Genomic DNA, 144,179 nt, shown 5'->3' on the forward strand with positions numbered 1-144,179 from the left:
CAATCGCGATTGGCTACAAACCGACCTTTATCAAAGCCGGCCGCGGTGGTCTAGCGGTTCTAGGCGCTCAGTCCGGAACCGCGCGACTGCTACGGTCGCAGGTTCGAATCCTGCCTCGGGCACGGATGTGTGTGATGTCCTTAGGTTAGTTAGGTTTACGTAGTTCTAAGTTCTAGGGGACTGATGACCACAGATGTTTAGTCCCATAGTGCTCAGAGCGATTTGAACCATTTGAACCTTTATCAAAGTCGGAAACGTGATGGTACGCATTTCTCACCCTTACACGAGGCATCACAACAGCGTTTCACCAGGCAATACCGGTCAACTGCTGTTTGTGTATGATAAATCGGTTGGAAACTTTCCTCATGTCAGCACGTTGTAGGTGTCGCCACCGGCGCCAACCTTGTGTGAATGCTGTGAAAAGCTAATCATTTGCATATCACAGCATCATCTTCCTGTCGGTTAAATTTCGCGTCTGTAACACGTCATCTTCGTGGTGTACCAATTTTAATGGCCAGTAGTGTACACTCCTGGAAATGGAAAAAAGAACACATTGACACCGGTGTGTCAGACCCACCATACTTGCTCCGGACACTGCGAGAGGGCTGTACAAGCAATGATCACACGCACGGCACAGCGGACACACCAGGAACCGCGGTGTTGGCCGTCGAATGGCGCTAGCTGCGCAGCATTTGTGCACCGCCGCCGTCAGTGTCAGCCAGTTTGCCGTGGGATACGGAGCTCCATCGCGGTCTTTAACACTGGTAGCATGCCGCGACAGCGTGGACGTGAACCGTATGTGCAGTTGACGGACTTTGAGCGAGGGCGTATAGTGGGCATGCGGGAGGCCGGGTGGACGTACCGCCGAATTGCTCAACACGTGGGGCGTGAGGTCTCCACAGTACATCGATGTTGTCGCCAGTGGTCGGCGGAAGGTGCACGTGCCCGTCGACCTGGGACCGGACCGCAGCGACGCACGGATGCACGCCAAGACCGTAGGATCCTACGCAGTGCCGTAGGGGACCGCACCGCCACTTCCCAGCAAATTAGGGACACTGTTGCTCCTGGGGTATCGGCGAGGACCATTCGCAACCGTCTCCATGAAGCTGGGCTACGGTCCCGCACACCGTTGGGCCGTCTTCCGGTCACGCCCCAACATCGTGCAGCCCGCCTCCAGTGGTGTCGCGACAGGCGTGAATGGAGGGACGAATGGAGACGTGTCGTCTTCAGCGATGAGAGTCGCTTCTGCCTTGGTGCCAATGATAGTCGTATGCCTGTTTGGCGCCGTGCAGGTGAGCGCCACAATCAGGACTGCATACGACCGAGGCACACAGGGCCAACACCCGGCATCATGGTGTGGGGAGCGATCTCCTACACTGGCCGTACATCACTGGTGATCGTCGAGGGGACACTGAATAGTGCACGGTACATCCAAACCGTCATCGAACCCATCGTTCTACCATTCCTAGACCGGCAAGGGAACTTGCTGTTCCAACAGGACAATGCACGTCCGCATGTATCCCATGCCACCCAACGTGCTCTAGAAGGTGTAAGTCAACTACCCTGGCCAGCAAGATCTCCGGATCTGTCCCCCATTGAGCATGTTTGGGACTGGATGAAGCGTCGTCTCACGCGGTCTGCACGTCCAGCACGAACGCTGGTCCAACTGAGGCGCCAGGTGGAAATGGCATGGCAAGCCGTTCCACAGGACTACATCCAGCATCTCTACGATCGTCTCCATTGGAGAATAGCAACCTGCATTGCTGCGAAAGGTGGATATACACTGTACTAGTGCCGACATTGTGCATGCTCTGTTGCCTGTGGCTATGTGCCTGTGGTTCTGTCAGTGTGATCATGTGATGTATCTGACCCCAGGAATGTGTCAATAAAGTTTCCCCTTCCTGGGACAATGAATTCACGGTGTTCTTATTTCAATTTCCAGGAGTGTATTTCCAAAATATCATTTTTTTCACTTACAAATATTTGGTGTGATGCCTTGCAATATTCAAAATGTATAAGTGGGCTTCTATCAGTAATTGCTGTTTTGGTGAAAATTTAAGTTCTCTTTGACTAACTACTTCCCCGCCACAACTCCAAACCGAGGTTCTCTTCGCGGCATTAAGTCGCAGTCTTAAGCGTTAACAACCGTAATTTCTGTTATTACATTGACTATACAAATACATCATAAAGAACGAATAAAAACTGAACAAAAGATGTTACTAATATTAACAGGAATTGAAAACTTGTGTTGGTAAGTTATTTGTTGCAAGGACATTTGTGCTAGATGCTGAACGCGTAAAATCATCCAGATCATGTAACTGAACAGAAGCAGAATCATTAATTGAATGACACTGAGAAAAAGGGAACTGGACTGTATTTCAGACTGACGATTTTCGGTGAAGTGACATCAGGTTTTGGAGGCAGTATTAACACTCATGATCAATTTTGAAAGACTATTACGCGCTATTTAAGTGGTCTAGAGATTCAAAAGTTAAAATGTGCCGTAATTTGACGTAAGGTCAGCTCAGAGATATGAGCTACATAGCTGGGCTCATGAGTGGTTAGTTGCATGTTCTAATATCGCTTGTCGTCTTAGCTACGGAACAAATGTATGTCGAACGCGAAAAATACGTTATTGCTCGGGATGATGAGCAGATTTCTTTATCACAGTTACGCAGTTAATTCCCGCTACTCCTATCAAACAAGAACCTTCTGGGATAAAGCATTTCTTCGGAAGAGGAGACGGTGGTATCGACCCAGTCGGTATTGGTGGAACAGTTTGCATACTTGTCGTAACGTTAACGCCTTAGCGAGATGACACTGTCAGCCACTGTGAAGACTAGATAGCTGCTAAGAGCACTGAGGGACCGTATCGGTCAACCTACAGCGTCAGAATTGCTAATATCGCTGGAAACCTATTGCAGTTAACGAAGTAACGGTCAGTTCGTTGAGGGACACGGAGAACTGATATGTGCAAGTCGACCAGCTGCGAAAAAACCGAACTGTCAATGGCTTTCTTCTTGGTTATACCTTCAAACTACGTGACACCAAGACTCCACGCAGCCTGAACAACTGATGCCCAGTAGATCAGTGTAAAGGATGAGTCAGACAATAAGGGATTTTACTTTATTATATGAGCCTCCAACCGGTAACTTCATTTCTCCAATACGGCCAAGCCACGGCCGGCAGTGTTAGCTGCCTGTAAATTCTTTCGTCCCACGGTCTAGTAACAGGAAGTCAGCACCGAGAAAGGGCACCTTGTTCACGCGCCTCTCTCGTGTGCTGACGAGGTAACGCCGTCCCAGGCGTCGCTTAGCAGGCAACGCTCTGGAAAGTTCCATGCCGCCCGCACGGTTTGCTCGGTCCTGACCAATCAGGGTGGAGGAAGCCGCGTGGTGAGTCGAATATACCCGGCCGCCCGTCGCCAGGCCCCCTCTCTTGTATTCTTGCTCACCCGCGAGTCGGATGCGCGCCCTGTAGCACTGAACATCTCCCGCTTCTCCCGGTGCTGCGGCACTGTGGACTTAGTTTTGGCAGACAACCACTTTCGGTAGCTTCGCGAACAATGTTCGCCAAATTGCAAGCTCTGGCTCACCCTCACCTCCCTAGGCCTATGTAGCCCCTTTCATCATGCTTTAGCCAATAAATGGCCTTTCTCTAAAAATTACACTATTATTCCATAACGCCCACCGCCTGCCCATACCCGCCATCCTGTACATCAGACATACTTTTTAGCTTCGTCAGGAATACTCATACAACCCCACTGCGGATCTTCAACCTCACTGGACGCCTAAGAACCTATCCACTGTCTCCTCATCTTCCTGCTTGTCTAACTCCCTTTCATCCCCAGATAGAGAGAACGGCTGTCAGCAATATTTTTATCTTTTTAGTAATTTATTTCCCTTGAAAATAACTATTCACATCAGCTGTTTATCAAACAGAAGTAGAAAAGACAATGTAACATTTTTTTGCAGAAATGTTTTTCACTTGCGTTACAGTGAAGAATGACAGATAACTGCAAGGCACCGTTGCCACCTTTGACGGTACGTCACATAAGTTGACATTTAAAAAAAAAAAGTTTTTGCTTGTGTGACGTGTGAACTATAAATTATTTCAAGACTGCGTACGTGTGCGCGATGTATAATAAATATTAATAAGTGTAATTATTAACACCAAAGCTCACAAACAGCGAAAAGAAAAAAAATTGTTGTTTATATTCTTTTTTTTAATGTCGAAAAAGTGAATATTTTGGTGGGCCACTTGGCAACAGAATCGGGACTGATTACACTATTATAATAAAATACGTTGAGCATTAAATACCTGAAAAAGAGCAGCAGATTGATTTATTTGAGATCGTTCGGAAGAAGCATTTCATTTCTGTGCAGTTTTATAGTCGCGATATAGTCATACCCGGAACAATATTAAGGGACCAGAAGATTTCTAGACTTTAAAAGAAATGCAACACTACACAATTAAAAAGAAGAGTTGATTCAGAAATAATAGGGAAACGATAATGTTCCTTCTGCCTCATGCTGCGTTCGGCCCATCTGCGTGATCGTAATTTCTGGTGATTAACTAACACAAAATAACTATCATTCAAGTAAATGAGGAGATGGAAATCATCAAGGTTAATTTACTAAAATAAGCACACTTATCTTTAACACACATTTTTTAATGCTACGAACCTTTTCATATTAAATTACAATAGATGACCACTGTGGTTAAACACTATACATAACAGTCAAAATGTCCTCTTGATGCTGTCTGTTCGTAATCAGTTACAAGAAACTACATGTTTTCTGATCGGAAAAATAACAATTAGCTCATTTACTGAATATTTTCACATTGTTTGTTGTGGTCTTCAGTCCTGAGACTGGTTTGATGCAGCTCTCCATGCTACTCTATCCTGTGCAAGCTTCTTCATCTCCCAGTACCTACTGCAACCTACATCCTTTTGAATCTGCTTAGTGTATTCATCTCTTGGTCTTCCTCTACGATTTTTACCCTCCACGCTGCCCTCCAATGCTAAATTTGTGATCCCTTGATGCCTCAAAACATGTCCTACCAACCGATCCCTTCTTCTAGTCAAGTTGTGCCACAAACTTCTCTTCTCCCCAATCCTATTCAATACCTCCTCGTAGCACCACATTTCGAAAGCTTCTATTCTCTTCTTGTCCATACCAGTTATCGTCCATGTTTCACTTCCATACATGGCTACACTCCATACAAATACTTTCAGAAACGACTTCCTGACAAATCTATACTCGATGTTAACAAATTTCTCTTCTTCAGAAACGATTTCCTTGCCATTGCCAGTCTACATTTTATATCCTCTCTACTTCGACCATCATCAGTTATTTTACTCCCTAAATAGCAAAACTCCTTTACTACTTCAAGTGTCTCATTTCCTAATCTAATTCCCTCAGCATCACCCGATTTAATTTGACTACATTCCATTATCCTCGTTTTGCTTTTGTTGATGTTCATCTTATATCCTCCTTTCAAGACACTGTCCATTCCGTTCAACTGCTCTTCGAAGTCCTTTGCTGTCTCTGACAGAATTACAATGTCATCGGCGAACCTCAAAGTTTTTACTTCTTCTCCATGAATTTTAATACCTACTCCGAATTTTTCTTTTGTTTCCTTTGCTGCTTGCTCAATATACAGATTGAAGAACATCGGGGAGAGGCTACAACCCTGTCTCACTCCTTTCCCAACCACTGCTTCCCTTTCATGCCCCTCGACTCTTATAACTGCCATCTGGTTTCTGTACAAATTGTAAATAGCCTTTCGCTCCCTGTATTTTACCCCTGCCACCTTTAGAATGTGAAAGAGTATTCCGGTTAACATTGTCAAAAGCTTTCTCTAAGTCTACAAATGCTAGAAACGTAGATTTGCTTTTTCTTAATCTTTCTTCTAAGATAAGTCGTAAGGTTAGTATTGCCTCACGTGTTATTTTCACATAAAGAATAAAATACCGATGGGGAACGCAACAAGTCCGCGTCCGCCTTTCATGGAATACAAACAGTAAAAGGTGAGGCTCCCAATGCCTCATTTGTCTTGAAACAACAGAATTCTTTTTTTTTATCATTAATCGATACATGTACATAGAGATTTACAGGCACCGCGCAAGAACGGCAAAGATAAAGAATAATAGAATCTGTCGCTGCTATGCGAAGGTTCATTTCTTTTACTTTACAATTGTTCGATAACTTTAGGCCATCAGGCGTTTACTATTGAGCGTATATTAATGTTTGTGAGGCGAAAATTACTAATATTAGAAGTGTGATGGTCAGTTTCTGGTGAAAATGAACTAAATGTTTGAACAACGTGATAGTATCATATTTGTCACAGGAGATCTATGTGGTTAAACAAGTCGCGAAATTATTTGATCAAAATAAAGACATTACGCAAGACATGTCACAATTAGACAAGAGAGTAGATCAATTAGACCATGCGCATAGCGTCTCAGAAAATCATGTGAAAACTAATCTTAATACAATCGAAGATATGTCAACCAACATATACCGAAACATTGTGTCACACAAGCTGTAGATCCGCTCGTGCTTGATGCCATCGACCGGCGCGACCCCTGATAGAAAATTGCGTATTGAAATGTATCACTTAGTATGTACGGAGTAGAAAAATCAGGCTGCGAGAGAATGCAACAGCTCTCTCTCTCTCTCTCTCTCTCTCTCTCTCTCTCTCTCTCTCTCTCTCTCTACGGTCAATTATCCAGGATTGTCGCTGCAAACGAGGCCGGAGTGTCACCAACGGTAGCACAAGTAAACACGAAGAACCTTTAGTTAAGAACATCAGAAAATTTAGTTCGTGATTTCATTTATTATGAGAGACGCGTCACTGTGGGCGATGTAAATTGCGGAACAGTGTCCGACGTCCTCGGAAATTGAGAACAAATTTCTAGCCAGGTACTGGTCAGGTCTGTGCAGGAAAAACTGCGTTAACAGATGTACAGCCCTGAACCCTTTAACCACCGCTGTGGTAATCTGAGGAAATATTTAGAACGGTACATGAATAAGACGATGTATTGGGATGAACCCATGCCTGCGAGTGATGTTTCACGAATACTAAAAGGAAAATTACCAATAGTGATTCGTGAAAAATTAGTGCACGTTCCTGATACATGGCAGCGATAGATTCTCCGGATTTGGTACATGAGGATGCCCGGCAGAGTGAGCAAGGGAACTCAAATAACGGTCAATGGAATAACAAAGCAAGAAATGAGGGGAATGATAGCCCTGGTTCTGGCAAAAACAATGAATATTCGAAAGGAGGAAATTTCCATAAAAAGGCGAACTCACTGAATAATGGACCGCCTGCGAATAATAGCTGGAATTGTAATAGGTATAGTGCGAACTAGTATGCCTATATGAACCAGTCTCCACCAAAAAGAGGGGGAGACAATTATAACCGAAAAAGACGAAGCGAAGGGAGAGAAAACTCCAGCTTCGTAAATAAAAATACGGGAACAAACATTGGGCAGGACAGGGCCAGCGAATTGGCAAACACAAGCCATGCCGACAGGTCATGTGCCTGTCAACCGTATTAACGTTATTCCGGTGCCACCAGCCCCACCGCAGCCACCGAATAGTCAGCCACATGTGTATGTCGCTCATGATACATCGCAAACTGTGACTGACGTGGTGAGAATTACAGACGTGACTGACCAAGTTTCGGCAGGGTGCGACAGACCGTCAAACTCTGGCCGACCTCTGTAAGCCCTTCCCAGACGGTCGGCAAGGTGTTGAAGGGGGGGACGGCAGGCAGAGTGTGGGTGTACATTTACTCCGTTATAATGGCGGATGTGGTATTAAAGAAGAACTAACAGTTGATCCGCGAACGGCAAAACAACAGGAGGTAGATCATGTACAGGGTGTGTTTATAGCAAAGATAATGGAATAGAAGTGACAGTAATCCTTGATACAGGAGCGAGCGCCTCTGTCATAGATGAGCAATTATTCAAATGTATCGATCGTGTAAAGAAGTTACACATCTTGCCAGTGGAAAATTATAAGGTCGTAGGTGCTCTACGGGGCAGAGTGCATGTGATAAGGAATCAGGTGCAGGCTGAGATCGCCATGGAAAAAGAAGCCATATTATGCTCATTCCTTGTGGTAAGGAATCTCACAGTGCCTTTCACCCTGGGACTTGATGTGCTACGGGAAATGAAGGCGAGAATTGACCTCTCCTGGGTCAGGTGCATTTTATCGGTCCGCAGCTCGTGGTTGCGCGGTAGCGTTCTCACTTCCCGCGCCCGGGTTCGATTCCCGGCGGGGGTCAGGGATTTTCTCTGCCTCGTGATGACTGGGTGTTGTGTGATGTCCTTAGGTTAGTTAGGTTTAAGTAGTTCTAGGGACTGATGACCATAGATGTTAATTCCCATAGTGCTCAGAGCCATTTGAACCTTTTTTTTTGCACTTTATCCTGCCGTAACCGGCAAATTGATCTGGCACTGATTAGGACCTCGGACGCATATGTAAATTATTGCCAGAATTTCCGAGTAACTGTCGATGATCTAGATACATTTGTTAACAATTACTGTTTCATTAAACACAGCAGTAATGAACAGGAACCCGATTGGGAGTTGGAAGCTGTCACTCTTAAACAAAGAATTGAAGAAAAAGTAGCCGAATCCTCTTACTTAAGCCAGCCACAACAAGTTGACTTAAGACAACTGTTAAATCAATTTGTAAAAGTATTTTCCGAAAAACCAGGAATCATTAAGGGATGTGAATTTGATATGCAAGTGAAACCCCATCAAACATTCTGTCATGCTCTCTACTCTATACCGTGCTCTAAAAGGCCATCCGTAGGAAAAAGATACACGAAGGATGCTGCGTTGGCAGATAATCGAACCTTCGGTGTCACCGTTAGTAGTCCACTGTTAGCAATTATGAAAACAGACGGTAGTGTTCGATTAGTATTGGATGCACAGGACGTTAATAACATAATACCCATTCGGACCAGACCCGAAAATATAGTAAAACAAATAAAGAAATTTCAAGGCGTCAAGTAATTGATAAGCCTTATCTTAAAACGTTCTTAGTGGCTGGCGCCCTTGACTCAAGCTTCGAGGAAATATACCGCATTTATATTTTCCAGTAGAAGCTACCAGTTCCGCGTTTCACGGTTTGGGTTGAATGTCAGTGCGAGCATATTCATTATGGCATTGGACACTGTATTAGGGCCCGACCTTATAGGAAAGGTAACGGTATATGTGGATGATATCCTAATAGCAACGGAAACCTGGTCTGAACGTACGGAAACTTTATACCGTATGTTAACAAGATATGAAGCAGTGGGAGTCAGGGCCAACCTTGAAAAATCTAAATTCGGTCCTGAGGAAATAAAGTTTAAGGACACATCATTTCTCCCGTGGGAATCTTACCCAATCCCAAGAAATTAAAAGCAGTAGAGGAGATGCCATACGCTAATAACAAAAAGCAACTACAGGCATTTCTAGGAATGGCCTCCTCTTTTAGGCGATTTATACCTGCTCAGTAATTAAATAGTGAGGACTTATTAAGTCTACTCAGGAGAAATTGACCTTGGATTTTCACAGATGAATGCAAGAGGGCATTCGATGAAATCAAAGAAGCACTAATAAATGCGGAGATACTCCACCATCCTGACATGTCACAATATTTTTATCTTGCGACGGACGCATCTTTTTGTGGTTTGGGATGTTGCTTATTTCAAGTGGAAAATAAAAGGCAACAAGCTGAAATTAAAATAATAGGATTTGCAAGTTGTGTGCTGAATTCCTGTGAGCGGTCCTATTCCGCAATAGAACTTGAAGCCCTCAGACTGTTACGGGCACTAAAGAAATTTCATTATTACGTCTACGGAAAAAGGCTATTAATATTTAGCGACCACCAAGCGCTTAGTTTCGTGCTGACGTGCCGCTTACTGCACTAACATCTAACAAAGTGTATTTTGGCTTTGCAGGATTACGACTTCCAAATCAGACCCGTGAAGGGAACGGATAATGTGATTGTAGGCGCATTGTCTAGATTACCTAGAGGTTTACCCGAGTTTACGGGCTTAGTAGAACAGTCTACGGAGTTTAAAAACCTGTTGCTTAAAGATCCCACCAGACGGAACAAATATGTATGCATGTGTCGCAAGATCGCACATATGCAGCGTCACGATCCGTTATGGTACGGGATAATTGACTCACTAAATAACAATCCAAATGGAGAATTTGGCAAATTATATAAGATACCAAATGACATTTTGTATCACAGAATGAAAAACTTCAGAAAACTGGTGTGTTTCTATACCGACACGGTCAGTTAACAATCTGATATGGTACACTCGCGATTCTTGGGAACATTTCGGTGGCAAGAAGTGCGCCGATCTGTTAATTACCTACTGTTATTTTCCGAACTTACACCGTAAGGTCAAAACACTTGTGAAATCTTGCCTCATTTGTCAAAAAAAACCATGTACTCGTAGTACTAGGAATGAACTACTCCGCATAGTTCCGACAGCTCCATCACAGATCGTTGCTGTCGATGTAACCGGGCCCTTGCCGATAGCAAGAGGCGGGGTAAAATATGTGGTAGCCGTGTTTGATATTTTCTCAAAACATATGGAATTATATCCCACAAGAACCTCCCCTACAAAAACTATAGTCCGAAAAATTGTATCAGACTATATACCAGGCATCGAGAAACAGATGAACTTGCTGACAGACAACGCCAGCTATTTCAAAGGCCAGGAGCGGAAAATGTTTCTGCGGGAACACGACATTAAACATATTTTAGTATCATTTTTTAACCCGAGCGCAAATCCCGTGGAACGTTGTTTTCGCGATTTTAATCGATTTGTCCGGACATATGAGGCAAATCAACAAACTAAGTGGGTTGAGTTGCTTCCACATTTTGAGAGAATTCATAACAATGTGCCTCATGAATCCACGGGGTGCACGCCTTGTGAAATCATGATGCTGACTGTACCTGAAGATGAGAGGCTGAAACCTCTGCCACGTATTCCAAGAGTCATAACTAGAGAACAAAAGTTACAACAAGCCCTGCTTGCACTGCAGCATCATGCAGCAATTAGAAAAGAAAAATATGATAGCAGTTTGAACAGACTCTACAGTTACAGCAGAGGAGACTTGCTGATGTTAAAGACCCATCCTTAGTATTCGATTATCAAAAGGAGTAACAAAAAGTGGCAGCTTTTATACTCAGGGCCACACAGTCATGGAGATACCTCATGACGGGTGTTACCTTTTGGGACACCCGGGGACAGGAAAGGTGAAAGGATTATATCCCAACAAGGATCTAAAGCCATTCATACCCATGGATGCGCAAGCGGACGCTTGAATGAAAATAAAACTCGTCTGGAAAGTGTAGAGAGATTAGGTATAAGGTGTAAATACATAATTAAGATTTATTTCATGTATCGTGAATTTTGTGTGTATGCTTATTATATATGTAGATGTGGTAGTTTTTCAGGGAATGAGAGTTGTGTGTTGAATTGTGTGTACGTGGACAGAAGACTAGTAAATGAATCCGCTTAATGGCGCTTGGAACAAAATCGAAAACAAAAAAAGGCATTGTTGCTGGAAAACGTACTAGCCGCAAACCATTAACAGAATGCGAGAAATCAGAGGATTTATTCTCTAAACGGTATAATAACTCAACGTGTGACAGATAATTAATAACTGCATAGATTCCAGCTGGGAAGCGCGTGCAGTTGCACCCTGACAAGTAAGGCAACTGCAAGCGCAACAACAATAAAAAGAAATGAATCAGTGTTTAATGGCTATACATGCTCGATGTAAAAACTCACTGAACTCACGAGTAGCCGGCCGATGTGGCCGAGCGGTTCTAGGCGCTTCAGTCTGGAACCGCGCGACCGCTGCGGTCGCAGGTTCGAATCCTGTCTTGGTCATGGATGTGTGTGATGTCCTTAGGTTAGTTAGGTTTAAGTAGTTCTAAGTTCTATGGGACTGGTGACCTCGGATGTTAAGTCCTATAGTGCTCAGAGCCATTTTTTGAACTCACCAGTCCAGGAAGACCAATTAGTCGAAACTTTAAGTAAGAGGTGCTAGGTAAATCAATCACTTGATACAGAGTGAAAAGTCGTATCTGGAAGTAAGTCTGATTTGGCTAATGGATGGAATATTACTGTGTAATTTGAAAGCCATATTTCTTATGTAGCTCAAGTAATACGTGCTAATATGTTCCAATTTATAAGTGAGGCTATCCGGACGCTTAGATAGTGCAATACGGATGAAGTGAATCATTAATTGGAATGCGATTTAAAAAGTGAACATTAAACTGTGTGCCAACACAATGACTTGACAGTGTTTCGCAGCGTATAACTGTTGTTCAAATACAGCGAGTTAAGGAAAATAAAATTAACAGCATACATGGTGCTGCCTTCCGCAAAATACACAATTTAATACGCAAAACAGTACGGCCATTTACAGTGTGAAGAAGAGTTTCTGTGGACAAGATAACTTCCTATGACCGGAATATTCTCAGTGGACTGTGAAGGGACGCTACAGGTGGTGCACAGCGAACTGCGGATCCCGGGGCCAACAAGCGCACGCTAGAAGCGACGCAGGGACAACATAGCGAAGTGAGAAAATGTCACAGCCACGTACTCGCATGAACATTCGCATCAGTGACAGTGTGTAGTGCTGAGTAGTGGACATTTAACAAAAAACAGTGATTAAGTTAAAATGGTGAAATGTATGAGTCCGAGCCATAAACTTATTTAAAGAAGTGGATCTCGTACGTTCGTACATTGTATCAGTGCAAAGAAAAACAGTATACATGAATGTGAGGAGTGCTTGAAGACTAATAACATTTTTCAGCACATTCGATATGTGTATTTGTCCTGTTCTGCTGATGAAATGATGCTCCGTCGAATGTTTTCATGTTGTTCGCGAAGCGAGCGGCCGACAGTCATTTCTGACTGCACAGCTGATGTGCGGCGCCTGGCGACTGATTGTCACCTGTCTGCGCTGACGTCACGGCGCAGGTCAACGAACTGTCGCTGTTGGCGGTAGACGGCCGACACGCTTCCGTCGGCGCGCAACAACTCGCCGATATCTCTACCACTAAACCAGCATCGATGGCTCTTACCTTGGTGCTTTGTTGATTAATTCAATGCACATATCAGCATAAATAATTAAAAGAGAGACTGAATGTCAACAATCTGAAGGCTCCGGGCGAGGTTTTTCACCCATTTTTTCTTACACCTGTAACCCATATGGGGGAGCATAAGCCAATTCGTATCGGGTCTGTAGGATTCCGGATTGTTCACATTCCTGATAAAACAGAGTTGGAAATAGTCAATGGACTCACCTGTGACAGTGAGATCGAAACATATCTAAAACACATGAACTACATATCACACATATAACTATGTTTTTGTTGTGGTCTTCAGTCCTGAGACTGGTTTGATGCAGCTCTCCCTGCTAATCTATCCTGTGCAAGCTGCTTCATCTCCCAGTACGTACTGCAACCTGCTTCTGAATCTGCTTAGTGTATTCATCTCTTGGTCTCCCTCTACGATTTTTTACCCTCCACGCTGCCCTCCAATACTAAACTGGTGATCCCTTGATGCCTCAGAACATGTCCTACCAACCGATCCCTTCTTCCAGTCAAGTTGTGCAACGAACTCCTCTTCTCCCCAAGCCTATTCAATACCTCATTAGTTATGTGATGTACCCACCTACTCGTCAGCATTCTTCTGTAGCACCACATTTCGAAAGCTTCTATTCTCTTCTTGTCCAAACTAGTTATCGTCCATGTTTCACTTCCATACATGGCTACACTCCATAGAAATACTTTCAGAAACGACTTCCTGACACTTAAATCTGTACTCGATGGCAACAAATTTCTCTTCTTCAGAAACGCTTTCCTTGCCATTGCCAGTCTACATTTTATATCCTCCCTACTTCGACCATCAGTTATTTTTCTCCCCAAATAGCAAAACTCCTTTACTGCTTTAAGTGTCTCATTTCTTAATCTAATTCCCTCAGCATCACCCGACTTAATTCTACTACATTCCATAATCATCGTTTTGCTTTTGTTGATGTTCATCTTACATCCTCCTTTCAAGACACTGTCCATTCCGTTCAACTGCTCTTCCAAGTCCTTTGCTGTCTCTGACAGAATTACAATGTCATCGGCGAACGTCAAAGTTTTTATTTCTTCTCCATGGAATTTAATACCTACTCCGAATTTCTTTTGTTTCCTTCACCGTTTGCTCAATATACAGATTGAATAACATCGGGGATAGGCTACAATCCTGTCTCACTCCCTTCCCAACCACTGCTTCCCTTTCATGTCCCTCGACTTTTATAACTGCCATCTGTTTTCTGTACAAATTGTAAATAGCCTTTCGCTCCCTGTATTTTACCCCTGCCACCTTAAGATTTTGAAAGATAGTATTCCACTCAACATTGTCAAAAGCTTTCTCTAAGTCTATAAATGCTATAAACGTAGGTTTGCCTTTCCTTAATCTAGCTTCTAAATAAGTCGTAGGGTCAGTATTGCCTCACGTGTTCCAATATTTCTACGGAATCCAAACTGATCTTCCCCGAGGTCGGCTTCTACCAGTTTCTCCATTCGTGTGTAAAGAATTCGCGTTAGTATTTTGCATCCGTGACTTATTAAACGATAGTTCGTTAATTTTCACATCTGTCAACACCTGCTTTCTTTGGGATTGGAATTATTATATTCTTCTTGAAGTCTGAGGGTATTTCGCCTGTCTCATACATCTTGCTCACCAGATGGTAGAGTTTTGTCAGGACTGGCTCTCCCAAGGCCGTCAGTAGATCTAATGGAATGTTGTCTACTCCCAGGGCCTTGTTGCGACTCAGGTCTTTCAGTGCTCTGTCGAACTCTTCACGCAGTATCATGGTTACAAAGACAAAATTAAGACATGCGCACGAGTGAAAAAGCTTTTTTGATACGAAGAGTAGTTTTCAAGATAATTCATGTTTTACAGGAATGTACAGTGTGTCCGCAATTAAAGTTCCAGTTTCAAACGCTGAAGACAGAACCACCGTTCAGAAAGACGTCAGTTTTTAATACCCTGTGACTGACACCTGAGAAACCTCGTGAAACAAAAGATTTAACGGGAGTTTGACCAATAGATGACGCTGTAAGCGTCATTATGCACAGCAGCAAACGTGTGGCGCACAGTTTCTCTTCAGTCTGTGTATGAGAACTTTAATTATGGACACCTTGCATTCTTCAGAAATCTGCAGAGAGAGAGAGAGAGAGAGAGAGAGAGAGAGAGAGAGAGAGAGCCAGCTTTGCAAGAGTTCAGACTACGTTTGGTCCACACGGCAGTCTGGTTCGATATCTGGAACAGACAGCATTTAGGAACGGCAATAGGTTTCAGGTAGAGTGAATCTAAATGTTTTGGAGTGTTGATTATTGTACTTCTCATACTTGCACGTGTCGCTAGTGAACGCAATGAAGAATTTTGAGCCCGTGGGCTTTGAATGTTTCAGGCTAAGTGATCTAGCCAACCTCACTGCAGTTATTTCTGAGTGCGATCTTAACTCCGAATTTAGTTTGTTTGCAGTTGTGGAATCCCAACTCGACTTGCGCTATACTAACTATTTTTTTTATTTTTCGGGAAGTTTATGCGGATATGTGATACTGTTCGTTGAAGTCTTCATTCAGACAATTTCAATGATTCAGTGATTAACCATTATTAACCAGTAAGTGTTACTTTATATGACACAAACTCAGTTTTCCAATTTTGTTAAAATTTAAAAACTGACTAGTGAACACAATTATCACTGCTAATTCCTGCCTGCGTTTATTTGGGCTTTCCACGTTTTTTTCCTCGTTTTTTCCCTCCTTTTTCAGATTTGTGACGGATGCGTTTGTTGGCCTTTAGTTTGTAGTGTACCCAACACACGGAAGTGAAATTATTCATTTTGGAGGACCTATGAATAATTACTCATTTAGTGTTTATTGTTCGTGCAGTTGCACGTGGAAGCTCACAAGCTGTTAATTATTTTTCCAAGCAACAAATTTTAGTTTCTTCATTCATTTACTGTCCATACTGTCATCCGTGGTTGGTGTTTTCTGGTAACATTTTGTCTGTCTGTCACGTCGCACGTTGCACGCGCTGCTCACAATCAGACACAGACTCACCTCCTCTGTTAGACTACTGCAGAATCAGTAGATCTCTTCCTACTCGTCTACTCCTAAGACAGTTACTTCATGCATAAACACTTGGAAGACCTTGCAATTCTTGTTTCAAGTCAATAGAAGATTTCTTTAAAAGATCTGTTAACAGGTCACTTAGCTCGCAAAAGACAAATACCCCAGGTTCGAACCCTGGCCTGGCACGCAGTTTTATTCGGCCAGGAAGAGTCGTATTCACGTGATTATTAATGTTTGGCCTGCCTCACAATTGCAAGGTTTGATTATGAAAATAAATCCACTGTTTCCACAGCAAAAATTCAATCATTTGCTTTTGGATTCTTATTAACCTCTCATTAAATCTCATCCATGTCCTCCTTGGTAATGTGTTTATAAATCACATCTTCTAAGCTATAGATGGGCGTCTGATAGAGTACAATTCCTTAAAGTAAACTCAATGAAGATGAAAGAAGAATGACTTTGGGCCGCATGCCTAGAAGGTACCATATGTAAAGAAAAGTGCAGTAGGGTGTACCAGCCTCTCTAACTGACGATATTACTTTCTGATGTTTGCTAACTTACGTTTGGAACTACAGGGAAGGAATTAATCAGCCGCAATTCATATATTGGAATTATTGTTTGGAAAGTATCAGCAGTAGCTACATTTTTCTATTGAAGTTTTATTTGCTACTGAATGTGTAATTGTGAGAAACACTGTGCCTGAAGTTGCATTACCAAAATTTTCAGTGATAATTTCAATATGTATGTCATAACTAACTTTTTACGTTACAAAATGTATCTGTTTAAAGCAGATAAATATGTAACTTCATCCTATTATTAGTGCTTACGTTATGCCTGAATCAGCTGCATCACAATTTCATGTGTCTAATTTTGAACTTACAGTAGCCTAGTTGTTTCTGCGGCTACTAGATGGCATTCGTAGCAACACCATGTTTACTTGCCCACACTTTCTAATGTGGGCACCTCAGTCTTGTTGCAACCCTTGTTCACTAAATTACGAGCAGCCCTTAGCGGCTCGCCATCATTCTTACAATTATTCATGACGTCGCCCTTCCGGCTTATATCTTCTTTAATATGTGACTTAAGTACTGCATCTTTTCCAGTCAGTACAAACTTTAATTTTATTTATGTATTATATACCTAATATGTTTTAGAACAGTTAGTCTAATTCTGAAAACGACGCTCTTAGTAGCGTCGAAACCTGGTCGATTTTGACTTAGTATTTGCGACCGAGGGCTTATTTGTTTCAATATGGTTATTACCTTATTTTTTATGACATACTCCAAAGAAACTTCTAAGTATGAGGGAATATCTAAACGTTGAATAAGTATTACGCTGTTTTGATCATTAGAACTTTCGAAACACTAAAGGTTAGTGGACATTTATTGGAAACGTCTCATATGTTGAACAATTCGTAATAATTATAACAATGGAGAAGAGGGAAGGAATACAGCGAAGTAAACGAAAGGAAGGTTGACACTGGGGCTACAACTAACAAAAGAAATGGTTTTGCGACACTAATAATTAGCCAAGTAAGAAAATGAGTAATGCGTATCACACAAAGAGTAGAACCACATCACTACAATTTGTTTATTTCTTATACATTTGGGATTAATAATGCAATAGCAGGTTACAAAATAGATAAGATTTATAGAGAAACATTTTAGAACAGTTACCATAAAGTCAGAACAGCAGGGTATTCCTTCAGCCGTAATGTTAACTACTCTGTAGTCCATTTCTATTACTCCCTTTTACACTTTTATCTCTTCCGTATTTAATCAACACTTAGCATGAGATGGAGATGCAGTTAAACACGTCAACATTTTTTTCTTTTTATCTTTAAGCCCGTAAATGTGACTTGCGTAGAGTTTTAGCTGAAGGCAGATACATACGACCGTAGTTTCAGTGGCTTTGTCTGAAGGAGACAACATACGCAAGTCCTATTAAGCCTTTTTCTAGTACGGATTCCCCGTCGGACGTAGGATGATGTCATAAACCTGTAACATAAAAAACAAACAGTATTTGTATTTCATTGTTCAGTGTCAGAGAAAATTGAGAGAGTTTCTTGTAATACTTAGATAGCATTGTTTGTCTTGCTTAACGACGAAGAATGACAACTGTGTATCATGAGAATTTAAAACCAATAACACAATTCATGGAAACCTTTGTTTGATAACAGACATTTTGGTGAGCTTAGAGCCTTGCCTACGGGCAATCAGTAACTACGTAATGAATCAATCGTCTGAGGTAAATGAGCGAACAATCGGTCCCTAGCCAGCCTGAAACAATTTGGTGCCAAAGTTGATTTCATAACACTACTGACATCAGTCAAAGTGAGCTTTGTAGTTATTCTGTTCTGAGCAACAGATACATGCACGAGTCGTTATTTCTGTCATATTTGATGCGTTCAGTTCAACCTTCACTCGTGAATGACACAGGATTCAAAATTCGCTGTAGCAAAGAAAAAAACGAAATATTAACCCTGAATGTAAATGTTTCTGTACTAAAAATGCAAGAGGCCCTTATTCTCGCCACCGCAACGATTGGTAACAGTGTCAGTACTGCTGAGATACAGATGGAAAAGCAAATGTTAAAGCCTTGAACAGGCTCGTTTTCTTTGTCTTCGTACTCGAGAATAATGTTGTATTGGCCGTTGGCTGTGGAACAATAGCTACCATATCCCGTGTAATAGTCCTGCAGTTCCGCTACAGATTTTAGTGTCAAATCGGATAATGACTATCAAATAATTACCATTACTTGAATATCAGTTAATTAAGTCTTTGGACAGTTTACAATGAGAAGGGGAGAGGGGAAGCAGATCGTCACTGAAATTGTCAACTTTTAGAAGAGGAATAGTGTTTGAGCACTCTCAGTGGTAACCCAGCCACTACTTTCATACAGTGATGCATGTCAGAGCATCACATCACACGACATTCAAACAAAATTGTAAGGTTATCACATGGTACAGAAGGTATTAAGTTTCTTGTGGTTGCTGCTGTTTGCAAGAACTAGTCGTTAGTAAAAAGGCAACAGTAACCACTGAAGTTTATACCAATAATAACTTATTTCTTAGTACCTGGAAAACGCTTTACTGTGCAACGTAAGTGTAACGTAGTAACTAAAGAGTATAGTAACAGTTCACTTTTTGTATCATCAACACACCTTTAATTCATAAATTCAACATTTAACCTTTCTGTTCCGTGGTTGCTGTGGCTTCGTTAACAAGTACTTGTTAATTTAATATTCAAAGGTGGCACAATTAGCTCTGTAATGTGGAAGTTTAAGCAGTTTGTCTGGGCACTGTCCCTGAACCTGCGCTATGGTACGACGTTGCCGTAATATGTTGGTGCTTATTACATCCTAACTCTGCAACGTCGTTAGCCAAATAGTAGAGGGGAATATACATGAAACTTACAATCGAAGGGGGAATCTACAAAGCTATCTCTTGTGAAAGAACAGACATGTAATCAAGCAGAGTAAGTGCGCTGCTGGTCACCTTCACTGAATGACCAGTGAGTTTGAACACTGCGCACTATGGTAATACAGGGTGTTTCAAAAATGACCGGTATATTCGAAACGGCAATAAAAACTAAACGAGCAGCGATAGAAATACACCGTTTGTTGCAATATGCTTGGGACAACAGTACATTTTCAGGCGGACAAACTTTCAAAATTACAGTAGTTACAATTTTCAACAACAGATGGCGCTGCAAGTGATGTGAAAAAGATAGAAGACAACGCAGTCTGTGGGTGCGCCATTCTGTACGTCGTCTTTCTGCTGTAAGCGTGTGCTGTTCACAACGTGCAAGTGTGCTGTGGACAACATGGTTTATTCCTTAGAACAGAGGATTTTTCTGGTGTTGGAATTCCACCGCCTAGAACACAGTGTTGTTGCAACAAGATGAAGTTTTCAACGGAGGTTTAATGTAACCAAAGGACCGAAAAGCGATACAATAAAGGATCTGTTTGAAAAATTTCAACGGACTGGGAACGTGACGGATGAACGTGCTGGAAAGGTAGGGCGACCGCGTACGGCAACCACAGAGGGCAATGCGCAGCTAGTGCAGCAGGTGATCCAACGGCGGCCTCGGGTTTCCGTTCGCCGTGTTGTAGCTGCGGTCCAAATGACGCCAACGTCCACGTATCGTCTCATGTGCCAGAGTTTACACCTCTATCCATACAAAATTCAAACGCGGCAACCCCTCAGCGCCGCTACCATTGCTGCACGAGAGACATTCGCTAACGATATAGTGCACAGGATTGATGACGGCGATATGCATGTGGGCAGCATTTGGTTTACTGACGAAGCTTATTTTTACCTGGACGGCTTCGTCAATAAACAGAACTGGCGCATATGGGGAACCGAAAAGCCCCATGTTGCAGTCCCATGTTGCAGTCCCATCGTCCCTGCATCCTCAAAAAGTACTGGTCTGGGCCGCCATTTCTTCCAAAGGAAACATTGACCCATTTTTCAGATTCGAAACAATTACTGCATCACGCTATCTGGACATTCGTCGTGAATTTGTGGCGGTACAAACTGCCTTAGACGACACTGCGAACACCTCGTGGTTTATGCAAGATGGTGCCCGGCCACATCGCACGGCCGACGTCTTTAATTTCCTGAATGAATATTTCGATGATCGTGTGATTGCTTTGGGCTATCTGAAACATACAGGAGGCGGCGTAGATTGGCCTCCCTATTCGTCAGACATGAACCCCTGTGACTTCTTTCTGTGGGGACACGTGAAAGACCAGGTGTACCGCCAGAATCCAGAAACAATTGAACAGCTGAAGCAGTTCATCTCATCTGCATGTGAAGCCATTCCGCCAGACACGTTGTCAAAGGTTTCGGGTAATTTCATTCAGAGACTACGCCATATTATTGCTACGCATGGTGGATACGTGGAAAATATCGTACTATAGAGTTTCCCAGACCGCAGCGCCATCTGTTGTTGACAATTGTAACTACTGTAATTTCGAAAGTTTGTCTGCCTGAAAATGTACTGTTGTCCCAAGCATATTGCAACAAACGGTGTATTTCTATCGCTGCTCGTTTAGTTTGTATTGCCGTTTCAAATATACCGGTCATTTTTGAAACACCCTGTACTTAGTGACAACAATAAGCTCCGGTGTGGAACAGAATATGTTTACTATTAGTGGGTCACATAACATTGGGAAAGATGTAGAACTATGTAAGATATCTTTTTATTTAGTTGATTAATAACGCAACCAGCCACAAATACTGTTTAAATATATTATTTTAGTGCCATAACCTGTTTTTCGCTGCCATGCCCGTCTTCAGATGGCTAATATTTTTCGTCACGTATATGTTTTGATCAACAGCATTTCGTATGCTCCGCAGTACGTTTCAATAGATTGGCAATTTGTGTTGTGGTGCATGTGGTTTTCTAGATCGATGTGTATGTTCTTCAATTCCATCACAGGACACACAAGTGTATGGGTCCTGTGCTATGCTCAACACGCACTTTAAGAATATTATGAAGTGTGCCACAGAAATTTGTTTACCATGTGTGCGATGCGGTGGAATTCAAAAACGTACACTGATCTAGAAAACCACATGGACGACAACAACAGAACAAATCCCCATCCATCGGTAAGTATTGTAGAACTGACGACATGCTGTTGATCGAAACATCTAAGTAACGAAAAATATTAGCAGTCTGAAGATGGGAATGTCAGCCCGAAATCGGTTATGGCACTTAGACTTTGAAAAGTATTTTTTGCTGTTTGAGACATTCACCGACTACCGTTAATTGCTGCGGAGTTCACAAGATCCAGCATGGATAAAATAACTTCTTTTAATATACATTGAGTCTGACTACAACAGATTTTAATCTGTTCTAATTGTCTGACAGTTGACAATTAGTTGCTGGAGGAGAGGTTTAAAAATTTGACCTCACACAAAAATGACGGTAACACTATGGGGAAGTACCAAATTACATGGAAGGCTGCATGGAGAAAACTCAGCAAATTATCCTCATCTCGAGACGTAACGAATTCACCGTTGGAGAGAAAGTTCACAACATAATCAAATGAGCAACTGACGTTGCTTGTCAGAACAAGCAGCAAGGTGCTCAGAGTACAGATCGCCCCCACGATCAGCGAAGCGTGTGCCCTTTTGTAGCCGGAAGACCAAGTGCCACGAAAATTACCGGGTGGTTATATCTAAACTTTCCCTACGTAACACGTTATGACACGGAAACTTATTACCGTACAGGTACCATACTTGCTAGCATTAATGCCCAGAGTACTGGGTGCATGATATCCATGCGACACACCCGTCAACGTACAGTTCCAACTATGGCCATTAGGTGCCGTGATCAGCCATTGTGATTCATAGTCTCACACACCTGACCAATCGCAGTGCACATGTTGACGAGACAACATGAGCCTGGACAAAATGAGCACGGCATTGTTGCAGCTCTGTCATCAATACAACGGTAATGCTGCAGCTGCACTTCGAGAATATCGCTGACAAAGGATTACGGAAGGGTCCTCTCTCTCTCTCTCTCTCTCTCTCCACCTGCTGAGCGGATTGGCCCATGGTCCACTGTACGTAAGGTGCTTCGAACTATTCTCAAATGGTATCCGTACAGGATCCGTATCTTACAGCGGCTTGCACTATAGGACGCACAACGACGTGTTTATTTCGCTCTCCACTTTCCCGCAAGGATTGAAGTTGAGGAGGGCTGGCCCTGGACCCTCCTATGGACAGACGAAGCTCACTTTTCTCTGACGGGTCAGGTGAACGCACAGAATTACCGAGTGTTGTTATCTTCACCTCCAGTCACAATGCATGAAACCTGTGTAAGGTCAACGTGTCACTTCGCAGCAACGTTCATCATTGGCCCATTCTTTTTTCAACAGGCTGGCGCTCAAGTACCGAAGACATACAGTGTAACTGGTCAGCGTTGCTGTGATATGCTTCGCCATCATGTCATACTCGCCCTATAGGACAGACACACTGAACTCAACAGTTTTCATGCAAGATGGGACCCCATCGTATATTGCTCGTGAAGTTCACCTGCTTCTCCGAAACACATTTCGAAACTAATTATCAGCGTATCGTTTCCAAATGCTTGTCCGCCACGGTCACCTGTTCTCACTTCCCGTGATTGCTGGTTATGGGGCTACCTGAAAGAGAGGGTTTACCAGGCGAACATACACACATGTGCTGATCTGAAGCGCGGCATATCAAGAGAGGTAGCCAGCACACCTACGGACATGCTTCGTTCTGCTGTGCAGAGTGCAATCCTGCGCTTTCAGGCTCTTCTGGACTCTGGTGGGCACCATATTACACCCCCTTTTGTAGCAGTAATGGTACCGCTATGTAATGGTACGATGTACCGTAGCACCCCATTAAAAGTGTCTCAATTGAATTGATTCTCTTTCCCATGTCTTTGACATTAATACTACCTGTGGTGTCACCGCCAGACACCACACTTGCTAGGTGGTAGCCTTTAAATCGGCCGCCGTCCGTTAGTATACGTCGGACCCGCGTGTCGCCACTATCAGTGATTGCAGACCGAGCGCCGCCACACGGAAGGTCTAGTCTAGAGAGACTCCCTAACACTCGCCCCAGTCGTACAGCTGACTTCGATAGCGATGGTTCACTGTCTACAACCGTTCTCATTTGCAGAGACGACAGTTCAGCATGGCCTTCAGCTACGTCATTTGCTACGACCTAGCAAGGCATCATATTCTTCAAGAATGTATTCTGAACTGGTAATATTGTGAATTATGTATCGTCAAGAGCGACGTTCATCATTAATGGATTAAAGTTAAGTATCAAACTAATCACGTCCGCTTTCTGAATTCAAATTCCTTTTCATATTCCAGACCTCACGTTAGTCTAGTTCTTCCCTCCTCACGCCAGCCTGCGTGAGCTAAACCGCATGCATTTCGGCTCCCACTAGTAACGCGGTGTTGGCTCTTCTGCCAACCCAACACTACCAAGTTTGATCCTCGTGTGGTATTTATTTTCCGTGCCGTAACGTGTTAAATAGGGAAAGTTTAACTGTAACCAACAGGTACTTCTCCCTCCTCAAAACACTACTTTCAAGGAACTATACATGGAGGGGATGACAATGCTATGGCCAGTCTGACAAATGGTAATATCTATTTCACGAAAAAGCAGGGGAACAACAGAAACTTCCCACTCTTTGCATAAAAAAATGCACATTGAACGAAACAAGGTTCGTACTTGCCTAGATCAACGTTTCCTCGGTAGGTAAGTCTCTACGCGCCGAACTATGTTGAATGACCAAAATTTGAGAGATAACGGTCTGCACTATAGACTCTAGGCGTCAGATGTTTGTGCAAGAAAGGCAGTGGTGGTACAGCAACCCCTGCCCCTAGGTATGCCATGCGCCAGCGCTGTTCAGAAGAACTTCACGTGAGGCTGCATACTCACTTCCGTAACAACTGCCTGTCTCCCTAGTTCCGTATCGTTTCTAGAACGAAACCGCTTTCTTCTCCGCTCGGTTTTTATCGTTGGGCAGTGGTCGTGACGTTTTGTTTAAGTGCAAATGGATATCTCTGGAAGGATAGCAACTCTGTTCTTGCAAATCCAGCTGCGTAAATGAAGTTAACCACGTATGTCGTGTCGCGAATTCGCGTCATACCGAAGCGGCGCTAATAATTCGAAGGTTATCCGTTACTGAGCGCCAGTGATTGGAGGTGTAGCTTCCACACGAAGTTACCAACGATTCTGACACATGCTGTCCACTCCTTTGTACCGACACACACACACACACACACACACACACACACACACACACACACCATTTACCCCATTTACGAATTTAACGTAAGAATTAATCATATCCCATTGCATACTAGAACGATTGTAACTTACCTCATGGAGGATTTGTTAATGATACGTTATGTCATTTTTTACTCCAATGAGTGCATAAAGTAATAACCAAAAATAGTAGTCAAGGTCATTGTAAAGATCTGTTCAAAACACTGGGAATTTTAACTGTTCCATGTGAATACATTTACCAGTCAGTTGCACACATCAAAAATGACAACGGTAATTACTTCACATACAGCTCTGTCCATGACCATGCAAGGAGAGAGACTCAACGTACATTCACCAAGAAAAAAAAGAAACATAAAACTCGAAACATAAAACTCGAAACATTTTCCACCAAGGAATAAAACTGTACAATAAATACCGAAAGAGATTAAAGAAATTGCAAAAATACACTTATTTAATAAGGCAGCTAGAAAGTACTTGTTATGCAATACATTTTATACACGGATGGATTACTTAGTTGATAAAGTCATACAAATAAAAATGATTATAAAATATGTAACATTCCACATAACACCTTCACATTGTTTTTTCCTTTTTTCCTTTTTAGTAATACTTACACCCAAGCTATGCATAGCACAATACCAACACCTCTTCCTCTCCCTGAGCTCAAGCATTACATTATTTAATAAGTTATTTGTAAAAAAAAGTATTGTATACCAGGAGTAAATCTAGTGGTTGTTTCTAACTAGAAGTCAGTAAATGTGTGTATACGAATTAGCGTATTTCAAATTGATCTACATTTGTAAATACTTTGACATGTCCTATATCCTTTAAAAAGAGATAAAGCCGCTACTACTACTACTACTACTACTACTAAAATTGTCATAAAACAAATTGCAAGTCAGATGAATTCGCAATTGCGACCAATGGCTACAACCAGCTGTAGAATGGAATGACAATGAAAATTCGTGCCTGACCGGGCCTCGAACCCGGATTTCCCGTTTATCGCGAGAGGTCGCCTTACCGTTAGGCTATTCGTGCACGTCTCACGGCCAGAAGGTCTATAACTAAATCCAGTGTTTTAGGTTCAGAATCTCGCGTAAATATTGTCACAGATGTGACATACCGAGTTACACCCAACATGTGTAATATACTCGTACCTTAGATATGAGTATGTACAAGATTTCACTACCGGTTACAAAACTTTTTAAGATTTTCTTTAAAGGTGAAATTTGGTCAGTTATTAAGGGGTCAATGTGTATTCTAGGATATTTGTGCTGCCTTTCTGCTGGCACCATCTTATACAGCTTAAGGATAAAATTTGATATACCAGCGCGTGTACAGATGCATATGAAGTCACTACTGCCGCCACCGTCCCACTTAGCTCGCAAACTTAATGAGAAAGGAAACCGGTATTAGCGTAAGAGGTACCAACCGCAAAGCATCGTACAATGGCTCGCGGAGCGCATGTGTAGGTGGAGAAGGCAGAGCTGGTACGAGGTATAGGAGTGGCTTACCTGCACGCGTGGGTGCTGGGACAGCATGTAGATCGCAGCTTCTGCAACGTCTTCTGCTTCCATATAATTCAGCTGTTTATACAAGTCTTCCGTCCAGTTGGTGGTATTAGTGAGGATCTCCGTCTTCACCATTCCTGGGGATATTTCCTGCACGGAAGGCAATATCAGTGTAAATGAGTGTGTGTGTATATCTCCATGATCATAATTCACAAGAGAAAAGATTACTGAGGTAAAATTAAGTCCGGAAGAATAATTGATTTGCCTTTCTTCTCTAAATTAAGCTGCTTTCACTCAGTAATTAACTACGTCAATCACTAAGATCATTAAAGTAAATCCAAGACATGACGAAGAATAGAAACTAGATGTGCGAATTTCTTTGGAATAAACCGCGAGTCTCAGCACATTCTACATCCTTAGTCACCTAAATAGGCGAACCTTTCACAGCTAACTTTTCCCCATTTTAAATGGAAGTAACACTGCTGTATAGAATTGAAGGACGGAAGTAATTTTCGTATGCAGTGTGACTGCCACGTAACGTCTCAATAAAACTTTGACCACCCACAAGAAGAACCCTTATGGTGTAATACGGAAGCTAACAAATGAGAAACAGAAAGGACACATTTAAAAACAATAATTGCAAATAAGTCAGATGGTCCTCTAGACGTTACAAAGCACTCCGTCTTCAGGTCACAAGTGGCCCATCGGGACCATCCGACCGCCGTGTCATCCTCAGCTGAGGATGCGGATAGGAGGGGCGTGTGCTCAGCACACCGCTCTCCCAGTCGTTTAATGGTTTTCTTTGACCGGAGCGGCTACTATTCGGTCGTGTAGCTCCTCAATTGGCATCGCGAGGCTGAATGCAACCCGATAAACAGCAACAGTGCCTGGCGGCACGGATGGTCACCCATCCAAGTGCCGGCCACAGCCGACAGCGCTTAACTTCGGTGATCTGATGGGAACCGGTGTTTGCTGGTTGGTTTGTGGGATTAAAGGGACCAGACTGCTACTGTCATCGGTCCCAAGGACAACACAACACCCAGTCCTTGAGCGGAGAACGAAATGGGGTTTACCTGGAACAATAGGATGAGTAGATAAAACATTCTTTCGTTTGTGTAGTTCCCATTATATTCAATAAAGAATTGTTGAAGAAAAAATGTGGTGCATTACTTTTTGGGAAACCCTCGTACGTAGAACAATTCTGGACGCACCCTCATATGGTGAGTGGCGGAGACGTGTAATGTTGCCAGGAACATTGTTGAACATGGTCGTTTTGGTGAGCCCGATGTCTGAAACATGGAAATGTTTGTCTTCCATGGCGCATTGCACGCTGGACAGCCGATAATCTCGCATTCGGGAGGACGACGGTTCAATCCCGCGTCCGGCCATCCTGATTTAGGTTTTCCGTGATTTCCCTAAATCTCTCCAGGGAAATGCCGGGATGGTTCCTTTCAAAGGGCACGGCCGACTTCCTTCCCCGTCCTTCCCTAATCCGGTGAGACCGATGACCTCGCTATCTGGTCTCCTTCCCAAAAACCAACCAACCAACCGCCGATAATGCCCTGCATACTACACAGCTCCTCTACTGCCTCAGCACGCACGGGCACTGGCCAGTGTTCCACACTGAACTGAGCGGCGAACTATGTGGGATCCAGTAGAGGAAGCAGATGGTGTGAACACATCTACATCCCAGCAGGGTCGCCAACGGAAGATGTACCACTTCCCGTACGTCACCATACAGTACTTTAGTGGACCGCAACGTCGATCTACATGGACATCTACATGGTTACTCTGCAATTCACACTTAAGTGCCTGGCAGAGGGTTCATCGAACCATTTTCATACTACTACTCTACCATTCCACTCTCGAAAGGCGCGTGGGAAAAAGTAACACCTAAATCTTTCCGTTCGAGCACTGATTTCTCTTATTTTATTATGATTAACATTCCTCCCTACAGAGGTGGGCGTCAAAATATTTTCGCATTCGGAAGAGGTAGTTGGTGATTGAAACTTCGTAAATAGATCACGCTGCAAAGAAATCGCTTTTGTTTCAGTGACTGCCACCCCAACTCGCGTATCGTATCAATGACACACTCGCCCCTATTGGGCGGTATCACGAAACGAGCTGCCCTTCTCTACACTTTTTCTATATCCTCCGTCAATCCTACCTGGGAAGGACCCACACTGCGCAGCAATATTCCAGCAGAGGACGGACAAGTGTAATGTTGGCTGTTTCTTTAGTGGGTTTGTCCCATCTTCTGTGTGTTCTGCCAACGAAGCGCAGTCTGTTTCGCCTTCCCCACAATTTCATCTATGTGGTCTTTCTAATTTAAGTTGCTCATAATTGTAATTCCTAGGTATTTGGTCGAATTGACAGCCGTAAGGTTTGTGCGATTAATCGTATACCCAAAATTTATCGGATCTCTTTTAGTACCTGTGTGGATGACCTCGCACTTTTCTTTGTTTAGTGCCCATTGCCACTTTTTCCATCCTACAGATACCGAAACAGTTTAGTACTCTTTCTTTTTCTTTATTAATGGGTATGGTGTGTGGTCCATTATTTTCCTGATGCTTCTCCACTTTCGCTACCTGTTCCACATTGCCAGCTCATACTGTCGATCTAGGACCACACCCTTTGTGTCATCTAAGTGAAGACATTCAGCGATAGAGGACTTTGTAATGATTAAGGGAGATGTGGCTACGAGGGGTCCGCAAGGTACCATCCCCAGTATCCCCAATAATCAATTTCGTAACACCGGTTACAGTTCATGTCTCGTGCACTGCACATCTGATCCTTGTCAGTATGATGTTTCACCACGATACTGACAGAAGCATGCACTAGATGCATTGACACCCATTACAGCTTTAATACTGGATCAGCGCAGCATCAAAGGTAACTGTAGGCGTGATTTTTGGAATATACTTATACATTATAACAAAAGGCGTATATTACAAAGATGAGAACAACATGGAGTTCTATGACGAACTCAGCTCACCCCAACACGGATGTTGCTCTTCCTGGCGACGAGGTCCTTTCTGAGGCCTTCCAGGAGAACCCGCACTGCATGCTTGGTAGCGGCATACATCGCGGTGTCACTGTTAGCTGGCGGTGTGTGTCCCCAAAGACTGGAAACAGTTAAGTCTGCATCACATTTTCAGCAGCACACGTACAGGCTTTTAATTCAGTTAAATATATTCCACTGAAATCAAGAAGGACGATGAGGCCCCTGATATATTTAACTGGTATGTACGAAATGCTTCGGCAGCGTCAAACCATTGTATACAGTGACACGGGTTATGGAAGCAGCAAATAACGTTTCTATTAATATTAATATTAATTTAATACTATGTAACGTTGTTTTCTCCAAGCACCGAGAGAAAATTCAGCTGGAACATTTATAGCGAAAAACTGATGCAAAAAATTTGAAGTAGGAAACTTTACAAACAGTATCGAAACACAGCAAATTACAAAAAATGATAGGAAAGATTTGAAAGGTATTTACATGTGAGCAGGCTACTCAAAACATTGAAACAATAATTTCACCCACTTCGGACTTTAAAACAATTCTTAAATTTTCATCAGAAAAGGCTAATTTTCCCAGATTTGGTTTAAGGAGGACGAATTACATATGTTATGCCTCAGAGGTCGATAAACTATTCATCAAGCATGTTTGGGAAATAAAAGCTTTTCTCTCTGAGACTCCTTTGTAGTCTCGAGTCTTGGCGACTTTCAATGGAGGCACTTTATTTTCAGTCTTTTGAACATGGCTGCACTACAGCTACGGTTACACAACAGCAGGTGTAACAGACTACCAACCAGTTGCAATAAACGGTCATTTTCAAATAACGCTTAGCATGGTTTCGACTGATTTAAACTCGTCTCCCTCAGAAGGACACTGTTTTAGTATTTTCAACTTTGTGTCCATATATTTGGAAACAACCTTAGATACCGTGGCAGGCAGAAACCACCTATTCGAACTCGTTGCTTTAGTGCAACCATGTTCAAAATGTTGAAGTTCCTGCCTGACAAGGTGTGTAAGGCGGTTTCTACATATCTGGACGTCAAGTTGAAAATGGTTGAATACTTTGTCCTTCTGAGGAAGACGGATTTAAATCAGTCAAAATCATGGTAAAGGTTATTTGAAAACCACCATTTATTGCACCTGGCTGGCTATTACACCTGCTGTTGCTTTCAGTCGTTTTAAGTGGAACGTAACACCGTTCAGCTGCTTTTCCATCGCTCATTTAGTTAGAGTCGGTGCAGAGAAAGCAAGTTGCTGAAGTGTCTTTACAAACGTGTAAAACAAATCTGAAGTTTTATATTGGGAAAGTCGATGTGTTTCCACCACGCCTTCCTCTGTAACGTTGCCTATCGCTGTTACTAAACCACAATGCAATAAATCCTTTATATCCGAAAGTGATTCTTCAAGATTTGTTCTGTGAAACTTAACAGTTTTTGCTAAAATGTGAATGAATGATTAGACTTCTTTGACTATTACGTTTATTTCCCTATCAACCTCCGCTATAGACAGGGGAAAAGCAGTTGACTTCAGATAAAGTGAAGAAGAACAAAAAAGAAGCCCCTAAGTAAATCGTGGTCAACAATCACCAGAAAGAATGTCGAAAGAAGTTTGATACTGAAGTATTGAATATAAATTTCAGGTTTTGAGGCTGTTGAAACGATAATGAATACCACAATAGGCAGTTCGCGAGAACTTTACACACTCAAGAAAGCAATCACAGAGGTTAGACAAACCAAGGTACAAAGGAAGCAAATATTTCAACAGATCAACGAAAAAAGGGAGTACAAATCAGTCACTCAGGAATGAAAATTCTACGAAGTGCAGTGAATCTGAAGTTGCATAGTTGGAGGAGAAATCGTGAAGCAAACCAGAAAGAAATGATCGTCTGAAGGACCGATTCAGCACACCAGAGTCAAAACAGCCTTCAGTAAAAGGTAACGTGAGGGCGTCAACACGGAGACTACAAGAGGAAGGCGACTGTTAAACGGTAATAAATCGAAACGGTATGTTTGGAATATGTACAAGGATGAGGGACTGTTTGGCGACAGGATATAAGAAACGCGTGTCAATTTGAGACATCAAGTTTAGTATTAGAGTGATGAGTTTGACAGTTTGGAAAACCTGCTACCAAATAGGGCAGTTGGCGGAAAGTGAGGAACAGTTATTGATATTGGTTTGGAAATTCAATGTAACCAGATACATACCATCTGACTTATCACCCGCACAAGCACGAAGTTAGCAAGGACAAATGTGTCCAGAATTACACCGTCAGCTTGACAGTTCATACATTTTAGTTGCTGGGAAGATGGTTACCGAAGAATAGATGGCCTCCAGTTTGGATTCATGAGAGTAAGGGCACGAGAGTGGCAGTTCTGACTATGCTAAGAGAGGCAAGGCTTAAAATATCAAGACGCTTTCTTGTGGTTCGTTTGGAAAAGCGTTCTATAATACAAAAACGTGAAAGGTGTCAAAGTTTCATAAAAAATGTTTAGTTGTACATCGTAAGGACTGACAGTAATGCACAGTAAGTGCACGAGTATAAATACCTTAGGCAAGAACGCTACAGTTCTCTCCTATGGTGTAATATGTTTAAGAAGGAAGGAAAGTAGTAATAAAGTAGATTTATAAGCGAGACTGAACTTCATGATAACGATCATAATCATCGATAACGATGCTATCATCAATGAAAGAGGAAGAATTACAGTACAACGGAATAGAATGCACAGTCTAATTATCTGATAATATGGACCGAGAGTATACCAGATGAATCCTGAAATATTGAGGACTATTAGAAATGATATTTGCAATTAACTTTAGGGCAAAATCAGAGGATCAAGTGAAGGACTTCTAACTTAGAAGCAAAATTCAAGACTTAACGAAGGATGGAGGCTTTAAGAAGCATGACTGTCACAGGCATATATGACATTCCTCTCTAACAGGAGATTATTTGTATCAAACATAGGTCCTAATATGCTGAACAAATTTGAGAATGTACATCTGAAAAAGCATCATATGGAAGCGCATGAGGCACAGTGGGAAAACTGGAAGACGAGAGGATCCGTGCGTTTGATATGCCCTTTACACTAGGATGCTGAAAATAATGAGCTGATCGGATAAAAAAATGAACATGTTGAAAGACGGCAAAATTGACAGATCCATCGACTTGCACATTATTAGTATCCGAGATGCAAATTATATAGACAGATAGGCAGATCGAATTAATTTGACTTGAAAATATCGTATTCCTTTGTTTTTATTAAATATTATCCTATAGTTATTGCCAATACATGAAGTGCTTGTATTCGTTTTATTTCTTGAGAATCACGTTTGGCTGGGCTGGCAGTTTCACAGACAGCAAGTCACAGCGGATCAGTGGGCAGGTTGTAAAGGTGACTGAAGCACCAGGTAGGACAGCGTCGGCAGAAGTAGCTGTGTGCAGTTGGCAGGGTGAGAGGACGCCTGTCGCACGCGACACTGCTGACAGCGGGTACCGCCGTCGCAACAGGTAACTGAGTTGGCTAGAAGTGCTACTCTGAGATATGAAGGTTAGTGCAAGATAGGATGTCGTGGCGAGTCGCGTTGAACTTTTCACAAGACTTTATAAGAACCACACCATTCTGTGAAGATGAAATAAAAATGCATGTAGAAAAAGTTAACCGCTACGGTACAGGACATTACAGTGCTCTGTCCTTCATTAGCGACTATCTTTGAGCTCTTCCATTTGGTTGGTGTTTGCAAAGAAAATCAACAATATTGGAATTTTGAGTCCGCCTTGATGCAAACAACTTACTTGTTTACTTACGAGTTGGTACAATAGGACTTAACAGCTGTGGTCATCAATCCCCCAGAACTACTTAAAACTAACGTAAGGACATCACACACATCCATGCCCGAGGAAGGATTCGAACCTGCAGCCGTAGCAGTCGCGCGGTTCCGGACTGAAGCTCCTAGAACCGCTTGGTGACCGCGGCCGGCTTGCTTATGAATACTTCATTCCCCAAACTAAAAATAGCATAGTTATACAAACACATTATTAAATTTTTATCGTTAGTATTTTGAATGTAGTTTTCTGTGGATACTTTCATACTATCTCATTTATTGTACGTTATAACATGTTCTTAACAATTATCGTCGCTGTTTGCGGTATATTTTCCGTGTTTTTTCTGTTGCCGCTTTTCTCGGCAGACATATCTGCAGCTGTGTGAGCGGCTGTTATAAACAAATACTAAAAAGTGAACTAATGTTTGTCAGCGTTCCACACTTTCAAAATCCACATACTAAAAATGTAATGTGTTACAGGGTTTGTGTATCTATGCTATTTCTGCATGTTTTAGATTTGAAGAACCTGTGGCAGCGAGTCACAAATATTGACATTTTTATCGGTTGTAAAAAGTGAACAATATTGTTAAGGGTGAACCAAAAATTATTTGTATTTTATGAACATAATTAGTATAAAAGAGTTCATGTTCTTGAAACAACTAATATGCAGCAATCATTTAAAAAAGCACCTTTATTTGAAAGATGTCTAGGGAAAATAAAAAAGGATCGAAAAGAGATGCGATTGTGCAGCTGAGGACGAAGGACGTAATTTATGGTACACACAATGTTTTGTTTCACAATACGGAAGGCAGCCATTGAGCGGTTACACATATTTTATGTAAGTTATTTGGTATTCTGCCAAAATAAACTATTGTTATCGCAAAATGAATTTCCTTGTAATAGTTGTCACCTCAAATGATCGCAGCAGCTAATATTTTTAATAAGCTTTATTTCAGGAATTTGTGCTGCTACAAGCTCATCTTCCAACGCAGTCTCTGGTCAGCCATCACGAGCCGAAGTGTTAATTTATTTTTCAAAGTGTTAACAGTAACTGTAAATGTAAATGCGAGAGATTTTGTTGTAAGAACCTTTCTAAATTGCAACAGATAACTTCCGTTAATGTTCATTTTTTAAATTATAAAGATTCCATGAGTTCAGTAAGTTTTATCTTGGCCGCTCGACAGTAACAATCTGAATTCTCTGGAGGCTTGCTTTGCAATCAATAAATTGAAATAACAAAATTACATTCAATTCAGTTAACGTGAACTATATTTTAGTCACCATGTTCAAATACTAAAGTTCGTACATGAATAACAGTGGCCCTTCAAGAACCCACCTCATATTTACTTATGCACGTAAGTAAAAGTGGTAAGGAAAGACAATATCCCTGAGAGAAAGAATCATGCATTAACAAAAGAAAAATTCATGCTGACAAACGGCGGCGCGACAAACGGCGGCGCGACAAACGGCGGCGCGACAAGCGACAAACGGCGGCGCGACAAACCCACTGATGGAGGACTCAATTCCCATATCGTTTATGTCTTACATTACTTCGCATGCTCCATTCGCAATTGGAACAATGACTGGAGGGGAATATCTTGACACTACACGGTGAAGCGATATGAGAGAGATGCAGATTTAGAACATACCTGTTGATGTGGATGATGAAGCCATCGTCGACACCCCTGCTGATCATGTCCTGCACGGCCTCCCTGGTGCAGACGCTTAGACCCAGGACGTTCACGTCCAGCATGCGTGTCCACGACTCAGTACGTCCGCCTGTGATGTACAAGATGGAGTTGAATATTTTGTGACATCCTCAGAAAATATTATCAAGCTAATACTTTAACTTTTTATGGAGCGACCACATCCATCGTTTTGGTTTGCACATTCTTCAGTAATCGCTAAAATTACGTCTTAGGTAGGATAAGGGTGATGGGAAATGAATGTTCGACACAGTGCTTTTGTAAGTTCCTACGTAAAGTTCTTCATCCCACATGCATTTGCAATCTGGTTATGTTACAGTTCGGCTGGCCTGTGTGATAATGAACTGTTCTGTACTCATTCAAATCTATACTACTACCTAAAATTTACTTACTGTCCACTGACAGCTCACCCTAGAATAATCACCATTGTGACCCAGCAGACATGGGGGGGGGGGGGGGGTGTCCAATTTTAAGTTTACGTAATTCACCACGAAAATATCTGTCACCAAGTCATGAACACTCGACAGAGTTCCAAGTAACTCTCAGCTTTTAGGAACTACAGTTCACTAAAACTAATGTGCAAGTATTAGTAACAACTGCATCTTTCGGACTGTCTTCCTTAATACCTATAGGATTTGAAGTCTCAAAAAACTTCAAATATCATTTTAAGATTTCCAAAGAATATTAAAACATTTTAAATTGTAAGCATTGTCATAGTGGAGTGTTTAGCAAGAAAGCCTTGTGATCGTGAAATTGCTGCCTCCACTGACTACTTGCAGTTTTCTTCTTTTATTGAAATTCAGCATTTAGGAACAAGTAGAAATGTTAAATATGTATCTAAACATTTTTAGTAATCTTGACACAAATTTTAATCACTAATCACACAGAAATGCCAGTACTGACATCATTCAGTACAGAAATGCAAAATTTTCAATAGAAAATACTTTGATTTCTAGAGCTTTAACCGCACTGCTTATGTATACACTTCTTACATTTGAAAACGGTATCTCGCGTCTTAATTAAATTTCTGACGACAAGCCTTTACAAATAAAAACATGTTTTATTAAAAAAAATACCGCTTAATTCTATTTGTTAATAGATAAGAAACCTAAAAGTAAAACGAAATTGTTCGGGGATTTGAAAGCTGACATTGCCCAGAAATCTGTTTCCTGGAACAGCAAGACTGTTCCAAAAATTAAAAAAAAAAACCACGTGATAAAATCGCTTGCTATGAGACGAAACCTAATCCCTATTAAGATTTGTTAGTGACACTGTTGTCGATAGCTGAAAGCACAGCTTAATTGTACGGTAATTGTGTAGTCGCTGGTTGAAATCTGGCGGAGTTTTGAGAAACATTTTAATTTTGCTCCCACAACAAGCAGACTTCCTCTTACAAAATTTATCAGCTCTATGAAACAAGCAGAACAAAGCTTTCCTGTAGTCTGGGCAGGAAAGAAAAAAGGAAAAAAGGCAAGGCGCGTACCACAAGTTCCGTCAGGCTCTGTGTCTGTGGGCACCTAAAGGCCATGGTTTCTTCATGCTAATGGACAGAGATTATTCTGTCAAGTACATTAGATCAAGAAGTGTGAACTAAGCTTACTCAGCCAAAATCGCCCTGATACACTCACATTCGCTCGCTCTTCGCTGATTGGCTGTCGCTTTAAGGCCATAGCTCCACAGCAGAGCATTGCAGAGTTTTTTTCTTCCAATCTGAAATACTTTGTTCAGCTAGACGGCCACCAATCCAGCTCTGACCCGATCAGGTTGTTCTCCACTGTGTATAGCCTAAAATCTGTCTTTAGGCGAAATTACGAAAATGTCCCCATTGCCGTTGTGGATACAAAAATACAGGATGATTCAAATGTCATGTTACATAGGACAAAGTCTAAACCGTGATTGACGTGTTGTCCAACAGAACGAGGTCTTACTCAAGCATGTGGCAGGAATCATCTTCATAAACAAAACTGTCTGGTGAACGTGGGCACTAAACTGCGTACTGTAAGAGCTATGACAACATATTCCATAATGTGAAATATCTCTTCTACTTAAGTGCTCAGAGTTCTTAAGATACGTATTTTAGAGTACGTTACTACACTTTTTTGCTTCATATGATTGTTTCTGTCCGCACCCGGAGCTTGGTCAGCACGACAATGTTAATCCTAACGGGCCCGGGTTCGATTCCCGTCTGGGTCGGAGATTTTCTTCGCTCAGGGACTGGGTGTTTTGTTGGCCTAATCATCGTTTCATCCCCATCGACACACAAGCTGCCGCAGTGGCGTCAAATCGAAATACTTGCACCCGGCAACGGTCTACCCGACGGGAGGCCCTAGTCACACATTTATTTTTATCATCGTTCCTGTCGTATCTCTGAACACGACATACATACGTGTATATATAAGCTCTCAGATATCAGTAGTAACAATCTGAGGGCGAAACATGGGAGCGCGATTCCAACCGGTGTTTTAAGACGAGGTCTGTCTCGCCAGAGTAAAATTTCATTAGTGTTGGTCGAGAACTCTGAGGCAGAAGAGGTGTCACGCTGCTCTGACGTCGGTGATGGCAAATCTTACCACACTCAAGGCCTGATTTTTTTTTTTTTAATATGGCCAGGAGAGATTTAGATGACTTAACTACGCTTTAAGTCGAATTCAAGGTAAAATTCCCTAGCATAGTGTAAAGCTCAATTGCAGAGTTATGCTCGTGATTGTTAGGCCGAGTTTGCAATAATCTCATGTTTTGTTTGTCGGTTAAAAAAGCCTCCTCCAAATAATCATTCACCATATCTTATTGATAAATTTTCTGTGGTTATTAAATATTTATGTAACTTTGGAATAATTTATTAATCTGGCACTCAGCCATTATAAATACTTACAAGGTCATTGTCAAGTATTTCGCCATTATTAATACTTGTCAAATTATTATTGGTCATGGTGATTTCTGAAGCTTTTAAAGAGACAATATAGGAAATCTCTTCTTACAAGTTATTTAGTAGTTAACGGGACCCAAGCAAACTCCTTTTTATTAAATTCATTCTTAGTAACCATCTTTAGTCACTGCTGCTGCTGTGAATTGCTGTAAACCACTTAGAAAAAGGCAGTCATCTATAGAGGTGAGTGAAAAAACTTCAGGCCAAAACAGAGACATTGACATACCACAACATGTCATGTACTCTAATCCAGCAATTCCGTTGCACAAGCCAGATTCTTTATCACTCGTGAATTCTTATTCGAATATGCAGTCAAATAGCTCATCCAAATGTTAGTTTTAAGTTTTTCATGTAACGATCTGATGAGGGTTACAGCCCCACAGCCATTTTATATAGCGGGGCCATTTTGATCGAAGTTATCAGTTTGTTGGTTACATATGCTGGTTTGTCACTCGCGGATTTCGAAAGGAATGAAAACTTTACTAGAACTTTGGGATGACGCAAGTATTGTGATTCTTAATGAGAGTTTCTAGCTTTCTTAGTTTACAGTTGTGGCACTTGGTTCGGGACATTGTGTGTAATTGACATTACTCTTAACTATGTAAAGCTTAGGCAAGTCACGTAGCTACATGTTGATACTTTGATAACCTATCACATGCTTTTAACATAAGTGGTTGGGCAACATATATTGACTTATGTTAGCAATTAGCCGTTAGCATTCTAGCTCATTATTCGAAGTAAGCTCGCTCAGTCTATAAATTATCTGGTTATCTTTCTGATAGTGCTGGTCAGGCGCAGTCTGGTAACTGCTACAGCCGATAAGATTATTGCAAGTTTATTTTGTGAACGCAAGTGTAAATCTACCCACTTTATTGCTACTAACTGATTAACAATTCCACCTAAACGAAGCGTCTTTATGCTTTCTTAATTGCCTCGTTTTGTTCTTGCATCTGCTGCGACTACTTGCCCTGCTTTTATTATTGTTGTGAGCTCTCAATTGCTGTTTGTTCGGGTTCCCGCCTAAATTCACTATGAACGTTGATCGGCTGAAATGCTGGGCTCGATAGCTACTTCAGAAAATAATGACTGTCTTAGGACACTAAATGGCACCGTAGTCAGTACCCTATGACAAACTGCTATCAACGAGTATTCTATGGGCTGCAGCAGTCATGGAAACAACTGCTCTCTGGAGTTCTGTAGGAATTTGTCCATTGCATTTCTGATGTATCAGTGACACTTCGTTCATGCTTCATTCTTTTAACTATTATCTGTACGTTGTTGGCGTCTAGTTGCATCCAAACACAGCTTCTAAAATCACTACTGCTGCGGCCGCCTTATGTATCATGACTACGCTTTCAGTTGAATCTTCCGGGCTGAGAGGCCGTGGTCGATGTATAAAATTTTATACAGAAGTTTCACCTGAAGACAACGCCGGCCGTGAAAGCCTACATTGTATGTTTATGTTTGTTCGCTATCAAGATGGACACGAAGTCTTAAGCTAAGCCCTAAGAAGTCACGTCGTTAATACTATACCTACAGATGGTTAGAGAACGTTTACGTGAAAAAGTTCCTATTAAACTCATCTCTCTAACAAGATTTCTGCACAATCGTCAATGTTACCTTATCAAAACTTGGTTTCCGTATGCCCTAGTCCAAGTTTAAACCACGGGGCCATAGCAAGCACTTCGAGCCAACCCTTCTACTGAACGACTGCGCCCACAGATTCGGCACAGTGGCTACAATGCAAGTATCAAGTATTCTCAGAACACAGCAACAATCAGCCCCTGCCACTTATTGTTTTATTGTATAATTTTCCTAGTACCCTTTGTGTTTATTTAAACATTGAACTGCAGTAACTGAGGATAAATTTAGAAAGGTAAAAAATCGCCTATTCTCAATGTGGGTTTCCCTAAATGCTAACTTCTTTGGCAGTTCACATTTGCTTTGGAGTGGTTTCTGGAAATAAATTCTAACAAACGGCAACCATTTCTATCTCCTTCCCCATCCTCGTGCAACTGACCTTGGGTTCATGATTGAGAACGTCCTGTATGCGGTCTTCTTTACCCATGAACCACACTTTTCTAAAATGCTCCTAATAAGCCGAATTCGACCATTCGCTGTCGTTAGCTACAGTCCGAACAGGCTCGTTCCATTTCATATCACTTTGCGACTTTACTACCAGATATTTAAACGACGCGACTGAGTCAACAACACACTAAAAGTGCTGTATTCGCTCATCGTGAGTTTTCCCCCTACTTATCTGTATTGACTACACTTTTCTACTCTTAGAGCCAGCTGCCATACATCACACCAGCTAAAAACTATTGTCTAAGTCATCTTCTGTCATCCTCGAGTCACTTGCCTTCGATATCTTTACATACACCGCAGCCTAACCAGCAGAAAGACCGTAGATGGCTCCCCACCCTGTGCGGCCTATATTATATAGAAAATACTGGTCCTATCGCAATGATGTTTCTTCATATAGGAATGTGCAATGATTTACATTTAGTTACTTTCCGTACGAAGTGTCCGTCCTTTTTCAGGCCTTCACCGATTTGGTTACAGCCTTTCGGCACTGAGGGGAAACTTCATACTGTAACGTCTTACATGAAAATCGACACGGAGGTTTTGATGCTTTCAATCTAATAATTTGTTAATATTGTATGCACTAATGCCTCTTAACATTGTAAGTAGGCTGTTAAGGTTTTTTTATTGGTAACGCCACGTAGCGCTCTGTATGAGAATCACTGGCTGTGCTGTGTGCAGTCTGTGGCTGGTTTGCATTGTTTGCTATTGTAGTGTTGGGCAGTTGGCTGTTAACAGTGCGTAGCATTGCGCACTTGGACGTGAGCCGCCAGTAGTGGTGGATGTGGGGGGAGAGATGGCGGAATTTTGAGAGCGGACGATCTGGACGTGTGTCCATCAGAAAGAGTAAATTTGTAATACTGGATATCATGGACATATATATATATATATATATAATGACTTTTGAACACTATTAAGGTAAATACATTTCTTGTTCTCTATCAAAATCTTTCATTTGCTAACTATGCCTATCAGTAGTTAGTGCCTTCAGTAGTTTGAATCCTTTATTTAGCTGTCAGTATTGGCGCTCGCTGTATTGCAGTAGTTTGAGTAACGAAGATTTTTGTGAGGTAAATTATTTGTGAAAGGTATAGGTTATTGTTAGTCAGGGCCATTCTTTTGTAGGGATTATTAAAAGATTGTGTTGCGCTAAAAATATTGTGTGTCAGTTTAGTGTTGATCAGAATAGGTAGAGAGAGAAATGTCTGAGTACGTTCAGTTCTGCTGAGCTGTTTGAAAATCAAATAATGTAAGAGGTTTATCAGCACACTAATTCACTAATTTTTCTAAGGGGACGTTTCAACATCCCTGTTAAGAACGACGTGTTGAGCTCTGTCTGCTAGGAGAAAGTAAACGCAGTTAAGATTTTTTTATCTTTGGAAAACTTCTAACTGTAAAAGTTTCGCTGAAAATATGGATTTACAAAAAATAATTTTATGGTGAATCATTTTTACAAAAAGTAGTTTTTACAAAAAAAATTTGTTGGAGCTTGCTAATCACAACTGTATATTGAAATTGCTCTTAGTTCTGTAAATGAGTAAACACATACAGATATTCCAGTCTACCTAAGTTCTAGCAATTCGCTACTTACTTGTCAGTTGCTCGTCTATTAGAATGCCAGCGTTGTTGATAAGGATGTCCACTCCAGACAAATTCTCCTTGATCCACTTGAAAGCTGCGAGGATACTTTCTTCCTTGCTCAAGTCTCCTTCCAGGGCGTACAGCTTACCAGGAGCATCTTTCAGTTCCAGCGCCTAAACACGAAAGACGCAAGAACTGCGGAGTTTGCATTAGCCTTCTCTACATTTCCGAAGTGACCTACTAGTAGAATACCAGAAACGTACACCTAGTCAGACGGAACAAGCACATTATGAAATGGGTGTACTGGAAGCGTATACTGTGAGGATTATCTGCAGCTGACGCTGTTTATGATGCTAACGAGCCTTTGGACCAGAGATGAGCGATGACGATCTGGTATGAAAATGTTCTCTGTGCTGCACCACTCCTGTGTATGAAAGATAGGGTGCATAACTGTGGGTGTGGATTTAGACGGGAACCATCGGGGCTAACTGTAGCATAACGTTGTTATTTTGCCAGCCTGAGTGTTGATCGAAGACAGCAGAGTGGTTTGTCTACATCCGCAGGGCACGCACGCCTTGCGTAGTTTCGATATTTCCCGTTCGAACTGCCACGCTGGCCACAAGCCGCTACGTGCCTCTTTGCCAACCCCCACGACCTTTCTACCCCAAGCTCTAACGCAGTTGTGTACGGCAGACCTTCGGTTGCAGCGGTGAGTGAACGGTTGTGTTTTAGGGTAAAAACACTTTCTGGATACACGTATTAGGATATCTTTTTCAGCAACTAAAATAATATACATTTTCTTTTAGGTTTATGATGCTAGGCCAGTTTCGAATCGTGTTTGAGACGTTGAAAGGAGTCTACCGGGACACATGTGGATTGTGGCACCCGAATATTGTAATGATACTAACAAACTAAAATGAAACTATCATATTGTAAAAGATGTTTGTGACTGGTGGGCTTTGTAAAGCGGATCGCTGACTGCACGACCGCAGAGCCAGAGATACTGATTCTGCTCTGAGATTGTAATGTTGGAATAAGAGAGCGCTTGGCGCAGAGCAATGAGTGTGTATCAGTCTGTGAGCGAAATAGGATGGAGTAGGCAGTTTTCGTGGTGTGCTCTGTAAAGCCACCAGCTGTTAGATTATAATGTAGGAAGTTACACCGCACGTAAAGTATGTTGTGTTGGCAGAAGAGCCAACACCGTGTTACTAGAGGAGGCCAAAATGCACGCGTTTTAGCTCACGCAGGCTGGCGTGAGGAGGGGACTATACTGACGTGAGGTATGGAACATGACAATGAATTAGAATTCAGAAAACGGACGTAATTAGTTTGATACTTAACTTTAATCCATTAATGATGAACATCGCTCTTGACGGTACATGATTCACAATATTATCTGTTCAGAATAGTAACTGAATGTGGCGCCTTGCTAGGTCGCAGCAAATGACGTAGCTGAGGGCTATGCTTAACTGTCGTCTCTGCAAATGAGAACGGATGTAGACAGTGAACCATCGCTAGCAAAGTCGGCTGTACAAATGGGGCGAGTGCTAGGAGGTCTCTAGACAAGACATGCCGTGTGGCGGCGCTCGGTATGCAATCACTGATAGTGGCGACACGCGGGTCCGACGCCGACGTATACTAACGGACCGCGGCCAATTTAAAGGCTACTACCTAGCAAGTGTGGTGTCTGGCGGTGACACCACAAAATAGGTAGTTAAAAATGAGTGATTTCGTAATGGAATGTGAAGTGAAATGATGAAATGTATATTTAATTGTGAAGAAAGGATTACTGGATTCCTATTACAAAAAAGCTGTACAGGTAAATGTATTACTGAAAATACAAATGTGGAAGCAGAAGTCTTCTCACAGATAAGGCAAAGAGGCTAGTTGTTACTTTCCTTTTGGCAGCACGTTAGTGTAAATGAGTTTGCTGATAATTGGTAACAAAAAATGATTCAAATGGTTCTGAGCACTATGGGACTTCACTTCTGAGGTCTTCAGTCCCCTAGAACTTAGAACTATTTAAACCTAACTAACCTAAGGACATCATCACACACATCCATGCCCGAGGCAGGATTCGAACCTGCGACCGTAGCGGTCGCGCGGTTCCAGACTGTAGCGCCTAGAACCGCTCGGCCTCTTCAACCGGCAATTGGTAACAGTGAATTCTATGTTGATTAACCCCAGAACGTAAACAGATTTTATGTATAGGCTAGTTAGATATTTCCCTTTTGTATTGTTAAGATTTGTTAACATGTTGTTGTTGTTGTTGTTGTTGTGGTCTTCAGTCCTGAGACTGGTTTGATGCAGCTCTCCATGCTACTCTATCCTGTGCAAGCTTTTTCATCTCCCAATACCTACTGCAACCTACATCCTTCTGAATCTGCTTAGTGTATTCATCTCTTGGTCTCCCCCTACGATTTTTACCCTCCACGCTGCCCTCCAATACTAAATTGGTGATCCCTTGATGCCTCAGAACATGTCCTACCAACCGATCCCTTCTTCTGGTCAAGTTGTGCCACAAACTTCTCTTCTCCCCAATTCTATTCAATACTTCCTCATTAGTTATGTGATCTACCCATCTAATCTTCAGCATTCTTCTGTAGCACCACATTTCGAAAGCTTCTATTCTCTTCTTGTCCAAACTATTTATCGTCCATGTTTCACTTCCATACATGGCTACACTCCATACGAATACTTTCAGAAACGACTTCCTGACACTTAAATCAATACTGGATGTTAACAAATTTCTCTTCTTCAGAAACGCTTTCCTTGCCATTGCCAGCCTACATTTTATATCCTCTCTACTTCGACCATCATCAGTTATTTTGCTCCCCAAATAGCAAAACTCCTTTACTACTTTAAGTGTCTCATTTCCTAATCTAATTTCCTCAGCATCACCCGACTTAATTAGACTACATTCCATTATCCTTGTTTTGCTTTTGTTGATGTTCATCTTATATCCTCCTTTCAAGACACTGTCCATTCCATTCAACTGCTCTTCCAAGTCCTTTGCTGTCTCTGACAGAATTACAATGTCATCGGCGAACCTCAAAGTTTTTATTTCTTCTCCATGAATTTTAATACCTACTCCGAATTTTTCTTTTGTTTCCTTTACTGCTTGCTCAATATACAGATTGAACAACATCGGGGACAGGCTACAACCCTGTCTTACTCCCTTCCCAACCACTGCTTCCCTTTCATGTCCTTCGACTCTTATAACTGCCATCTGGTTTCTGTACAAATTGTAAATAGCCTTTCGCTCCCTGTATTTTACCCCTGCCACCTTTAGAATTTGAAAGAGAGTATTCCAGTCAACATTGTCAAAAGCTTTCTCTAAGTCTACAAATGCTAGAAACGTAGGTTTGCCTTTCCTTAATCTTTCTTCTAAGATAAGTCGTAAGGTCAGTATTGCCTCACGTGTTCCAGTGTTTCTACGGAATCCAAACTGATCTTCCCCGAGGTTGGCTTCTACTAGTTTTTCCATTCGTCTGTAAAGAATTCGTGTTAGTATCTTGCAGCTGTGACTTATTAAGCTGATAGTTCGGTAATTTTCACATCTGTCAACACCTGCTTTCTTTGGGATTGGAATTACTATATTCTTCTTGAAGTCTGAGGGTATTTCGCCTGTTTCATACATCTTGCTCACCAGATGGTAGAGTTTTGTCAGGACTGGCTCTCCCACGGCCGTCAGTAGTTCCAATGGAATATTGTCTACTCCGGGGGCCTTGTTTCGACTCAGGTCTTTCAGTGCTCTGTCAAACTCTTCACGCAGTATCGTATCTCCAATTTCATCTTCATCTACATCCTTTTCCATTTCCATAATATTGTCCTCAAGTACATCGCCCCTGTATAGACCCTCTATATACTCCTTCCACCTTTCTGCTTTCCCTTCTTTGCTTAGAACTGGGTTTCCATCTGAACTCTTGATATTCATACAAGTCGTTCTCATATCTCCAAAGGTCTCTTTAATTTTCCTGTAGGCGGTATCTATCTTACCCCTAGTGAGATAGGCCTCTGCATCCTTACATTTGTCCTCTAGCCGTTCCTGCTTAGCCATTTTGCACTTCCTGTCGATCTCATTTTTGAGACGTTTGTATTCCTTTTTGCCTGTTTCACTTACTGCATTTTTATATTTTCTCCTTTCCTCAATTAAATTCAATATTTCTTCTGTTACCCAAGGATTTCTACTAGCCCTCGTCTTTATACCTACTTGATCCTCTGCTGCCTTCACTACTTCATCCCTCAAAGCTACCCATTCTTCTTCTACTGTATTTATTTCCCCCATTCCTGTCAATTGCTCCCTTATGCTCTCCCTGAATCTCTGTACAACCTCTGGTTCTTTTAGTTTATCCAGGTCCCATCTCCTTAAATTCCCACCTTTTTGCAGTTTCTTCAGTTTTAATCTACAGTTCATAACCAATAGATTGTGGTCAGAGTCCACATCTGCCCCTGGAAATGTCTTACAATTTAAAACCTGGTTCCTAAATCTCTGTCTTACCATTATATAATCTATCTGATACCTTTTAGTATCTCCAGGGTTCTTCCATGTATACAACCTTCTTTCATGATTCTTAAACCAAGTGTTAGTTATGATTATGTTGTGCTCTGTGCAAAATTCTACCAGGCGGCTTCCTTTTTCATTTCTGTCCCCCAATCCATATTCACCTACTATGTTTCCTTCTCTCCCTTTTCCTACACTCGAATTCCAGTCACCCATGACTATTAAATTTTCGTCTCCCTTCATAATCTGAATAATTTCTTTTATTTCATCATACATTTCTTCAATTTCTTCGTCATCTGCAGAACTAGTTGGCATATAAACTTGTACTACTGTAGTAGGTGTGGGCTTCGTATCTATCTTGGCCACAATAATGCGTTCACTATGCTGTTTGTAGTAGCTTACCCGCATTCCTATTTTCCTATTCATTATTAAACCTACTCCTGCATTACCCCTATTTGATTTTGTGTTTATAACCCTGTAGTCACCTGACCAGAAGTCTTGTTCCTCCTGCCACCGAACTTCACTAATTCCCACTATATCTAACTTCAACCTATCCATTTCCCTTTTTAAATTTTCTAACCTACCTGCCCGATTAAGGGATCTGACATTCCACGCTCCGATCCGTAGAATGCCAGTTTTCTTTCTCCTGATAACGACATCCTCCTGAGTAGTCCCCGCCCGGAGATCCGAATGGGGGACTATTTTACCTCCGGAATATTTTACCCAAGAGGACGCCATCATCATTTAATCATACAGTAAAGCTGCATGCCCTCGGGAAAAATTACGGCTGTAGTTTCCCCTTGCTTTCAGCCGTTCGCAGTACCAGCACAGCAAGGCCGTTTTGGTTATTGTTACAAGGCCAGATCAGTCAATCATCCAGACTGTTGCCCTTGCAACTACTGAAAAGGCTGCTGCCCCTCTTCAGGAACCACACGTTTGTCTGGCCTCTCAACAGATACCCCTCCGTTGTGGTTGCACCTACGGTACGGCTATCTGTATCGCTGAGGCACGCAAGCCTCCCCACCAACGGCAAGGTCCATGGTTCGGGGATTTGTTAACATAGGTATACGTAATTTGATTATTTGTGTTTATGCTTTTTTGTGATGTTGGATAATACTTGCTGTACAAATCTCATTGTGACTACGCCAGCAAAGAAAGGTATTCATTTAATAAAAAGGATGTGATTTTTCTGAGCAATGTAGTTGCAATTGTCAAATGTTTTGAAAAGCCAAACTAACCCCGAATACAACTTCACTATTGATAAAACAGTGTTATTAATTCACCCAAATCACTGTCGCCTTCCTGCCCATGTCTTATGTTTTATTTAAAGACATTCAACTTTTCTTAAATGTTTTCATTTATAATTGAAAGGAATTTCATGTTTATTTCGAAGTATTACGGCCAGCATATCACACCGTTGTGCCTGTAGCTAGCATATTTTATGCTTCATGAGAGAGCAGAATATAACGCGATCCATAGTTGCTGCTTTTGAGGTAATACAATTTTATTTATTTGCTATGTGCACAGAGACCAAAGTTACAGTTTTGAACATGGTCACAGGATACAGTAGGTAAGGGGCTGAATGTATTTTGCAGTGACTGTATTTTTATTGGTGTTGGGAGTTGCATTGCCCAATCAGTTCGTGTAGAGTTTTGACAACAGTAACACGGTGGAAGCACACCACTTGCAGTTACAACCTGTTACACGGTAGCTTCGTTTTCTATGCACTCCCAATACAGGCATTCATTGAAGCACTTCAATAATTCTAATGTTCGTGACACACGAAGAACGTTACAACGTGGTGGCTTTCCCGCAATCTATCGATTATCCCTATTCATAAGATCTTTAACCTCTTGCTGTTTGACCGCAGCGCCATCTGGTGTGGGCTCCGGGTGTGGTTATCGGTTTAGAGGACAGTGTGAGATGAGGAACGCATCTGTAACGAGCTTTCCGTGAGCCCTTTTCGCTGTGGTGTTAGCCGTTGGGGAGCGACCAATACTGGGATCATGTAACCCCGTGTAAGTTAAACAGGACCGACGTGGCTTCAGCTGTGATTTATCAGTAGAGCGCCGAGCTGACCGCCGGCCGCTGTGACCGAGCGGTTGTAGGCACTTCAGTCCAGAACCACGCGGCTGCTGCGGTCGCAGGTTCGAATCCTGCCTCGGCCATGGATGTGTGTGATGTCCTTAGGATAGTTAGGTTGAAGTAGTTCTAAGTCTAGGGGACTGATGACCTCAGATTTTAAGTCCCACAGTGCTTAGAGCATTTGAACCATTTTGAAGACAAGCTTTCCGGGAAGTGTTCACTGTCATTTTGGTCTATCTTCCTTCTGTTTGTAGGGTACGGATGCCCGTGTCTCCATGGTATTCGAAGGACAATGTGATTGCAAGATCTGGTAGACATTTTATACTGATTCATTGACTGATGTAATTTGTTGTGTGTGTTAACCTTGTGTATTCGTGGCGTTTGTGAACCTTTAGCCGGTGTAACGCGCCGTGTTCCAGAGGAAGCTTCTTTTGAAAGTTAGCGGCGTGCATTAGTATATGCGTTACCTGTTCTTGTCCGCCTTCTGATTTTTGAAGTAACTGTGCGGTGTAATATTTAGTAGTACCACTTCCCACGGATGATTAATAGCGCATGTCAGAATGTGTGTGTTTGCTGTTTTATTGGTCTATGTATAATCTGATTTTGTTCTGCTTTCTTTGAAGCTAATGCTGAAGGCCTATCCTGTCTATGGAATTACAAAGTGCGCCTGGTCGATGTAAGTGGCTCAGATAAATTGAAGTCTGCTCCAGGACGCATTTGTTCTCTCCCAACCGCTACGGAAATGGCTCTGAGTACTATGGGACTTAACATCTGAGGTCATCAGTCCCTACCGTAGCAGCTGCGCAGTTCCGGACTAAAGCACCTAGAACCGTTCGACCACAACGGCCGGCTGGTAATTACGGACATTCTGTTACTGTCGTTTAGCTTTTACCCTTATTACATTCTGTGCCTTACATAATATCGTCTTGGGTTTAAATGAACTTTAAATTTTCTGTACATTATTTAAACTGGCTTTTAATTCTTAATGTTTCTCTTTGCTTGGTCTTTTAATTTAAAAAATTAAAGCTTAACTGGCTGCTAAGTGATTGGAACAGTGTAAAATAAATTGTGTTCTACCAGTGCTTGAAGAGTGTAAAATCCCCACTGGTCTAGTCCTTCCCGTTTTCCTTCCTGCCTGAATTAGGATGCCCTGCTTATCACCATTTTAGTGTTCAGTTTTTCACGATTTCTGACAATAGGATCTCAGAGAGCTCTTTCGTCTGAACCTAAATACCTCCGAGTAGCTAGCGAAACAGGGTGGTCACGCTTGTCTCAATCTCCAGATTAAATTCATTTTTGAGTTTCATCGTTTCGCGTATTGCTAAGAGGGTTGCCCAGAAAATAATACACCGTATTTTTTTCTCAGCCGAGAACAATGCTACGAATTCGAAACGTTACATTTGTACACTCCTGGAAATGGAAAAAAGAACACATTGACACCGGTGTGTCAGACCCACCATACTTGCTCCGGACACTGCGAGAGGGCTGTACAAGCAATGATCACACGCACGGCACAGCGGACACACCAGGAACCGCGGTGTTGGCCGTCGAATGGCGCTAGCTGCGCAGCATTTGTGCACCGCCGCCGTCAGTGTCAGCCAGTTTGCCGTGGCACACGGAGCTCCATCGCAGTCTTTAACACTGGTAGCATGCCGCGACAGCGTGGACGTGAACCGTATGTGCAGTTGACGGACTTTGAGCGAGGGCGTATAGTGGGCATGCGGGAGGCCGGGTGGACGTACCGCCGAATTGCTCAACACGTGGGGCGTGAGGTCTCCACAGTACATCGATGTTGTCGCCAGTGGTCGGCGGAAGGTGCACGTGCCCGTCGACCTGGGACCGGACCGCAGCGACGCACGGATGCACGCCAAGACCGTAGGATCCTACGCAGTGCCGTAGGGGACCGCACCGCCACTTCCCAGCAAATTAGGGACACTGTTGCTCCTGGGGTATCGGCGAGAACCATTCGCAACCGTCTCCATGAAGCTGGGCTACGGTCCCGCACACTGTTAGGCCGTCTTCCGCTCACGCCCCAACATCGTGCAGCCCGCCTCCAGTGGTGTCGCGACAGGCGTGAATGGAGGGGCGAATGGAGACGTGTCGTCTTCAGCGATGAGAGTCGCTTCTGCCTTGGTGCCAATGATGGTCGTATGCGTGTTTGGCGCCGTGCAGGTGAGCGCCACAATCAGGACTGCATACGACCGAGGCACACAGGGCCAACACCCGGCATCATGGTGTGGGGAGCGATCTCCTACACTGGCCGTACACCACTGGTGATCGTCGAGGGGACACTGAATAGTGCACGGTACATCCAAACCGTCATCGAACCCATCGTTCTACCATTCCTAGACCGGCAAGGGAACTTGCTGTTCCAACAGGACAATGCACGTCCGCATGTATCCCGTGCCAACCAACGTGCTCTAGAAGGTGTAAGTCAACTACCCTGGCCAGCAAGATCTCCGGATCTGTCCCCCATTGAGCATGTTTGGGACTGGATGAAGCGTCGTCTCACGCGGTCTGCACGTCCAGCACGAACGCTGGTCCAACTGAGGCGCCAGGTGGAAATGGCATGGCAAGCCGTTCCACAGGACTACATCCAGCATCTCTACGATCGTCTCCATGGGAGAATAGCAGCCTGCATTGCTGCGAAAGGTGGATGTACACTGTACTAGTGCCGACATTGTGCATGCTCTGTTGCCTGTGTCTATGTGCCTGTGGTTCTGTCAGTGTGATCATGTGATGTATCTGACCCCAGGAATGTGTCAATAAAGTTTCCCCTTCCTGGGACAATGAATTCACGGTGTTCTTATTTCAATTTCCAGGAGTGTATTATCTGAATTCTCCCGAGTGAGCGCGCCAAGTTTCCGTCACTTCTGACAGCGTAGCGGCAGGACAGTTCCAAAATGGCGTCTGTAGGTGATTTACGTTACAAGCAACGTAAAGTCACTGAATTTCTCACGGAGCAGAGAAACCAACTGTAGGTAACATTCGCAAAAGCTTGGGCAGTCTATTGAGCATCTGATGTCGACGGAAGTACAGTTAGTCGTTGGTCACGATGGGTGAGGCCATCAGAACGCGGTTCGGCGGAGCTCCACGATTTGCAGAAGTCTGGAAGGGGATCCACAGCTGTCGCACCTGACGCTGTCATTCGCGAGGACAGACGCAGTACGACTCGGCAGTCATGTTGAGGACGATGAGGAGGTCATTCACGAAGTGAAGCACTGGCTCCGCCACCAAGAAAAAATTTGGTACAGACAATGCATACACGCCCTTGTTTCGCGCTAGACGGAGACCATAGAACGCGATGGAGATTGCGCGGAAAAACAGGGAGTGCAGATAAAACAACATTCTTTCGTGTGTGTAGCTCTCATTACGTTCAGTAAGAACTGTTGAAGAAAAAAATGCGATGCATTACTTTCTGGGCAACCCTCGTAGTTCCCGTTGCACCTGTAAACCAATTTAAGCTGTGCCGTGTGGAAGACTATACCGTGTTCACGGAATTCCCACGATGTAGAACGAGATCAAAGCCATCCGCTCGACCAACCTATTTCAGATGCGTGAGCCTTGAACGCTAATTTAACAAAGCGTTTGATCACCATTTCCAGTCTAGTCACGTGAAACTTCGTGAAAGAATTTCTCATCATTGCAGTCACCACAGGTGATCCTAAGTGCGCCAGACTCACTCATGTTCTGAACTTCAATTGCTAAATGCTTCCCATCGCCTTTAACAAAATAAAAATAAAGCGAACTAACTACTGTGAATTTTGGTACCTCAGCTGCCCCTACACATTAGTAATCTACGTGAAGAGATGTGCACGTGCTTCTTTTTCGCCTATTTGCACCCAACCCTGTCTTTCAGCGACCAATACGCGGTCTTCCGTACTTAACTAGAACCCATTTGGTAACCACATGCCTATAGAAATCCGCCTTAAAAGACTTCACATGTTCTGGTAAACTGGTGTCCATCCACCAATTGTGAGCTTACTATAGATGTGCTGCAACTAGGCGTGGTTTTCACTCTTATTGTGCAAGTGAACTGATACGTGAAGGATATTTTTGTTGATTCCCTCATGATCTCATACTTCCCCCCTCTCTACTATGGCGGGTGATGCTGTCTTAAGTCGTAAGCGCTTACGTAAATCTGTCTTCCTTATATCGATAGGCCCCATGTATTCACTGTGATAGTTTGTCGTATGTCAGACCACAATTACAGTTAACCTCAATACGAGGCTTTTCTTTGCACCGTTACTCTTATTTAAGTTAACCGTAATCGACATAATAGAATTGTGGTTCAAAGTAACAATCCTAAATATACCGTACTGGATGTTGCCCAATTCTGCGGGATTTTTGACCTCTTATTAATAAGAACTACTCCAATATTTGTCAAACGATGCCAGCCACAGAAACTCTCGTGCCTAAGCCTGTAAAGCCACGTCCCCCTTTCGAGTTTGCATCCCCGTATTATCCACTGCGCACACGTGTTAGAGCCCTAATGCATAGAAATCTGATCATAGCTAAATTCCATTAGGGACAGTGGATATGTAGGGTTAATGAGAAATAGGCAATGAGACTGCTCAACCACTGGAATTGAGTTTCATCGAACATGGCAGATAGCGAGCACACCTCAGCTATTAAGTTTCATCTGGAGAGATTTGTCTACAATCTGTGTGCGAAGTTGGTACGTTAGAGAAGTTTGACACATTGTGATGTATCAGTTTGAATATCCGTTTTCGCCGCTATGTGGTTGCACACGCTATAGTCTCTGACTTAACACATGGAACACTCAAGATGCTTCCCATAAGCTTCTTCAGAGCCACTGCAACACCTGCACACCCTCAGGAACGTCAGGGCTGAGCCATTACCGAGTTCTGACAATGGACTGGGCAGCCAGACATTCGACAACTTTGTTAGAAGCGAAGTTTCGTTAACTCATCTTTGACACTTTAACGGGACATCCTTCTCTAGTATTACTTTTCCTCAACAGTAGTTGTCGATACCAGTATTATTCTTCGAATCCTGGACATGTCAATATTATCTCAGTAGCTTTTCTGAAAACTTTCATATAATTTTATACACAGTATGTTATATTTGAAGCAAAAATTTATGAAAATGAATTACTTTATAAAATGTTTTAGTCTGTCATAATAGGTACTAGTTCTGAAAGTACAGTTAAAATTATTTTTTAGAAACATTTGAAATTTCGAACTATCGGCACACTTAGAATTTATTATTAATTATGAAATACTATACTGGTTACTGTGTGATTCTGGATTCATTTATGAAATAATAACTTGAAGTCGTCGTGTAACAAACTAGTAGAATTTCATTTATTAAGAACCGGCCGCTATGGCCGAGCGGTTCTAGGCGCTTCAGTCCGCAACCACGCTGCGGCTATGGTCGCAGGTTCGAATCCTGCCTCGGGCATGTCTAGGGTACTAATGACCTCACATGTCAAGCCCCATAAGAAAAATTGTAAACCCTTTGGAATATGGTACGAAACTCGCAAGTACGCCTCTGATCACGATCGGACGTATTTTAGTATTTTGTGCTGCCAATATAATTTCTGCTTTGTTCTAGTGAAACAGGTTGGTTGGTTGGTTTAAAGGCGGGAGAAGGGACCAAACTCCGATGTCCTCGGTCACTTGTTCCTAATGAAACAAGTTTGAGAATTAAAACGACGAAACATATAACACAAAATGGAAAGAAAGGAAAAGCCACAAGAACGAAGCTAAATCAATGAACACTAAAAGGATCTAGTTGCCGGGGATTCCGACGTGTCCTGGGGCCCACACAAACACCACCCCCAACGGCGGGACTGTTCCAGGGCATAGATGGACTCCTGAATGGACGCTACCAGAGGGTGGCGAGGGTAGCACTGGTCGATAGGTTGTAGGCTGCTCAGTGAGTCAGTACACAGGACAAACGACATGCCAGGGCATGAGCGGATGTACTCAAAAACACGAGATATGGTCGCCAGCTCTGCAGTGAAAAAACTGCAGCCAACTGGAGAGGACCGCTGCTCAATATGTCCTCCATGAACAAATGCGAAGCCTATGTGACCGTCAGCCATTGAGCCATCTGAGTAAACCACTTCAGAGCCCAAGAACACGCGAAGAATCGAGAGGAAGTGACAGCGGAGAGCGGCAGGGTTAACAGAGTCCTCAGAGCCATGCAAAAGGTCCAGACTAAGCAGCGGCCGAGGCGTACACCATGGAGGAGTACGTGAACGAACCGCTAAGGAAGGACTCCAGTTTAGAGAGAAAGGACCACACGCGAACCGCAATCGTTAGCCCCCATCTGGGCCACCGATACGGGGGATGGACTGCCGCGGGCGGGAAAAGGAGACGGTAATTCGGATGCCAGGAGAACTATGAATGTGTGTTGCGTAACTGGCGAGCAGTTGGGCACGTCTGATCTGCAGTGGAGGGACACCAGCTTCCACCAGTACACTGGTCACAGACTCGTCCTAAAACCTCCTGTCGCTAATCTAACCACACAGTGGTGCACAGGGTCGAATAAATGCAATGCTGAAGGCACTGCCGAACTATAAACCACACTTACATAGTCAATTCGGGATTGGACAAGGGCTCTGTATAGCTGTAGCAGCATACAGTCATCTGCAACCCAATGGTGTTGCTCAGGAAATGGAGGACATTGAGGTGCTGCCAGCCCTTCTGCTTAAGCTGATTAAGATGAGGGAGCCAAGTCAATCGAGCGTCGAAAACCAGTCTTAGAAATTGATATGTCTCCACTACAGCGAGTGGATCGTCATTAAGGTAAAGTGCGGGTTCTGGATGAACGGTACGACGCCGACAGAAGTGCATGACACGACTACGCGGATGAAAACTTGAAGCCGTGGGCTAGAGTCCATGACTGCGCCTTGTGGATGGCTCCCTGCAGGCGCTGCTCTGCAACAACAGTTCTGGAGCAGCGGTACGAAATGCGGAAGTCGTCAGCATACAGAGAAGGTGAGAGAGGGCCGACAGCTGCTGCTAGAACGTTAATGGCCACTAAAAATAGAGAGACGGTCAATACAGACCCCTGTGGGACTCCATTCCCCTGGATATGGATGCAACTATGGGAGTCACCAACTTTAACATGGAAAGTACAGAGCGACAGGAAGTTTTGGATAAAAATCTGGAGTGATCCCCGGAGACCCCACTCATACAATGTGACAAGGATATGATGTCGCCAAATCGTGTCGTATGCTTTACGTAACTCAAAAAAGACGGCAATCAGGTGTTGCCGTCTGTAGAAGGCTGTTCAGATGGCAGACACTATAGACTCAAGATTATCAGTGGTAGAACGACCCTGGCGGAAGTCACCCTGACATGGAGCCAGCAAGCCTCCTGACCCAACCGCTGACATACCACACATTCCAGCAGCTTAAAAGGAACATTGGTAAGGCTGATGGACCGATAGCTCTCCACATCAAGCGGGTTTTTACCGGGTTTGAGCACCGGAATGGTGCTCTCCCGCCATTGCGATGGAAAGACGCCATCGCACCAGAGCTGGTTGAAGATGACGAGAAGATGTCGCTTGTAGTCGGATGAGAGATGTTTAATCATCTGGCTGTGGATGCGGTCAGACCCAGGAGTTGTGTCGGGGTAATGTGCAAGGGCACCGAGGAGCTCCCACTCTGTAAATGGGGCGTTATAGGATTCACTGCAGCATGTAGTGAATGATAGGACGTTCCCTTCCAGCCGCCGTTTGAGCGAAGTGCCCAGCAAAGTGCTCGGCAATCACGTTTCCGGCGGTACATAACTCGCCATTTGTGATAATACTGGGGACAGCTGTTGTGGTCTGGTACCCGAAAAGACGTTTGATCTTTGCCCAGACTTGGGAAGGTGACGTGTGGCACCCAATGGTGGGTACGTATCTCTCCCAACACTCCGTCTTCCGTTGTTTGTTTGATAAGGGAGCGAACACAGGCACGAAGCCATTCAAAGGATATGAGGTGCTACAGGGAAGGACGCCGCTTATGCCGCTGTAGAGTTCGCCGATGCTCCTTCATTGTTTCAGCGACTTCCGGCGACCACCAAAGGACTGCCTTACGCTCAGGCACCCTAAAGAGCGAGGGATCGCGTTTTCTGCTGCAGAAACAATTGTGCTAGTCACCTGCTCAACCATCACATCGATGTTACCGTGTGGGTGACAGCAGAGGTGAACGTTCCCCAGTCCGCCTTCTTCAAAGCCAATCTGGGCAGGCGGCATGCGCCTTATGCTGGGACAGTTACAGGAAGATCGGGAAGTGGTCACTACCACACAGGTCGTCATGTGCTCTGCAGTGGATAGATGGGAGAAATCCTGGGCTGCAAATTGATAAATCAATGGCCGAGTAATTACCATGAGCCACACTGAAATGTGTGGCAGCCCCAGTATTTAAGATGCACAAGTCGAATTGCGACAAGAAAGTTTCGACATTTCTGCCTCTGATAGTAAGCATGGTACCACCCCACAAGGGGTTATGGGCATAAAAATCTCCCAGAAGTAGGAAAGGTTTAGGGAGTTGATCAATCAGTGCAGCTAATATATTCACGGGTACTGCACCATCCCATCTGGAGGAATATATACATTGCACACAGTTATTTACTGCGTCGTCATTCTGACAGCCACAACTTCAGGAGGGGTTTGAGGGGGCACATGTTCACTACAGACCGAGTTTAGGACATAAACGTGAACTCCACCCGACACTCGATTATAGTCGCTACAGTTCTTGTAATATCCCTTATAGCCACGAAGAGCAGGGGTCCACATTGCTGGGAACCAGGTTTCCTGGACGGCAACGGAGATAGCAGGTTCAAAGCTTAACAGTTGCCGTAGCTCAGCCAGGCGGTGGAAAAAACCGCCGCAATTTCATGGGAGGAGGACATCATCAGACTGGGAAGGCATGGAACATTGAATGAGGCAGTTTAAGCCTCAGTCACCTGCTGCCACAGATTTATTGCCTGAGCAGTCTATATCCATTGTGTGAGTGTCTGGAGGGATCTAGGTCCTCAGTGGACGCCAAAATCTCCACCCCATCCTCATCCGCAGAACTTTTAGGTAGCGGTGGTGTGGGTACCGCTGCAATTTTCTTAGTCTTAGGGGTTTTCTTTTTGGATTTCTCTCCCTGCTCCTTGGGTCTCCCTGGCTGGGAGGACTTCACTGGGTCTGCCTCCGGGACTGAGGATGAGCATGAAGCCCTATGACCAGCTGCTTTTAGACTCTTCAGCCACTGGCAGGTGTCTGTCTTGCCCACTAGAAGAAACCTGGGAAGGGAATGACCCAAGGGACATGTTTCTAGCGAGAGAAGCCAAAGAAAACTTACGCTTCTCCAGCTTAGAAGTGGGGATGGACGTCACCAATGGTTGGGGGGTGTCGCTCCCGAAGTAGGTGGTGCAGGAGCAACAGGGAGGGAAATGTCCCCATCATCAAGGGGGCAGGTGTAGTCTTCCAGCTCTGTGACCTGGGTTGGCAGAGCTGATTGTGCCAGAACTGTTGTAGCGGCGGCGTAAGACAGTGTCATACGCACAGGATGCAGTTGATCAAATTTTCTCTCAGCCTCAGTATTGGCCAGTCTGTCAAGGGTCTTTTACTCCATGATTTTCCTTTCTTTCTGAAGAATCCTGCTGTCAGGCGAGCAAGGCGAATGGTGCTCTCTGCAGTTGACACAGATGGAAGGTGGGTCACATGGAGTATTGGGCGTCCACAAACTCGGCATGTGACGCTGGAAGTACAGCGGGAAGATATATGGCCGAACTTCCAGCACTTGAAGCACCACATCGGGGGAGGGATATGGGGCTTCACATCACACTGGTAGACCATCACCTTGACCTTCTCGTGCAATGCATGACCCTCATAGGCCAAGATGGAGGCACTGGTGGGAACCTGATTATCCTCCGGACCCTGGTGGACACGCCGGACGAAATGTACATCTCGCCGCTCTAAATTGGCGCGCAGCTCATCATCGGACTGCAAAAGAAGGTTTCTGTGAAATATGATACCCTGGACCATATTTAAGCTCTTATGGGGCATGATGATTACAGAAACATCCCCCCAGCTTGTCGCAAGCGAGTAACTCCCGTGACTGGGCAAAGAATGCTTTTTTGATCAAGATTGACCCAGATCTCAATTTGGACAAGCCCTCCACCTCCTCTAACTTGTCCTCTAAATGCTCAACAAAAAACTGAGGCTTGATAGTGATGAAAGATTCCCCATCAGCTCTCGAACATACAAGATACCAGGGCGAATAAGATCCACTGCCATCCTTAGCCTGATGTCCCTCCCATGGTGTGGTCATGGAGGAGAATGATTTGGGGTCTTACTCTTGTGTGTTGAATTGAGCTCATGATCGCTTAGAGACTGCTGGTGTTTTACCAACAGCAAGAGATGTCATCCGCCCTGATGTCACCCACCCTGACCTGGGGCCCTCCACATGGGCGCGACGAAGCTGCAGCAAAGGCCACTTGGCAGGATGGCCATTGCCTGGAGTCCTGATGCCCAGGGGGGTGGTCATCTACCCTTTGGCATACGTGGGAAGTTAACAGCGCAGGCATCAGCAGAGCGATCCCTGTGTGGGCAGGGGGCTACAACCAACAGGGTACATGGCTGCCCCACCACAATGGACTGGCTACCGTGCTGGATATCAGGTGCAAAGAAGTCCACTGTCATCTTCGATGCAGGAATCGACACTGCATAGTGCATGGTGGAAAACGCACCCAGATGGGTGTCCTCGCTCAAGAGATGGAGAATGGGCAAGACTGCAATGTGACGACGAGAAAGTGGACTAAAGATCTCAATGCACGACGGACATAATGCACCTTGTAGGGCGCCCTTCCCCTATTGGCTCGCTCTTCGGGAAAATTTTTAAGAATGGAGATCAAACCCTACAGGGGACCATCACATAAAGGCCGAATCGTGTGAAACTCCTTTTTGTCACCTCTTACGACAGTCAGGAATACCTCGGGCCTATTCTAACCTCTGGACCGACAGGGGGGAAAATTGTTTTGGAAGAAGCACTTTGAAAACCCTATCAGGGAAAACAGCAGAATAACCAAGAGCATTCTCCTGCAGGGAACCATCTGTATAAATAACGATAAAACTGTGGTACATACTTAAAATTGATTAAAAGCTGTAAAAAAAGTCTGCAGTACAAGTTCTGTTGTTCCTTGTCAAGCTTAAAATCACTTCGGGCCTCAGAAGATAGCAAGGCGGTAGTGCGTTCCATCCCTGTGTGTATTTTAATGCCTGAGAGATCCAGATCCTTGAGACAGTCTGTAGCACGTTTACCAAATGGCTGATTCCTAAACAGCTGTTCAAAGGTGGGTTGGATCACTGAACTAAATTTCAACGATTGAAGTGATGCTGAGATTTTCAGCTGCCCTTATGACCTGGGTAATTTTCGAATTCACTGAGAAAGCCTGAGTTTCCTTAACTTTTTTCCCTTGGTAAAAGTGTTCACTCTTCAGTAGATTCTTCAGTTAAAAGCTGTACTAAACGTAAATTACGCTAGGTACAGTAACTTACGTAGTAAGTTTTTGAGCAGTTCGTTCATCAATATATGTGGTTATTTGCTAATCAGCACACGCTGTTGTGATGACAAATATTGCAAATTCAGCAGAGGCTATTATCGCAAAGTACTTGCTTGCATCAGTGGTACACTGCAAATTTATAAAGGCACGTTACTGTGAGAGGTTCCATGCCCTCTTTTGCATGTTGTCTCTCATTTTCATCAATTTTATTAATGTTCTATGTCATTGCACGGTAGTAACAGACCGAATAAGGTTACTGTAATTCGAGTATTTGTAGTGAGAGCTCAAAAAAAAAAAAAAAAACTCCTTACTTGATTCTTATACATGTTCGGTTAGTTCCCTGGGTGGCATGTGCGAGGCAAGCATCGGAGGACGCGGCACACAGCATTTCCGGTTGGGGGCTGCACTTCCCTGAATTCTGAAGGGTTCGTACAATAGGCTTAAGCGCCTGGCGGAACGACTGACGTCGGTAGAGTTTCGCCTATTGTATGCAGGGTGGAACGACCTGATAGACATCGGAGTGTCGCCGCAGTTTGTGTGTTTACAGTTCTGGCGCGTCGGAACGAAGACTCCTGACTCCAACGGACTGCATTGTTCTTTTGATTCTGAGAATACTTGTGGGCTGTGCCCTGCTAGCTGCGACTGTGACGCCGAATGGCCGGTGGTCTAGGCAGGTTGTTTTCGTAGCCGATCAAACGACAAGTTCAGTGCCCTCACCTGAGCAGCAGAGGCATGATTGGCCAACTTAAACTGAGGCTAGTTGACGTCATAAAGCCCTGCTCGAAATTGGAGGGAACGGTCACTAATGGCGCGAATTATGTTCTGAGACAGTGTGGGGGAATTTTGGAATCCGAACTGAATGCTGATTCGCAGTGTTCGAGGGGAGTAGGGAGTAGAGCAATGTTGGCTTCGCTCTCGCGTTGCGCGGGCAGGGGATTCGGGATCTGATCTTCGTCGAGTCTGACGGTCTTGCGACTTGGTCGCTCTTTTTCGGAAGAACTCAGAATCCTCGGACAGCCTTCTAGGCCAGGGGATGACACAGAGTTGCTGCACCGACGACGTGCTGCATATTTCAGTACTGGTACAGTATTTTGCGTCTCCGGCATTGTAGGACCTTATCAATTTGGTACTGAATCCCTTAGCAGCACGTGCGTTCACTTTGCTACAAGTCCACCTTGTTTGTTTCTCCATGTGATCCCATTTGAGCTCTCACTAGTAATTGCGATACTGCTATGTAGTCGGAAGATTAATATTAAATTCATTGGGACCTCCAGTCATTATCGTCAAGCTATTGCATCACAGAGAGGAGCCCTTTGTTCTCGAGCCAACTCGAATTCTCATATTTCAGTATACCCTATCTTTTAACCTACTGTGTGTTTTCTGATATGTAATAAATCTCATTGTGATATTTAATCCGCATATCATTTCGTAGATATAAGCAGAATACCATTTCCTGTTGCTTATTATCGAAAGTTCTCTATTTTTGAGTAGATTAAGATTTTTATTAAATTGTGAGTGTACACTCATTTTACCAACTAGCAAGGTCCACCATTAATTCCTTCCGTTACCGTTGCGCGCGTAATTAATTAGCTGGTAGATAAGGAGGCGGTCGAATGCAAGATTCGTCAGAATTAAAGAGGTACAAACTCTTCTCCACCCCGGCACCTCGTGTTAGTATTCCGCTAGGACCAGCAGACAACTTTGACATTTCTAATGTAGCACTGTACGGTCTATCAGTTTTGTTAAGATTACGGTAACTTAATATGCGTCTATATATGATCACTGCAATCTTTGGATAAAATATATTCACTATCATCCGTACTGCGTTTGTATTTTGTCACCATAAAGCTGGCCTCTTGCAAGGTGTTGCAGAAATCAGTCGTATCGTTAGCACTGGGACTTTATCAAACCAGTTTTCAGACTGGACGCAGACAATTGCTTCAGTTTTACCGGATACAACATTAAAAATAGTTTCGAACTACGTTCTCAGATTTGACATATAGGCATACGCTGGAAAACTTCCGATCATAGCTTGTAATGCTCTAGAAATTCTGTCCATCAGTGAGACTAGGTTATCATGCTGTTTTATTCCCAAAAGCTAGCTAAGAATATAGAAGCTAATACTGGAATCTGGAAGGTGTAGAAGGGACTATGGAATGTGAAGTGCAGACACGGTACGATCGATATACTACCCAAACATTGACAGAAGTACTTTTAGGGATGGAATACGAAATTTCGACGCGATGTCTTTTCCACGAACGCGATTTACAATTTTTCAGTTCAAGCATATTCATTGACTACGTTTTAGTACACAGCCAGTTTACGTAATATAATCATTAAGCAGTGGCGATAATTCTAAATCAAATCTAAAGAAAGTGGGCTACCATCGTGCTCTCGCATAATCTGCCTTAATTATTGGGGAAAATTTTTTTTATTAAGTACGGTATTTTACATCTCAAAAAGAAATGAAGATCTGCGAGAGCAGATGTATCTTTCATAATTGTCATCACCTCTTTCTGTTCTGTAGGTACTGAAAAGGGTGACTGAAAAATCCTCTTTGTTACTCAACCGTAAAAGAATCATACATTCTCGCGGTCTATTATTTGGCTGTTTTTGAGCTCTACAATATGGTACAACGTAAATTAATATAGATTGTATGTATTACGTAGCATTTATCAGGAGAGCACGCAGGCGGAAAACATTTTTACTTAATTTAACTGATTAAACGAATGAACAAAGTTTCATGGAACATAGCTAAGAACCATCTCGATTAATCCGGTTTTCAAATAAAAGAAGTGCATTGAAATCTAACGTTTCTTCTGGGAGCTACGATGCCATTGGTTGACAGATACATACGTTAAACTTTCTAACCCCCCTCTGTTTGCGTCGAGGGTTACATATGGCTAAGCCTTTTGAAAGTATCAAAGGGGCATCTGTACGATACCGGATACTTTTTCACATGTAGGTGATACGCCGTTGAGTGAGACGGTGTATCCCAGGAAACGGAACTTTTTCCTCCGTAAAAACATTTAATGTATATTGACAATCTCCTCCTCCTCCTCCTCCTCCTCCTCCTCCACTACAACCCTTGGTGAGCCTTGGCTTCTTCAATTATCTTCCTCCGAACTTCTGTTATTTGCTTTTCTTTTCCACCACCGGACTCCTGTTCTGGTGAGTTCCACTCTTACGTCGTCAATCTATCTTCTAGGTCTCCCTTTTCTTCTAGCTGAATGGATCACACCTTTCATCATTTTCTTTGGCATTCTATCCTCTGCCATTCTCTCCACTCGTCCTAGCTATCTCATTCGCTCTGATTTCACTAATTTTACTATGTCCCTACCTTGCATTAACTGTTGTAATTCAGCATTGTAGCGTATTCTTCAGCCTTCTTCCTCCCTTATTGGACCATAGATTTTGCGTAGTGTTTTCCGCTCCAAGGTTCTTATTGCATTTTTATCATGTTCTGTCAACGTCCATACCTCTGACCCGCATGTGAAAACTTGGAGTAGGGAGTTATATATTAGCAGTTCCGTTTTTCTTGGAACAAGGGTATTTCTGAAATGTTGCGTATTTGCAAAGTAATCTGTTTCCTGCTTGTATTCGTTCCTTTCTAGCTTTCCTAATACTGTTATGGTTTGTTATTAGGGCTCCCAAGTAGTTAAAAGAGGACGCTCCTTTTGAAGCATTTCACGTTGATGTTTAAATCTTTAGGGGCTCTGCTGGCCTCAGATTGAGACATTTTCTTTTGCTTTCATTTATTATGAGGCCAATTTAAGGCTTCTGTTTCCATTGTCCCGTACGTTTCTTAGAGTGTATTGACATTTGTTCCTACTATAGCTATGTCATAAGCGTATGCACGTATCTGGCTAGTTTTCATAAATATGGTGCCTCTTTCGTTGATTTTATTCACTAAACTACGCAGAACTATATTGAATAAGACAGTGTAAAGACGGTTAGCTTGCTTCAGGCCCTTATTAACAAAGTTTTCACTTGTTCTGCTGAGAACCTTCACTTTTGCTCTTGTTTGTCATTGTCATTCTGTTTAGTCTTATTGGTTTAGCACATATACTAACTTCTTCCAGTACTCTGTATAGTTATTGCCGGTTTATGCTGTCAAAGGCTTGTCCGAAGTCAGTGAATACGAAATGCATATCTGTATCATAGTCAAAGAACTTTTCAATCGTTTGTCTGATGAGAAATATTTGATCAGTTGTTCCTCTGTCTGGTCGAAAGCCACACTGATATGCCCCTAGTATGTCTCTGCACACTTCAGTATCCTTTCGTTTAGGTAACACAGGGTGGTACAAAAAGGTACGGCCGAACTTTCAGGAAACATTCCTCACACACAAATAAAGAAAAGATGTTATGTGGACATCTGTCCGGAGACGCTTAATTTCCATGTTAGAGCTCATTTTAGTTTCGTCAGTATGTACTGTACTTCCTCGATTCACCGCCATGATTTCATATTGGATACTCTACCTGTGCTGCTAGAACATGTGCCTTTAGAAGTACGACAACATGTGGTTCATGCACGATGGAGCTCCTGCACATTTCAGTCGAAGTGTTCGTACGCTTCTCAACAACAGATTCGGTGACCGATGGATTGGTAGAGGCGGACCAATTCGATGGCCTCCACGCTATCCTGACCTCTACCCTCTTGACTTTCGTTTATGGGGCATTTGAAAGCGCTTGTCTACGCAACCCCGGTACCAAATGTAGAGACTCTTCGTGCTCATATTGTGGACGGCTGTGATACAATACGCCATTCTCCAGGGCTGCATCAGCGCATCAGGGATTCCATGCGATGGAGGGTGGATGCATATATCCTCGCTAACGGAGGACATTTTGAACATTTCCTGTAACAAAGTGTTTGAAGTCACGCTGGTACATTCTGTTGCTGTGTGTTTCCATTCCATGATTAATGTGATTTGAAGAGAAGTAATAGAATGAGCTCTAACATGGAAAGTAAGCGTTTCCGGACGGATGTCCACATAACATTTTCTTTCTTTGTGTGTGAGGAATGTTTCCTGAAAGTTTGGCCGTACCTTTTTTGTAACAACCTGTATACTTGTGAAGATCTTATAAGCTGCGCTTACAAGTGTTTTACCTTTACGCTCTCTGTGGTCACCACACATTCTCCCTTTATCAATACTCTTCTGAACCACCTGTAATGGAGACGACCGATCACCGTGAGGACATACAAATTCTCCAGTGATCATGTTTCCAAATTCTTCGTTGGCTGCTCGCAGTTTATCCGCAGGTAGGCGTCTAGGCCGACTAACCACAACCTGTCCTCGGGTAGCCGTGTCACGATGCAATGGCAACGCCTACCTGTTGCATCACTGTCAGTGAGCGCTGCGGACTCCTATGGCAACAGCTCGCCGGGGTCGTTATTCACCGCCTGCCCGGTCTTGCTAATGGAGGTCATGGAAGTGGGAGGGGGGAGAAGGAACGTGGAGGGGAGGGGGCAAGGAGAGCAAGGGGATGTGGGGGTAGGGACGCCTGGCATTGGTTCTGCTGCACCGCGCAAGCATCAGATCTGCAGGTGCGCCTGCTCCAAGTCAGCGTGCAGTGAACCTGTATCCGCGCCATCTCAAACCCTGCTTTTGAATCCAAAAGTCCCATTCTTTTAAATTATTGCCTTTTGTCAGCTTCTTGTGGAACAAACACTTGTCTCATTGTTCCGTTCGGCTTAATTGTGGGTATCTAATCATGGCGGTAGCTGAAATGTAGTACAGGATCTTTCATAATAGCTATCTAGACGGTTTTATTCAGGCAGAAAATTCGTTTCCCTTATAAACAATTCCGTATTTTAAAGCGACGTCTCTGGCTCTTGTGCACACCTGAATCTTACGCATCTACATTTATACTCCGGAAGCCACCCAACGGCGTGTGGCGGAGGGCACTTTACGTGCCACTGTCATTACCTCCCTTTCCTGTTCCAGTCGCGTATCGTTCGCGCGAAGAACGACTTCCGGAAAGCCTCCTTGCGCTCGAATCTCTAAATTTACATTCGTGGTCTCCTCGGGAGGCATAAGTAGGGGGAAGCAATATATTCGATACCTCATTCAGAAACGCACCCTCGAAACCTGGACAGCAAGCTACACCGCGATGCAGAGCGCCTCTCTTGCAGAGTCTGCCACTTGAGTTTGCTAAACATCTCTGTAACGCTATCACGCTTACCAAATTACCCTGTGACGAAACGCGCCGCTCTTCTTTGGATCTTCTGTATCTCCTCTGTCAACCCGACCTGTTACGGATCCCACACTGATGAGCAATACTAAAGTATAGGTCGAACGAGTGTTTGTAAGCCACCTCCCTTGTTGATGGGCTACATTTTCTAAGGACTACCCCAATGAATCAACCTGGTACCCGCCTTACCAACAATTAGTTTTATATGATCATTCCACTTCAAATCGTTCCGCACGCATACTCCCAGATATTTCACAGAAGTAACTGGTACCAGTGTTTGTTCCTCTATCACATTATCATACAATAAAGGATCCTTCTTTCTACGTATTCGCAATACATTACATTCGTCTATGTTAAGGGTCAGCTGCCACTCCCTGCACCAAGTGCCTATCCGCTGCAGATCTACCTGCATTTCGTTACAATTTTCTAATGCTGCAACTTCTCTGTATACTACAGCATCATCCGCGAAAATCCGTATAGAACTTCCGACACTATCTACTAGGTCATTTATATGTATTGTGAAAAGCAATGCTCCCATAACACTCCCCTGTGGCACGCCAGAGGTTACTTTAACGTCTGTAGACGTCTCTCCATTGATAACAACATGCTGTGTTCTGTTTGCTAAAAACTCTTCAATCCAGCCACACAGCTGGTCTGATATTTCGTAGGCTCTTACTTTGTTTATCAGGCGACACAGTGCGCCCCGTAGGGGAATGCTGTGATAATGATACAAACTTTTGAGCGTGCAAAGTTCGTGCAGATCATTTATCTATACAAACAACTATTTTTTATCTGAGAGAGTTAATCCTAAGTCACTGTATACAAAGCTAACTGGCGACTTCCGCCCTTCCACTGATATTACCGTCGGGACCTTTGCACCCATCCTTAAGCCGTCCTCTCGCATGAAGACGCACGAGGACGATGACCTGGTGACGTCACTTCGTGGAATTCGAGGCCAACGGAATATGCGGACGTTGCAATCAATTTGTGAAGTCACATTCTAACATTCTGCGAGGTGTCTGTCTGTTCTATATCTTGTCTCCCTACTACTTTCGCGCAACGACGCTCTGAGCGTGTTTTTTAGGGAATTGACTAGTTTGAACCTGGGACCTGTTGCTGGTAAGGAGATGTCAGATCACACACATCATGTGGAGTTCAGAAGAGTTCAGTGACACTAGCGATGATATAACCAAATACTTAATGATTTCAGCGTCAGCTCCACTGCACTCCCTGTAAAAGAATCTGAATACTAACTAAATTTAGTGGAAGGGGTTCAAGGCTTTCCTATTTTTAGTTAGCTGGTAAAATAACGTCGAAAAAGCATTTAAGTTTACCATTGGAAATTTTATTCTACTCACAAAACATTGTTTATAAATTGCGCTATTGATAAAAGGAAATGTTTTAATACAGGATGGTAAAAACCAACTGCGTCCGACAAAAATGTGAACGAATATTCCCTGAATGGGTTTCCAAGTTCTACAATGGATCGAAGGATGACATATGCCATATCACACCTATAATCTAGGTTTGAATTAAGTTTCACAAGAGAGAAAACTATCAAAATGGTCTACAGTGACCCTCAATTATCTTTAATTACTTATCTAACTTGTAAATTACAGTGGCTGATGTAGCTTCTCAGTAACTATATAACAGAAAAATCATCGCGTTTCAGATTTTTACTTCAAGTGGCAAATGTGAACACCATGAGCTTTAATTGACGATCGACACTAGTATTACGCAAAAAGGGGTGTAACAGATGAGACTTCTGTAGTTCTGAGTGAAGCTTTATGCGCTGTTATGAGGCATCGCGTGCGTTCATTACCTTGTCGGTGTTCGTCAGGGGGCAGCGGGCAGCACAGCTCCGCTCACCTCGCCGTCTCGGAAGCAATTCTCTCCTAACTTCTCCTTACTACAATTTACCGAAGTTGGTTTAAAAAACTATCTGGCTGTGTTTTCATCTGATCAATCAGGGTGTCTCAATGTTAACCTTAAGCTCCGCCTACAAAAATTCTGTCTATCCAATGAGAAATGTTATACTTTTCGTGGTGGGGCAATGGTGGTGGTGGTGGTGGTGGTGGTGGTGGTGGTGGTGGTTAGTGTTTAACGTCCCGTCGACAACGAGGTCATTAGAGACGGAGCGCAAGCTCGGGTTATGGAAGGATTGGGAAGGAAATCGGCCATGCCCTTTCAAAGGAACCATCCCGGCATTTGCCTGAAACGATTTAGGAAAATCACGGAGAACCTAAATCAGGATGGCCGGAGACGGGATTGAACCGTCGTCCTCCCGAATGCGAGTCCAGTGTGGGGCAATGTTTTTAAAGTTTGTAACCTAACAGAGATGCGTAAAAGTCTCACGCTAGAACTTTGCGGCTGGGGTGTGGTCCTAGCGGTTAGCTGGCGACGTGGGTGTCCGTCCCTTATCGTAGGGCCTTCCAGCTTAACACGGTTCTGCTCTCGGCTTCTGTTGTCGTTTCTCCCCTCTGAACTGCGTCTGTCTCACGGTGGGAAGGTATGACATGCATTTAGGCATCCTTGTGTTAGTCTGTGGTATTCCATTTGCTCACTCGTTACTCTTATTACTTTGGTTAATTTAATGTCACGACTTGTTCGGAGCTATGTGACATACTACATTTGCTTATCATGTCAGGGTTTTCATGGAAGGTGCTGGATTTGCCTGACACCTTAATAACACCTTTAGACGGCTTGTCCGCCACACTTCGCAAATGCTTGGCTCTGTGCAGACTCCCTGGGATATCAGTAATTGAAAAGGTACCCACTATAGATGTTAACTTTGTCGTGCCCTATCGAGCTCGTGTATGAATTTAAACACACCATCAAGAATTATTAAATTCGTCTAAAGTAGTTACTCGCTCGCCATCGGAGACGGCTTCCGGCACTGTTAAGACCTGCAGTGCCACATGCTGTGAAGTACGCGCCAAGGCCAGTCTTTCTCGTAGGCCTCGGTGGAATTCCACGTTACCGTGAAGAGTGAAATGAGGGATCGTGGAGAGAAACGTGGCCAATAATATGCTACATCGCTTTTACCTCACAAGCAGTGTAATATTTCTGGCTTATTCAGCCATCACACTAGGCTCCAGGAAGCTATTCCCAGGGCAGTGGAGATGCAAGAAGCATAGAGATGACGCAATGTGGGCTGAGGTACCGGTGACTGATTCGGTACCATTCCCGTGAGAAAGACACCTGCATGATGCTGCTGCTGCTGCTCTGTGTTTGGCTGCTGTGTTCGGCGGTAGCGCGCAAAAACGTTAAACTTTAGTTGCTATTATTAATTAAACCTGTCATCCAAATTACTTCATTTTTTAAATAAACATCTCTCAAAAGCCAGCTATCAGTCATTTCAAAATTATTAAAATCAAAGTATTACTAAAACAAAAGACTGATGATATTGCTGCCGATGCACTCCGGCGGCGTTCGGGTCACGCCTTGCTGGCTTGGTGCGCGAAGTGTCTCGGGCAGTCCGTCTCTCCAGTTGTGACCGTTCGAGTAGACTGACAAGTTGTCTGTTATAGCAGTATTTGTTTCATGCAATTTTATTTACCACAATTCCGACCGTCGCTAGGTGCAGACATATTGTCTGTAATAGTAGTATTTGATTCATGTAATTTTATTCTCCAGTTCTGACCGTTCCAGTAGACATATGTTGTCTGTGGCAGGATGTATTTCATGTTATTTTAGCCAGATATAATGACTGTGGAAAGATATGTTCAACACGTTGTGATCAAGAATAGTTTCTCGTGTCTATACCAATAAAAACGCGAGTGGCATCTCGAATTATAGTTTATTCGTAGCAGCAGTTCCTTGCGAAGTTAGCAGTTCCTTGCGAAGTTAATTTCAGCCTCAATAAAAAGAATCCACGACCTGCGTGCTGTTTTCTGCGCTGGGGACATCATCATCATCATGCAGACAGCAGGTTAGTGAAGTGTACAAGAACTTATGTATTCCACACAGGGGCAGTGGAAGCAACTAGGCACCTCACGTGTACTGCATGTACAGTACAAATGTGCTCAGTGACACGTCATCTGCAGTAATGCAGAGGAGGTAAAGAAGGATGGAAGTATTAACACTATCTCACATTTATCCATTTTTTTCTTGCCGTAGCAAACCTGAGGAGCCGCCATACGGAACTGAGTTGAACTCCCTTATCAGAGACTGAGTGGTATGAATGTAAGTTGTTTCGAAGCAACATCAAACTGGGGATCTATCGAAAACTCACCATTGTAGCTACGATTTTGTTATAGTAAAGTAACGTGTGACCATGTACCGGTAGATGAAAACTTCCTGTATTTGCTATTTTTAGGGTTAAAGCTTGTGTGCTATAGAAGTACACCATTTCACTCCTACGGCACAATGTCAGAAAACCTTTTTGATATCATTAGCCATAGTTAAATATCTTTAATATCAATAGCAGTTTCAGATCGTCTTTAGATTGTCTTTACAATATAATGAAGACAAGCCGCCGTGTTAAAGCTGTCATTCAGCTGTTAGCTCGTAAGCTGTGAACCAAACCGTGCTCATTTCGTGTCCATCTTCCAAACCTTTTTCACTTTTGTTTTCTAGGAGTTTTTGGACCTTGAAACTTCCTGGCAGATTAAAACTGTGTGCCGGACCGAGACTCGAACTCAGGATCTTTGCCTTTCGCGGGCAAGTGCTCTACCAACTGAGCTACCCAAGCACTACTCACGCCCCGTCCTCACAGCTTTACATCTGCCAGTACCTCGTCTCCTACCTTCCAAACTTTACAGAAGCGCTCCTGTTGGTAGAGCACTTGCCCGCGAAAGGCAAAGGTGCCGAGTTCGAGTCTCGGTCCGGCACACTGTTTTAATTTGCCAGGAAGTTTCGTATCAGCGCACACTCCACTGCAGAGTGAAAATCTCATTCTTTTTGGATCTTATTTATTGACTTCAGTCCATAGACTGGTTTGATGCAGCTCTCCATGCTAATGAATCCTGTGGAAACCTCCTCATCTTACTGCAACATACATAGTTCTAAATCTGCTTAGTCTATTCATCTCTGTCTCCTACGATTTTTTACGCTCCACGCTTCCCTGCACTACTAAATTGCTGATCCCTTGATGCCTTAGAACGTATCCTACCAACGGATCCCTCCTCCTATTGAAGTTGTGTCACAAATTTCTCTTATCTCCAAATCGATTCAGTATCTCATTAGTTACGTGATCTACCCATCTAATCTTCAGCGTTCTTCTATGGCACCAAATTTCAAAAGCTTCTACTCTCTTCTTGTCTAAACTATTTATCGTCCATGTTTCACTTCCGTACATGGCTACACTCCATACACGTACTTTCAGAAAAGACTTCCTGACACTTAAGTCTATACTCCATGTCAACGAATTTCTCTTTTTCAGAAACCATTTTCTTGCCATTGCCAGTCTACATTTTATATCCTCTCTACGTCGACCATCAGTTATTTTTATCCCCAAATAGCAAAACTCGTTTACTACTTTCAGTGTCTCATTTCCTAATCTGATCCCTTCAGTGTCACCTTATTTAGTAAAAGTACTTCTCTAAAGTCAGTCGTATTTATTGCAAATAATACACTTCCTGCAAATTTTTATTGCAGAAGACAACGAGTAGAGTGTATCCCTGTCGTTGGAAAGTTTAATGTTACTGCTAGTCTACGTGAAATGTGAACAAGTTACACATGAAGTATGTGCTTCCATGAAACTTTCAGTAAAATGTATGTAACTGTCTGGGTTTTCGATTGACTCACGTCTGTCTTGCAGGTAAATATCTCAGTGATGGAATGCAGCTTCGAACAAATCGACTCTTCCAATCGAATGTACCTACGTAATGACTATCTTGAAACGTGTGTTATGAATTGGGTTATTTCAGTACTGGTAGTCAATGCAACATAGAGATTACTGATGTTGTGCAGGCTCAAACTGACACACTATACCTTAATTATATTCAATTTAAAAACGAAAAATTGAATGAAAATGAATTTAATTAAAGAGTAACTTCTTCTAGTACGCATCACAGAGCGTTTTACAGTTATGTGAAGTTCCTCTATCAGCGTTCAATGTTCAAGCCATGGACGAGTCTCTAATGTTCTTAGCGATTATCGAGGAAGTACGGAGAAAAACGCGAACCGAGTTAAAGGAGCTGTTTCACGCGTGTCTATTTTCGTACAGAAACTGCATGCTATGCTGGCGAAATATTGCCGACAACGGCCTCTGAGCTGAAATCACGTTAACCGGCTCAACCCGATTATGGGGCTATCTCATGACTTCCGATGTTGCATCGGCGTCCACTTTAGCTACCTTGCGCCGTGTGATGACGGCCATGGGAAGGTGCATCGACCTATTGATTAATGAATGGCTGGCGTTTTAAATCTCACCGTTGCGGCTTACTCCTAATCCCGGATCATGTTGTCGTAACTTACGAACATAATGGCGGATTTCTTGATTTGGTCGAAGTCTAGATCAAGGTCAGCGCCAATCACGTCACTGTGAGCCTAACGCTCATAGGTTGGCGACTAGTCAGCTGCGCGTAGCCTGTTGGGTGACAGTTTCGCCTAACCAGTGCAAGTCGAGTGAAGACGCGCTGTATTTCTACGAGCAGCAATGAAATCTTCCATCTCGTTTTTCACGTATATTTGACGGCTTCTACCGAGTACGTTGCGATTTTCGAGAAGGTAATTAGGGTGGGCTCTACTTTGTCCGAATACGTACTGGATTTAGTATCTATATTGGCGAGAGAACGTGACAACATTCCTTCGCCTCTTTCTTCCCAGTATGTACACTTGCTGTTCTCTTACCGATTCGCTATCAGCAGTTGACACTTGTTGTTTCCGTCATACCTCTGCGAGCGTTGGCAACATCGCCGCAAGAAGCACGCACGCTACTGGCCCCAACTTAGACGTTTACCCGTAATTAACGAGAGGCGGTGACTTACTCCGTGGTCTTTTCGTTAGCATCATGCGGTAAGTGTACACGCAACACAACTTGCGAAAGATGGAAACGCTATCTGAAATCTGTTTCTACTGTCTTGTTTGCATCTAAGAGCGTAACAGATTTTGCTGGCCCGATCAAGTCTGTTTTCGGATCGTTTATACAGACATTGTGTCTGTAAATTAGCTATCCTTATTTCGTCAGAAAGACTGAGGTTATCAGTACATTCGTAATATTTTTACTGAAGAGAGCACGATTTGCTTTAGATCTAAGTGAACCTTTGAGGGGAAGGAAAGGAACATTGTTCAAGAACTTTTGGAAGAGGCCATGTCCGTAAGTCAAGGCTGAATTAGAAGACTGACGAAGTATGTATTTGAAAATCAAGAAAATGTTTAAAAATCTTATGGAAGCCAGTTAAAGAGTGCGAAACGTTTTTTGGGCTCAGATCACATGGGTTGTTTGGTTTTGATTTGCAGCGGAAAGACAACTGAGGTCTTACGCGCGTATGTCATGAAATTAGAACACTAATTGAAGAAAGTTAAAAGCGACTACCTGTTAAACCCAATCGACGGAAGGAAAGAGCTAAATCAAAGACTATCTTGGAGAAAGATGCACAAAGTATGCCGTAGCGACAGCAGAGGTTCCGATCCAAAGATTAAATGTCATTCGTCATACTGCTATTTAAAGTAAAACGCGGTCGACAGCCCGCGTGCCGTTCGCTAAAACGACCGATAACTCAGACGGAAGGAGTATATAGAGGGTTTATACAAGGGCGATGTACTCGAGGACAATATTATGGAAATGGAAGAGGACGTAGATGAAGATGAAATGGGAGATACGATACTGCTTGAAGAGTTTGACAGAGCACTGAAAGACCTGAGTCGAAACAAGGCCCCGGGAGTAGACAACATTCCATTAGAACTACTGACAGCTGTGGGAGAGCCAGTCCTGACAAAACTTTACCATCTGATGAGCAAGATGTATGGGACCGGCGAAATACCGTCAGACTTCAAGAAGAACATAATTCCAATCCCAAAGAAAGCAGGTGTTGACAGATGTGAAAATTACCGAACTATCAGTTTAGTAAGTTACAGCTGCAAAATACTAACGCGAATTCTTTACAGATGAATGGAAAAACTGGTAGAAGCGGACCTCAGGGAAGATCAGTTTGGATTCCGTAGAAATGTGGGAATACGTGAGGCAGTACTGACCCTAAGACTTATGTTTGAAGTTGGTTGAGAAGAGGAAAACCTACGTTTCTAGCATTTGTAGACTTGGAGAACGCTTTTGAAAATGTTGACTGGAATGCTCTCTTTCAAGTTCTGAGGGTGGCAGGGGTAAAATACAGGAAGCGAAAGGCTATTTACAATTTGTACAGAAACCAGATGGCAGTTATAAGAGTCGAGGGACATGAAAGAGAAGCAGTGGTTGGGAAGGGAATTAGACAGGGTTGTAGCCTATCCCCGATGTTATTCAATCTGTATATTGAGCAAGCAGTAGAGGAAACAAAAATATTCGGAGTAGATATTAAAATCCATGGAGAAGAAATAAAAACTGAGGTTCGCCGATGACATTGTAATTCTGTCAGAGACAGCAAAGGACATGGAAGAGCAGTTGAACGGACTGGACAGTGTCTTGAAAGGAGGCTGTAAGATGAACATCAACAAAAGCAAAACGAGGATAATGGAATGTAGTCGAATTAAGTCGGGTGATGCTGAGGGAATTAGATTAGGAAATGAGACAAAGTAGTAAAGGAGTTTTGCTATTTGGGGAGCAAAATAACTGATGATGGTCAAAGTAGAGTGGATATAAAGTGTAGACTGGCAATGGCAAGGAAGGCGTTTCCGAAGAAGAGAAATTTGTTAACATCGAGTGTAGATTTAAGTGTCTGAAAGTCGTTTCTGAAAGTATTTGTATGGAGTGTAGCCATGTATGGAAGTGAAACATGGAAGATAAATAGTTTGGACAAGAAGAGAATAGAAACTTTCGAAATGTGGTGCTACAGAAGAATGCTGAAGATTAGATGGGTAGATCACATAACTAATAGGGAGGGGTTGAATAGAATCGGGGAGAAGAGGAGTTTGTGGCACAACTTGACCAGAAGAAGGGACCGGTTGGTAGGGCATGTTCTGAGGCATCGAGGGATCACAAATTTAGCATTGGAGAGCAGCGTTTAGGGTAAAAATCGTAGAGGGAGACAAAGAGATGAATACACTTAGCAGATTCAGAAGGATGTAGGCTGCAGTAGGTACTGGGAGATGAAGCTTGCACAGGATAGAGTAGCATGGACAGCTGCATCAAACGAGTCTCAGGACTGAAGACAACAACAACTCAGACGGCCAACACACACTAGAACGAACGCCGTTAAAATAAGAGCATTAGGTCAGGAAATGGCGAACTGTCAAAGGCCGAAGACAATGAGTACAAAGTGGTGGGTGATCACCACTTAAGTGGCGATGGCTAAGAAGACAGTGGCCAATGCGCAAACTAGCTAAATTGATCTCGCGGCAAGAGGGCTGGGAAAGATTTGATTCCTCCCAACTCGTTCCCGCGACGGGAACACCAGTGGCGACGCCAAAGTTACACCGCCTGCCGACAGACGGCAACACGGAGATAATACGAAGGAATGTAACAGCTGGCAGGCCGAGGTAGGGGGACTGCAGCCTTGGCAGCAGTGTCAGCTGCCTCATACCCGTCAGACCGGCGTGACCAGCAGGGACCCTCAGGAACATCACAGTGACTCCCTCAAGTAGAAGCTTGCTTGGACGCGTTGGGTAAGGGATGGACTGTGTAAAGCGAACAGAGGCTCTTAAGGACACTTACCGTAGGTTGAAGTACGAGGAGATATTAGGTCGAACATTTTATACTAGAATGTTTTGTAAATCTGAAGTGGCTAGAAAATTTCCCAGTAAGTGGGGGTATTTTCTTAATCCCATGCGTAGGTTACAGAATATTTTATCATCCGTCGATAATTGCGTACGAGAGCCTTTACCTCCGAAAGCGCGAGTGGGTATAGCAATATTAGAAATACGATTACTATGTCATTTGTAGGATTGCTGCCAAACAGTTCGCTAGAATGTAGTATTTGTTCAACAATAGTTTAGCTCTTTAGCATTTAAACGAACTTAACTTTCCGGTCAGTCCAGTACTTTTTCTTCTCGGCACAAAAATCACTTCGTGCGCAACAGCCAATATTGAAAGCCATTAAGAACCTGTCAACTCATTCACGATTCAAATGCAGCCAAAAACAGATTGTGGAACCTTATACTTGGCAAGCAGAAAAGTATACCCAAAACCTATATGTGAGTGGATTCGTGACCAGACGAAAAGCGAAAATGGAAATCTTATCCCCCCCACACCCATTACTAAAATTAAAATCTCTTCATGTTTCAGGTGTTCTGCAATTCGATTTAGCAACTGTTCATCGGGTATCCGACCAACCCATTTAATCTTCAGCAGTTTTCTATAGCAACAGCATACAAAAGGTTGGTTTTTTGCTGAACTATTTATCATTCATCTTCCAGCCTTGTGAAAGAAAATGGCAAAGAACAACTTCAGAGAATACTTCATAATTTGTGCGGTTTGTTAAATTCGTATTTTCCTGGAACTCTCATTCGGACAGCCAGTCTGCAGTCTCCTCCATTAGGGTCACGACAATTATGCTGTCCCGGGTGCAAAGCTCTTGTACTTTAGTGTCATTTCCTCATCCACTTCCCGCAGGACCGCCTTTTTCAATTACATTACCTTCGTATTAGTTCTATTTACGTTAATCTTATAGCCTCTTTCGAGGCAACTCATTCCGTTCAACTGCACTCCCAAACCATTTGCTATTTGACGAACGTATTGCCGTTAAACGTTTCAGTTTCTCGTCCCTGAACTAATTCTTGTGCCAAATTTTTTTTGTTTCCAATATTGCTTGCTTAGTGTGCAGACTAACATTAAGGGTCCGCAGCTATATGGATATAAAGGTATTTTTACAGTCTACTTACGCCAAAAAAATGAACTCTTTCTCGCTATCACCCCTGTTATTACTGAAACGCATTTTTTCTGGTAGATCTGTATCAGGAGTATTCCAGTCAACATTGTCAAAAGCTTTCTCTAAGTCTACAAGTTCTAGAAACGTAGGTTTGCTTTCTCTTAATCTATTTTATAAGATAAGTCGTAGGGTCAGTACTGCCTCACGTGTTCCAATTTTTCTATGGAATCGAAACTGATCTTCCTCGAGGTCGGCTTCTGCCAATATGAAAGGGAAGCAGTGGTTGGGAAGGAAGTGAGACAGGGTTGTACCCTATCCCCGATGTTATTCAATCTGTATATTGAGCAAGCAGTAAAGGAAACAAAAGAAAAATTCGGAGTAGGTATTAAAATATATGGAGAAGAAGAAAAACAGATTCGCCGATGACATTGTAATTCTGTCAGAACAGCAAAGAACTTGGAAGAGGAATTGAACGCAATGGACAGTGTCTCGAAAGGAGGATATAAGATCAACAAAAGCAAAACGAAGAGAATGGAAAGTAGTCTAAGTCGTGTGATGCTGAGGCGATTAGATTAGGAACTGAGGCGCTTAAAGTAGTAAAGGAGTTTTGCTATTTGGGGAGCAAAATAACTGATGGTCGAAGTAGAGAGGATACAAAATGTAGACCGGCAATGACAAGGAAAGCGTTTCTGGAGAGAAATTTGTTAACATCGAGTATAGATTTAAGTGTCGGGAAGTAGTTTCCGAAAGTTTTTGTATGGAGTGTAGCCATGTATGGAAGTGAAACATGGACGATAAATAGTTTAGACAAGAAGAGAATAGAAGCTTTTGAAATGTGGTGCTACAGAAGAATGCTGAAGATTAGATGGGTAGATCACATAACTAATGAGGACGTATTGAATAGAATTGGGGAGAAGAGGAGTCTGTGGCACAACTTGACTAGAAGAAGGGATCGGTTGGTAGGACGTGTTCTGAGGCATCAAGGGGTCACCAATTTAGCATTGGAGGGCAGCGTGGAGGGTAAAAATTGTAGAGGGAGACCAAGAGATGAATACACTAAGCAGATTCAGAAGGATGTAGGTTGCAGTAGGTACTGGGAGATGAAGCTTGCACAGGAATGAGTAGCATGGAGAGGGGCATCAAATCAGTATCTGGACTGAAGATAACAGCACCAACACCAACACCAACACCAACACCAACACCAACACCAACACCAACACCAACACCAACACCAACACCAACACCAACACCAACACCAACACCAACACCAACACCAACACCAACACCAACACCAACACCAACACCAACACCAACACCAACACCAACACCAACACCAACACCAACACCAACACCAACACCAACACCAACACCAACACCAACACCAACACCAACAATACCAACACCAACAATACCAACACCAACAATACCAACACCAACAATACCAACACCAACAATACCAACACCAACAATACCAACACCAACAATACCAACACCAACAATACCAACACCAACAATACCAACACCAACAATACCAACACCAACACCAACACCAACAGTATCAGGAAACATTCGCCTGTAGTCGCATGTGAAATTTTAACATTGCATGGGTATTTCCGAGTCATAAGCGCGAAGTATCCTCACACTTTATTGTAATAATTTGATTTCCAAAGAAGACAGCTGCGAGCAGGTGCGAATATAGAGCCGTGAATTTTAGGAGTCTGTTTTCGGAAGTGTGGAGAATTAGAAGCAGACTTCGAGGATAGGTTCCGGGATAATTTAAGAACTCTCAAGGCAATACTGACCCTACGAGTTATAAGATAGGCAAACACACATTTACAGCTTTTGTAGATTTAGAGAAAGCTAACAATACTGGGTGGAATCTTTCCAGTTATGAACATAACATGATACAATACAGCAACGAAAGCCGTCCGGAGTGGCGTGCCGTTAGAGGCGCCATGTCACTGATTTGCGCCGCCTCTCCCGCCGGAGGTTCGAGTCCTACTTCGGGCATGGGTGTGTGTGTGTGTGTGTGTGTGTGTGTGTGTGTGTGTGTGTGTGTGAGCGTAAGTTAGTTTAAGTAGTGTGTAAGTCAAGTGACTGATGCGAAAGGTTATTTACAACTTGCGAGGTTTAAGTCGTACAGGCAGTAATGCTTCCCGTTTTCCCCACATTCCTGCAGAGCTATTAGTCGACCACAATATTATCGCACCCGGGAGCGAGGGCACTTCGATCGGCTGGTGTGTTTACCTGAGTACTTTAAGCCTATAAGAATGCTCTGCCGTTCTAACGACCAGACAACATTCTCGGCAAGCTAATCTACCTTTCACAGCGTATCCGACAGTCGGAAAAATTTGTATGACTCTTTACTGTAACTTCAGCGCCTCTTTCCGATAACGGCCACGGGGGCCTGGTGCAGTAATATCGTGGTCGAGTAGCAAGTATCAAAGTTAGGAAACTAGTTGTGGGTTGAGGACTTCAGAACAGATAATGATTCAAAATTGGTTTGAACACAGCTAAGTAATAGGACATTCTTAACTAGACAAACTTTAATGACGCGGGTGATAACTGGAATGAGATTTAGAAAATTTAATTCTCGCTCTCAATGAGCCGCTCTACTGTGAACAGACCACTTAAGGAACTAATACACGTAATCCTTGGAATAAAGGATAAACAGTATTTCTTAAAAATATAAGATCCCTAAAACAATTATGTACATGAGTGTCTCCACAAAATTCTGAAGCAGGATTTAACGTTCTGAAGTTTTTTTTATCGTATTTATACATTGCCACCTTTAAGCATATACTGTTATTTTACCCAAGTAAGTTCCGAATTCAGCCGTCGAGTATTCTGAAGAGTCGTGTGTGTGTGTGTGTGTGGTGGGAGGGAGGGGCCGATCTTCCACACGCTATGCTCTTTATCTGTTGGATTATATGTACTTTGCGTTCCTGAAGATCCATAGTGAATTTCCAGAATGCAGAACGCGTCAGAAAACAAGAACACAAATTTCAGTACATCCACTGTGGCGACTAACTGCAACTGTGACTGACTTCAATTGACTCTTTATCTGGCAATAAATATGCAACCAGTTATGGTTGAATAAATCGTAAAAAGCGATTGGTTGAATATTTATTACCAGATAAATCGCCGAGAACCCAAATATTTTTGAGAAAAAGACATGCTAATGTACGTCCCTCCTGGATATGGAATAAGTAAAAAACATCTGGAACTTATTTCCCATTTTAAAAGCTAAAAATATCACAAAACACGAAAATGTTCAACACTGATGTGCATATGATAATTCTTACGATATTTTATCTGTGTATCGTCAAAAAACTTCTTAAACACTTATTCACTTTAGGATAAAGAGGAATTTTCGATAAGATTGATCGGCTTCCCATTACCACATTGCGCGGAGCTGACTTTATAACATACTCCCTTAACTTCCTATTATTGGGAACATTTACATATCAGTCGCTCGTGCTAAGAAATCCGTCATTGGTGTTCGAGTTGGTCACCAACAAATCCTTTAGGCTCACCTTAAAGTGAAATCTACCTAAACATTTTATGGCTCCTGGAAAAATCACTGAAAATGCGTGTATTATTTTTATTTCTGGTATTGATTCCACGGACTGACTGTTGGGTTGAAAAAAAAAAAGCTTTGAAGATTTGATTTTGTTAAGTTTTTGGGTTTCTTTTTTAATAACCAGAGGTTCAGTTTATTTAACTTCATATTCTAATTTGTTTATTTTTATGGTTTTGATTTTAATAGCTATGCCTTATTGTTCTTTTGCTAGACTGATTCTTCTTTCTCTTTATATTATGAGGCTAGACTGGTGACTACTTTGCTTTTAATTTTAGGTTGTGGTTACCAACCTGAACTCTATTTTTTATACTGTGTGTGCTAGATTGCCTTTGTTGTTGGTTTTGTTTAAGGTTTATGATTTCGCTAATGCTTTATATTTTCCTTTGTTTTTTGATTTGGTTATTTCTTATAACTTTTGCTTTATTTAGTTAGAATACCAAAGTTTTTAGTTCACCTTTGACTCCCTAAGTTTCTTGTAGAGGCCCCTGTTTCTCGTAGATACGTTATTGAAGTTAGGTGGTTACGGTATTTTTCGTGTGATGAAGGTTATTTCTTATTTGAGTTTGAAGTTTATTTTAGATTACCTTTACGTTTGTCTGGTGAATGTTCGTTGATTTGTGGGAGAGGACCAAACAGCTAGGTCATCCGTCCCATCGGATTTCAAAGGAACCAGCCTGCCATTTACCTTAAGCTGTTTAGTAACTTAGGTAAATTCACGGAATACCTAAATCTGGATGGCCGGAAACGGGTTTCAACCGTCGTCCTCCCGAATCAGGGTCCAGTTTGCTAAACACTGTGCCACCTCGATCGGTCCCGTAAATAGTGTGTTGGTAATCAGTAGTTAGTGACCTACTCCTGCGCCAAATGTGTTTCGGATGGTATTTCCGATTCAGAGTTTTACAGCACGCGAACCGGTACGGACGCAGCACGGCTCACCTGGACTCTGTCGACCCTCCTGGCGAGCCCCACGACGTTGACGCCGCGTCTGAGCAGCGCCTGAGTTATGGCGGCGCCGATGCCGGCACTGGCGCCTGTGACCAGAGCGACGCGGCCCTGATAGCGATCCATCCCGTCTGCTCAGTTGCCAGCTGCGAATGCTACTGGCACGCTGCGCTGGTGCAAGCTGTAGCGCAGCGACAGGCGGCCTCGGTGACGTCACTCTGGCGAGCGCCACGCCTTCTGGCGGCCGGCAACAGTGCACAGTAGACGAGGTCCGGGCTCGACGCACAGCAGCCGAACGCGCAACAGGTGCAGCGGTGGCGCTGCACCTCTGCAGCCTTGTTTACGCTGGGGCAACAACACCTTGCATACGTCTATAGTCCGATCCAAGGAGGATGGCGGTTCGGTTCGCGCATGCCGAGGCACGGACGCGGATTGCATTGTTGACGATTCCAAGCGACAATTGCGGCACGCGCATACGCGTGCTTCCCGCTTTAAGAAAGCGCATATCCTGCAATTTATGCATGCTTATGCATGCTTATGCAGAATTTATCGCTTACTATCACAATTGGCGATGACAATGTGCAACAAATGGAATCTAAATTCACTAAACAACTCTCTACGGCCACGTTTAATGCTCGCATTACGTCAACACCGAGTCAAAGGAAGGCGTCGGCGCTTGTTGGTGACGTCACGTCAGATAGGCGCGGCGGACGCCAGGTCTGTTGCAGGCAGAAACGCCTGGGCGTTCTTATCACTATAAATCTCGTATTTTTGGACAAACTGTTTGGTATTGTTTTGGATTCTGCAGTTTTATTTAGATGAAAGATTTTCTTACTATCGTAAAGCTGCAAAAGATCATAGTTCTGTATTACTGAAGCCTGTCGAAACAAACGTAGATCAATATGAGAAGAAGCTTTGCCCCATTGCAAGCTTCGGAAATTTTACATTCAAGAAACTATATTTACTTGATCCATTTTGTTACTGAAACTTACCCCAACCCCCTTACAATGAGCTCGTTTCTTTCATTTATTTATTTATTTATTTTCGTTTGACATCGTCACTGGAAATGTGAACTAATTTACATGTGTAAATGTCCAACTGTTGCCAGTCATTAGATTACAGTTGTTTTCAACGAAAGGAATTCTAAACAGGAAACAAAATATCTTCATACATCGAAAATACTGCTGAGCTTAAACTTTTTTAAACATGCACGTTAGAAAACATAAATATTCCCCTCTTGCAACTGAAAGGAGAAACTTTATAAGATAAAAAAATTTTATTTGATAAAACTAGTATCTCTCTTTTGCCTCTTCTTCTATCCCCCACCCCTTCCCCCAACATGTACAATCGCAAGATATTTCATTAACATTCAGCGCTCCTCACCCCATAGTCAACCAAGATACCTAAAGAAGAGCACCAATATGTTCACAGTTTATTGTAAAAGCAACCCAGTACTAACGTGACTTCCTCAGATTTACAAATAAGGTTACGAAGCACGAATTCTGTTGCTGCTGGACCACGAAGTTGTTTTTGTATCTCAATCCTTAAAACAGGTGGAAATTTAAATTCAGGAGTACACTATTTGTTAAGAAGTGTAATGAATTGCGCAATTAATTGATTGCAGAAATCTCTCAGAACAATGTGTGTTGGTCAACAACTACCGCCAATAGTTTCGCAATTTCCTGTGTCAGAGACGGAGACACCACCACTATGAGTATGCCTGCAACAGACCTGGCGTTCGCCGTGCCTAGCTGATGTGACGTCACCAACAAGCGCCGAGGCCTCCTTTGAGTCGGTGTTGATTACGTACGGCATTCACAGCAGAGCGCGCAGTACATGCTGAACGCTCATTGGCTGTGGGAGAATGCGTGACGTAGGTGCGCAGAACAAACCTAAACTCGACCGTCATCGTTCGTGGCTCCTAATATAGTAGTATGTTACAGGAGACATCTTGCGGCATACCTTTTGTGGTTAATTTATACCAAAGCTACAGAACTTGTGCCGGTACTGAGTCGGCCTTGAAGGAGAATAGGTGATCAGCTGACTGCACCGGTTGCTTACTTGGTCATTGCACATGAAGCTAACAATGAAAAGGAAATCAGTGGAAAAGAAAACGATGGTGGAAGAGGAGAATATTTAAAAAAAGGCCCATGGACGAAGTGGAAGTTCTCTCACTATACAGGGTGAGTCACTAACTATTGCGACCCAGAATAACTCCGAAAGTATGATAGGAGCTGAAAAGTTTGTGGGATAAAAGTGCATGGGAAAATGGGGCCATAATATGAAGTTGGTTTCTTATTGCTAGGTGGGGTCGTGTCAGATATATGAAGGTAAACTTTGTTTTTTAATTGGGATGCTATAGTTTGGTATTATTTTTTGATAGTGGCTATCGAGACGAATCCAGAGATGTGTAACAATAAGGTCTTTGAAGGTCAACGAAAGTCACAAAAGTAGCATGAACATCCATTTACAGAAGGCGTTCGAAGTGATGACCATTGGTATCAATGCCGAGCTGCGATCTTCATTATCATGGATTGAGTGGTATTCCTTATCACATTGGCACTTATCGAAGCAGATGCTCTGACAGTTCTCTCTTGTATATCGTGTACATAGTAAACATTTAGACACAGATGACATAAGTAAAGGTGCAGTTGTTTTTGGAGACTGGACAGACGCTACTCGCTATTATACAGGTTAACCCGATTCAGCAAAGATACATCAAAGACCATCCAGGGACTGACAACCAGCCGTAAATAAACAGAATTATATAAATGAACTATAATCTATATTAATTTCCGTAAATAAACAGACTTATATAAATGAACTCTAACTTTTTAGTTCCCTTATCTCTGCAAACTTGTTCAGCTGTCTACTGTAGCAGAATAAATTTTGAAATTACTATTATATCTATTGATTACATATTTATTCGAAGGCATTTGGTAGAAGGTGCTACATGTAGGCTATTGACTACAACAATAATTTAAAGAACAGAATAAAATTTCCTTGTTTACAGATATACTTATTGATAATTTTATGACCATGGACTGGTACGCTACAGCAGTCAGTTGTAAAGTACATACAGTTATTGAAATATCGTGACACAAGTGAGCTGTCTATTTCTGCATGCTGTTCCGTCGCAAAGAGAATGAATTTCATTGATTCGTATTCGAGGCATTTCCTTTCCATGTTAGACACTGAGCCTTTATTTATTTATTTTTTTATTCATCCCACTAACAGCTTCTCGTATTGTCTGTAGTCGTCTATGAACTCAAAAGATTTTTCGTTAGACAACTTAGAATTTAGCATTGCTGCACACAAAATGACGCACACGAATCCACTCGACTCGGGAATAGGACCACCCGACAGTCTACCCCCTTCCTACCCTCCTCAATCACTCCACCTCTCAAACTGTGCATTTTGTAGCGCTGTCGCGTCAACCGTCCGACGAAAGTTCGTCTTTAGTCACAGTTTCTGGAGGAATTTAAACACTGCAGATGTGTGTGGGAAACGTCTTGCGATGAGTATAGGAATATAGATGCAAGAAATGAAGCACTTATTTTCATTTTGTTAGCGGATCTATAATGAGTCCGTGGGCACATAGAGAGAAAGTCTTTCGACATTCTGTATTTCCGTTTGTAGGCTTTCTTTCCGATGCTTACCAGAAATGAAATCTAAAAACCGAAATTTCGACATTCAGTGAACGTTAATTCATAAAATATAATTGCTTCGTTTCTGTCAGTGTTAAAAAAATCCCATCTAAATCCGAGTCCTCTACTATGAAAAGCAAAGTTTTTTTTTCAGTTTTAACATACTAAATGTTTCGTTTCCTACGTATGTGGTGATCTGTGTCACCAGCACGTGCAGACTTCTTCGAATTTGAAATCATTTTCTTGAACTTACAGTTCATCTTACCTGCTACATTTCCGGAAAGCATTTGACACGGTGCCCATCACAGGCTGTTAACGAAGGTACGGGCATATGGAATAGGTTCACACATATGTGTTTTTTTTTTCTTTATTGAGTTTCGATTCCCCCCGAAGGGGGCGGGCTGGCAGCAGCTTAGTATGCCGCTCTTCAGCCGATAGACTTTGTTTTAAAAATATGAAGAGAATAAATAATAAAAACAGGCGATAAAATTGGAGACTTAAACCGATAGACTTTGTTTTAAAAATATGAAGAGAATAAATAATAAAAACAGGCGATAAAATTGGAGACTTAAAAAGTAACATGGCGAAAACATCGTGGAACTTAAAACATAGAACAAAGGGATGATGATGCTAATAAAATACATACGAAGCAGACAGGTAAAATAATAGACAGACAATTAAAAAACACGGCGACAGTCTGGTTTCTGTTCGCAAAAGACATAAAATTCACACCCAGCAACAGCATGGTTTCTGTTAGCAACACTAGAAAGACGAACAACACTGAACATTCACTGGAACACTGCACTAAAAAGTTGGTAAATGTGACATACCACAGCCAAGAGCAGGTGGGGGGGGGGGGAGGGGGGGAACTGGGCAGATGATACGAAAAAGGAGAGGAAAAGCGAAGGGGGGGGGAGGGGTGAAAGGAGCCGATGGAGGCTGAGGACCCATAAGAGGGGTGGGGGGCGGGGGGTGCTGGGCAGACGCGACAGGGAGTTGGGAAGGCAGAGGAGGGGAGTACAAAAGGACTCGGGTGGGGGGGCAGAAGGGAGGTGGGGAGAGGTTAGGAGGGGAGAAAACAGGATGGAAGGGGGGGCATATGTGAGTGGCTCGAAGACTTCTTAATAATAGAACCCAGTACGTTGTCCTCGATGGCGAGTTTTCATGAGGGACAAGGGTATTGTTAGGTGTGCCCGAGGGAAGTGTAATAGTTGACTGTATACAGGCTGGTTATAATTAAACTTCCAAAACGCTGTAGAAATAACATCATTGACCAGAATGACGTCAAATTGCAACGGAATATTATCGGAGAAGGGGGAAAAAGTATAGAAGAGGAAAAAAAAATAGTGTGAAAACTGATTCGTAGATGGCACTGTATGTGTCAGAACAGAATACGTAAGCACCTATCATGCGCACAACCCATTGAAGTTGGTACAAACACGCCGAGTACACGGCTTTTCCTCCTTTCGCGCCCGCGACGTTCGCCATGACTGTCTCAATGCAGGTTCGCGCTCTGCTTGTAAAGCTGTATTACGAGAATGATGACTGAGCACACGTCACTCTGTAAAAGTTCCGAACACTGAAGGGTTTGAAAAAAGGCGTTGGTCCGACGACTGCCGTAGGTCTGGAGAAAATGATTCGGAAATTCAAAAAGACGGGTTCTTTTGGTGTGCAACCTGGTAGAGGGAGGAAATGAATTGATTCAACATCCGTGGAAATACTGGCCCCAGCAATGCAGGAGGAGACAAGTGGTGGTGTGCAAACGTGTTGCGCACGGAGAATTGCCAGGACACTGGACATACCCGTGAGCACGGTGCATAAAATCCTGTGAAACACCCTGTAGGGAAGCAGCCTACTCACGCCGTATAAAATTCACATCAGTCTTTCCCTTGTGTGCCAGCCAGTCCGCTGTAACTAGCTCTGACGTCATAAATGTTGCGCAAAACTTTAAAAATCAAGTAAATAACCTGAAACGTTTCTAGCATGTCAAGAGTAATACAAAATCAATATGTGTTGGATATCAGTTCAATAACTTTAACTATTTTCGAAATTTGGACGTTTTTCTGTAAAAATCATTGGCGCAACAGAATAGAGCTAGAAACTTAAAAATTTGTATTTAGATTCCTTTTTCATAATAATTTAGTAAAAACAGTATTCTGGATCTCACAATTTAAAATTTTAGTTGAAATTCATGATTTTCTGGTTTTTGTCTTAAAAATTAAGGAAGCAATATAGATTAAGTAGGCGAATAAATAAGGCTAGGATGTTTAAATTTAAGTAGAAGGGAGATCCGCTATAATCATAAAGATGTGAGCAGTTTCAACTGAATAACTGTAAAACTATAGCGAGAGTGTATCTCCAAATGGCAAGTTCAGAGCTCGTCTACTGCATGTAGTGTAATTAAATTAATTCTCTCGCCCAAAATATTTGACTTAGTCACGTCAGACTTTTATTATGATTACTTACCTGTGTGCTGATTGCACATTTAAATTGAGAGCTTCATCGGCCATCAGCAAAGGAAGCAATGATTTATTCAATAACTTAAAGTTGTGCATTACCAGCCCAGCGGCTAGTCGGGAGAGCGGATTTGATCAGGCGCTCCCTTAGCCGTCCGCACCGCAGCTTTATATATCAGAACGCTGCGTGAGAAGAAAGGCCCCAGTTCTCTCCAGACGCTGATTAGCGCACCACTTGTGCCGGGAGTCGCGTCGCCTTGGCATCATTGCTATAAACAGCCTCGGATGCCGTAACAAGTTACTCGGGATACGCGTAACCATGAAATCGTTTTCGAGTGAAGTGTTAATTCTGGGATGAGTTTAATGATCTATCTTCAGTTTGAGTATGTCGTATTTTCACGTGCCGCCGTGGGAAAGACATTCTACCATTATTTGGCATGGTGTTTGATTAGCATTATCATCAAATTATGGCGAGCATTCACTTAAACATTTAATTTGAACAGTTATAGTTGCATCAGCGCATTAGACTCTGAACTGCTCTGGTAGTTGTATTGTGTGGATTCTTTTTGGTCCGTGTTCAGAATATAGTGAACTTTTTAAGAGAATGGTTTTTGATTATGAATCCCAGACAATCGCCTAATTCCTCAGAGCTATAAGCTGTAACTATAAATGTTTTTGTCAGATGAAGTGGGCACTAGGAATTCTAATTACAGGCTTTACGTTTTGCTAATCACTTTCTGGTTGCCAATATTGTAGTTAGAGAGCCAGTGTTGAGAATGGCAAACAACAGCAATAAATAAATAATAGGAACATTTTATACAACATAAATAATTCCACCCGCCACCCCACATATGGTGCATCGGCCGGGAAAAACAAAACATATTAATAACAATAATTCCACCCCCCCCCCCCCCCCCACATATGGTGCATCGGCCGGGAAACATCTTTCCTACATTACATTCTACATTTAATAACAACAAATAATTCCACCTGCCACCCCACAACCCTTCTTTGCTATCCATTCAAAATTACCCATACACACGAGTTTCTTCCTGTTGACCTGCCAGCAAGAGAGACCTTTGCTTTAGAATTTCTTGCTCGCATGGAAGTGGACAATGATTGGCGGTGTAAGATTTCGTGGGCAGACGAAGCCCACTTCCATCTGACAGGATATGTCAATACACAGAATTGTCGAATATGGGCAACGGAAAATCCACACGCAAATCAATCAGTGCCGCTTCATCCTGTAAAGGTCACTGTGTGGTGCGGGAGTTTACAGTATCATTTACCATAGGGCCCCATTTTTTCGAAGAGACAGGTGCTCCCGGTCTTGTTACCTGTACCGTCACCGGTAAGCGCTATGAGTGTCATTTGCGCAACCACGTCATTCCAGCTCTCCAACAGCGTGGATGTGTGGATGGGATCATTTTTATGCACCTCTGCACATTGCAATTCCAGTCGAGCAGCTGCTGAAGCGCCATTTCGGAAATGCTAGAATTACCAGCCGCCATTTCCCTACAGCCTGGCCGTCCCCAATCACTTGATCTTAATCCGTGTGACTTCTGGCTGTGGGGCTATCTGAAAGATGTGTTCAGTATTCCGACTGCATTGAAGACACGCACTGCGCAACACATTCTAAACGTGATCTCGGAATCACTTCGATCAGTTGTGGAAGATGCTGTTTCTTGATTTCAACTTGTTGCAGAAAACGTTGGACAGCATATTGAACATATTTCGCGCCAGTCACACCGAAATTAGTAATCAGATTTGATTCTGACTCATGTTTTTTATGCGGCTTTTGGCCTCAGGACAATTAAAAAACCAACTTGAGTGATGCTTTTTATGCGATTTTGACCTCAGGACAACTAAAAACCGATTTTTCCTATCCGATATGAAATGACCTTGCTGTGGTGGATGGGCTTACGTAACTAACAGTATCACACTCGCACACCATGCACACTGAGCAGTACAGTTTGTTTGACGTCAAACGTACATCTTAGCCATTGTTGTATGATTCATTTGTCATCTGTAGTCGACCACTATTAAATTATGATGCTTGCAGCGCCATCTATTGCTAGATTTTGTAACTATTTATTATTCTTCTGCCATACGTTTTTCTCCTTCTCCGATAATATTCCCTTGCAGTCTGACGTCATTCCGGCCAGTGGTGTTATTTCTACAGCGGTTTGAAAGTTTAACTTTAATTATAAGCACCGGGTACATAAATGATCTGGCGGACAGGGTGGGCAGCAGTATGCTGTTGTTTGCTGAAGATGCCGTGGTGTACGGTAAGGTGTAGAAGATGAGTGACTGTAGAGTATACGAAGCGACTTAAACAAAATTTCCAACTGGTGTGATGAGTGGTAGTTAGCCCTAAAAGTGGAAAAATGTAAATTAATGCGGATGAGTATTAAGAACAAACCTGTAATTTTCGGACACAGTATTACTACCGTCCAGCTTGAGAGAGTCAAATCGTTTAAATAACTGGGCGTAGCGTTGTAAACCGGTATGAGGCGGAACGAGGATGTGAGAACTGTGGTAGGGAAGACAAACGTTCGACTTCGGTTTGTTGGGAAAATTGTAGCAAAGGATGGTTCACCTGTATACGAGACCGCATACAGGACGCTGGTGCGACCTATTCTTGAATATTACTTTAGTGTTTGGGATCCGCACCAGGTCGTATTGAAGGAACACATCGAAGCAGTTCAGAGGAGGGCTGCTAGATTTGTTACCGGTAGATGCAAACAAAAGGTGTTACGGAGATGCATCAAGAATTCAAGTTGGAATCCCTGGAGGGAAGGCGGTGTTCCTTTCGGGAAATACTACTAAGAAAATTTAAAGAACCGGCATTTGAATCTGACTGCCGAACGATTCTACTTGCCGCCAACACGTATCGCCCGTAAGGACCACGATAACAAGACACGAGAAATTAGGGCTCATACGAGGCGTACAGACAGTCGTTTTCCCCTCTCTGTATTTGCGAGTGGAACAGCAGGGGAAATGACAAGTAGTGCTACACGCACCTTGCGGTGGCTTGCGGAGTATCTATACTACTGGCCATTAAAATTGCTACACCACGAAGATGACGTGCTACAGACGCGAAATTTAACCGACAGGAAGAAGATGCTATGATATGCAAATGATTACCTTTTCAGAGCATTCACACAAGGTTGGCGCCGGTGGCGACACCTACAACGTGCTGACATGAGGAAAGTTTCCAACCGATTTCTCATACACAAACAGCAGTTGACCGGCGTTGCCTGGTGAAACGTTGTTGTGATGCCTCGTGTAAGGAGGAGAAATGCGTACCATCACGTTTCCGACTTTGATAAAGGTCTGATTGTAGCCTGTAGCGATTGCGGTTTAACGTATCGAGGCATTGCTGCTCGTGATGGTCGAGATCCAATTACTGTTAGCAGAATATGGAATCGGTGGGTTCAGAAGGGTAATATGTAACGCCGTGCTGGATCCCAACGGCCTCGTATCACTAACAGTCGAGATGACAGGCATCTTACCCGCATGGCTGTAACGGATCGTGCAGCCACGTCTCGATCCCTGAGTCAACAGATGGTGACGTTTCCAAGACAAAAACCATCAGCACGAACAGTTGGATGACGTTTGCAACAGCATGGACTATCAGCTCGGAGACCATGACTTCGTTCACCCTTGACGCTGCATCACAGACAGGAGCGCGTGCGATGGTGCACTCAGCGACGAACCTGGGTACACGAATACAAAACGTCATTTTTTCGGATGAATCCAGGTTCTGTTTACAGCATCGTGATGGTCGCAACTGTGTTTGGCGACATCGCGGTGAACGCACATTGGAAGCTTGTATTCGTCATCGCCATACCCGCGTATCACCCGGCGTGATGGTATGGGGTGCCATTGGTTACACGTCTCGGTCACCTCTTGTTCGCATTGACGGCACTTTGCACAGTGGACGTTACATTTCAGATGTGTTACGACCCATTGCTCTACCCTTCATTCGATCCCTGCGAAACCCTACATTTCAGCAGGATAATGCACGACCGCATGTTGCAGGTCCTGTACGGGCGTTTCTGGATACAGAAAATGTTCGACTGCTGCCCTGGTCAGCACATTCTCCAAATCTCTCACCAATTGAAAACTTCTGGTCAGTGGTGGCCGAGCGACTGGCTCGTCACAATACGCCAGTCACTACACTTGATGAACTGTGGTATCGTGTTGAAGCTGCATGGGCAGCTGTACCTGTACACGCCATCCAAGCTCTGTTTGACTCAATGCCCAGGCGCACCAAGGCCGTTGTTACGGCCAGAGGTGGTTGTTCTGGGTACTGATTTCTCAGGATCTATGCACCGAAATTGCGTGAAAATGCACTCACATGTCAGTTCTAGTATAATATATTTGTCCAATGAATACCCGTTTATCATCTGCATTTCTTCTTGGTGCAGCACTTTTAATGGCCAGTACTTCATGTAGATGTAGATACACATATAAAAAAAATAATAGCATTTACATGAACGGCTTTTGTTTTATTTACTTTGCTTTGCAGTGACGTATTTCCTCAGTCAACCAGAACATAAATCACATAGCAGGTTTCAGGAATCTTTTTAGCTAATAAGTTAATAATTGTGGGGATACAACAGCACTGAATTTGAGGCCCTATTAACATCTGCCACTGGCTAGAAATAGTAATGTTGCTAACAACCTCTCCTCGCAGCCCACAGCCTCTCTCGTGACTGTCTTCATTTTCGTTGAGCATGGTCTGCTGATTTTCAGCAGCTCCGAAATGCACGTTTCATCCGATCTTAGATAATTGTTAATATCATCCACCCCAGCTGCTTCAGTAAGAGAACATGGATAAGCTTCTTTCCTTGCATTAGCCTCTTCTTTACCCACAGCTTTCTCTCTGCTTTTTTTCTTTTGGCCTTGTTGCCTCTAAAACAGCCAAGGCAAACCACAACTGTAAAATCAAGCGGCATCACGTAGAACATAAACTTAATGAACTTAAAATAAACAGATCACAAGAAAAGGCGACGCTGCAGTCACTGAGTGCAGTCGGTCGGGACGTGTCTGCCACGAAATTGATCGGACGGTTGATACATCGGTGCGGGTGTAGGGACCTTTACACTGAAGAATGACAAATTTACGTTTATAATACAAAGCCTGACAAAAAACTGGGGCACCCAGAACAGTGAATGAAGTGGAACTCCGAGGGGTTGAGAGATGTGAAGCTACGAGCTCTGGGAACTATAGCATTCACTGCCAAACCTCGCTTCGCAGTTGAGAAAGGATAATACGAGGGCTATCCACAAAGTACATTACGTTTTGGAATTAAAAATAAATAAAGTATTGGAATTTTTCTTATTATACACAAATGAAAGCCACACTTAAATACTACTTTTCTACATAGTTGCCATTTAAATTACGGCACTTATCGTAGCGATGGACGAGCTTGGAAATTCCTTCGTCGTAAAATTCGGCTGCCTGCGCCTTCAACCACGTGGTTACCTCTTTTGGGACAGAAAAGTTGTGATTTTTGTGGATTTCCCGGAAAGAGGCACTACAATAAACTCTCAAAGGTATTGCCAAACTCTTTACAACCTCAGAAGAGCAATACAAAACAAGCGCAGGGGAAAGTTGGACTCAAAGATCTTGCTGATTCATGACAACGCCCGGGTCCACACGGCAAATGCCACTCGTGAAGTTCTCGAATCTTTTAAGTGGGAGTTGTTTCCTCATCCGCCGTACAGTCCCGACCTGGCACCGAGCGACTTCCACTTATTACCAGCAATGAAGAAGTGGTCGGCTATACAGCGTTTTGATGACGACGTACAGCTTCAAGAAGAGGTAACCACGTGGTTGAAGGCGTCGAGGATATCTACTTGTACGTTACTCATGTTGGCAGATGTTTTTGATTTACTGAGCGGGGTAGCGCAGTGATTAGCACACTGGACCCGCATTCGTGAGGACGAGGGTTCAAGCCCGCGTCCGGAAATCCTGATTAGGTTTTCCGTGATTTTCCTAAAGCAGTTGAGGTAACTTGACAGTGAACGACTGGAAAAACGGTAAGAATTTTCATAAAATTTATGAGGGTCTAACGACATAAAGTGAACTCTGAATACAAAGAAATTTTAGGACAATGAAAGTGTTTTAAGGATGAAGATTTTGGTATAAGAATAATCAGAATAACTTTGATATAAACTTTATTATATAAACATTTATGTCGGTCAGTAAATTAAAATTTTTCCTGCCAGTCTATGTTTGAAGTCTACAGATTTATTAACTACTTACCTTAGATGCTTCAAACTTCGTGCACACATTTATGACATTGTTATCTAAAAAGTAGACTACAATCAAGTGATATCAGTCAATGATTTTTATACTATAAATACATAAATTAGACAGTCGAAATTAAGGTAATTTTTTATAATTAATAAGGGTTTATTTTTCCTCCTGGTGATAGTAAGCTGGTGTCTGTAGTCTACTTTTCTCGAAATGGCAGCCTGAAATATCACAAAAAATTTCAGATCTCTAGCTCAAATAGTTTTTTTTTTTTTTTTTTTTTTTGCGTAAAATAAACATGTCAGAAAATTTGATTCTTGGGAAATTCAGTTTAAAGGTACAATTCATCTGTTACTCACCTCTGTTGTTCTTAATACCCTCCAGTTGCATAATATTCTTTGTTCCTCATCTTCTCTCTTCCTTTTCTTGCTCCTCTTTGGTATTCTGGCCTCTTTAGGTGCCTCAAAAACCCATTTTTCGCCTTCGGTCACTCTCATGGAACCAATTTCCATCGGTGCTTGTATCATATTGAAATCAGAAGTTAGTCCCAACAACTCTAAAACATCACATCTGTTAACTGCCTCATCATTAAAGCAAATAACTGCATCTAATACACCTAATCTCATGGCATTGAAACCAACCAGCACAGGTGTTCCCATATCACATAGTTGAAATATTCATTAATATTTTGTGCCTTTCCATGTAAGCACCGTGACAATAGTTTAGTGTCACTTAGGTCCCTGTATATGGGCTTAATTGCTTCCAATACCTCAAATGGCAGGGGATAAGTCTCAGCATTTCCCGTTGCTTTTTGTATCCACAACATGTGTCTACACCACTGTCGCAGAGAGCATGCTGTGGATGGTCATCCGTAGAAGCTTTATGGAAAAAGGCAGCCCATATTGCTTTCTTCATGACCTCAGTATTGTCTCGATTCCTTCTTATGGACAAATCATAATACAGCTGCAGTTTGTCCTGCTCTTTCTTGGTAAGACGACCCCGACCAGCAATTGGTTTGTCATCACTGAGCTTTTTCCCCTTCATATCTTTTATTAGCTTACGTAAACGTGTGGCCATCCTCTTTTGGACATGACCAACACACTCTAAATTTCAATTTTTACAGTTCTTCCATATTTGCCATCACATTTGCGAACCCTTTGGAGGCATTTGACATACGACCGCAGTGGAAACGCGGTCGTTGCTGCATTCTAACATGTATTTAAATTTGTTTTTAAATGTGTTCCCAATGTCCTAATCGATTCATTTAACTACCATTTTGTTCACAAAACTCTAAATATTTATTTAAGATGGAAAAAAATTCGAATTTTTGAAGCAGATTCACTAGCAAGTGAACATGCCGGGATAGTTCTTTCGAAACGGCACGGCTGCTTTCCTACTCCATCTTTCCCTAATACGCGCTTGTGTTCAGTCTCTAATGATGTCGTTGTCGATGTTAAACACTAATCTCCTTCTCCTCCTCCTCCTCCTCCTCCTCCTCCTCCTTGTTATTGATTCGATTTCGGGAATATTTACTTCGTCTCCTTTCCTGAAGGAATTTCGGGAAGCCGTGTTTAGTAACTCTGATGTAGTGGCACTGTTCATCGCTATCACGCAGTGTGGCGGATCCTCTCCCTGACTAACCCAAGCTGGCTCTTCTGCTGATCCATTTGGCGGCTGCTGTTCTGATATGATGAACAACCATCGCAAAAGATCGTATTATCCAGTCCTCTCATCTCGGATTTCTCTTCATCCTAAGCAGACTGTGACTTTGGCTTCTTTGGTCTCACGGCACGTCGTATCCACTGGTTGTCGCTACGGCTATCGGTAGTCAACCTGGTCCCTACAGCCCATTAGTGAGCGTTAATAGCTATATGGTGGGCGGTAAGCTGTTGAGATTTAAAAACATTTTCATTACGTTTTTATAAAATTTTTACACAAAGTGGCCGCTCAGTAATTATTGTTACGTGCTTTAACGCACTGTAACGCTGCGTTATACCTGTATACACAGAAGAGTCAAAGAAACTGGTACACGTGCTTAATATCGTATAGGGCCCCCGTGAGCAGGCAGAAGTGCCGCAACACGACGTGGCATGTACTCGACTAATGTCTGAAGTAGTGCTGGAGGGAATTAACACCATGAATCGTGCAGGGCTGCCCATAAATCAGTTAAGACTACGAGGGGTGAGATCTATTCTGAACGTCACATTGCAAAGCATCCCAGATTTGCTCAATGATGTTCATGTCTGGGACGTTTGATGGCCAGTGGAAGTGTTTAAACTCAGAAGAATGTTCCTGGAACCACTATGTAGCAATTCTAGACCTGTGGGACGTCGCATTGTCCTGCTGGAATTGCGCAAGTAAGTCGGAAAGCTCAGTGGACATTAATGGATGCAGGTGATCAGACAGGATGCTTACGTACGTGTCACCTGTCAGAGTGTATCTAGACGTATCACAGGAGTCCCGTATCACTCTAACTGCACACGCGTCACATTATTACAGAGCCTACACCAGCCTGGACAGTCCCCTGCTGACATACAAGGTCCACGGATTCGTGAGGCTGTCTCCATACCCGTACACGCCCATCCGCTCGATACAGTTTGAAACGAGACTCATCCGACCAGACAACACGTTTCCAATGGCAGCGTTGACGGACCCAGACGATGCGAAAAGCTCTGTGTCGTGCGGTGATCAAGGGTGCACGAGCGGGCCTTTGGCTCCGAAGCCCATATCGATGTTGTTCCGTTGAATGGTTCGCACACTGACACTTGTTGATGGCCAAGCAATGAAACCTGCAGGAATTTCCGGAAGGGTTCACTTCTATCACGCTGAACCATTCTCTTCAGTTGTCGTTGATCCCGTTCTTGCAGGATCTTTTTGCGGCCGTAGCGTTGTCGGAGATCTGATGTTTTGCTGGATTCCTGATATTCACGGTACACTCGTGAAATCCCCACTTCATCGCTACCTCGGAGATCCTCTGTCCCATCGCTCTTGCGCCGACTATAACACCGCGCTCAAACTCATTTAAATCTTGACAGCCTGCCTTTGTTGTAGCAGTAACCGATCTAACAACTGCGCCAGACGCTTGTCTTATATAGGCGCTGCCGAGTGTAGCAACGTATTCTGTCTGTTTACATATCTCCAAATTTTAATACGCATGCCTGTACCAGTTTCTTTGGCGCTTCAGTGTATTTTACAATGTAAAGTTGCTCCGCTACTTTTCTATAATACAATTACTGCCTGAAACCGTGCTCGTAAGACTTCAATTGCTTAGACATGCACGCGCGGCCTCGACAGAGATGCTGCGCCGCACAGAGGTAAGTCAGACGTGGTCTTTGCTATGCGAAGATGTGGGTCAGATTTATCTGTTGATCGCGAGGAGAGGAGAGGAGGCAGTCAGTTGAGCTTTGGTGTTAGATGTGAACAGTGAAGTTTTGTAGAATGAAATTTTCACTCTACAGCGGAGTGTGCGCTGATATGAAACTTCCTGGCAGTTTTAATCTGCCAGGAAGTTTCATATCAGCGCGCACTCCGCTGTAGAGTGAAAATTTCATTCTAGAAACAACCCTCAGGCTGTGGCAAAGCCATGTCTCCGCAATATCCTTTCTTCCAGGAGTGCTAGTTCTGCAAGGTTCTGAGGAGAGCTTCTGTGAAGTTTGCAAGGTAGGAGGCGAGGTACTGGCGGAATTAAAAGCTGTGAGGACGGGGCGTGAGTCGTGCTTAGGTAGCTCAGTTGGTAGAGCACTTGCCCGCGAAAGGCAAAGGTCCTGAGTTCGAGTCTCGGTCCGGCACACAGTTTTAATTTGCCAGGAAGTTTCAGTCGAGTTGTGGTTTAGCAGCAGCAAGCGACAAACAACGGAGATTTGTGGAGTTATATTATGAATCAGTAGAATACTTATTCCCGAGACAAAAATAATTGATTTTTACATTGGTACGATAACATTTATGAAGAATGGTTTACAGATAACGACTAAGTTTGTTTTATTTGCCATAGCCGTTGGCTCGTCAGTGGTACAGATGGGGAGTCTTTTGGCTTTTTTTTTTTTTGGGATTTATCGATCATTGAGAGAGAAATAGTTTTAAGAATTAGAGTCTGGAATTTTGTTTAAGGAGAGATTATACATATGAAGTTCAGTTTTTGTAAGTTCAATTTCTGTAATTTTGGGATTATTATTTTCAAAAAAAGCATTAGTATTTTTGAAATTTCATTAAATGTTGTTAAGTCTAACGAGATGAAATTGCAGTTGAGTTCATTTGTACCAGAATCGTTGCTCACATCCAAGGACTCAATTCATTTTCAATTATTAAAAAATGTTAACACAAAATTGTGAACCAAAATGACAGTAAAGTTTTTAGAGTGTCCATTGAACCTCCGTGTATCTCTGTAGTTAGATTTTGCAGTTCTGTTATCGAGGCGCGCTGTATTTACGAGAGCAATTTGCACCCATTTCAGAGAAATCAGTTTTGTTTTATCAGAGTTCATAGTCAGATTGTGTGATTACAAGTTTATGACAGGGCATGGTTTTCTCAAGATTCTCGCAGTTCGATTTACCTAAGCATTCTCGAAGCTGAATTTTATCACTGACGGTTACTATTAAGTTACCTACAGATTCAGGTTCATTTCCTCTCACTATAAACAAATCGAAACAGACGACTTTCACTCAGCTCTATTCTGCTTAGATTTGGAGGCGAGAATTTCCGATTTTTTTTCAAGTTTCGAAATGAAATGCGCTGGTCTTGATAGCTCTTTTCTTATACTTTTGTTTTGTTGCAGCATTATTTGCTAATCATGTGTGTTTTCTTGCAGCTTGGTGGGATAATTTATAAAAATTTCTTTATTTTTTCTTTCAGTAGTGTTATACACTGAAGGGCCAAAGAAACCGGCATAGGCATGCGTATTCAAATGCAGAGATACGTAAACAGTCAAAATACGACGCTGCGGTTGGCAAAGCCTACATAAGGTAACAAGTGATTGGCCGCAATTGTTACACTATGTGATCAAAAGTATCCGGACACCTGGCTGAAAATGACATACAAGTTCGTGGCGCCCTCCATCGGTAATGCTGGAATTCAGTATGGTGTTGGCCCACCCTTAGCCTTGATGACAGATTCCACTCTCGCAGTCACACGTTCAGGCACGTGTTGGAAGGTGTTGGAAGGTCCGTTATTCACGGACGGCTGCACTGAGGAGAGATATCGATGTTGGTCGGTGCGGCCTGGCACATCCCACAGGTGTTCTATAGGAATAGGACTCTGTGCAGGCCAGTCCATCACAAGGATGTAATTGTCATGTAACCATTCCGCCACAGGCCGTGCATTACGATCAGGTGCTCGATCGTGCTGAAAGATGCAATAGCCATCCCCGAATTGCTCTTCAACAGTGGGAAGCAAGAAGGTGCTTAAAACATCAGTGTAGGCCTATGCTGTGATAGTGGCACGCAGAACAACAAGGGGTGCAAACCCCCTCCACGAAAAACACGACCACACCATAATAACACCGCCTCCGAATTTTCTGTTGGCACTACAGACGCTGGCAGATGTCGTTACCGGGCATCCGCCATATCCACACCCTGCCATCGGATCGCCACATTGTGTACCGTAATTCGTCACTCCACACAACGTTTTTCCACTGTTCAGTCGTCCTATGCTTACTCTCCTTACACCAAGCATGGCGTCGTCTGGCATTTGCCGGCGTGATGTGTGGTTTATGAGCAGCCGCTTGACCATGAAATCCAAGTTTCCTCTCCTCCCGGTTGACTGTCATAGTACTTGCAGTAAACCCTGATGTAGTTTGGAATTCCTGTGTGTTGGTCTGGATAGATGTCTGCCTATTACTCATTACGACCCTCTTCAACTGTCGGCGGCCTCTATCAGTCAACAGACGAGGTCGGCCTGTACGCTTTTGTGCTGTACGTGTCGCTTCACGTTTACATTTCACTATCGCATCGAAAACAGTTGACGGAGGGATGTTTAGTTGTGTAGAAATCTAGCGTAGAGACGTATGACACTAGCGACACCCAATCGCCTGACCACATTCGAAGTCCTTGAATACTGCGATGCGCCCCATTCTGATCCCTAACGACGTCTAACGATTACTGAGGTCGCTAATATCGAGTACCTGGCAGTAGATGGCAGCACATTGCACCTAATATGAAAAACGTATGTTTTTGGGGATGTCCGGATACTTTTGCTCACATAGTGTAGATCGGTTACTGCTGCTGCAATGGCAGGTTATCAAGATTTAAGTGAGTTTGAGCGTGGAGTTATAGTCGGCGCAAGAGCGATGGGACACAGCATCTCCGAGGTAGCGATGAAGTGGGAACTTCCCCGTACGACCATTTCACGGGTGTAGCGCGAATATCAGGAATCCGTGAAAATATCAATCTCCAACATCTCTGCGGCCGAAAAGACCCTGCAAGAACGGGACCAACGGCAACTGAAGAGAATCGTTCAACGTGACAGAAGAGCAACCCTTCCGCAAATTGCTGCAGATTTCAGTCCTGGGCCACCAACAAGTTCCAGAGTGCGAACAAATTAACGAAACTTCATCGAAACGAGCTTTCGGAGACGAAGGCCCACTCGTGTACTCTTGATGACTGCATGACACAAAGCTTTACGCCTCGTCTGGGCCCTTAAACACCGACATTGGACTGTTGATGACTGGAAACATGTTGCCTAGATGAACGAGTCTCGTTTTAAAAATTGTACGTGTACAGGTATGAAGACAACCTCATGAATCCAAGGACCCTGCTTGTCAGCAGGGGACTGTTCAAGCTGGTGTAGGCTCTGTAATGGTGTGGGGCGTGTGTAGTTGGAGTGATATGGGAACCCTGATATATCTAGATACGCCTCTGACAGGTGACGTCAACGTAAGCATCCTGTCTGATCACCTGCATCCATTCGTGTCCATTGTGCATTTCGACGGGCTTGGGCAATTCCAGCAGGACAATGCAACACCCAACACGTCCAGAATTCTTACGTAGTGGTTCCAGGAACACTCTTCTGATTTTAATCATTTCCGATGGCCACCAAACTCCCCAGACATTGATATTATTCAGCATGTCTCAGATGCCTTGGAACGTGTTGTTCAAAAGAGACCTCCACCCCCTCGCACTCTTATCGATTTACGGACAGCCCTGCAGGATTCATGGTGTCAATTCCCTCCAGCACTAATTCAGTCCATGTTACGTCGTGTTGCGACACTTCTGTGTGCCCGCGGGGGCCCTGCGCGATATTAGGCAGGTGTACCAGTTTCTTCTGCTCTTCAGTGCAATTACCACTCCGCGCAACACAGTGAATATCAAGTGGCGTAGCAATCATTCTCTAAAAGCCAATATTAAAAATGCGACAGCAGTACCTTAACTTCTGACGAGTCACCTACAGAGAGCAATTTAGAAACAACAGTGCTTGATGTGAATGCTTTGGCCGCGCGGGATTAGCCGAGCGGTCTCAGGAGCTGCAGTCATGTACGGCTGGTCCCGGCGGAGGTTCGAGTCCTCCCTCGGGCAGTGGTGTGTGTGTTTGTCCTTAGGATAATTTAGGTTAAGTAGTGTGTAATCTTAGCGACTGATGACCTTAGCAGTTAAGTCCCATAAGATTTCACACACATTTGAACATTTTTTTGTAAATGCTTTCCTCCCATTTAGTGAGTTTACGAGGAATATGAACATTACACGTATTACAAATGACAACATTTTTGCGAACTTAAATATTTCTTCTGATGATGAGACTCGAGATTAAAGTGTTCGATTCTGCTCAGTCAGACGGCATCACCACACATACGATGCAAAATTTTTCAGAGAACGCAGCAGCGAATGAAAACACAGACGAACAGTCACTTGATCACGCAATTCTCTGCAGAAAAAAGGACCTTGAACTAATTCTTCAGCACTTATTACAAGAAAGTAACCAAACACTAATAAATCAGTTATCAAGTCACATTGAAACAAAATTGCAAGAACACAACGAAATACTTGAAATAAAACCAAAAGGAAGCAATGATTCAATGGTACAGAATGTAACTACAGGTATGGGATACAGAATTAAGCAAAAGCTCTACAAGAACAGAAGAATTTTCAAAAACGGAAACGCAAGTAAACGTCAGTTTTCTCAGAGAGTGGTTGAGGTTGACACAAACTTTAAATAAATTACAGACACACACCGAAAAGAGACAGCTTCAATTACTAAAAAAATTAATAGAGCAGGTCCTAATGCCGCGGTCGCAAAATTACAGCGCAAACCGCAAAAGCGTTCGAATCACGCACAGAATTGGAACAGAAAAACCTGAAACTGACTCCGGTACAAAAGAACAATTTGAAACTCTGAAAGCACAGATCTATGAACTTCCAAACGAAGTTGAGCAGATCGAAATAAATACAGACGATCTCATAGTACGCAGACAACGAATACAGTTTAAAGAAACCGCATAATTTCAAGCTTTAGAACGTTTTAAGGAATGACAGATGACGGTAAACAAACAGCACAAACAAGAAACCTGTAAGTCACGCACTCATCTAGCTGACAGTGAAAAGCATTTGTCACAAGAACAAGAGAGACGTGATTATAGTGAGAGCTGCCACGACCGAGAAATGATTCTGTGCAAGAAAAAAGACTTTTAAATGAACATGGACATTCACATTTCAACTGACACGACTTTAATGCCTTAACTAGACACGACTGATCTGACTACAAGCATTTTTTGTCAGGTAGAAAGTTTAAAGGTTTTTGCGGTGGCATCAATGATTTACATCTCTTAGATTGGATGCAACAGTTTAACTTTTCTTTACCACCAGCTTGGCCTGTGACACACAAGTTAGAATTTCCAGAATTCAAGTTAGAATTTATTTTCAGTTTTTTGGAAGGTGAACCAGCTATGCGGATGCGACTCATGGCAAGACAGTGCTTTTCTTTAGAGGAATTTCAAAATGCATTCCTAGCAGCATGTGTCTCAGAGGCACAGCGTGGTATTAGGGAAAAACTCACGAGTTTGCCAAATTTTTAAAATTCCAGTTTGCAGCCTGAACACAGTTCCTCGAGCACACGATACAACAGAACCAACATTTAATAGAACCGATCGGTCAGTCTGTTTTAATCAGATTTCTAAACTCCCAAAATTTGTACGTGTTTCCTTGCCGACTGGACATCAGAAGAAAAATATCAGTGCATTCCATAACGTTTTACAATTGACTGACATTAAAAATTCAGACTATATGTACAAACACAGATATTTTTATCAGAACAATCACAGTTAAAATGACAACTGTAATAGGGGTCATTTCAAATCATTCAGTAACAACAGAGACAGAAGAAACGGGAATAACCAACAGTAATAACAACAATATCAGGGACGTAACAATTTCAATACACCACCACAGTACGATTCGCTACAAGATCCTAATTTTTATTACAACAACCAGCACTTTCATAATTCAAGGGGAAACATGAACAGCCCTCCACGGTAACATAGCAGTTTTGCAAATAATTACGTACAAGAGAACAAGAATTTGCACATGCATAAGCAGCAAGCACACGGTCACAACTATCATGATAATAGACAAGACCATAGTTTCCGAGAAAATGAGAGATGGGGGAATAATAGAAATGAAAGTTACGAACAACAGCAAGGTTGATTATTTCTTTGTATTCTTCCACTTTATGAATTTCTGTTAGTATAATGTACTTTACTTTTACAGATTGCAATATCACTAATTAAGATATTTTATAGCAGTATAAATATTCGGGCAAAACTACGTTCCAAAAAAAGAAGCGGCATCGTTTAGTCGTGTAGAAATGCGTAATGACACAAAAGCATGAGTGTTGGATGGTAACATCGGGCACTGAGTAAAGTAATGGAATTTTTCTCATAGGCTGACGCACTGAACTATGCAGCAACTGGATGATATTTGACAAATGTTGTATAGTACACAATAGTGGAATCCATTTAAGATCACTGAACATTATAATACGGAATAACAACTGTAAGTACAGTGTCATATGACCTTTTTTGAGTAATTTATATGGTATGTGACGGAAGTAATTATGATTTTATGATGAAGAAGTTGATGATTTTGTGGACTTGCGGATTTTATATTTGAGATGATATATTTTAGGATTTCAGGAGATAGGCAATGAGGTTAGGGACTGTTAGGGATTATGAGATGATTTGCTTTTAGTGCACATTCTGCGCTGTTGTGGTTTAGTGACTTTTGTCTAAAGTAGGAGATTTCTTATGAATGGAGACGAGATGTGTTGGAAAATTTGCTACTTTATTTGTTACACTGTGATGAGAACTTTCGGCCTGTGCGCATTTTTCTGTGTAGGTAGTGACATTTATGAGAAATGACACTTCTATTCATCTGCTCGATTTGACAACTGTTTGGTTTTGATTGTCTTATCAACTCTTCTTTCTTGGTTACTGTTAACCAAGTTAATGAAATTATTTTTATTTTTTCAGATCAGCTTAACAGATGTGTATACGTTTACTAACCATTTAGCACAACTATTCATTATCTTATTTGTGTATCGTTGCAAGGCATTTTTTGTACTACTTTGTCTATCTTGCAGTTGGGATATACTAAGCATATTTTCAGATGATAATTATTAGTTAGCACATGCATAGAAAAGGCATTAGTGGCCACATTTTCACTTTCATTATCTTTTGTGACGGACTGACGACTGATGCTTTAATTAACTAGTTTCTTTTGACAGATACAACAATAATTTTGTGCAAAAACCTTTATTTCCTTCCTTCATCCACTTTCCATCTGAACAGATGCTCGAGCTAAAACTTTTTCGTGGAAATAGTATTATGTTTTGTGATTACTGTATAGCGTATGTTAGGCAACCTGAAAGAAGCTCTTACTTTTGTAACTGTATTTTGACAGATATTTGCATAAAAACGCTATGATTTTCATTCTCAGTTCATGTCTTCTATGGATAAAATGTTTTTCATATGTTTTCTTGCCTAGTATACAGTGCAACAGTAAAGTAAAGAATTTCATGTATGTGTTAATATGTAATCTTTGTGGTGATTTATCAGCTTCAACTGTATATTGTGGATCGGTCACGAATGCCACCAGCAAACACTTGCTTTTTAGTCTACCTTATGTTTTTACTTATTTGTAACAGTGTTTGCTTATTATGTCTTATGCTGAATGAGAACATTCATAGGCATATTTAGATATACTCTTCCGCACTTTGAGACACTTATGCAATGTATTGACGTACTTTTACAACAGAGATGTTTTACCTCACTTAAATTGGATTCATGCAATTATTTCACAGACATTTGGTGAAAAAAATGCGACGGAATCACGTTACTACGGCACTTTGCAATATTGTTCTTAGTCACTATGGCTCTGTGTTGTCAGCGGAATATCTATGGCCATTCGTGTACCCTCAGAGTCTGCTTTAGCGTCCTCACAAACAAACCAGTACAATGATGCAAATGTTTTTGCACTGAGTCCTCGACAAAACATGTTTACTTCAATACACACTACGACAAGTTTTCTTTTTGTGATGTGCTGAGTACATTCAAGTTAACAACTATTGTCACTGAATACATGTAATACAAGTATGGAAACAGATTTTGCAATGGTGTAAAAGCCTGTGACATTACCGCATTTGTTTCCTTACTGATCCTTTGAGCACGCTGATGTTCGCGGACTGTTGGTGAGCCTGGGCACGATGATTTAAACCAATCTGTCATGGACTGTTCATGAACCTGTGCACAATGATTTAAATCAGTTTGTCATGAATTGCTTATGCACCTATGCACAATGATTTGAGACAATCTGTCGAGGACTGTGCCTGTGTTCAACAATTCAAAACAGTTTGTACATTATGAATCCCGTTACCTTTTTACGCTGTATACGGTTATCATTTCGTTATTTCTACTTGAGCACATTGTGTTTTAACATCGTTAGCGAATTTTGCAAATCTCATCTTTGTTAATTACAGATCTCATCCTGCAAAATTCTGGTTGGAGAGGCCGAGGTATAGTAAATGGTGTGCGCGTTAATTTTTGTAGGAACTTTTCTTGTTTTTGATGTCTGAAATCGCGCTCTTGACGTCTGAGTTGCTTAGACATGCACGAGCAGCCTCGACAGAGATGCTGCGCAGCACAGAGGTGAGTCAGAGATGATTTTTGCTTTGCGAAGATGGGCGACAGATTTATCTGTTGATCGTGAGGAGAGGAAGCACTCAGTTGAATTTTGGTTGGTAGCAGCAAGGGACAAACAATGGAGATTTTTGGAATTATATTATGAATCAGTAGAAGACATATTCTGGAGACAAAAAGAATTGATTAAAATCAGTGTATTTAGCGTCGCTGGATGACATTTCCGAACACAGGTTCCTACCCTCCATTTGTTCCTCAACTCACCCTTCACAACCCCTCGAGATCTCTGCAGTGGGGTGTGCACTGAAATGAAACTTAATGGCAGATTGAAATTGTGTGCCAGGAAGTTTTGTAGGTCTGTTGTTGTTGCTCTGTTGTCCATCAAAAATTTATAGAGGTGGATGACTACTGATGAAGTTTGTCTTTATTGAGCGCAGGAGTATCCTCGTTTATAGGGAGATAAGGATCTTCAGCTACTTTTGTAAACTCCAGCTTCAGAATAGAATTTCGCAGGAAAATTGGAGGATCTATATGCCAGAGAAGACAGTTGAAGTGTTTCTGATTGTTTGTATGATGATGTATATAGTCTGGTTGAGCTTCATATCAACAAGTCTGGTGTGTGGGCTGTTGATCCAGACTGCAGTGCGATATTCTGTCATAGGGTACAACAGTCTAAGAACAGATCATCTTAGTGTTGGAGATGGTGATCCCCACATTCTGGCACAAAGTCTCTGCAAGATCTATCTTGACTTCATCTTACCGGCAGTTTTCAGCAAGTGCTCTTTGAAACTGATTTTTAAGAGTAGCCCCTAGATAACGTGGGTTTTTGTTATGGCTCAGCTGCTTTCATCCAAAACATATCTTTATTTCTTTGTTTGCGAGCTTGCTCTTAAGGTGGAAGCTAGTGACTTCCGTTTTGTCAGCACCTGGCTGTAACTAACAGTTATGGAAGTATTAGCCGATAGTTTGTAGGTCTTCAGTCAGACAGACTCATTAATGCCCATGTCTCTGTGGCTGACAGCAAGAGCCCAGTCATCATCTCATCCAAATTTCCTTGATAGTGTCTTAGGCATGTCTGCTATGTATAGGAAAAACAGAAGATGAGTTAGGACTGATCCTTGTTGAAGCCCATTATTAAGCTTCATTAGAGGGCTCATCTAATTACCCATTAGAACTTGATAGCTTCCATTGCTTAACATAGCATCAATGAGGTTTCCAATTTTAACACCTGGTTTGACTCCACACAGCATTACAAGGCGCTGCCTTTTCAGCAAACAGGTTTCCGGAAATTTTGTGACTGATTCTGCTATACAATAATCTTTCCAAAAGTTTATATACTGTGCTAAGTAAAGCACTAGGTCGATAGCTTTGCAGTTTGTTATTCGGTTTACCTGGTTTTAACATGTCTATGATTATCACTCTTTTCAGATCATGGGGTACGTTACTAGTTCGGAGAGTATCAGTAAAGAATCTCTAGCCAGTTTTTTACGTACTTTCCACTGTGGATTAGGAATTCTGAATGGATGCCATGAAACTATGTGCCTTCCCTGCTGTAATTTCTCTGGGAGCTGCAGTTATTTCCTCGCCACTGAATGGTCTAGAATAGTCTGACTTAGGTTTACAAGCTAGTTTGAGAGACCTCAATTATTTTTTGACATTAATTATATGTGATGAATCCGAGGAGCTTGAGATGTGGAAGTCTAAGGCCTTTACTGTCTCAGTTCACTGCATACAATTAGCTACACCCATACTGTGCAGAGGTTTGTCAGTTATTTCAGCTATTGTTGTCACAAAACTCATTGTACAGAATTACGCGTTATCCCTCCATCTCAGTACATGTTTCTTGCGGAAATCTCTTCAGATACATTTCTTTGCTGTGGATAACACAGCTCCAATGAGCTTCTTAAAGTTTGGGCTTATTGGTAGGATCCATCCCAAGCATCTGTCTTTTAACATTTTCCATACCAAGCCATTTACACAAGTTCTGTCCCTATGGTCTGACACTTTTCAACCAATTTCTTGGATTTTTTGAAGAAGCCATGAAGAAAATATAAAGATACTAAACTGCTTACATTAAAGTTTAAAACTTCCTCTTTCTAATGTTGTTATACATTTTTTCCTAGATGCAAATGGCATTTTTCTACAGTTTTCAAAGTTGAATGTTTTTCCAAAAGAAAGTTACGTCTAAAACTCATTCCTTTGAATGTTTGCAAGAAATAAACCTGTACAAAAGAACATATTTTATTGCAAGAAACATGGGCATACAAGAAAAATTCAGTACAGGAGTGCATTTCTCTTTATCTGCACGAACTTTACAGAATCTTGCTTCATTTTGGTTATGTGCTGTTGCTGGGATCTTTTCTCTGAGTATCAGCCAAAGACCCTGCCTGCACTTGGTGATGGTGCACATTTGACCTGCAGCCCTTCCACACCGCCATGAACAGCTAGCTGTTTACCTAAGGTATTGATGAAACACGCCAGAGATTCTGTGTTTATTGTTGTTAACTATTCACTACTACTAAAAGGATCAAGTGAAAGAAAATCTTCTTCCACCATTTCAGTGTCTTCTAACAGAAACGATAACAGCTTGATAGCTGGTCAATCCTGTCTACTCCAGTTTTACCCTTGTTCTAGGCTATTACAACATCTGGTTTATGTCTCTCTACTTAATTTTCTTTGCTTCTGGTACTTGTTACAATTAAATTTGCTCGGTTGTAAGACAGTGCACATCCTTGGTTGAGTTCCATTTTACCGCAAGGACATGTTCTTTGTCCAAAATATCATTTTCCACTTTCTAAGCTTCAGAGTCTTGGTTTCATTCGGTAGACCCTTCCTCTTTTTCATTACAATGTCTACGCCAAAGGTTTCATTCTGCCACAGCAGGACTTGTGTCGAACCTATCCATGTAAATGCAGTGTGCTTTGCCAAAATAATCTCCACATGACCTCTCAATTGCAGACAAGCCTGAGGTATCTTCATTGGTTGCTTTATGTGTGTAAATTTCACAGTTCAAAGCATAACTTGTTGTTGAGTCAAATAGTAAATAAAGTTTGATTCCATCTTTATTTGGTGTGTTTTTCATGTAAACTCTAAATTTTATTCAGCCTCTTAAAGGGCATATTCCTTCATCAATTGTAAGATTCATGCGCGGCTTGAAGTTATTCTTACACTTTGAGACAAAAGAATTGAAGAAAGGCCTAATTTTGTGCAGTGAATCACATCCTGACTGACCTAGCCTTATGAATTTTGTGTTGTGATTCAAGTGCAACAAAACAAGATGGAAGTGAATTTGTCTCTACTCATTAGCCAGTTTGCCCATGAAGTATACAGAAATCCTTCGACCAACAGTACTTAATTTTGGTATCTTCACTGTACTCATATACAGAATAATAAAGAGAAACCAATATAGTTAATGTCTCTTTACTACTGACCATCGATGCCGTTTATGATTTCTCTTCATAGACTTTCTCTTAATCATTCTAATTATTTTTAGTTCTGCATGCCTGTTTCTTTCAACTTTTATTGTTTCTCATTATTGAAAAATGCCGAGAAGCATTTAAATTCAGTACAGTTTTCATTAATCTGCAAAGTTACACCGCTATCAATAGTGACAAATGGTAAATCAGGCTGGTTGTCAATTCTGGCCAGTTGATCATGTCAGTATTTAAGTTCTGTGATGTATAAGGACAGGCAGCAGTATTAGGACCCTCATCTTCATCTGTACATGAATAAATAAATACATATAAAAGAAGCTAAAAGAACAGCATGAAATATTTTGAGGTAATATTTGCTTTTATAGGAACATGCATATTGTTTTGTAACGATATTCTTCAGTAATATAAATCTGTATTGATTACCTGAACTGTTGGAACTCACGCAAAATACTTTGGAAGGTTCGTAATTATTAACCACATCAGATTTTTCCTACTCCGATCTGGAAGAACCATCAAAAACATCCACGTTCCTAATACAACACAAGCACACAATGTGAACCACAAAGTGAGCTAAGCCCCAACCAGAGGTTAGGCTACCACGATCACACAGATCGATCATGTGTTGTCTTCACTCATGCTGCAGACTGGCACTGACGTCTGCCGGAAAGTACATAAACTATGCATGGCGCCAGTTTGAATGCAGAAATGTACAGTGTACATTTTGTCGTATTAAAAAACATGGGAAATAAAGCAACATATGGCATATGAGCTGCATCTAAAGAGCTGTGTTTATGAGTACATATTGTGTACAGGCTTAGAGATATGCTCATACATATTTCAAGAAGTACTTGGCGGTGTTGAATGTGTGGGAAGCCATCTAGGACTTTCTTTGACACTGGTCCGTATCGAGTTTTGGAATTATGCTTTCTGCAAATGCACAAAAAGGCATTGTAAAAGAGTTAGTGATTGGATATTCATCTTCCTTTATTAAAAGCTGCAGCCCACCAACAGATACCGCATTACTTTCTCAAATTCACTGAACAGGTTGAAATGGGTATACCAATCATCATGCTGACTTGTTTCATGACGTGCTAATACCTCTCATTCTTAAATGATAGAAACAATTGCATGAGACCAATCAATAATCTTTTAAAAGTGGGTATCACTGCAGATTCTCACTCAGCATCAGTTTTTAACATATTTTTCCGGCGTCATATTATAACTGATGCAATTGTGCATATCTTATTCAAGGTCACTGACGACAGACAATAGCCAGGGGAGGAAGAGGTGCAGGAAGGGAGAGGGAGGTCAGTCAATCGAGTTATGTCATTGTTAATGTGCTGTGTACTAAGTGTTGTCGGGCCCCAGAACACTGACATTTCAGCTAATGGTGTACAAGCTCAGCCCCCACTCCTCCCTCCTTTTAGTCAGTTTTAATATTTATAATTCAGTTGCATGAGCACACCGTTGCTGTCTGCACATTATATTGCTGAAAAGATGAAGGGGCTCACTGCTTCTGGGCAAAATGCTCTCCATTCTAGCTTTGTACTCTGTATTAAGAGGATTAGGGTGTGGGTATTTCTTATAACAGATTATTTTGCTTATTATTACTGCAGTTAAACGATGCTATAGTGAGCAGCATGCAGTATAAAATAACGTTGTCGTAGCATAGTCCACCAAATGTTAGCTGTGGCCCCAAACTCAGTGAGAAGACCTGTGCGTGAAAGCATCTAAATGATCAGGCTGCATCGCAGTTGCATGTATGTGGCACAATTGCAGCATGTACACCAGTGTAACACTTGCTTCATACCAGTGTTACACCAATATCGCATTACTTCAATATCATCCTGTGCTGCTGAGTCACTTAATTAATTTAGAGGTCAAAAGTAGCTGTATTATTTATCAGTCATATGTTGTTGCCCCTGTTCGAGGGCTATGCCAAAGTGAGAAACAGAGTTAAAAAAAATACTGAGGTAAGATACTTTGAGAGTATAAAATAATTATGTCATAGCACTGTCTGCAAAATGTTAATCAAGGGACCTGCTGCTCTCGGGCACTTTCCTTAATATTATTTCTAACAAAAAATTATGTTGTTATCAGACTATTACTTCTGTCTTCACACTTTATACGTGTGTACACCCCATAGGTAATCCATCTGCAGAATGCTAGCTGAGCAGTGTTTCATTTTATGAACATGGCGAGAAGACACATAAATATGCCGCCTATAATGGGTAATGAATGGCATATGGCATGTGTTAATATTCGCCCTAAGATGCTTAACGAATGGGGTATATTCATGTACTTACACAGTTAAGAATTAGTATGTCACCACCACTTGAATTATGTACATATCTGCCAGAGCAGTGTATTGAAAGAGCTAACACGTTGACATTGCAAGCTCAAACATGCCGAGATGATGCATAAATACATGCACTGGAATGAAAATATGTGCTTGCCTGGGCTGAGATAAAGCATAAAAACAGACTGAAATGTGAGTGTGTGCCTGCCTGACGTTAAGGTAGCAAAATAATTTTGACCCCTCCAAGGCAATGAGTTGGAACCTCTCACTAAGACTTTGCCCACATCTTATTATGTGTGGCAGGAAATATGTCTTAGCTATGAAATACTAATCTGAGCAGGCAAGCAGACTGACAGTGAATATATTTAATTAGGCTAATCTTGATGTAAGTCAAAATACACCCCCTAATCAAATGGCATAGATCTCCTGGTGGTAACATACTGTAACAATTCTCCACAAAGTTTGCAATCAGAACAATGGTACGATGGTTCTCTAGAAAGTTTATATACTGTATTTCCTATAAGCAGTTATCAAATAATACCACCATATAATAATAAAGGCACACAAAAACTAGCCAAAACAAAAAACACATTATACAAATGCATGGTGTCTGTTGTTTCGGATATGTCATATAATTGATTCTTCTTGATGAGCAATCTTTCTTCCTTCTTCAGCATCGGTGCACAATTACGGCCGACTTCCTGCGGAAATCTCTGAGTAGCGAACATGGAGGAAATGGACGGGGGCTGCAGATAGGTGGTGCTAGGTGGGAGTGTGGGTTGGCCAAGAGATATGCTGAGACAGTCTGGATGGAGCAGTGGTTAACGTAACTGTGTAGCAAGCAGGAGATCCCAGGTTCAGATCCCTGCTTGGTACACGGTTTCACTCATAGCTGCTGATTCTGTGGAATGTCCTGATGCAGCTGACATCACCGTCCCTTCCCCTTTCCTTCTTTCGGTTTACATAAAACACCATATTAGGAAGGAACAAAGGAGGTGCTCGATTTGAGGAAGTAGGCGTTAGTTTTAGGAAGAAATGTAGTTTTCATTACAGTACATCACTTACACTGCAGAACGATATTTTTTGCTTAAATACACTCATGAGACGACCAAAGTGTATTACGTTTGTTTTCAATGCTCTAAGTATCTGGAGAATGATTTCTGTGTTCATTAGTTTGAACAAGCCCTGATAGGCTGAAAGGTGCAGAAATGTGTTTTTGTCTGAGCATTATCAGCGTTTTTACAAATTATATGAAAAATACCCGTGGTCTAGGGGTAGCGTCTTTGATTCATAAAACGTCGTCAGTCCCGGGTTTGATCCCCGCCACTGCCTAAACTTTGATAAATAATCAGCATTGGCGGCCAAAGACTTCCGGCATAAGAAGTCAGCCTCATTCTGCCAATGGCCTTGTCAAAGAGGGCGGAGGAGCGGATAGAGGTTCAGGGCACTCTCTTGTCCTAGGGGTGGGAAATTGCCCCTAAAGGCGGAAGAATCAGCAATGATCAACGACATGAGGATGCAGAAGGCAATGGAAACCACTGCATTAAAGACACGTAACGTGTATCCACAGGACATGTGGTCTGTATTTGAAGAAGTGTCATGATGATCTCTCCATTGGCAAAAGATTCCGGAATAGTCCCCCATTCGGATCTCCGGGAGGGGACTGCCAAGGGGGAGGTTACCATGAGAAAAAGATTGAATAATCAACGAAAGGATAACGCTCTACGAGTCGGGGCGTGGAATGTCAGAAGCTTGAACGTGGTAGGGAAACTAGAAAATCTGAAAAGGGAAATGCAAAGGCTCAATCTAGATATAGTAGGGGTCAGTGAAGTGAAGTGGAAGGAAGAGAAGGATTTCTGCTCAGATGAGTATCGGGTATTATCAACAGCAGCAGAAAATGGTATAACAGGTGTAGGATTCGTTATGAATAGGAAGGTAGGGCAGAGGGTGTGTTACTGTGAACAGTTCAGTGACTGGGTTGTTCTAATCAGAATCGACAGCAGACCAACACCGACAACGATAGTTCAGGTATACATGCCGACGTCGCAAGCTGAAGATGAACAGATAGAGAAGGTGTATGAGGATGTTGGAGGGTAATGCAGTATGTAAAGGGGGACGAAAATCTAATAGTCATGGGCGACTGGAATGCAGTTGTAGGGGAAGAAGAAAAGGTTACAGGAGAATATGGGCTTGGGACAAGGAATGAAAGAGGAGAATGACTAATTGAGTTTTGTAACAAGTTTCAGCTAGTAATAGCGAATACCCTGTTCAACAATCACAAGAGGAGGAGGTATACTTGGAAAAGGCCGGGAGATACGGGAAGATTTCAATTAGATTACATCATGGTCAGACAGAGATTCCGAAATCAGATACTGGATTGTAAGGCGTACCCAGGAGCAGATATAGACTCATATCACAATATAGTAGTGATGAAGAGTAGGCTGAAGTTCAAGACATTAGTCAGGAAGAATCAATACGCAAAGAAGTGGGATACGGAAGTACTAAGGAATGGCGAGATACGTTTGAAGTTCTCTAACGCTATAGATGCAGCAATAAGGAATAGCGCAGTAGGCAGTACAGTTGAAGAGGAATGGACATCTCTAAAAAGGGCCATCACAGAAGTTGGGAAGGAACACATAGGTACAAAGAAGGTAGCTGCGAAGAAACCATGGGTAACAGAAAAAAATACTTCAGTTGATTGATGAAAGGAGTAAGTACAAACATGTTCCGGGAAAATCAGGAATACAGAAATAGAAGTCGCTGAGGAATGAAATAAATAGGAAGTGCAGGGAAGCTAAGACGAAATGGCTGCAGGAAAAATGTGAAGACATCGAAAAAGATATTATTGTCGGAAGGACAGACTCAGCATACAGGAAAGTCAAAACAACCTTTGATGACATTAAAAGCAACGGTGGTAACATTAAGAGTGCAACGGGAATTCCACAGTTAAATGCAGAGGAGAGAGCAGATAGGTGGAAAGAATACATTGAAAGCCTCTATGAAGGTGAAGATTTGTCTGATGTGATAGAAGAAGAAACAGGAGTCGATTTAGAAGAGATAGGGGACCCAGTATTAGAATCGGAATTTAAAAGAGCTTTGGAGGACTTACGGTCAAATAAGGCAGAAGGGATAGATAACATTCCATCAGAATTTCTAAAATCATTGGGGGAAGTGTCAACAAAACGACTATTCACGTTGGTGTGTAGAATATATGAGTCTGGCGATATACCATCTGACTTTCGGAAAAGCATCATCCACACAATTCCGAAGACGGTAAGAGCTGACAAGTGCGAGAATTATCGCACAATCAGCTTAACAGCTCATGCATCGAAGCTGCTTACAAGAAAAATATACAGAAGAATGGAAAAGAAAATTGAGAATGCGCTAGGTGACAATCAGTTTGGCTTTAGGAAAAGTAAAGGGACAAGAGAGGCAATTCTGACGTTACGGCTAATAATGGAAGCAAGGGTAAAGAAAAATCAAGACACTTTCATAGGATTTGTCGACCTGGAAAAAGCGTTCGACAATATAAAATGGTGCAAGCTGTTCGAGATTCTGAAAAAAGTAGGGGTAAGCTATAGGGAGAGACGGGTCATATACAATATGTACAACAACCAAGAGGGAATAATAAGAGTGGACGATCAAGAACGAAGTGCTCGTATTAAGAAGGGTGTAAGACAAGGCCGCAGCCTTTCGCCCCTACTCTTCAATCTGTACATCGAGGAAGCAATGATGGAAATAAAAGAAAGGTTCAGAAGTGGAATTAAAATACAAGGTGAAAGGATATCAATGATACGATTCGCTGATGACATTGCTATCCTGAGTGGAAGTGAAGAAGAATTAAATGATTTGCTGAACGGAATGAACAGTCTAATGAGTACACAGTATGATTTGAGAGTAAATCGGAGAAAGACGAAGGTAATGAGAAGTAGTAGAAATGAGAACAGCGAGAAACTTAACATCAGGATTGATGGTCACGAAGTCAATGTAGTTAAGGAATTCTGCTACCTAGGCAGTAAAATAACCAATGACGGACGGAGCAAGGAGGACATCAAAAGCAGACTTGCTATGGCAAAAAAGGCATTTCTGGCCAAGAGAAGTCTACTAATATCAAATACCGGCCTTAATTTGAGGAAGAAATTTCTGAGGATGTACATCTGGGGTACAGCATTGTATGGTAGTGAAACATGGACTGTGGGAAAACCGGAACAGAAGAGAATCGAAGCATTTGAGATGTGGTGCTATAGACGAATGTTGAAAATTAGGTGGACTGATAAGGTAAGGAATGAGGAGGTTCTACGCAGTATCGGAGAGGAAAGGAATATGTGGGAAACACTGATAAGGAGAAGGGACAGGATGATTGGACATGTGGTGTCACCGCCAGACATCACACTTGCTAGGTGGTAGCCTTTAAATCGGCCGCGGTCCGTTAGTATACGTCGGACCCGCGTGTCGCCACTATCAGTGATTGCAGACCGAGCGCCGCCACACGGCAGGTCTAGAGACACTTCCTAGCACTCGCCCCAGTTAGACAGCCTACTTTGCTAGCGATGGTTCAATGACAAATTACGCTCTCATTTGCCGAGACGATAGTTAGCATAGCCTTCAGCTACGTCATTTGCTACGACCTAGCAAGGCGCCATTTCCAGTTACTATTGATGCTGTAAAACATGTACTGTCAAGAGCGATGTTCACCAATTATGGATTAAAGTTAAGTATTACAGCAGCTACGTACTTTATTTGCTAGTCTCAATTACTTTACCTGTTCCAGACCTCACGCCAGCCTGCGTGAGCTTAAACGCGTGCCTTTCGGCTTCCTGTCATAGTGGATTGGCTGTCTTGCCAGTCCACAACAGGACATCTGCTGAGACATGAGGGGATGACTTCCATGGTACTAGAGGGAGCTGTAGAGGGCAAAAACTGTAGAGGAAGACAGAGATTGGAATACGTCAAGCAAATAATTGAGGACGTAGGTTGCAAGTGCTACTCTGAGATGAAGAGGTTAGCACAGGAAGGGAATTCGTGGCGGGCCGCATCAAACCAGTCAGTAGACTGATAACCAAAAAAAAAAACAAAAAAAATATGAAAAATATGTCAAAATATGGAAATTCCCTGATGCAAGACAGTGAATAAGTATCGAGAAAAAAACAATATACCCCTAACTAATAATAGTTATTTTTGTCTAGGTGCGAAGTGTAAGAGGATAATTGACATGGATGTAGCACTAGAGTACCCTAGGCAATCTACACAATGACTATTAGATGTTTCTAAGGTTAGTTGCTATTAAAACTGGCATCAGAGAGCCATGGACAATCTATTTTCTTATAGCCTCTGAGGGATGTAAGTGCTTCTACAGCCCACGTAAATATAAACTGTGTACTACTTCTTCCAATAAGAAAAAATGCTGTAACCACATATAGATGACTGGCTTTGCATTATCCACCTAGCGACATCATGCCATTGCAACCTTGCTGCAATGTCACATAGATGCCCTATGATGTGTTCATCTCACCCTCCTCTCTGTGAGATGCACTGCAAGGTATACTAGTGGCCTTGATGAAGAGCTTGCACAAGCCACTCACACAGGATGGATGGATTGTCAGCAGTGCTGTTCCAGTAGCGGTATTTCTCTACACTGATGTGAAGAGAAAAATCATTGGATATCAAACCATATAATTTACTTCGACTTTTCTGCGTAAAATTAGTAGAGCAACTTGAACTACTTGTCTGCATTCCAAAGGAATGTCGATGTAATTAATTAAGCAATGTGCTGTCATACTTACAGATGTGCCAGTGATCAGCTAGGAACTATGATGCAGCACACACACACACACTCACACACACACACACACACACACACACTCACACACGTACATGTGCTGGTCTCATACATGTATGGCTGGAGCAGGCACTCTGTGATATCTGATACACATGCTAGGAGAGATAAAGAAACGAGTCACGGCACATCTCTTGGTAACTGCAGTGAACGTGCTGTATACAGAAAAGATATGCGACAAACTGCATAAATTGTATATGACTAAAAAATGTCTGGACACTAGTAGAGGCACGTTTCCTCAACTGCACAAAAAAATTATAGCGCGTCTCATCTGCAATGCAAAGGAAAGCACTGCTTTCTTTCCTCTTACACAAGTAGCTGTACATCAGAGACATGAGAATCCCTAAATGAAGTTCATTCCCACTCAGTAGCTTCTGTAACGCTGACACTATCGTAGTGACTGGGACTTTATGACCACACTGGTGTATTACAACAACCAAGCTACAAATGTGTTAGCGGAACTGCTCTGTTGTTCATTTTCCTAGGAAACATGCGGTTGTGATAGGCTGTGCCCTCCAACATCAATAGTCGCAGGATGTTGTATCTATGCAGGAAGAAGAACCGCTAGAAGTCTGTACCATAATCGGAGGTCTGTGGTCCAAAAAAAACTACTGAGATGTGCATTGCCTAACACGATTACATGCATAGGACAACAAGATATGGGGTGTGCTCAAGGAGAATCTCTTAATATTATTAATTTATGGTAGAATAACGTGAAAAAGTGGTGGGGTGTGTTCATACAAGGTGCTTTTGATTAGAAAGTGTATGTACAATAGCTTGAGAATAGGTGTCGGATATGAATCTCACAGCTGTATTGTACCACCATGAGAAACTGACAGTGTCTATCAGTTACCAGATCGCAAATAGTATTCTGCAGTACCACCTGTGGTAGGTGTTACATAAATTTTATAGTTTTAGAGTACATATAAGTTGCTTTTCCAGCTGTGAAAGCTATCAACATTAAGGAGTTTTGATTTAACTGTTAAAAAAGTACAACTGGCAAACAGTTACTGCGTTTATGAACGTGGATGTTATTCCAACTACTTGTGAAACCGTTCGAGTTTGTATCAACTGTTAATGTGTACTTTGTGATTTGAATTAGTCTGACCGAGGCATGAGACAGACATGTGATACCATAACTATTCCATGTCTACCTATTTTTTGTCATTTATCGTAATTTTTAGCTATTTCTTTCATCACAGAGATGTCTCAGTGACATATACGATTTAATCCTGACCGCATCACATCACGACATGTAAAACATATTGGCACCGTTGCTGTACGAGTGACACACACCCATACACGGAAAACAGCTGGAAAGTGATGTATATGGATATCAAAACCTTTTACTTGGATCTGTAAATTATCTGTGTGCATGCATGGTGAGGTAATCAACATGTATGAGGCAATTTTTCTTTCCATGTGAATGGAGAGACACACACAGCAAGAACCATAATTATAATACCCAGGACAGTAGCTGTGGGGGAGGGGGGTTGGAAACTGTTTCCAGTGATACTCATAATGCAGCACAGTAATCTCACCGGACGAGTCCACTACCTATGGGGGAAGGTGGGTTGGAGACCCGTTTCCAGTGATACACAGTATACAGCACAGTAATCTCATGGGATGACTGGAGATAAACCATTAATGCAGGAACAACATTCTGTAACCTCAAAACTCCACACAGCACTTTTAGGGATTGCAGTTTGAATACAAACTTCTCAAAAATGAGATCGACAGGAAGTGCAAATTGGCTAAGCAGGGATGGCTAGAGGACAAATGTAAGGATGTAGAGGCTTATCTCACTAGGGGTAAGATAGATACTGCCTACAGGAAAATTAAAGAGACCTTTGGAGGAAAGAGAGCCACTTGTATGAATATCAAGAGCTCAGATGGAAACCCAGTCCTAACCAAAGAAGGGAAAGCAGAAAGGTGGAAGGAGTATATAGAGGGTCTATACAAGGGCGATGTACTTGAGGACAATATTATGGAAATGGAAGAGGATGTAGATGAAGATGAAATGGGAGATACGATACTGCATGAACAGTTTGACAGAGCACTGAAAGACCTGAGTCGAAACAAGGCCCCGGGAGTAGACAACATTCCATTGGATCTACTAACGGCCTTGGGAGAGCCAGTCCTGACAAAACTCTACCATCTGGTGAGCAAGATGTATGAGACAGGCAAAATACCCTCAGTCTTCAAGAAGAATATAATAATTCCAATCCAAAAGAAAGCAGGTGTTAACAGATGTGAAAATTATCGAACTACCAGTTTAATAAGTCACAGCTGCAAAATACTAACGTGAATTCTTTACAGACGAATGGAAAAACTGGTGGAGGCCGACCTCGGCGAAGATCAGTTTGGATTCTGCAGAAATGTTGGAACACGTGAGGCAATATTGACCCTACGACCGATCTTAGAAAATAGATTAAGGAAAGGCAAACCTACATTTCTAACATTTGTAGACTTAGAGAAAGTTTTTGACAATGTTGACTGGAATACTCTCTTTCAAATTCTAAAGGTGGCAGGGGTAAAATACAGGGAGCGAAAGGCTATTTACAATTCGTACAGAAACCAGATGGCAGTCATAAGAGTCGAGGGACATGAAAGGGAAGCAGTGGTTGGGAAGGGAGTGAGACAGGGTTGTAGCCTGTCCCCGATGTTATTCAATCTGTATATTGGGCAAGCAGTAAAGGAAACAAAAGAAAAGTTCGGTGTAGGTATTAATGTCCATGGAGAAGAAGTAAATACGTTGAGGATCGCCGATGACATTGTAATTCTGTCAGAGACAGCAAAGGACTTGGAAGAGCTGATGAACGGAATGGACAGTGTCTTGAAAGGAGGATATAAGATGAACATCAACAAAAGCAAAACGAGGATAATGGAATGTAGTCGAATTAAGTCGGGTGATGCTGAGGGAATTAGATTAGTAAATGAGACACTTAAAGTAGTAAAGGAGTTTTGCTATTTGGGTAGCAAAATAGCTGATGATGATTGAAGTAGAGAGGATATAAAATGTAGACCGGCAATGGGAAGGAAAGCGTTTCTGAAGAAGAGAAATTTGTTAACATCGAGTATAGATTTAAGTGTCAGGAAGTCATTTCTGAAAGTATTTGTATGGAGTGTAGCCATGTATGGAAGTGAAACATGGACGATAAATAGTGTGAACAAGAAGAGAATAGAAGCTTTCGAAATGTGGTGCTACAGAAGAATGCTGAAGATTAGATGGGTAGATCACATAACTAATGAGGAGGTATTGAATAGAATTGGAGAGAAAAGGAGTTTGTGGCACAACTTGACAAGAAGAAGGGACCGGTTGGTAGGACATGTTCTGAGGCATCAAGGTATCACAAATTTAGCATTGGAGGGCAGCGTGGAGGGTAAAAATCGTAGAGGGAGACCAAGAGATGAATACACTAAGCAGATTCAGGATGTAGGTTGTAGTAAGTACTGGGAGATGAAGAAGCTTGCACAGGATAGAGTAGCATGGAGAGCTGCATCAAACGAGTCTCAGGAATAAAGGCAACAACAACAACAGTTTGAATTGGGAGCAGAAATATTTTCTTTGCTGTGCTGGAGTACTGAGTATTCTTCACGTTTTAATTTTTTCTGTTAATACATCTCGATTATACAAATACCTGACTAGACTAATTTGGGATGAGGCGACGTGTCTAATAGACTTAGGCAGATCCCTCCTTGAAGAAGTTACTTCCATATTCCTTCGGCAGATAAATGTGTATAATCCACCATAAATCTCTACATATCTCATTGTACTATGTGTTTGGAATAGTTAAGCAAGTATATCGCCAAACTCTTTCAGAACACAGACCACTGAGCATGATACAAATTTTTTAGTGGTTGCTCCTCTGGCCTATACACAGCATCCTACAACCTCTACAGTGCTGGAGGGCACAGCATATCATGACCACCTGTACCATAAAAAAACTACCAACAGACCATTTCCACTAAAAGACAAATATAGGTTGGTTGTTGTGGTACACTTGTGTTAGCATTATACTGGGTTGGTCCATAAATTGTACCGCTTTTCGTAAGTTTAACAAACACAACAGATACACGTAACAGAAACTTAAGTAATCAATAATGTATTCTACTTCACTATTTACAACAGTCTGCCACTGTCTGGGTAGGTTTTGGATTCTGTGACTCTAGAAATTGCGTGGTTTTGAAGCGAAGAACTCATCGTGACACGTTCAGAGAGCATTTTCATCTGGAAAGGAAGTTCCTTGAATGTTGTTCAACAGAGAGGGCAGAAAGAGGAAATCTAAGGGCGCGAGATCAGCTGAATAATGCCCGTGCAAAATGAATTCCCAGCTCAATTCCTGTATAGTGTTTTGTGTAAGTCTAGCAGAATGAGGGTGGGTGTTTTAAATGGAGCAGCATCAGTTCATGCAGTCTTTCTGGTAGCTTTTCTTGGACTGCATCCTCAAGATGACTCAGGTGTTGACAATAAACGTCAACAGTGATGGTTACACCTCAAGGAAGCAATTCGTAGTACACCACACCGTCGTTGTTCCACCAGATGCATAACATTATCTTCTGTGGATGTTAATAATTCTTTGTACGAAGACCTGCTGCTTTATTTGGGCTCGAACATTCCTTTCTTTATCTTATGTTTGCATAATGACGCTATTTCTCGTCATCAGTGACTATACAGGACAGAAATGGTTGGTATTTTTATGAATGAACTGATGACGACCAAGCAGAGATGCATACATGGCCATCCACTAGTTTTTGTGATTTTGGATTAAAGCATGCAGTACTCATTTATCCAACTTCTGAACCTTCACCATTGCATGCAAGTGCCATACAGTGGTGGAATGATCACAGTTCATGACATCTGCCAGTTCTTGACTACACTAATGGCGGTCACTTTGGATTAATATGTTTAAACAATCTCCATCAAGCCCCAAAGGTCTTTCTGAATCTGGAGGGTCACTAATATCAAAAAGATCCTCCTTAAAACCAGAAAATCATTTTCTTGCCTTTCACTGTCCAGTGGCATTATCCCCATCACTAAGCAAACGACCGATCGAGGTGGCATGGTGGTTAGCACACTGGACTCACATTCGGGAGGAAGATGGTTCAACCCCATGTCTGGCATCCTGATTTACGTTTTCCACGATTCCCCTAGATCTCTTCTGTCAAATGCTCGGAAGGTTCCTTTGAAAGGCGTCGGCCGAATTTCTTTCCCATCCTTCCCTAATCCTATGAACAGATGACCTTGTTGTTTGGTCCCCTCCCTCAAATCAACCAACCAACTATGTGAATGTTTCGGGCAGCTTCTGCTGCTGTCACCCTTCTACGGAACTCAGACGGAAGAATAGGTTGGAAACGTTCCGATTTCTCCACTTGGTACTCCATTTCCCAGCGTCCACAGCTCCACTCACCATCTCCAAACGACAAAATGACAATATGTAAACTCAAATAGCAACAGTAAACTACAAATGAAAAGGACAGTCGATAGCTAAACCCATAGCAACCGGAATACCAAGACGCAAAACAAAAACGCTACAAACTTGTGCACCAACTTCATATATTTAAACGAAAGAAAAGCCTATTGAGTGCCAATGAATTATGTTATTTAGGAATTCTCACATGTTGGCGTACCCCTATGTCTATAAGAGAAAAGAAAGCAGTGCTTTCCATCGCATTACAGACGAGATGAGCTGTATTTTTTTCGACACATGTAGGAAAATTTATCTCTATTAATGCGCTAATACTTTTTGGTCATATATAGTTTATGCAGATTGTTGAATAGTTCTTCTGTGTACAGTGTGTTTACTGCAGTCACCATGAGACTTACTGTGATTCCCTTTTTATCTCTCCCATCGCTTGTGTCATACATATCAAAGATCTTAGACTCCAGCCATTTGCATATGTTGCTGGTGTGTGTGTGTGCGTGTGTGTGTGTGTGTGTGTGTGTGTGTGTGTGTGTATGTGAGAGAGAGAGAGAGAGAGAGAAAGAGAGAGAGAGAGAGGTGTGGCCAGCCCATGGCACGTTTGTAAGTATGGCAGCACATTATATAATTGATTACTTCGATATCCCTCTGTAACAAAAACAGTTAATTCAAGTCACTCGGGTACTTTTACACAGACTATGTCGAAGTAAATTATATGATTTGAGATGCAATGATTTTTCTGTTCAAACAGTCACACAACACTACAATCACTGGAAAAGCATTGCAGACAACACATCCATCCTACATTGCCAGCACTTGTAAGATCTCCACCAAGGCCACTGTGCACAGATGTGGGTTCAGCTTGTGATGTTTCTCATAGGCACAGCATTGGGCGAGATGAATGCATCATCCACTTGAAGCTGCAGCAAGGGTCCAACGATGTGACGTCACCTGGGGGGGGGCGGAGTATGACTCAAAATTGTCCACCTATGTGTTGTTGCGGTGTAGACTTTTCTTACTGGAAGAAAAATTACACACTTTATATATACTCTGGTCAGAGGAGCACTCACATCCCCCAGTCGCCAGAAAAAAGACTGGCCAGGACACTGTCTATGCAAGTTTTTAATAGCAACTAACCTTAAACACATCTAACAGTAATTGTCAAGACTGGCTAGAGTGCTCTTTACTGCTGTAACAACTTTTATTAGTTAGCTATATACTGCTTTGTTCTCAGTAACGACAGTTGGCTGTCTTGAGTCAAGGAGTGTTGAAAGCTCACAGTAGGTGGGAACATCTGCATTTTGGACACACACAATATGCGGCCTCTTTGGTAAATAGCTCTTACTGCCATTTTTAAGGAATTTGAATGGTTTGACGTATATTTGAGATACTTTATATAGGCATAAATGTTGCTCTGAGAACAACATGTTTCTCTATCTTTCAACCTACCAGGGGCTTGTCCAACCTACTTAACATAGAAATCTTTCTTGAGACTTCCAGAGAATTGAAATGTACATCGCTGGCTGAATATATAAACATACTGTACTTGAGAGATGAAGTACAGATAAGTTACTTTTGCTCGAATCTTTCGTCGAGGTCATGCCTGTTACAATAAATATGTAAGCTGTATGTATTTTAGTAAGTTACGAAGCACTTTTGGAAGAGAGAATATACAATGTAATGCTGCACAGAGCTTGCAGTTTTGCTACCTTACATATAAATGATAAATAATTTTATTTATTTTCGAAATATCAACTCTGTCATCATCTTTGGAAACGCTACAAATCTGTCTGTCAGCATCTTTGGTCACCTCGTGAGTGTATTTAAGAAAAACGTATCATTTTGCAGTTTAAGTGACATACTGTAATAAAAATCTTCTTTCTTCCTAAAACTGAACGCCGTCTTTGTTCCTAAAATCAAACACTTCCTTCGTCCCTTCCTAATATGGTGTTTATTTGTGTTTTGGCTACATTGTGTGTGTCACGCATTTTTTTGTTAGATAGGGGTATTATTTAATAGCTGCTTATAGGCAATATAGTCTACAGATTTTCTAGAGAGCCTTGGTACCACTTTTCTAATTGCAAACTTCGTGTAGAGTTATTATTGCACATAACTTCCAGTAGGCCTGTGCCATTTGATTTGAGGGTGTATTGTGACTTGCATCAAGCGTAGATCAAATTAAATACATTTATACTGTCAGTCTGCTTGTCTGGTTAGCTATGAGCGATCATTCCTAAGTGTCAATCAACATACTTGATGAAACTTGGCAAGTGTGTAGAGGGGACAAAATATTGGAACACATTTTTTTGTGGTCAGTTTCACTTTTAAGGGGTAAAATGCATCTGAAAAGATAATTTAGCATTTTACATTTAGAGGGAATTTCTTTGAAACGATGATAAAAATGATTTTTTCATAAAAGAGTTGATATATAACTAATGATCTTGAAAACTATATAATCAACTTTTGTAACAATTTGAAATTTTGCAAAATACCTCGCCACCATTAATGAATTTTGAAAAATGAAAACTTTTGTTGAAACATAAATGAAAGAGGATTTTCAGTCACAGACACCCCCGTGTAATAAAACTTCTTTCATTTATATTGTAATAAAAGTTTTTGTTACTCAGAATTAATTAATGGTGGTAGGGTATTTTGCGAAATTTCAAATTATTACGAAATTTGATTATACAGTTTTCCAGAATATTAATTACAAATCAACTTTTATATGAAAAACATTTTTTATTTATCTTCTATATTCTGTCTAAACCTAAAATGCCAAATTACCTTTAGAGTGTGTTTTACTCCTTAAAAGTGAAATTGGGCATAAACAAAAAAAATTACATTTTGTACTACGTACCACCAGATATCATCGCGATCTTTTGTTGGCACTTGGGAGTGTTTTCTTATTAATACTTTTTAGCTGAGATGTATTTCCTGCCTCAAATAATAATAATAGTTGAAGATCACAATTCTTACTGACTAGTACTGCTACTCATTGTCTTGGAGGACTCAAAATTAATTTGCTATCTTAATGTACCCCCCATGAACCATGGACCTTGCCGTTGGTGGGGAGGCTTGTATGCCTCAGCGATACAGATGGCCATACCGTAGGTGCAACCACAACGGAGGGGTATCTGTTGAGAGGCCAGACAAACATGTGGTTCCTGAAGAGGGGCAGCAGCCTTTTCAGTAGTTGCAGGGGCAACAGTCTGGATGATTGACTGATCTGGCCTTGTAACATTAACCAAAACGGCCTTGCTGTGCTGGTACTGCGAACGGCTGAAAGCAAGGCGAAACTACAGCCGTAATTTTTCCCGAGGACATGCAGCTTTACTGTATGATTAAATGATGATGACGTCCTCTTGGGTAAAATATTCCGGAGGTAAAATAGTCCCCCATTCTGATCTCCGGGCGGGGACTACTGTTCTACGGATCGGAACGTGGAATGTCAGATGCCTTAATCGGGCAGGTAGGTTAGAAAATTTAAAAAGGGAAATGGATAGGTTAAAGTTAGATATAGTGGCAATTAGTGAAGTTCGGTGGCAGGAGGAACAAGACTTTTGGTCAGGTGAGTACAGGGTTATAAATACAAAATCAAATAGGGGTAATGCAGGTGTAGGTTTAATAATGAATAAAAAAATAGGAGTGCGCGTTAGCTACTACAAACAGCATAGTGAACGCATTATTGTGGCCAAGATAGACACAAAGCCCATGCCTACTACAGTAGTACAAGTTTATATGCCAACTAGCTCTGCAGATGATGAAGAAATAGATGAAATGTACGACGAGATAAAAGAAATTATTCAGGTAGTGAAGGGAGACGAAAATTTAATAGTCATGGGTGACTGGAATTCGTCAGTAGGAAAAGGGAGAGAAGGAAACATAGTAGGTGAATATGGATTGGGGGGAAGAAATGAAAGAGGAAGCCGCCTTGTAGAATTTTGCACAGAGCATAACTTAATCATAGCTAACACTTGGTTCAAGAATCATGAAAGAAGGTTGTATACCTGGAAGAATCCTGGAGATACTAAAAGGTATCAGATAGATTATATAATGGTAAGACAGAGATTTAGGAACCAGGTTTTAATTTGTAAGACATTTCCAGGGGCAGATGTGGATTCTGACCACAATCTATTGGTTATGAACTGCAGATTGAAAGTGAAGAAACTGCAAAAAAGTGGGAATCTAATGAGATGGGACCTGGATAAACTGAAAGAACCAGAGGTTGTAGAGAGTTTTAGGGAGAGCATAAGGGAACAATTGACAGGAATGGGGGAAAGAAATACAGTAGAAGAAGAATGGGTACCTCTGAGAGATGAAGTAGTGAAGGCAGCAGACGATCAAGTAGGTAAAAAGGCGAGGGCTAATACAAATCCTCGGGTAACAGAAGAAATATTGAATTTAATTGATGAAAGGAGAAAATATAAAAATGCAGTAAATGAAGCAGGCAAAAAGGAATACAAACGTCTCAAAAATCAGATCAATAGGAAGTGCAAAATGGCTAAGCAGGGATGGCTAGAGGACAAATGTAAGGATGTAGAGGCTTGTCTCACTAGGGGTAAGATAGATACTGCCTACAGGAAAATTAAAGAGACCTTTGGAGAGAAGAGAACCACTTATATGAATATCAAGAGCTCAGATGGCAACCCAGTTCTAAGCAAAGAAGGGAAGGCAGAAAGGTGGAAGGAGTATATAGAGGGTTTATACAAGGGCGATGTACTTGAGGACAATATTATGGAAATGGAAGAGGATGTAGATGAAGATGAAATGGGAGATAAGATACTGCATGAAGAGTTTGACAGAGCACTGAAAGACCTGAGTCGAAACAAGGCCCCGGGAGTAGACAACATTCCATTAGAACTACTGATGGCCTTGGGAGAGCCAGTCATGACAAAACTCTACCATCTGGTGAGCAAGATGTATGAGACAGGCGAAATACCCTCAGACTTCAAGAAGAATATAACAATTCCAATCCCAAAGAAATCAGGTGTTGACAGATGTGAAAATTACCGAACTATCAGTTTAATAAGTCACAGCTGCAAAATACTAACGCGAATTCTTTACTGACGAATGGAAAAACTGGTAGAAGCGGACCTCGGGGAAGATCAGTTTGGATTCCGTAGAAATGTTGGAACACGTGAGGCAATACTAACCTTATGACTTATCTTAGAAGAAAGATTAAGAAAAGGCAAACCTACGTTTCTAGCATTTGTAGACTTAGAGAAAGCTTTTGACAATGTTAACTGGAATACTCTCTTTCAAATTCTGAAGGTGGCAGGTATAAAATACAGGGAGCGAAAGGCTATTTACAATTTGTACAGAAATCAGATGGCAGTTATAAGAGTCGAGGGGCATGAAAGGGAAGCAGTGGTTGGGAAAGGAGTGAGACAGTGTTGTAGCCTCTCCCCGATGTTATTCAATCTGTATATTGAGCAAGCAGAAAAGGAAACAAATGAAAAATTCGAAGTAGGTATTAAAATTCATGGAGAAGAAGTAAAAACTTTGAGGTTCGCCGATGACATTGTAATTCTGTCAGAGACAGCAAAGGACTTGGAAGAGCAGTTGAACGGAATGGACAGTGTCTTGAAAGGAGGATATAAGATGCAACAAAAGCAACACGAGGATAATGGAATGTAGTCAAATTAAATCGGGTGATGCTGAGGGAATTAGATTAGGAAATGAGACACTTAAAGTAGTAAAGGAGTTTTGCTATTTAGGGAGTAAAATAACTGATGATGGTCGAAGTAGAGAGGATATAAAATGTAGACTGGCAATGGCAAGGAAATCGTTTCTGAAGAAGAGAAATTTGTTAACATCGAGTATAGATTTAAGTATCCGGAAGTCGTTTCTGAAAGTATTTGTATGGAGTGTAGCCATGTATGGAAGTGAAACATGGACGATAACTAGTTTGGACAAGAAGAGAATAGAAGCTTTCGAAATGTGGTGCTACAGAAGAATGCTGAAGATAAGGTGGGTAGATCACGTAACTAATGAGGAGGTATTGAAAAGGATTGGGGAGAAGAGAAGTTTGTGGCACAACTTGACTAGAAGAAGGGATCGGTTGGTAGGACATGTTTTGAGGCATCAAGGGATCACAAATTTAGCATTGGAGGGCAGCATGGTGGGTAAAAATCGTAGAGGGAGACCAAGAGATGAATACACTAAGCAGATTCAGAAGGATGTAGGTTGCAGTAGGTACTGGGAGATGAAGAAGCTTGCACAGGATAGAGTAGCATGGAGAGCTGCATCAAACCAGTCTCAGAACTGAAGACCACAACAACAACAACAACAACATCTTAATGTTGGGCACACATTTTCATTTCAGTCTGTGTAATTACACATCATCTCAGCACAGACAGGCACAAATGTTTATGCATTGTCTCTTCATGTCGAAGCTTATAATGTCGATGAATTACCTCATTGACACTGCTCTAGCAGATGCTCATAATTCAGGTGGTGGCAGCAGACTAGTTCTTAACTGTGAATATACCCTATTAGTTATGTATTTTAGGTGAAATACTTACACATGCCATATGCCATTCGTTACCCATTTTTGACTATTTGCATGTGTTCTCATCATGTTCACAGAAGGAAACACCGCTCAGCTAGCATTCTAGATTTATGTTTCCTATGAGGTGTCAATGTGCATACAGTGTGAAATACTCCAACGACAATGAAACTTTTTCAGTAAATAATTCAAAGTGAAGGGACTGAGAGCAGGGGGTCCCTCAACTAACATTTTGCAGGCTATGCTATGACATCATTATTTGATACTGCGAAAGTATGTTAGCCCCTGACCTCACAATTATTTTAACTCTGCTTCTCACTACACCATAGCCCTCTAATAGAGGATGATTGATAAATAATACAGGTACATTTGAGCCCTAAATTCATTATGGGCCTCTGCAGGACATGATGAAATTGACATATATTTTAATTGCTGTAATAATAAAATAGTTTGTTATAAGAAATACCAACATACTAATCCTCCATTACAGAGCACTAAGCCAGAATGTAGAGTATATTGCCTGAAAGCAGTGAACCCCTTAATCCTCTCAACTACATGAAGTGCAGACAGCAAATGGTGGCATTCACACAGTCGAATTATAAATATCGAAACCGATCAGAGGGTGAGGGTGCTGACCCTGAACGCAATTGGCTGAGATGTGAGTGCCCCAATGCCACACAGCAACTGGCAGACAACACAATGACATCGAAATAATGCAGTTGTCTGGCCTACCCTTCCCCTTCCTTCATCCCTCTTCTCACTCCCTCCCCTTCCCCAGAATGACCTTGATATGTGTCACCTGTGACCTTGACTACGATATGCAAAATTGCATGAACCGTACAAAGACAACAAAAAAGTAAGGACAGTTGCTGAGTAGTGCTTTTGACCAAACTCACACTGATCCCCCACTCTTCAAATATTCCATTTTCCATGCAGTTTGGGGCAACTTACTGCAAAGCCATGGTTGAGTAGTTTTTATAACCATGTAGCGAAAAGTTGTTCACTCACTTTTTAACATTTAATATGTGTGTATGTACTGACTGCATGGAGGTGCTTTCTTTCTCTTTGACAGATGCTGCCCTCCTTTCGTTGTCTAGTCATAGAAGGCTGGTTCTGCCTGCAAGGCTGGAGGGGTTGAACCATTAGAAATCTAACGACTCTTTATGGTGTTGTTGATGAATTGGCGCCACAGTAGTGCGAGACGCTATGGTGAGACACCTCTTCCCACTTATTTTGTCCAGGAACAAGTCAGTTACTATCAAATAACTTCCGGGAATTCAGCCAGGTAACACTTTCAGCGACCGCCGATATTTCGGCGGGAGAACACCCCGCCATTTTCAAGGCAAACTGCAACGGACAGGCGGCGTACATGCAAATTTAATACCTCGGTTCTCGGACCCAAGCAGGAAAGATAACACACACACACACTGAACACTAGTGCCACCAAAGATGGCCAAAGTCAGAGCTATCGATAGTGAGACTATGAATTCGCAGGTGAGGTAGCATTGAGTCTGTCCCTCTGTTTCTTGACAAGGGAGAGAGCCGGATTCCAAACAGAGTTTAAACAGAAACCTCCATCCCTGTTAACAAGGTTGCTCGCTAATTTAATCTCACCTGCCTCCCGAATCACACTGTCCCAATAGCTGGACGTGCATGCCAATATCTCGGTGTTATTATATAACATGGGGTGACCAGTATCCAAGCAATGTTCGGCAATAGCAGATCTATTTAGCTGCTGTAATCGTGTGTGCCGTTTATGCTCAGTACATCTGTCCTCCACGGTCCTGATAGTTTGACCAATATATGCCATGCCGCAGCTGCAAGGGACACGATATACACCCGCCTTACGCAGTCCAAGATCATCCTTAACGGAACTCAAAAGTGCTCTAATTTTAGATGGAGGTCGGAAAACACATTTCACATCGTATTTCCGTAAAATACGACCGATCTTATTGGACATGTTTCCTACGTAAGGCAAGAAGGCAGTAGACTTAGGTGTTGACTCAGAATTATCATCAATCACCTGATGTACAGTTGGTCGATAGCGCAACGCACGTTCAATCTGTCTATCACTGTAACCATTTTGACGAAATGTAACTTCAAGATGGGACAGCTCAGCTGGCAAAGTCTCAGCGTCAGAAACGATATGTGCCCTGTGTACCAAGGTACGAAGTACCCCTTCACGCTGAGCCGAATGGTGACAACTATTAGCTTGTAAGTACAAGTCGGTGTGAGTACGTTTCCTGTAGACTGCATGTCCCAATGATCCATCATCCTTCCTCCTAACCAACACGTCGAGAAAGGGAAGGCAACCATCCTTTTCCACCTCCATCGTAAAACGAATGTTCGGGTGGATCGAGTTCAGATGTTCTAGAAAGACATTCAAATTCTCCCTACCGTGAGGCCAAACAACGAAGGTATCGTCAACGTATCTAGAGAAACAGGCGGGTTTTAAAGGCGCCGACTCCAATGCACGTTCCTCGAAGTCTTCCATAAACAAATTTGCGATCACAGGAGACAACGGACTACCCATCGCAACTCCATCTGTCTGCTCGTAATACTGGTCATTAAATAAAAAGTAAGTGGATGTCAACACATGCCTAAAGAGATTAGTTAAATCAGCACCAAACCTGGCTTCAATTAACCGCAACGAATCAGACAGAGGAACACGAGTGAAGAGAGAGACCACATCGAAACTCACTAAAATATCAGAGTCATTCAGCCTCAGTCCCTCCAAACGACGTAAAAAATCAGCTGAGTTCCTCATATGATGTTCACACCGTCCTACTTGTGGACTCAACAGAGAAGCAAGATGCTTGGATACACAATATGTCGGGGCGCCGATGTTACTCACTATAGGACGGAAAGGAACCCCTTCCTTATGAACCTTTGGAAGGCCATATAACCTAGGGGGAACCGCACTATAGATGTTAAGATTAAATTAGCGAGCAACCTTGTTAACAGGGATGGAGGTTTCTGTTTAAACTCTGTTTGGAATCCGGCTCTCTCCCTTGTCAGGAAACAGAGGGACAGACTCAATGCTACCTCACCTGCGAATTCATAGTCTCACTATCGATAGCTCTGACTTTGGCCATCTTTGGTGGCACTAGTGTTCAGTGTGTGTGTGTGTTATCTTTCCCGCTTGGGTCCGAGAACTGAGGTATTAAATTTGCATGTACGCCGCCTGTCCGTTGCAGTTTGCCTTGAAAATGGCGGGGTGTTCTCCCGCCGAAATATCGGCGGTCGCTGAAAGTGTTACCTGGCTGAATTCCCGGAAGTTATTTGAAAGTTGTATACGCCAGGAGAAACTCAGGTCTCACATTGTTTACCTCTACGGGGAGGAAATGTATCGGTGTTTACGTAAGTTGGATAAACTTCGTAGCTGTCGGGTTAGACTGCAATGTGCTTTGTCGTTTTTATTGAGGTGTCGTGATGAAAATCATGTCCCAACATTTGCTAAGGTTGTGCACCATATTAATTCTCCTGCCGCCAATCGAATTAAGCAATGTGCTGGCTTGGCTCTTGTTCGCGAAAGGATTCGTTTTACTCGTCGACGTTTGGATTCTGTTTCCAAAGAATTGTATCGTTTTCATTTAATGGTTGCATCTGAAGTGTCTGATTTCACTTGGGATTGGTTGGACGGTGCCTCATGGACCCAAGCTGACTGGGAGTACAACTCCGTTACTGCCCGGCATTTGGCAAAGTTTGAACGTTTTCATCGCGCGGAGTCGGATGTTATATCTCGACGTTCTGTGATAAATCTCACAGAGAAATCTTTTGACGACGCAACCTTATCCGTGCTAGGGAAGGGATTAAATTTTGCACCCACTCCGAAGAATTTGCCGGTAGTTGATTTTATTAGTTCAATTGAACAGGCAGTTTGCCAACTACCTCCTGACGCTGCAGAGGAAGTTAGGAGGGAGGCATGCCGTGTTTTGACTAGGGCTCGTCCACCCAAGAGTAATGTAACAGCAGCAGAGAGGGCTGCTTTACGCTCTCTCAAAGTTGATCCCAGTATTGTTATTTTACCTGCTGACAAGGGCAATGCCACCGTTGTTTTAAATAAACATGCAACGTTTACTATCTGATTCAACGTATCGCAGAATCGATGCTGACCCCACGAAAAGTGTTGAGAGAAAGACCAACAGCCTCCTGAAGAAAAGTGGTTTGTCGCAGGACACAATCAAGAGGCTTAACACCTATAGTGCGGTTCCCCCTAGGTTATATGGCCTTCCAAAGGTTCATAAGGAAGGGGTTCCTTTCCGTCCTATAGTGAGTAACATCGGCGCCCTGACATATTGTGTATCCAAGCATCTTGCTTCTCTGTTGAGTCCACAAGTAGGACGGTGTGAATATCATATCAGGAACTCAGCTGATTTTTTTACGTCGTTTGGAGGGACTGAGGCTGAATGACTCTGATATTTTAGTGAGTTTCGATGTGGTCTCTCTCTTCACTCGTGTTCCTCTGTCTGATTCGTTGCGGTTAATTGAAGCCAGGTTTGGTGCTGATTTAACTAATCTCTTTAGGCATGTGTTGACATCCACTTACTTTTTATTTAATGACCAGTATTACGAGCAGACAGATGGAGTTGCGATGGGTAGTCCGTTGTCTCCTGTGATCGCAAATTTGTTTATGGAAGACTTCGAGGAACGTGCATTGGAGTCGGCGCCTTTAAAACCCGCCTGTTTCTCTAGATACGTTGACGATACCTTCGTTGTTTGGCCTCACGGTAGGGAGAATTTGAATGTCTTTCTAGAACATCTGAACTCGATCCACCCGAACATTCGTTTTACGATGGAGGTGGAAAAGGATGGTTGCCTTCCCTTTCTCGACGTGTTGGTTAGGAGGAAGGATGATGGATCATTGGGACATGCAGTCTACAGGAAACGTACTCACACCGACTTGTACTTACAAGCTAATAGTTGTCACCATTCGGCTCAGCGTGAAGGGGTACTTCGTACCTTGGTACACAGGGCACATATCGTTTCTGACTCTGAGACTTTGCCAGCTGAGCTGTCCCATCTTGAAGTTACATTTCGTCAAAATGGTTACAGTGATAGACAGATTGAACGTGCGTTGCGCTATCGACCAACTGTACATCAGGTGATTGATGATAATTCTGAGTCAACACCTAAGTCTACTGCCTTCTTGCCTTACGTAGGAAACACGTCCAATAAGATCGGTCGTATTTTACGGAAATACGATGTGAAATGTGTTTTCCGACCTCCATCTAAAATTAGAGCACTTTTGAGTTCCGTTAAGGATGATCTTGGACTGCGTAAGGCGGGTGTATATCGTGTCCCTTGCAGCTGCGGCATGGCATATATTGGTCAAACTATCAGGACCGTGGAGGACAGATGTACTGAGCATAAACGGCACGCACGATTACAGCAGCCAAATAGATCTGCTATTTGCCGAACATTGCTTGGATACTGGTCACCCCATGTTATATAATAACACCGAGATATTGGCATGCACGTCCAGCTATTGGGACAGTGTGATTCGGGAGGCAGTTGAGATTAAATTAGCGAGCAACCTTGTTAACAGGGATGGAGGTTTCTGTTTAAACTCTATTTGGAATCCGGCTCTCTCCCTTGTCAAGAAACAGAGGGACAGACTCAATGCTACCTCACCTGCGAATTCATAGTCTCACTATCGATAGCTCTGAATTTGGCCATCTTTGGTGGCACTAGTGTTCAGTGTGTGTGTGTGTTATCTTTCCTGCTTGGGTCCGAGAACCGAGGTATTAAATTTGCATGTACGCCGCCTGTCCGTTGCAGTTTGTCTTGAAAATGGCGAGGTGTTCTCCCGCCGAAATATCGGCGGTCGCTGAAAGTGTTACCTGGCTGAATTCCCGGAAGTTATTTGAAAGTTGTATACGCCAGGAGAAACTCAGGTCTCAAGTCAGTTACTAGTCTAGGAGCTGGTTTTGTACTACATGTGGCACAACTTGCAGTTGTCAGAGCACTAGTTACTCGAGCAGTGTCTCGTCACTGAGACGGCACTTGCTTGATTACATGCTAATGAGTGCAGTAGGAAACGAGTCCCTTGTTCACAACACAGCTATTTTTCGCGAGCTATTCCTCACAGAGATCTCTGGAGCCAACCAGTCTAAGCCACACCTACCCATACAAGAGCTGTGTGGCAAGGAGAGAGTAGAGAACGCATTCTTGTGTTCACAAAATTGTTATTTTCGTGACAAATTGGCGAAACACAGTTCTGTCAAAATAAGCTTTCCCTAGGTGTGGTAACACCCTTTATATCATGGAGAAATGGAACACTCATCTGACTGACAGAACCATTGTTGTCCAAGTACAATTAGGTAGGAGAAAATTAGATGTGATTCCCCAGACAGATATGCCAAGGAAAGCTGAGAGTGAAGTAAATAGGGGTATTTTGTATTAGTATGAGATGGGAGCAAGTATCAGGACTCTTGGTGCCAGATCCAAAAGAGAGTGATCTCCAGTGGTTGCAGACGCTGCCTTTATCCTGCAGTGGTGATGATTTCATCAGGATGCTAAGCCCAAGTCGAGCTTGATAACGATTATAGAACTCCTGAAGGCATGGGTTTAACTTAGATACACACCACAGGGTCATGGATCTCATTTAAAATAAAAACAGATATATCATGTTTTTGGTGCTCATGATGTAGAATGAAGTCTTATGCCACATCCTTCTGTATTCATTGTAGCTATATGCATACCATAAAGAATAAAATGAATTTTTTATGTTGGTAGAGTATAGTAATAAATTAATAAATTATTTTCATCCATCTGTCACTTGGTATTTTAAATTAAGACAAGGATTTTTTTCAAGATCACATACAAGAATGCAATAAGCTTTTTATTGCAGTTAATTTTTATGAGTATAAATTTGTCACATTCTTTTAAGTCAATTTTTTGGGTATCAGATCAACAGGAAGACATACCACACTTATAAGGTTTTAACACATTGTTCTGTTCACTGATGTGGACATTGTGAATGCTTATTTTACATTATGCTATAAATAAATTGTAACTGGCGACATGTTCTCACATAACATTCACAATCTCAGGCAATGCTCATACTTTTGTATCTGAAGCTGACGTTTTTATATTTCCTTAAACATCGTCATTCATCATGCAGCTCATTAAACTGTACAGTTGTTGCTAACAGCTACTTTTTAGTAATTTTTAAGTACAATGAAATACACACACACACACACACACACACACACACACACACACACACACACACGCACCCACAGTAAAGCTGTTGACATGAAAACCAAAATATTGTAATGGTACTTAAGAAAAGAGGGCAGTCAAAAGATGTTAATTGGTGATGGAGGAAGGAAAGCAATGTCAGAAAATTACAGTGACTAACTTTTGTAGAATGGCTAAAAGTGGCGTCAGTCAAGTGGCACTACAGCTATTTGGGTGTTTCCACATACAACTTCAGTGAGACTTCTTGAGTGACAGCCAAGTGGCACCACTTTTGTTGCCCATGGAAACCTGGCTTTGAAACAGTTTCAAACAAGCAACTGAAGTGACACCACAGCTAGGAGCATTCAGCAGTGTCTCTTTGGTTGCATTTGTTAACAACCTTTTTGAGTGGCATCATTCAAGTGATGCAACTTTTTCTATGTCACAAAAATGTTAACACTGTTGTAGTTTGTTACGCCACCAGCCATCCTCTACCACTGAATAGCATCATTTGACTACAGCCTAATGGCTGTATTTTGAAACACAGGCATTGTGTCAGTTATCAAGGAGTAATAGCGCTGTACTCTGTTCAGTTTCAGTGTATTTTCATTTTGTTACTGAAAGACTGCAATCTTAAAAGATTTTTGGATCCATAAATAAATAAACATGTAACAAAAACGTGAATTGTACTAACCTTGCAGTTTATGAGACCAAGCACGTTGTAAACTGTGGATTATATGTGGGAAATAACTCCTGAGTGTGATATGACAGCTGTTAAACTAAAAATTAGAGGTATTCAAATACCTACTTTTACGAATATGTTAAGACTCTAAAATCTTGGAACACAGGTGTATCTGTGTATAATACAGTTGTTACATGTCAGTTGTTGATTGCTTTGCCATAGTAGACAACATTTTCGCCTCTGAGGGTTTTTTTGTGTTTGTGGCCTCTATTTTTAATCTTGCATGAAAACTATTTTGATACCCTACATTTGGTTTTCGTTTTTCTTGTTACTTAGTTATGTTAACTCTAGTCACAGCTCTAACATCATAAGGCCAATTCACACTTCCTGTCGCATCACATCACTGCACTGTCCATCACACAACATCACATCAGTTGGCTTTGCACAGTACTAAATGGTGAAAGTGAGGTTATGAGATGGTACCTGTCAGACAAAAAGTCAAAGTATAGTATCGGAATTGAGGAAATAACAACAACAAACTTTATTAATGACTAAAGCAGATTTCATGGCGTATGTTCTTGAACAATTGTGTGTTGTAAAGTGCTGTTAAACACCATTATAAAACAACGCCATTTATTTGCTAGCGAAAATGTATACTTAATAATACATCAAAAAATATTTATAAGAAATAAATAGGGCCTGTTTCATTAACCATTACGTCTTTTTCCCTGGTATAATTAAGAATTTCATAAACAACTCTATTTTGCTCCTTCATTAGAGCTGACTTTTTCAATTAAAACGTTATTGAATGCAAATTGCTTCATCAAAGTATTTTATTGTGTATATAGAGTGTGGGTGTCACCACTGTTTTCTCTTACTGTAAAACCTAAATAATTTTCTGCTTTCAGATATCTGACCTCGTCCGCCCCAGTAGCTGAGTGGTCAGCGTGACGGATTGCCGTCCTCTGGGCCCGGGTTCGATTCCCGGCTGGGTCGGAGATTTTCTCCGCTCAGGGACTGGGTGTTGTGTTGTGTTCATCATCATTTCATCCCCACTCGGCGTGCAGGTCGCCCAATGTGGCGCCGACTGTAATAAGACCTGCGATATGGCGGCCGGACCTGCCCCGCGAGGGGCCTCCCGGCCAATGACGCCAATCGCTCATTTCCATTTCCATATCTGACCTTGCTTGTGGAAAAACACTCAATAGAAAAAATAACCAGGTCTTCTTGGAACATTTGCAATTTGCCACAAAAAAACCGTAATGGCAAAATAAATATTAAGAAGAAACAAATGCACAAGATCTACTACTAAAACACGAGTGAGTGTAGCGAAAATAGATTAACTTTCGACGTTAGCAGACGAGGACACCATCAAATATTTCTTCCTGAGAAATTTTGACATGACATGATATGATGGTCTGTTGATGGGCCGCTTGAATGCCGCCATTTGAAATGCATTCTGGAATGTTTTGTCATGATGTGACATCACGGCCAGTGTGAATTGGCCCGTAATCTGCAGCATAACGTTAATACGCGCTCGTATGATGCCAGTTGACACCATATTGAAAACTGCCGTCCATTGAATTTGTGGCATCCTGAGTGAACGGCAGCTCATGGTTCCACTAAAGATTACCACGAACTGTGACATAACTTTAATTGTGTGTGTGTGTGTGTGTGTGTGTGTGTGTGTGTGTGTGTGTGTGTGTGTGTGTGTGTGTGACCTGGGCTTAAAGCTGAGTTTCCACATACAACGAAAGTAAAACCATCAGTTCCTGGCAGATCATGAAGTTAAGCACTATCGAGTTTGGCTAGCACATTGGTGGGTCACCATCCATGTCTGCCGAGTGCTGTTGGCAAGCCAGGTGCACTCAGCCCGTGTGAGGCTAACTGAGAAGCTGCTTGATTGAGTAGTGACTCCATTCAAGAAAACTGACAATGGCCAAGAGGATGACACTGGACACGGCTATTGGTTGGTACCACTGGGTCATCAAGGGATGTTCAGGTGGAGTCAAAAAAACGAAAGTGACAAGGCAGCATGTGAGATGAGAGCTGTTATGGCAGTGGCACCATGTTTTACTATTTCCAAACACTCATTTCGAAATTATTCTGACATTGTTTTCAGTAAAGTATCCTTTGGCATTATTTTTACAGGCATTGCGATTGTCAGTCAGGTTCTGGTATTACAGCTGAGCCAAGATTCCAGCAACAAGAAGAGAAAGCACAAATGTTGGATTTTGAAGTGGAATTCGTGCAAAAATGACACAGAAATATCAAAGTAATGGACATAGCACTTGTAAATGAAGACCCATACATGGAACACTTTAAGATAACAAAATCTAATTTACTTGTTGAGATGTGGTCTGAGATCTATTAAAAAATCTGATACATTAAAGATGTAGTCCTGGCTCAAGTGCAACTAGAAGTGACACTTCGACATTTGATCTAATGCAACTACATCTTGCCAATACTTAGGCCTATACCACGTTCTCAAAAGTACAATTTCAAATTTTTGCGTCGTATTGGATGCAGTGTATGGTGCTTCAAAGATTAATTTCAAAACTAATAATTTTACTCATGCACTCCATATCAGTTAAATAGTGTGAAATACTGAACTTATTTTGGAGCTATGCTTCTTGCCAGTGCACTAAAAGAGACTGTAATATAACTGATTTCCTCTATTAAAGCCTACAGTCAGCCTGAAATAATACTGCCACCAGAAATCTTGTTACCTCCTTTCTCAAATCTGCAGCACAAATGTTTAAAGAGGATTGAAGTTTCCAGTACTGGAATCTGAATATATTTCCAGTACTGAATTAATTTTCAATGATTTTGGAATAATGTGAGCTGTTGTGAAACCATAAATCACTAGCACTAATTAAAAAACACCTGCTTACACAAAAATTCTATCCACACGTCATACAATAGAAACTTCATGTATTTTCACTACATAAATTGACCATTATGCGCTCACAACTGCGTTGTTAAAACCTTTATACACCACAAGCATACATCCTATCACTTAGCATAATAACCATACTCAATACAAAGCTTTTGGAGAGATCTTTAATATGGTGTATTATTGAAACTACAGACTTTCGTACTACTCAAGTATAAATATAAAAACCATCAAGTATGGCATGTTAGCTTCAATGAAACCATACGTAGGAAGGCGCTTCCACGCACAAACATAGAGCGATAGGCAAACGTGGAGGGGATGAGGTCTGCTCGTGCATGATGGCAGAGACTGAGCAAATAAAGTCCGCATTGCCGAACTGTGTTGCTGCAGTCAACAGTCAGGTTAATTTGCCTATGCTATATCACATTAGAAATTCAAATCTTTAAGGGAAATAATACATCTTAAAACAGATTTCGATCAAGCGTCTACATGAGGGAAATCTCACTGCTCCACAACTTTAGTCAGCATGGTGTCGGAAGAGAAGAACATCCAACGCAGCTTTGTAAAGACATCAAGTACAATTTTTCTCAGAATGACATTGTCTGACAACAAGATAATCGAAATTGGTTGCGACAATTCTTATTTAATGCAACTTGGACTGTATTATGAGTAAAGTACAATACATTAGAAAATTAGTTTCAAACTTAAATCGAAATCATTGTACATGGTTAACAACTGTTTCTACTACATGTAATTTCTTAAATGCATATAATTCGTGTATGTGGGTGTGTCTTATTGTAGTTAAATGTGAATCACTGTGCGTAAAAAAGAATTACTGGTAGAAAAGACTAGTGCAGTAGACTATCGTAAATATTGTCAGTATATATTTTTCACTATCAATGGGCGTTATATGTGTCAACAGCCAGGTTAATTTACCTATGCTACATCGCACTATACATTCAAATCTTTAAGGGCAATAAAATACGTTCAACATTACAGTGAGAGAACGTTTTTATGGTCCATCGAACAAGCAAACAATTAACCATCTTCTGAGAATAATTCAAGGGAATACTGGCCTATAACATCGCAAACCACCAATATCTCGTCAGGTAACCCACACAGTGATTTTAACGCATTTTACAATTCGTGCCTTCGAAATGACAGGGGTTTACTTGTCACAATACCGGCGTTTTCGACGTATTCATCCAGCAGCATTCTCGCGAATAATTATGGCATACAGTACACAGGGAAAATTTAACTTCTCCTTAGGCAAAATGTTGAACATAATAGTCTGCATAATTCACAAGGTACAAATTCGTGATCAGTAAAGGCTGGGAACTTCATACGTACTATGTATGCAATTGATATGTTGAGAAACCCATTTTGTTAACCATGGATCTTTAAAACCAAGAAATATCATTGCCTTACTCGGTTGCAAAGTCTGCATCGTAATACCATCGTCAGCGCTATCTGAGTCGTGTCCGAACCACCTAACGGTAAATGTAGGATGATAGGTTCAGGGCTTATATCCATCTTCACCTCCCTATCAAAGTATTCTTTCTGAAACTTTTCAATGGGCCCAAGAGGGAACAAGCGATTGAATCCCTGTTATCTCCAAAGTATTTTTTTTTCATATGTCTTTTAACCTACGCCCAAATTAATTCTGTCGGTTTATACTGACATGACATGTGTGCAAACTTAAAACTGCGTGATCACATTCAAGTGAAAGAAAGTCATATATGTACGTTCTGTCACTTGTATAAATTAACGAGCTGGAGAAGTTCGGCTCGAGTCTGGCTTGTAAATGTGGAATATTTTTATTTTTAAGCCAGAGCACAATATACGCTATCCTGGTGTTTGTACTTCATGTTCTCTATGTAACAGCTGAATGATAACCGTCAAAGTAATTACAATGACCAACTTCGAAGCAAGATATGGCAAGAATTCTTCATTGAATTACTTCTTGAAACTGATAGCGTTCATTTCCAAATGATAGCCACTGCTGTTGATGTTACACCTAAATACAATTTTACCCTCAGCAACAAACCTAAAAGAAGAGAATAGTTATCCGAGAACCTTCTCCCAAGGGAACTTTAAAATCGTTAGTACCATCATTCATTTACCAGCAGATATTCATGGAATGATTCTGATTCACCTATGTTTCATCAGAGTAATACACTTTTGAACAAGATCTTTCTCATGTATCGTGCATCATTAGAAGGGCTATGGTTCGTGCTGCACATACATCACTTCTTTCAATCAGAAACGAATGTCTTAAAATTCTTTGTACTGACAAAGCCCTACCTCTAAAGCCAATTTTCACATGCATTATTTAACAAGTTTTTGTGACGTTGGGTGTTCACTACTTATATACATTTCAAACAGAGCGCTTTGAAATACTGTTGTCAAAAACCATCCATTTGAGCTACAGGTTTCTTGCAATTTCGATATTTTTCAGGCTACCGAAACCATATTTTCCTGCAATTTCTATAGCTTTGACACTTTCATTTACTATTGTCTGTTTGACAGGGCACTGAAAGACCTGAGTCGAAACAAGGCCCCGGGAGTAGACAACATTCCATCAGAACTACTGATGGCCTTTGGAGAGGCAGTCCTGACAAAACTCTACCATCTGGTGAGCAAGATGTATGGGACCGGCGAAATACCGTCAGACTTCAAGAAGAATATAATAATTCCAATCCCAAAGAAAGCTGGTGTTGACAGATGTGAAAATTACCGAACTATCAGTTTAATAAGTCACAGCTGCAAAATACTAACGCGAATTCTTTACAGACGAATGGAAAAACTGGTAGAAGCAGACCTCGGGGAAGTTCAGTTTGGATTCCGTAGAAATGTGGGAACATGTGAGACAGTACTGACCCGCCGACTTATCTTGGAAGCTAGATTGAGAAGAGGCAAACCTACGTTTCTAGCATTTGTAGACTTTGAGAAAGCTTTTGACAATGTTGACTGGAATGCTCTCTTTCAAGTTCTGAGGGTGGCAGGGATAAAATACAGGGAGCGAAAGGCTATTTACAATTTGTACAGAAACCAGATGACAGTTATAAGAGTCGAGGGACATGAAAGGGAAGCAGTGGTTGGGAAAGGAGTGAGACAGGGTTGTAGCCTCTCCCCGATGTTATACAGTCTGTATATTGAGCAAGCAGTAAAGGAAACAAAAGACATATTCGGAGTAGATATTAAAATCCATGGAGAAGAAATAAAAACGTTGAGGTTCGCCGATGGCATTGTAATTCTGTCAGAGACAGCAAAGGACTTGGAAGAGCAGTTGAACGGAATGGACAGTGTCTTGAAAGGGGGATATAAGATGAACATCAACAAAAGCAAAACGAAGATAATGGAATTTAGTCGAATTAAGTCTGGTGAAGCTGAGGGAATTAGGTTAGGAAACGCGACACTTAAAGTAGTAAAGGAGTTTTGCTATTTGGGGAGCAAAATAACTGAAGATGGTCGAAGTAGAGAGGATATAAAATGTAGACTGGCAATGGCAAGGAAAGCGTTTCTGAAGAAGAGGAATTTGTTAACATCGAGTATAGAGTTAAGTATCAGGAAGTCGTTTCTGAAAGTGTTAGTATGGAGTGTAGCCATGTATGGAAGTGAAACATCGACGATAAATAGTTTGGACAAAAAGAGAATAGAAGCTTTCGAAATGCGGTTCTACAGAAGAATGCTGAAGATTGGATGGGTAGATCGTATAACTGATGAGGACGTATAGAATTGGGGAGAAGAGGAGTTTGTGGCACAACTTGACTAGAAGAAGGGATCGGTTGGTAGGACATGTTCTAAGGCATCAAGGGATCACCAATTTAGCATAGGAGGGCAGCGTGGAGGGTAAAAATCGTAGAGGGAGACCAAGAGATGAATACACTAAGCAGATTCAGAAGGATGTAGGTTGCAGTAGGTACTGGGAGATGAAGAAGCTTGCACAGGATAGAGTAGCATGGAGAGCTGCATCAAACCAGTCTCAGGACTGAAGACCACAACAACAACAACATTCTATGTACAGTACTCTTGCCGACAGATACTTCTGCAGTTCGTTTCTGTGTCTTCAAAATGTCAAAAATATGAGTCCCG

The 144,179-nt window shown here is 42.3% G+C and overlaps 1 protein-coding gene across 1 annotated transcript; it reads right to left on the minus strand.

The window, feature by feature from the left end:
- Nucleotides 1–17,744: 17,744 nt before the first annotated feature.
- Nucleotides 17,745–81,490, minus strand: LOC124711717 (dehydrogenase/reductase SDR family member 11-like). Its single transcript, XM_047241928.1, has 6 exons — nucleotides 81,331–81,490; nucleotides 41,624–41,786; nucleotides 34,965–35,094; nucleotides 29,470–29,599; nucleotides 26,478–26,624; nucleotides 17,745–18,175 (listed from the first exon to the last, which is right to left on the minus strand). Exons 1-6 carry the CDS (start codon nucleotides 81,460–81,462, stop codon nucleotides 18,134–18,136), a joined length of 744 nt encoding a protein of 247 aa, XP_047097884.1. The 5' UTR covers nucleotides 81,463–81,490; the 3' UTR covers nucleotides 17,745–18,133.
- Nucleotides 81,491–144,179: the final 62,689 nt, after the last annotated feature.

Source organism: Schistocerca piceifrons, chromosome 8, assembly GCF_021461385.2.
Source record: "Schistocerca piceifrons isolate TAMUIC-IGC-003096 chromosome 8, iqSchPice1.1, whole genome shotgun sequence".
Classification (NCBI taxonomy): Eukaryota; Metazoa; Arthropoda; class Insecta; order Orthoptera; family Acrididae; genus Schistocerca; species Schistocerca piceifrons.

Bases quoted from the DNA above. Each gene is read 5' to 3' on its own strand.
- LOC124711717 (XM_047241928.1), bottom strand. From the start codon at position 81,462: ATGGATCGCTATCAGGGCCGCGTCGCTCTGGTCACAGGCGCCAGTGCC. The intron at 35,095-41,623 runs GTAAGTAGCGAA...TGTACATCACAG, and splicing joins AATAGACGAGCAACTGACAA to GCGGACGTACTGAGTCGTGG. The intron at 29,600-34,964 runs GTATGTTCTAAA...AACTGTTTCCAG, and splicing joins TTCATCATCCACATCAACAG to TCTTTGGGGACACACACCGC.